We start from the raw sequence: 144179 nt of genomic DNA on the forward strand, positions 1-144179 counted from the left end.
TTGTGCTTTCCTTTCTGCACAACAGCCATGCAGCTTTCCTATGCCAAGATACTCCCTATCAGTGGCGTAGCATGAAATTTTGAGCAGGGGAAGCTAATTCAGGTTGTTTTTCATGCAATATGAGAAAACGTATTACAAAAATATAGTCTTAAAATAAATAGTAGTCAATGTCAAGTCAGCAGTCGAAGATTAGTTGGACCCTCGTAACACCAATAAGGCATGACCTCAAATGGTACATAGTAAAATATGATTTCACGGTTTACACATATCTCTAACAAGTAGACACGTATACGTATAACATTCGCTCACTCCCTGTCATAGTTACAGTAATCATAATATTAACGGTCAATAGATACAGTATTAGTATCAATACTTAAGTATGCATCTGTCTTTTGGTTGTGTCCTTCATTGACAGCAAGGGAGTCGGTCATTTGTTTTTTAGATCACACTTTTGTTCGTAAGTCAGTCTTGATAATAGAATTGTCCTAAAAATTCAAGTAAATTGGTGTCAGGAACTGTTATTTCGCTCATTATTTATTATATCAGCCACAATGCACACTAACACCTCAACTGAACACAACTGACGAAAAGGGATAACTCGGAAACTACTTATTTTCAATGTCAAAGCTAGCTTCTTGCAAGTCTTGCGACCAGGATAGTTTAGTTAGAAAGGGATGGAAAATCTGCGGGGTGGGTTACAAGGAAGATTAAGAAACCAGTCTGCTTGGAAGCTGGTGTGTGCAGGCTTCTTGTTTACTGCTGAATCACAAATCATCCTGAGCTGCCGCATCACAATATTTAACGCGTGAATATAAATTCTATTAAAATTAATAAATAATTTTGTCCATAGACTGCAGGTTTTTTTATGAAATTATTATTAACTGGGGAAGCTGAGCTTTTTAGCTTACATTGACGCTACGCCACTGCTCCCTATACTGTCATATGGACTGGACATCACATGGACCCGGCTAAACTACAATGACCTCAAGACCATGGAGAACGTCAAAGCAAGATTCTTAAAAGCAGCACTGGGAATCTCAAAATATGCACCTCCAGAATGGCGTACGAACTCGCGCGAGAACCCTTCCTGATAGAGGAACTACGAAGCAGACTTATGCTGCCATCTACCGCAGCAGAACTTCGACTACGCACGGTCATGCAGGAGAAACAGGCGGAAATAGAAAGTGAATTCTATGGAACGGACGCGATGATCAGCCGCAACTGGACAGGGACGAACAACAAGTTACCACAGTCTAGTATATACATTCAGGAAGCTTGAGTTTTGAGGGTGCTAGAAACAATAGACTGTGACGGTTCTATTTTGCATTGCCTGTAATGAGGCGATATTAGCGATCCTAGTGGTGAGCAACTATCTAATGTTTGCATATTTACTACGTATTGAGCTTCGCGACTGTATATAGTAGACTGTGAAGTTACAAAGCACCATAACAAGGCTAGCAATTCACGGTTTTCACCACAAACTGTGCAAAAGACCAGAGTACCACGAAACTTCCCCCGAATGCGTGTGCAAACTGTGCAACGAAGTGTGTCCAAAATATAATTTTAGTAAATGTGTGAATAGAACGAAGTCACTGGTGGGATATAGTAAAGGGAAGTAACTCATACCAAACTAAATTGCTCGTTTGTGCGCACTTTTTTCTTATTTTCTGCACAGAAAAATATAGCATTCTGTAAGTTAAACATCATACACAAGAATGAAAAATAATGCAATTGCAAAATACTAATTTACTGCAGCCAACCGCAAAGTCTTTCAGCGCACGCATACAGGAGAGAGCATCAGCAACCATAAGAGCAATCTGTAATATCAAGGACATTACAAGACTAAAGGCCCATTCACAATGAAAATTAAACATAAACATAACATAAGCATAAAACCTTGTGTCCATGTTATTTAATGAAAGCATTCACAATGAATTACATAAGCATAAACATAATCTTAATCATTAGACGTTAATATGAAAGTTTGCAAACTCCAAACTTATGTTTATGCGATTTGGAAACAGTACACAAGCGGAAAGCGTGTTTTCACTTTTTGTTTAACATCTCATGGGCTTTGCCTACAGGCAATATTTTGATCTATTGGCCGTGATGATATCTAGGCGCGCAACATGGAATCATATGACGAAAAGTTGATTATTTTACATCTCCGTTTCTTTGATTTCAAGTATTGAAAGCCATATACTGATGCCATTGTAGTTATTAGAAACATAAAAATGAATAGCTACATCGTCAGTCATTGTGCAATTCTCCATTTTTATGTAATAGATTCTGTAGTTTTGTTGATTCGGTATGTTTGTTTCCACACACGTGTTATGTTTACGTTATGTTTAATTTTCATTGTGAATGGGCCTTGGCTACTTAAGTTTGTGGCATATGTTTATGTGCTTATGTTAATGTTTACGTTATGTTTAATTTTCATTGTGAATGGGCCTTGGCTACTTAAGTTTGTGGCATATGTTTATGTGCTTATGTTAATGTTTACGTTATGTTTAATTTTCATTGTGAATGGGCCTTGGCTACTTACGTTTGTGGCATATGTTTATGTGCTTATGTTAATGTTTACGTTATGTTTAATTTTCATTGTGAATGGGCCTTGGCTACTTAAGTTTGTGGCATATGTTTATGTGCTTATGTTAATGTTTACGTTATGTTTAATTTTCATTGTGAATGGGCCTTGGCTACTTAAGTTTGTGGCATATGTTTATGTGCTTATGTTAATGTTTACGTTATGTTTAATTTTCATTGTGAATGGGCCTTAAAGCTAGAGACAGCCATGCAACTATACGGGACAGTGATCACCCTAATCGCTAGCTACGGGCTAGAACTATTATGGAAGAAGCTTACGGCGAGCGACATGGAGAAGGTGGAGAAAGTAAAAACTAGATTCATGAAGAGGGCACTAGATGCAAGCAAATATGCACCGAGTAGAATGGTCTACATGCTGGCCAGAGAAACACCATTCCTGGAGGACCTGCGAATCAGGATGATGCTGCCAGTAACGGAACCTTACAAGGATGTCGCAGAGAGAAGAAAACAGAAGGAAAGAGAAATAGAAAAAGAATTCTTCGCAACAGACGCCATGACGAACAGGGAGTGGACCAGCAGTAACCAACCGCAAAGACACGCTATTATAGGTTTGGCCACGCACGGTTTCCACCATAAATTGTGAAAGACAGTGAAGTTTCACCAACCGAGTGACTCGTGTGAGTGCAAGTTATGTGAACAAAAGTGCGGCAGATATCATTTCAAACAGTGTAGAAGATGGACGGGGTCGTTGAACGACTTGATAAAACAATAATGTGTAATATCAATGCTCTTTCGAGCGCATTTTACTTATTAATTAAAAAAATACTAATTTTCTACTATAGGTAAAAACATTCTGGTTACCTTTGTGTCGTTTGTAATGAGTTCCAACTGATACCCAGGCAGAAGTTGTTTCTGGTTGATGTGGCTGATTGCAAGACGCGCCGCAGCCAGCTCACTGCGACCCTCAGCTCGTTCTCCATTGCGGGTTGTCATCTCAAACAACCCCAAGAGCGTAATACGTTCCAAGTTGTTCCACGTCTTATTTGTTGTAGATGTCGAAAGCTGTGATAATGTCGATGAAATACTTGAAGATTTTCCTATTTTTGAGTTCATAAGAGACATCGTCTTCATCTGATTTGGTACATTTTGCACTGATCTCTGGGAAATATTTTTACTTACGTAAGTCCCGTACATTTGTTTTTTCGTCGAATTCAAGTCCTTCGTTCGAAAGTAGTTCTGAAAGTCTATCGTAGTTATGTTTTCATATTTGAATATATCTGATTCACTTTTTGGCACCACTGATTTGGAGGGTTTTGTAAATGCATCCAATGAACTCTCATTCGCATCACTTAAAAGCTGTAATTTATATAAAGTCGTCAAATTGACTGGATATTCCGGCTGTCTCTCAACAATTTCGTCATAATTTTGTGATTTGGCTAACAACGTTGCGTTTTTTCTTAGTTTCACTCGAAGAGACAATTTTTGGCCTTCATAAATTTCTGATATATCACTCGACAGTTCCATGGGATCTCTATCAAAATTTCCTCCTGGCATATGATAGAATGATTCTCCATTCTCTAAAGTCTTTGCACTATACATATCAGTAAATGGACTTTTATCACCTGATGATTCTGCATTTTGCAAATTATGTGAAGAAATGTCATTTTCTCTTGCAGAGTTCACTCCCGATTGATCTGTTTTCACCAAATCTCTGGAAGACAATGCCTTGATCTCATAACTTGTAACTTTGGACAAATCACTTTTTTCGCTCTTCTGGAATGGAAGACCAGTTTTTACATCTGGTTTTACTGAATTGTTCACACGTATTTCAGCACTAGAATGGAATGCAGGTTTATCTGTTCTTTCAAATTTATCACTAATGTTTGATGACATATACGGTCTACTGCTATCAAAATGTTTTGTAACTTCTGAAATCACTTTTGTAGTATTATCAAATTCTGTTTTGGTTCGACAATCTTCTAAAAATTCATTTTCACTACTGTTTGAACCAGATGAACACGAAAACACTGGAAGTATGGGTTTAAGAGGCTGGGAACTTAATCCGGAATCCCTAGGTTTCATTCTGAAGGAAGACTCTTTTGGCGACATAGTAGTTGTTCTAAAGAACAAGTGACGGTCGGTAAGTGTTGTGTTTCTGAGCAAGGTGCTGCCTGTTTCTGCAAGCAGGGACGCAGTTGGCACAGTGAGAATTATCAGTAGAATTAGGAAGAGGGGTGAAAGGATTGACAGAGGGTGATGACAAAAAATCAAGGGAGGAAGGATGAGAGACTGGGGCGGCGATCGGAGACACGGCTGCTCTTCTGGCTGTGACGTCATCACCAGCCGGTCTCACGGAGAGAACACTGCCCTTTGTTTGCCCAACATCTGTAACAAATGAAAAAAAAAAAAAAAAGTTAAGCAATTTGTCTCCAGCAAAGTTTATTCTCATATATTGACTCAACAGTAACATTAAACACCAAACTGCAAATGAGCCGTTCAGAGCAGAAGTGGTGTAAGTCAAAAATGGGTAATGAGGGTTAAAGTAAAGATTCTATAAAATACAGAGCAAAGAAGCAATTAATATTCAATTTATTTAAACTAGTAGTAGTCAGTATATAGCAAGAAGGATATATTAATTTTGCTACTTTGCGCTGCATTTTACACAATTTTTACTTTAAACCTCATTACCCAATTTTGACTTACACCACTTTTGCACTGAACGCCTCAAATATTAAAATCAATCTTGTCAATTAAGAAACTGGGTGAAATAACAGCGTTAATGTAAAAAAAAGGCTTTTGAGAAGAAATAGATGGAAAAATCGTTGTTTCTGGTAATAATTAATCTAATGTTTATTTAGACAACTGTCCGAAGACGGGTCTGAAACCCACAAGTGATACCAACAAGGCACCATTTATGAGGCAACTGGACCAGGAGATAATGGGGTAGGGTGGCTAGTTCCTTTTCTCGTCCATTGCATACGCCGCCGACTTGCTACATATTACACCACTCAGACTTCAGATATATTGTTTTTCCTCCGACACATACCGAATATTATGTTAGAAGGTTATACACAGTGAACCATAAGAATGTCATTAGTTTCAAAGGGTTATTCTTTGAGATGTTTCAAACAAAAAAGTTTCATACAATATTTCATATGAAACATTTAATAATGTATTTTGGGAAAACTATTGAATTAATTTCCGATATACTCAGTCAATTTAAGAGAGCAATGTGTTATGATGATAAATGGTTGGAAGAATTTTAGTTTTGTCCTTTAGGTGCAGAAATTTGATATCAACAAAGTGTAACTTTTCGTTCTGCAAGGGGATTTTAAAACTTCATGCACTCTGACAACCCTGTAAGGTTAATATCTGCTGGAGAGATGCAACTCGCGTAATGTGAGAGATGGATGAGACGCGAGAAATGTAAACATGTTTGCTTGTTAGACGCAAAAGTGCTCCGTGCCTGCAATCTGTTGCAATAATCGAGAACACGCTGGAAATACACTCATGGTCACCGTTTGATTATTGTCAGTAAAGTGAAACCGCAAAATATTTGTGAAAACTCAAAATTTAGACATTTAATTATGGTCGAACAAATAAGTCGTATGCACCTTGCCTATAATGGTAATTAAGAAGCTCGTATGAAAATTAAGAAACTCGCGTAAACAGCCGGAGGCCTTAACTCCACCTAAATAAATAAATAAATAAATAAATAAATAAATAAATAAACAATAAATACATCAATGAATAAATAAATAAAGAAATCAATAGATAAATAAATGAATAAATCCATACATCAATAAATACATAAACAAATCAGTAAGTAAATAAATGAATAAATGAATGAATAAATACATAAATAAATAAACAGATATATAGATAGACAAATAAATAAATAAAATAAATAAATCGATGAATAACTAAATAAAAAAATAAATCAATAAACAATAAATAAATCAAAAACCAATAAATACATCAATAAGTAAATGAATAAATCAATAAAGAAATTAATAGGTAAATAAATATATCAATAAATAAATAAATAAATCAGTAAGTAAATAAGTAAACAAATGAATGAATAAATAAATCAGTAATTAAATAAGTAAATAAACGAATGAATGAATAAATAAATGAGTAAGTAAATAAGTAAGTAAATGAGTGAATGAAAAAAAAAATAAATAAATAAATAAACAGATATATAGATAAATAAATAAATAAAATAAGTAAATAAATCAATCAATAAAACAATAATTAAATAAAAAATCAATAAATACATCAATAAGCAAATGAATAAATCTATAAAGAAACCAATAGATAAATAAAAAACAATACATCAATAAATGAATGAATAAATAAATAAATCAGTAACTAAATAGTAGTAGGTTTATTTTGCCTGGCAAAGTTAAGGCCATGAGGCCTTCTCTTCCACTCAACCAGGTTTCAATAATATACATGAGATACAAATTTGATTAAAAAACAACACAAAAGAAAATACTTTAGAAATTACATAAAATATAGTAGGAAATTACAATAGACAAGATCAGTTACATAATATAAAATTACAAATGGTCAAGATCAGTTACATAATATATAAAATAAAGTAGAAAATTACACATAATCAAAATCAGTTACATAACATAAGGGGAAAAAAAAACACACGCACGCACGCACGCACGCACGCGCACACACACACAATTTATAAGACCTAAAATGCCCGTGACAAATTGGACGATTAATTTAAGTAAATAAATGAATAAATAAATAAATGAATAAATTAATTAATTAATAAGTAAATAAAATAAATAAATAAATAAATAAAGTAATTTCAAATGCAAGAAATAAAACGACTTGCCATCGACACACTTCATATAGTGGTGTGTTTTTAAATTACGTGCAATAACTAACAATAAAAATTACATATGCATCAACCTAACCACCAGAATCCACAGTCTTATAAATGAATTAATACACCAACCATCGTTATAAACCGCTCAATACCTCCCGGCAAACACAACAACTAATCACAGTAACGATGACGACAATCTTATGACATCATCTCTTGTCCAATCTAGCCAAAATAAATTCTCATAAACTCATTACCGATATCCTATAATCAAATTGACCAGTATGTTGTCCACTGTCCGAAGACAGGTCTGAACATCACAAGTGATACCAACAGGGCACCACTTAGTAGGCAACTAAGCCAGGAGATAATGGGTAAGGTTACCAGTTCCTTTCCCCCTTCATTGCATGCATCGTCGACTAGCTACAGTCTAAAATTATGGTAATCCATTGTTAGCAAATCGGTGTTGAATAGTTCATTAATACAGTATCAATAAACAAAAAGAAAAAATGTCTTAGAGATTCAGGAACTAGTGTACGCTTGTAAACAGGTTTCACTTAGTATGTTGCCGTTCGAAAAGTGACGTGGGCAAGTAACGGCCCACTTAGCGGTGATTCAGTGCGTCAGTTTTCGGCAATAAATTATAGCAACTTACACGTATAGATTACAGCTGTACTTTATTGGCTTACCTTCTAATAAGTGTTAGAACTATCAACCATCCATACACAAAAATTATTTAATGTATTGAAAAGATTTCTAGGCACACGCTGACTTTCGTCTCTATCAGCAGAATTGAAGCCAAGGCACACGGTCCCTTCCATTCAATATGAACGACTATCGTCTTATATGGCTTTAGTTTCAAGAATTTCGTCGCTTTCCAAGCTCTCTGTTAAGTTAATTTTCTTAACGGTTTCGTGGGAGGCTTTACTAGTCTATAGCACATGTCATCGAATTTCACTTTGTTGTAATTAGAATACGATTCATGTGATTTGTTTTTTAATTAAAAAATGAGCAGATTTCTCGCACTTTTTCACTAAATTCTGTATTGTTGAAACAGGTGTCTGTTGAAAGCCAGGATATTTCAGTAGGCCTATAAATAGCTATAGCACACAATTTATGTACAATTTCTTCCTGTACGTATAAAATGAAGATACGCTGTTGTAACGCGTACAGCATTGCCACGAGCTAAACTACACTAGATGGACGTCAGCTGAGCAGTTACGTTCGATTCGACAGTAAAAGGCGGACTGCATTTACCTGAGCAAAACCTGTTTTGTGGCTAACGCTCTGTACTATTTATAAAAAATATATAATAATGTTTTCTGTGTAGTGTCTACATTTAGCCTTCCAGACATTTTTTAGTATTTTCTTTCAATAGTGAGATTACACCTAAATTCAAGACAGTTTCTTCAAAGTTGAATTTAATACAAACTTGTAAAATTATTTTAAAACACGAGATTCATGTACACAAAGCGAAGTCTAGAAAATTCTCTTCAAAATATGTGACTGGTTCTCAGTCAATAAATTAGTATTAAATTGTAACAAAACTAACATAATTCAATTTAAATCCTGTCCAAATTCAACGTCGCAAATTTCTAGCGCAATAATTAACAATAGATCCCTATTAGAAACAACAACAACCAAATTTCTTGGCTTAAAAATCGATAATGTGTTAAATTGGAAAAAATCATATTAAAGAAATTACCCCCAAACTAAATTCAGCTTGTTTTGCTATTAGATCTATGCAAAAGATAGTAAATATCAATACTTTAAAAACAATATACTTTGCATACTTCCACTCGGTAATGAGTTTTGGAATAATATTCTGGGGAAATTCCACAGATAGTAACAGTATATTTCTATTACAAAAAAGAGTAATTAGAATAATAGTAGGTGCCAAATCTAGGGAATCGTGTAGGACTATTTTAAAAAAACTACAAATAATACCCATGGCTTGTCAGTATATCTTTTCATTAATAGTCTTCCTCGTATGTAATCGTGAAAACTTTGTAACTAATTCAACAGTTCATAGCATAAATACACGTCAAAAAATGACTTTCATACTCCATCGGCAAGTCTATCGTGCTATCAAAAAGGAGTGCGTTATATGGCAGTAAAAATTTTTAATACCCTCCCTATCGATATAAAAAATGAAACTCAAAACATAAAATTATTTAGGGCCAAATTAAAGAAGTACCTAATTTCTCACGCCTTCTATTCTGCAGGTGAATTCATGACATTCAATAACACTTCATGAAATTGATACTAAAACTTTGTGTTGTACTAGTAGACTATATTGTAAATCTCGTCTATATATATTTCATCTAGACTGTGACTATAAATTAAGATTTTATAATAATATTAAGTTTTTTGACTTGTTCCATATTCTAGCTGTAAGCATGTATGAATACCATGGAATGTTAATAAATACAATACAATACAATACAATACAATACAACGATGCCCAACTATACGTTTAAAGATACTTGCTAATTCATTGATTTTTCACTTATTGATTTCAAATTACTATGACAACTCTAATATAAGGGATGTCTTTTCTCAGTGTCTTCTATAGTGTTCTAATTAATAGTAGGCCTACAGAACAATTTAGAAGTGTGTATAATATGTATCTTCACTGTTACGAAAACTAGCAATATTTTGAAGTAATTTAAAATTAACAAAGTACTTTATTGCAGACAGCTACAACAAGAAGTTATTAAATGAATAAGTAAACAACTAACTAAATTAACTGAATAACTAACTAAGTTAACTAAACAACCAGCTAATTTAACTAAGCAACTAACTAAATTATCGAAACAACCAACTAAATTAACTAAGCAACTAACTAAATTATCTAAACAACTAACTAAATTAACTAAACAACTAACTAAATTAACTAAACAACTAACTAAATTAACTAAACAACTAACTAACTTAACTAAACAACTAGCCTAACTAAATTAACTAAACAACCTACTAAATTAACTAAACAACTAAATAAATTAACTAAACAATCAACTAAATTAACTAAACTAACTAAATTAACTGAACAACCAACAAAGTTAACTAAACACAAATAAAATTAACTGAACAACTAATTAAATTAACAAAACCACCAACTAAATTGGCTAAACAACAAACTAAAGTAACTAACAACCAACTAAATTAACTAAACAATCAATTAAATTAACTCAACAAACTAAATTAACCAAAGAACTAAATTAACTAAACAGCTAACTAAATTAACTAAACAATCAACTAAATTAACTAAACAACAAAGTAAATTAACCAAACAACTAAATTAACAACAAACTAAATTAACTGAACAACTAATTAAATTAACAAAACCACCAACTAAATTGGCTAAACAACAAACTAAATTAACTAACAACCAACTAAATTAACTAAACAATCAATTAAATTAACTCAACAAACTAAATTAACCAAAGAACTAAATTAACTAAACAATCAACTAAATTAACTAAACAACAAAGTAAATTAACCAAACAACTAAATTAACAACAAACTAAATTAACTAAACAATAAATTAAATTAACTATAGAACAAACTAAATTAACTAAACAACTAACTAAATTAAATAAACTATAGAACTAAACTTACTGAACAACTAAAGTAAGTATAAAAACTAGTTGACTAAACAGCAAACTAAACAAGTAAACTAACTCAACAGTTAACTAAAACTTTCTAAACAACTAATTACTCTGACTATACAATAAACGTACTGAACAAGTAAACTAACTAAACAACTAACTAAATAGCTAAATAAACACCTAACTAAACAAGTAAACTAGCTAAATTGACTATACAATAAACTTACTGAACAACTAAACTAATGAAACAACTAGCTAACTAAACAAGTAAACTAACTTAAAGCCACCTATGTAGCTCAGGCGGGAGCGCGTTTGTCTGCTGTTTCGGAGCTGAGCTCGGGCGTAGGTTGGATTCCCGGTTGGGCTGATTACCTGGTTCGGTTCTTTCCGAGGTTTTCCCTAACCGTTAGGCGAATGTTGGGTCATCTCTGGCCAATTCCTGCTTCATCTCGCTATTATCAATTCCACCGATGCTAAATAACCCAGCAGTTGATACAGCGCCGTTAAATAAGTAAAAATAAATACATAAATAAATAACTAAAATAGTTTCAATTCTGTCAGAACATCTGTGTTATATATCGAATTAATATTCTTCAGCACACTACCTGTCTGTAACAATGCCCCTCGTCTTGTTCCGCTTCAGGCAGGGATTCAACTCTGAATCGTGCCGTTCTCCTTTCCCCCTCCTCTACATTCTCAGTCTGTAATGTCTTCCTCATATCCATCTCGTCTGTTCCGCCCAGGTTTTGAAGACGCTCCGTCGCTGCTCTGCTCTTCAGTTCAGAGTCGCTGTACGCGAGTATTTAAAGTTCTTATACAGTTAGAAATGTATTAACGCGCACTTTATCAACACATATGCAACTTCGTCATCACAGGGATTTGAATGCGGCAGTCGTCGTAAGCTAGTCCTCTGCCAACTGAACTTCCAAAACGGTTATTGGAAACTTAGTCCAAATATCCTATATTCATTTGTAGCCAACAACGGAATGTTTGATTATGTCTTTTTTGGGGGGAGAGGGGTTTATTTTTTTTATTTTATTAGGTTATTTTACGACGCTTTATCAACAGCTTAAGTTATTTAGCGTCTGAATGAGATGAAGGTGATAATGCCGGTGAAATGAGTCCGGGGTCCAACACCGAAAGTTACCCAGCATTTGCTCATATTGGGTTGAGGGAAAACCCCGGAAAAACCTCAACCAGGCAACTTGCCCCGACCGGGAATCGAACCCGGGCCACCTGGTTTCACGGCTAGACGCTCTAACCGTTACTCCACAGGTGTGGATGAGAGGGGTTTATACTGGGTGTTCATTTCAAAGTGTGTCATGACGTCACTGTTGTTGGGTCACCGATTTGAAGCGAGTTTCAGTTTATATGTTAGAGAAGTTGCCTATTATTTAAGGCGTTCTTCAATCTGAACTTGAGAACGTGTACGGTATAACTTGAACGTTGTAGCAACAGATGGCGGTCTGTACGGTCTGTGTGCTACCATAACCTCTTTCTAACTGTGTTTTGCGCCGGCAAGTCGTACGCAGGGTATTTGTTATCATCGGTTGCGTACGGTAACATTCCACAACACAAATCAAATGCTCCGTGTCCATGTTGACCGTCGAAGTTAATGTCAACAAATACGTAAGTAATCGTCTTAACCCTCTCCCCATATCCCGACAGTACGTATTTCCAAACAGTTCACATTCCTGCCACTACCGGCGTTACCGTACGTATCGGCACGTACTCTTCAGAATGAACGCCGTACTTGCTAGCCAACTTCTCTGCCTCTTAGATTATACACCTGAGCTGCGGAAGTGTAGGAAGATTGAATTCTCTAGGCTCATCAGCTAGCCACATGACGGCATACAGCGAGCCAAGACACATTTTGAACTGAACACCCAGTATTCATTTGTAGCCAACAACGGAATGTTTGATTATGTCTTTTTTGGGGGAGAGGGGTTTATTTTTTTTATTTTATTAGGTTATTTTACGACGCTTTATCAACAGCTTAGGTTATTTAGCGTCTGAATGAGATGAAGGTGATAATGCCGGTGAAATGAGTCCGGGGTCCAACACCGAAAGTTACCCAGCATTTGCTCATATTGGGTTGAGGGAAAACCCCGGAAAAACCTCAACCAGGCAACTTGCCCCGACCGGGAATCGAACCCGGGCCACCTGGTTTCACGGCTAGACGCTCTAACCGTTACTCCAAAGGTGTGGATGAGAGGGGTTTATACAATATACTGAATGTCCACGAGCGGACAAAGTCAAGAGAAGGTCTACGTACTTCCCTTGTCAGTCTTATCTTTCTTAATAAGTGAATAGTCGTCTAAGCGCACGTACTTGTTGGAGGGATAATAAACGACTCTAGGAACAGCAGTGACATATCAGAAAGAATGGAAGCATGCACTTTCTTCATATAGAGATGTTCATGTCGGAGGAATGATGAAACATCAATAAATAGTAAAAGTGACGAGTAAGAATTTTGTTTCCTCTTATTTATGTCTAGAGCCCGGATGTTTGGCAAAATGCCTTTTCTACTGGGTGGAAGTAAATCATTATTTGCATACTGGGTGTTCATTTCAAAGTGTGTCATGACGTCACTGTTGTTGGGTCACCGATTTGAAGCGAGTTTCAGTTTATATGTTAGAGAAGTTTCCTATTATTTAAGGCGTTCTTCAAACTGAACTTGAGAACGTGTACGGTATAAATTGAACGTCGTAGCAACAGATGGCGGTCTGTACGATGTGTGCTACCATAACCTCTTTCGAACTGTGTTTTGCGCCGGCAAGTCGTACGCAGGGTATTTGTTATCATCGGTTGCGTACGGTAACATTCGACAACACAAATCAAATGCTCCGTGTTCATGTTGACCGTCGAAGTTAATGTCAACAAATACGTAAGTAATCGTCTTAACCCTCTCCCCATATCCCGACAGTACGTATTTCCAAACAGTTCACATTCCTGCCACTACCGGCGTTACCGTACGTATCGGCACGTACTCTTCAGAATGAACGCCGTACTTGCTAGCCAACTTCTCTGCCTCTTAGATTATACACCTGAGCTGCGGAAGTGTAGGAAGATTGAATTCTCTAGGCCCATCAGCTAGCCACATGACTGCATACAGCGAGCCAAGACACATTTTGAACTGAACACCCAGTACAATATACTGAATGTCCACGAGCGGACAAAGTCAAGAGAAGGTCTACGTACTTCCCTTGTCAGTCTTATCTTTCTTAATAAGTGAATAGTCGTCTAAGCGCACGTACGTGTTGGAGGGATAATAAACGACTCTAGGAACAGCAGTAATATATCAGAAAGAATGGAAGCATGCACTTTCTGTATATAGAGATGTTCATGTCGGAGGAATGATGAAACATCAATAAACAGTAAAAGTGACGAGTAAGAATTTTGTTTCCTCTTATTTATGTCTAGAGCCCGGATGTTTGGCAAAATGCCTTTTCTACTGGGTGGAAGTAAATCATTATTTGCCTAGAATGTTAATGTTATGTTTCATTTAACAACGCTCGCAGCTGCCGAGGTTATATAGTGTCGCCGGTGTACTGGAATTTTGTCCCGCAGGAGTTCCTGACATGAGCCTGACGCACTTAAATGCCATCGACCTGGCCCGGGATAGAACCATCTTCTTCAGGGAAGAAATCTCCAACTCACCTAGCTGAGAACCCGAGAAGAGTTATTCTACATCAAACGCCGAGAAAGCCTCAAGTCATACATTGTTTCGTGGACTTCAAATTTGAGACAAATAAGTATGTAAAATCATGTTGAGTATGTCATAAATCGAGACGTTTGAAATGGGCAAAGCATATAGCACGTATGGGCGAATCCAGAAATGCATATACAGGGTGTTTCCGAGGTGGTGTTACAAACTTTCAGGGATGATGGCGAAGGGCACATGTATCATTTGAGATAAGGAACCCTGGTCCGGAAATGACTGAGTCGAAATTTATAAGCAAAAATAATTCTGTGGAATTGTAATTTGGCACCACGTGCCCTCCTTCCCTCAACTTTTGGAACATTCGTGGAAAGATGGTATGGGCCGGATGTCTCCTACATGGCTACTTGTTCCCAATACAATCTGTGAGCTTGTCTACTGTTCCCATTGGCTCATCCATTTTCGAAAATCAGGTCTGCATATTCCGCTCTCGTGTACACCTCCATTTCACTAGGACTAATCGACTGGACACTGTAACTTGTACACATACACTGCTGTCTACAGACGTGCATATCAGGACCGACCATGTCCGTTACACATTATGCTATCTGCATTGCTTTAGTGTAGTTTCCTGTCCCCATCCCACAGACAGCGCACTGAATGGAATACTGTAACAGTCTTACTAATAAACCGTGTATAGTTTTTATACGAGACTTAGGCAGAGTTGAGACAAAAAACTTTACTAATATCCCATGCATAAGCGATGGATGTATAAACAGACTGTAACTATACAATGGGAATTTCTTTGCAGTAGTTATATACAGGAAACCGCTTGTTTAAGCGTTGTATTTAGAGAAAAAATGGCAGCCCCTCTAAAAGCTATTCGTATCGACTGTCATTTTATGATGATGGTTGCCTTGTAACCACAGAAGAACAAACCAAAGAGCACAGAATAATTAGAATAATATTGCTGTAGCTTGTAATCTTTGACCAAAATGTAGTGTGGTAATCGATTAGAGCCAGTTGTACTATCGATATTTAACACGCCACACTAGAGCGCTCTACCGGATGCAATAGAGAACCTCAGATATTCTATTACCTTTCATAACGAAGTAATGACGAAACTATGACGTAATTGTGTAACAGTTATACTGTTATACACGACGTATGTAGTGATTATTAGTAAGGAATTTACACACGACTTATAAACGAGCTACTCATTGTATAAGTATAAGACAGATAAACGTCTGTATATAGGGTTTTTATTAGTAAGACCGTAAGTAGACAACGTAAACAACGTCAGATGAATACAGTATGTGTAATATGTACAGATAAATACACATAAATAAGGTGTACAGTGGAATAAAATTATTTCATTTCCACACAACTATTTTTGCTTATAACTTTCGACTCGGTCATTTCCGGACGAGGGTTTCTTATCTCTAATTGATACATGTGCCCTTCGCCACCATCCCTGAAAGTTTGTAACACCACCTTAGAAACACCATGTAAAGTGTTAGTTGGGGGGCAGGAGAGAAAAAGATCTTTGGGGAAGCCGAGACGTAGATGAGAGGTTAATACTAAAATGGATTTGATGGATGTGGGATATGATGTTAGAGACTGGATTAATCTTTCTCAGGATAGGAACCGATGGCGGGCTTATGTGAGGGCGGCAAAGAACCTCCGGATTCCTTAAAAGGTATATGTAACCAAGTAAGTAAGCCATAAAACTAAACACTATAACTAACCAAACTTTATCACAGATTTAAAGAAACAAATATCAAGAGTCCTTCAATAACTGTCTATTAAAAATTACAAAATATTACATAGGTTGCAGGAACATATTCTGACTAGCGCTTTCGCTATAATAATAGCATCCTCAGGTCAAACTTTTGCGATGTTATGCTTTTCATATAAAGACATGGATAGACTAGTAACGTCGAAAAATGTTAAAGTACATGACGTGAAAATATAAAAATATGAAAAATACAATGATAAGAGAAATAAAAAGACTTATGAACAGTCTGAAATATATATATATATATATATATATGGTAGAAAAACCTTCATGAGGTCTCAAAAAATACATAAAAATATTTGACATGTGTGTAGGTGATAGATCACAATTCGGTAAAAAATATGCAGCTTAAAATAGCGACACAGACAATAAAAAGAATAAATTAAAATATTGCTTTGGATCAGTATTTTTTGAGACCTCATGAAGGTTTTTCTACCATATATATATATATATATATATATTTCAGACTGTTCATAAGTCTTTTTATTTCTCTTATCATTGTATTTTTCATATTTTTATATTTTCACGTCATGTACTTTAACATTTTTCGACGTTACTAGTCTATCCATGTCTTTATATGAAAAGCATAACATCGCAAAAGTTTGACCTGAGGATGCTATTATTATAGCGAAAGCGCTAGTCAGAATATGTTCCTGCAACCTATGTAATATTTTGTAATTTTTAATAGACAGTTATTGAAGGACTCTTGATATTTGTTTCTTTAAATTTGCTAACTTGTCGGACCAACATGCCTTTCAAATTTTATCACAGATGCTTAAAATGAGAATTATTCACAGCTAAAAGATATCCCAGTTTATCACGAAAATTGTCCAATGTCTTCCTCACAGTTATACGACTATTCTGTCCCATCTCATATCTACGATGGACTGTTTTTTACGTTTTCCTTTTGTGCCAATAGAATATTAATTTCAAAATAAATGTAGGCCTAAATAGTATTACAATTTACAGTAGTTGCATGTCTTATACAGGGTCATCATTTTATTTTTACTAACATTTTCAATATAAACCTGGCTATACCTTAAGATTAATGCTTGAGAATCGCAAACACTATGTTACCCTGTTCCACGACCGGAGTTTGGTGATGCTAGAGTAGAATACAAACAAACCACTTTACAGGTATAGGAGGGAAGAAAAGTAGTGCATCCATTTACGTAGACTAGGAACTATTACGATTTTCATTTTGATAATATTCGTTAGATTCTTATGTACTCAAAATACAGTACGGTACACTATTAATAATTTGTGATATTACTCACAAACTGAGCTATCCAGGCGGACTTATTCATTATGCAGTGTTTAGTATACTGTCTACAGCACATTAGCTTACAATATGGAGAGTGCATTTAAATTGGAAAATAATAAAAATCTAGAAATTTAAACAAACTTTTGAAAATGATGGCCGTTCATTTCGACACGGGATTCAGTTCTTTTGTGTACATATTATCGAAAACCTTTTTCAGCATATATTCTCAAATTGAATGTACTGTTTCTGGAATGTAATATTTTAATTCTTCTATTGTTGTAGGACGTTTAGCAAATACAATTGTTTTACAGTAAACTCAAAAGAAATAATGCAAAGTATCAGTCGACATGGGGGGGGGCCATAATCCTGTGCCTCTTGAAATAATAATTCTGTACCTGCTCTATAACAGAGTACCTTGCAAATTCAATCTTCACTACTGCCCGATTCGCACAGATAAATTTACTCAGATTGCTTTCTACTGTCCGTCCAAGTTGTTATGTTGCAGGGTCGTAGAAAGGAGAAAAATCACGTGACAGTTAATTAACGAGGCCCTTTCATTTAAATTATTTTAAACAGTTGTATAATATTCCTGGCTCCAAATGTTTTCAGAAAAGAGCTGACAGTCTAGCCACTAGCCTTTACAGAGGGGCCAGCAGAAACGTGTGGGGAAAACCGGGAAGCGATGTAACGAAACGGACGCAGTAGCTGTGCAAAAATATGATTCAATAATTAATGCAATTTATTCACTGGAAAATATGACCATATTTCTGGAACGTACTATACTCACCCAGTAGTATACTGTGACCGTGCCATATGCGGCCTTGGTTCTGTGTGGAGTATGGTGAAGTTTACTGGTAGAAGGGGTGGGAGGGAAGTACATTCAAAAACTCAGGTACAATAAAAATCGAAGTAAAAATAAAACGATGTCTCTGTACTAGTCTTGGCTTCGCCTCTTCATCGCGAAAGACATTACATAATTGATCTTTCCAAGAACATTATAACAACACAGAGGATTTAATCTGAGTTTTCATAAAAATGCTTATATTCAGCCCTTTACTCTTATGCTCGACCTGTTGGTATTCAATATTATGCGTTTTCACGTGGAAATTATTAGCAATCTGCTCTCCGCTGTAATTTACAGTCGAATTCATTTCCATCAAATTTCATATATCCCCTGCCGGAGTAATTAGTTTTGAGGACCGCCAAGGAAACGAACTCCTAGCAAACTTGAGTGGCCCTGCCTTGTATTTACAAGTAAGCAGTGATTTCTAGACATAAAATTAGAATTACAATACGTTCAACCTTTTAATAAGAATGGCAATAAAATTAAAAGGCACAAAGCAATTTTCTTGCTTTTTCTTCTAGTCAGGTACTTGACATTCATGTCAATTTTAACTGGAAAAAGAAGGATATTTTCAGTTTAATGAATTTGACATTAATTCACCATATAAAAATGGAACTGAAAGTAAAAAATAGATATGGGTGTGGTTGTTATCTAATACCCATATTATTTTGCTTTAGTCGTGAGCCGAAAGAGTGAGATTTTTTTTTTTATTAAGAAGAGCTGTAAAGCTTGTACAGGGACATCATTTTATTTTACTAACATTTATAATATTAACCTGGCTATACCTTTGGATTAACGATTGAGAACCTGAAACACAGTTTGCTACCCCCTTCCACGACTGGAGTTCGATAATACTGGCGTAATATACAAACAAATCACTTTACTAGGTATAGGAGGGAAGAAAAGTAGTTCATCCATTTATGTAAACTAGGAAATATCACACTTTTGAGTTTGATAATTTTCATTGGGTTTTTGTTTAATCAAAATGCAGTACAGTATTAACAATAACTGTTTTTACTCACGAACTGAGCTGTCCATGCGAACGTATTCATTATGCAGTGTATATTATACTGTCTACAGCACATTAGCGTACAATATAGAGAATGAAGTTAAATTGAAAAATAATCATAATATGCATATTTAAACACATTTTTGAAAATGGTGGCCGTTCATTTCGATACAGGCTTCAGTTCTAATGTGCATATTATCGCACTATAGACTATTGTACGTAATTCCAATTACCAATGTTCGTACTTCGTATCAGTAACTCATGTTGAAATAATTCTGTACCTACTCTATAAAAGAGTGCCTTACGTACTGTGAATTCAATCTTCACTTCCGCCCGATACGAAAAGATAAAATTACTCAGACATGCTATCTACTGTCCGTCCAAGTGGTTATGTCGCAGTGTCGTAGAAAGGGAGGAAATAACGTGACAGTTAATTACTTTATGAGGTCCTTTTATTAAGTTATTTTAAACAGTCGTATAATATTACGTAGACGTCCAATTCCTAACAGAAATTAATGTTCTCAGAAAAGAGCTAAGACAGCCCAGCTACTAGCTGGCGAATAAAAGCTGGTGGGGGAAACCGAGATACGACGTAGGCAAATGGACGATAGTACCTGTGCGAAAATATGATTCAATATTGAAAGCTCTTTCGTCACTGGAAAACGCGAACATATTTTTGGAACGTACTGTTTACTATGACCTTAAGGCTACTATGACTGTATATGCGGTCTTGGATCTGTGTGGAGGGCGGTTGAACTTCATTAGTAGAAGGGGTGGGAATGAATTACATTCAAAAACTCAGGTACAATAAAAATTGAAGTAAAAATAAAATGATGTCCCTGTATTATGTTCTATTACACTTCTTACGCGTCACATTTTATGTTACATATAAACATAATGATGGTTTTAGTAAAGAAATATTATCTAGATCTGCTTTAGAACAGCTGAGGATAAAAAGGGGATATCAAGAAGGTGAGGCTGATATCGAATATCGTCAGCACGTTGTGCGTGCCAGGTACAGAATTGCACGACATATGATCGATCAGCTAAGAGCATTTATGGATAAATTTGAAATGTGACAGTATCATGTAGGACATACAAAACTTCACTTTCTTTGACTATAAACTATCTTGAACAGTGATAAGAAAATCTTCTTATCAAATGTAAGACCTACAGCAGAATTCACTGGTAAGTTTGGAGGATCAGTGACAATTGACAAGGAATAGATATTTTTCTGAAATCCTTTTGGCTTACAGGTCCCGAAAGTTTATTGCTTGAACTGATAAATCTACAGAACAGCAAGCCACTCAGATTCAAGCGAAATCAGTAATCGAACTGTTCGTAATACTGCCTAAGTCAGAATGTCCAAATACACTCTTTGCTTCCACATTTTGTGCTTGAGGCAGAGTTTAATACAAGAAATAAATGTAAAAGGTCTCATTGTTCAGAAAGAGCTCAAAAGTAAGTTTATTTCATCTGCCTTGCTTCCTTGAATTTGTGGTTGTTTGCGAATACAAACTATTACCTTTCTGAGAACAGAGGAATACTATTTTCTCTTTAATGTACAAAGAGTTTCATTCTTGCATTCTATGATTCAAATAAGACATGTAATAACAAATATTAAAACAATAGTGTAATAATAAATAAGTGTTTCAGCTATATTTATTGCATCTTGAAAATATTATATTCAATTTGTGTTTCCAGTACTAAACTAATTTACAAAGCTAGGAAATAATATAATTTTGTTATGTGTGTTAAGGAACAGTCTGTCCAAAATTACTATAATTATTGTACCAGCGTCATTCTGAAATTCAAATCATGGAGTAGATATCATGACCACCTGCATGAGCCGCCAGAGCGTACGGTGGCAGTGAACTGTTTTTGTAGCGAAACTATAAACAACTTGTAACTGCTGCGGCTGACTCCGTGTGTCTTTCTTTCTTTCAAGGTATCTTGCACTTTATGAGCACGAGTTGCCCATCTGTGGATATGAGGGAGCTGGAATATGATGGTAGTCACTGGATTAATCTTGTTCAGGATAGGGACCGATGTCGGGCTTATGTGAGGCTAGCAATGAACCTCGGGGTTCCTTAAAAGCCATTTATAATTAAGTAAGTGAGTAAGTTAGTAAGCAAGCAAGCAAGTAAGTGAGTAAGTAAGTGTTATCTTCAAGTAAAAATGACTAGGTTTAAATGTAACGATTACTACACTCAATGCAACGTATAGTGCACTACCGCAAATATTGTGTTCCATTTACTTGAAAACAATTTCTTAAATGATCCTGACACTCCTCTCTCACTCTTAAAAGTGTCGCTTGTAGAATTTGTTGGATGATATGGGCGAGCATTCTTTTCAATTCATCAATAGACGCATACTCTGAAACACTTGCTGTTTCACATATCCCCTAGAAAATAGTAATATGCGTTACAAGAGCGGTATGTTGAAGTTTTCATGTTCGAGGAAAAGTTTGAAATAGCGAAACGCAGTTGAGCTTTTTTCATTTCCGAGAATTGAAAGAAAACATACCGCTCGTGTATCGTACATTATTTTGTGCGAAGATCGTTTATTACACATCTGAAAGAGGAATTTCTAATTAGTTGCAATGAAATCTCCATCTTGGTTTCTGTTCAATGACGGAAAATTTGCAAAACAAAAATATCTATCTTCAACACTGTGGCTTTAAAATATTTTCTGTGTTTACTATACTCCAGCAGGCCGTGATATACGTCTGTCTTTTTTTCCCCCCAGTCTATGATGAGTCTGAAATCTTGTTGATTTTTTCACGGCTTCCTTAATGTTACTTGCATCACGAATGCAGTAACTTTAGTGGAGTTTTAGAGTTTACTTAATTTTTGAAAATATTTAAAAACAATAATTAACATTGCAATTTAGGTGAAATTGCAGTGGTAAGTTTCCAATTTATAATTATTACTATATTGAACGTCTCTAAAAATAATATGGTAAAAGCCTAAAACAGTAAAATCAATATGTCACTTAAGCGGTAAGAGGAGGGAAATTGTAATGTGTGTTAGGTTGGGAATACTGAATGTGGAATTTTAGACTTGATTGCTTTTGTGCGGAAACCAAGCAAATACGCACGATCTCGCACAAAATATAGAGACGTGAAGTCTAATGATCGTTGACGCCATGACATGCCTACCTCGTCCAATCCAGTGTACATCATACGTGTGAGTTGTGCTCGGATGTGGGTTCGATTCCCGCTAGGGCTGATTACCTGGTTGGGTTTATTCCGAGGGTTTCCCCAACTGTAAGGCAAATGTCAGGTAACCTATGGTGAATCTGCGGCCTCATCTCGCCAAATACCATCTCGCTATCAATTTCATTGACGCTAAAATGCTCATGTTAGTAAAAGTAAACTAGAAAATATAAACAACATGAGAAAAAAAAGGAACTACTATTTATAACAGTCATTTTCAGCAAGAAATGTACAAATTATTGCAAAAATTTGCTTTTGTTTGGAATTGTAGCTAGGAATTCTTTGATTCCTATTTCTTCTGTATCTTGTTTTGTGTATTCCAAGTTTTACAGTTCATTTATAATATCATTGTTATTAAAATTAAACATTCTGTTATTTCATTACCTATTTTATCATCTGAAGTGTAAACTTTCTTGCGTATTTTTTATATAATCAGCTCCATGTTATTAGTAAACATTACTTAAGCAAAAACGGAACACAATTCCAACATTAATTTGTGCCCATCATTTCGTCGCTTGCATAAACAGTGAGAAGTTTCCGCTTTAAAAATAAAATCTCATTTTACGTTAATTGAATCATGTTAAGGGAATGGTTTTAAGAAATTGCGCTTGAAGTTTCGTTTGAAGTCTTTTGATATTCTCCTGTGAAAAATCGAGCAAATCTTTAGTCTTGTATGTTTCATTAGTCAACTTGTCTACGAATATAATCTCATCTTTTTTTATTTTTTAGACGTCGTCGCCGGGTTGCGTGTAAAAGTGGCATGGATCACTACAGGGCATTTGTTGAGATCTGACGATTCTAAAAGAGAAGCAATCTCTCAAAATAAAACAGCAATTTAAGTAAAATACTCTCTCATAAATAATAATAATAATAATAATAATAATAATAATAGTAATAATAATAATAATAATATCATCATCATCATCATCATCAGAGATCGGAACTTTGGCAGAATGCCTTTTTAAATGTGTTAAATCTATCTACAATTTGAAAGTTAATCTGTACGAATTGATACCTTTGTGATTGAAACGTCACAGTTTTATGTTGCCCTTTTCTGTCTTTTTTAATATAAATGCCTAATTTAGAAAATAAATGTTTTTTTTTGCCTTTATTTGATTATTGCCTACAGGTATATTTTAATTTATTTCTATAACCGCTACAATGAAAGTGACTTCACCGAATGTGTATTATAATCTTTCAATCAGTTCATATAATCTCTTGTCCACACCTGTGGAGTAACGGTTAGCGCGTCTGGCCGCGAAACCAGGTGGCCCGGGTTCGATCCCGGTCGGGGCAAGTTACCTGGTTGAGGTTTTTTCCGGGGTTTTCCCTCAACCCAAATTTGAGCAAATGCTAGGTAACTTTCGGTGTTGGACCCAGGACTCATTTCACCGGCATTATCACCTTCATCTCTTCAGACGCTAAATAACCTAAGCTGTTGATAAAGCGTCGTAAAATAATAAAATAAGATAAAAAATAAAATATTCTCTTTGCAACAATGAGTGCCGCCGTGCAAAAATGTATAACAGTAAGCGTTTTAATATTATCGCTTGTGTTTATTTGACAAGGCAACAATGAGTGTGGGTCTAACGTCATTTTTCTTTCAGTTTTCATTGCGACGTTGTTGTAGCTATAGTGGCGACGCTGTTATTCCCGGCGTGACTCCTTCTCTTTGCTTACGTCTTATGAAGTCAAGGCTCTATGAAGCCTAGGTAGGTAGTATCGTTCGCCATTTTTGTTCTTTCGTTGCCGAGCTATCATACGAGGAATCTATTTGCCACACCGTTAAACATTATCATGTCGTAGCTCCTATGATAATAAATCAAACACACTGTAATTCAGCAAATAATTGAGCGGCAAATAACGTCTTCGTGTGCTTTCTGCGAACGTCAACGAAAGAGCCAAACTGGCGGGCGATTATATTATTTATCGAGCCTTAAGAAATGAAAAACATCTTAATAAGCGAATCACAAGACGCAAACGTTTAAATGTAGCCGACCTGCAACGCGATTGGCTGCCGGAAATTAGAGCGACGGGACTATAGCTAAATATTTCATATCGCAACATATCAGGACAACCAAACACAAAAAGGCGCTTTCCAAGGCTACTGGCTATTACTGTTGGAAGCAAGATACGGACATGATATCCCTCCTGAGAGATTATTGCGTGAAAGATCTCATTTCTCAGATTTTCTGATGGTTTGCGCTGGAGTTTCAAACGAGATCTTAATCCTATGGACTATTTTGTATGGAGTGAAGTACAAAATAGTTTACTACAAAACAAGAATTCGTAATATTGAACATTTAAGACAACGCCTTCTTCAATGTTGGGACCGGCTTGATCAAAGACAGATATCCAGTGCTATTGGACAATGGAGAAGACGCCTACAAATGGCTGTGCGGGCAAATGATGGTCAAATAGATCATCATTTTAAATTTTGATTATTTGAAAGATCATTAATTATTATTAATTTTTACCAACATTCAGGTTCTGTGTTTTGAAGTAATAAAGTGAAGGGCTCAGAGCCAAAGGCGACCAACCCTAAATTTTGTATTGTTCATTATTAAGCCTTTTTCAAAACTATACATCGTTGTTATAGATTCATAATATTTTTTTGTATTTATTCAATATAGACCAATTAAAATAAATGATGAAACCAATCATTTTTGTCAGGATCCTCTTAACTCATATTTACTCATTTTGTAATTGTGGGTTAGTCGTCTTTGGCTCTGAGCCCTTCAATTGTCTTCAAAAACCACTTTTTTTCGCATCATTGTGTATTGAGCTCCATAAGATTTTAATTGAGCCTCAAAAAAACATAATAAAAAGTCCTGCTCGTCTTTAAAGTCCACTCTTTCCAACAGTGCATTCATTATAAATTAATGTTATATATTTCCGAAAATAGAGTATTTCTAATTTTGTGCCTTTTTTGGCCCATTTTATATATATATATATATATATATATATATATATATATATATATAATATGAAGTAAAAATTAGCACAATTGCATTAAACATTTTTGTTTGAAATATCTAAAAAAATAACACTCTGAAATTAACGAAAATACGATTTATCCTGTGTATAAACTGTATTGAATATAGCATAGGCAAGACATGTTGTTGTTGTTATTTTTATCTAATGCCAGGCGTTTGACAATAAAGTCATTTGACCTCTTGGATTCCAATATTATTATCATGGCCAGCCACTGAAGCACAGATTTTGAGGTGTTCCGAATCCATTTCTTGGTTTGAGTTGCACAATGGGCAGTTAGGGGACTGATATATTCCAATTCTATGCAGGTGTTTGGCCAAACAATCATTGCCTGTTGCCAATCTAAATGCAGCTACAGACGATTTTCGTGGTAAATCGGGAATTAACTGTGGATTTTGATGCAGAGAGTTCCATTTTTTCCCTTGAGATCGTGTTATCAAATTTTGTTTGTTGAAGTCTAAGTATGTAGATTTAATAAATCTTTTCACAGAGTAATACGTAGATTTAGTAACAGGTCTGTAAGTAGCAGTGCTGCCCTTCTTTGCTAAAGCATCCGCATTCTCGTTTCCCAGGATTCCACAATGGGATGGTATCCATTGGAATACAATTCTTTTATTGAGTGATATTAATTGAGAGAGAGCATTTTAGTTATTTCTACTGTTTGAGATGACAAGACATAAAGATATTCTTAAACGCACATTTATTGTAATAAACGACATTTGTTTCCGTCCTCTATGTAAACCATTCTCGTATTTTTTCCTCTTAATCTCTTTACATTGAAAACACTGGTAAGGTATTTATTATACTAAGAAGTGAAACGAAATTTTCTTTCATCAGCTCTAAAGACTAGCTCGTCGCCCCCTGCCTCTTCCACCCTCACGATTGCATACACAAACACAGATGGTCGTTGGTTGCCTAGTTGTCGCTTCTCTTCATCCAGCGCCTGGGGCACTTGCTACGTCATCCTCACTAACTTCGCCTCTCTACATCCTGAAGGATATTATAGTGTTGGTTGGCGAAGCCGTACATTTCCACAAGTGGCGATAGTAACTATGAAATGGCGAATAGACGGAAAGGTAGCTGGGTAATCGGTAGTACACTATCAAGGAAAGTACTCAAGTTGCTACAACAAAATATTGGATATTTAACGTACTGTAATTAGCAGTGACGTACTTAACAAATCTAAAAAGAAACATTTCCAATTTTTTACTGTCTTTATGCTGAAATTATAGGCCTACATTTCGGCACGTTATGGTATGCAATTGTTTCAATAGTGAGACATTATGTATGTATGTATGTATGTATGTATGTATGCATGTATGTATGTATGTAGTCCACATCTGTGGAGTAACGGTTAGCGCGTCTGGCCGCGAAACCAGGTGGCCCGGGTTCGATACCCAGTCGGGGCAAGTTACCTGGTTGAGGTTTTTTCCGGGGTTTTCCCTCAATCCAATATGAGCAAATGCTGGGTAACTTTAGATGCTGGACCCCGGACTCATTTCACCGGCATTATCATCTTCATCTCATTCAGACGCTAAATAACCTGAGATGTTGATAAAGCGTCGTAAAATAACCTACTAAAATAAAAAATAAAAATGTATGTATGTATGTATGCAGTCCACACCTGTGGAGTAACGGTTAGCGCGTCTGGCCGCGAAACCAGGTGGCCCGGGTTCGATTCCCGGTCGGGGCAAGTTACCTGGTTGAGGTTTTTTCCGGGGTTTTCCCTCAATCCAATATGAGCAAATGCTGGGTAACTTTAGGTGCTGGACCCCGGACTTATTTCACCGGCATTATCACCTTCATCTCATTCAGACGCTAAATAACCTGAGATGTTGATAAAGCGTCGTAAAATAACCTACTAAAATAAAAAATAAAAATGTATGTATGTATGTATTAACACTACAATTGGGTATACACCCGGTGGCAGTGATATATAATATACACTAATTACCATTACTGCAATAAACGTAGGACTAAATAAAAACTATTCTATAATAACGCCTACGGTAAGGAAAAGTAAATCCAACTTATAAGTACTCCTACTTCACCCAACTATTACCAATTTAAATAATTACATATCACCTTAATTAATTACATACCAACTTAATTACATATCATCTTAATTAATTACATATCAACTTAATTTATTTACATATCAACTAAATTACATATCATCTTAATTAATTACATATCAACTTAATTAATTATACATCAACTCAATTAATTACATGACAACTTAAATAATTACACTGCACCTCCAATTACATTTTCAATCTAATGTTCTCAACCAATCGAAGTATCATCGTCCAAAAAATACTTAAAACAACCAGGAATATCGAATTCGTGCCAGTGACTTACAATGAACACATTCACGCAAACCTAATCGAAAGCCGAACTTCACAATCAGCTAACTCTCTTAAGGCGAATCGTCCCAATCAGAATATGTGTCCTTGTAGGAAGAGAAAGCTCGGCGTTTGCGATGTTTAGAGTCCTATGTCGAATGCACGAACGTAAACAAATGGGAATTCTTTAAATACTGAGATTTATTTCGTATGTAATGCGACAAGTGTCAAGGTCTCTTCTGCTTAAACGCACTGGAAAATCGGATGTTTCTTTCAGATTCGATAGCTACGTCAAGTCAAAGCGGGAATCAAACCAGCGGTCCAGCGCAACTTCGGATCAGTAGACAAGTGTCTGAACTACGCCACTGGCCTATTATTATTATTATTATTATTATTATTATTATTATATTTATTATTATTATTATTATTATTATTATTATTATTATTATTATTATTATTATTATTATTAAAAATTTCATGTCATCCCAAATATTTACAGCAGAACTGCTTTAATTTCTTAAGCAACAATAATTTTTTGCCGCTTTAAAGAGCACACAACAAATCTAAGACAAAAGAACATACCTGCATAATATCTAGGAAAGGTAGATTGTCTCCCCTTCCTTCCGTATCGGATATCGATCCGGGCTGGATAAATTTGTAGACAGAAATGGTATCACTTGAGCCACACAGGAGAATTCTAGACATAGACCTGCATTGTACTCTTACGTATAAAATATTCCTAATTTTAGGAAATTTTACAATTTTAAATGTTCCACTAAATAAGCACTTTCTGAGTTCGATACTCGAACATACCTCTTAGCTAACACAATTCGTGATTTCCTTTTAGTCTCTACGGGTGCTGTTCATAGACAATTCGCTAGCCCGCGCTACGAGCGTGCTAAACTAGCCCCGACTATCGACTGATTACTTGTACAGAATTCATACCATATAATACGGCTAACATTGGTTTATGAATACGAAAAACGTTAGTTCGCTGATCATCCACCGGAAGCCCGCGCTAATAATGTCTATGAATACGGCCTATATCTTTTATGTGGAGATACACAGAATTTGTAATCAGCCTGTACTTCGTCTGGCAGAGGAAGCAGCTGTATCTATGTCTGAACCGCGGAAGGAAAGTTGAACGTTGAGCGAGCAATTTCTCACGATGCACTGAGCATAGAGATTTAATCTACAGGAAGCTGGTATGGACTACCTTTCAACCAATCTCAGTTCGGTAATCACGTGATCTGACCTATAAAGGAGATATGGTTGGTATTACTGATTCTGACATGATTGCTAATTTTACCGTTCATACTTCATTAGGAATCTCTATTCTGCTGCCAATGATTTACTATTACAAGGGCGAGTATTTTGATTCATTATCTTCTTCTAGTATCAAGCTTTTCCTTCTGGTAGTAACAAGCACAAAACAATATACCTCTTTGCTGCCTTTGGCTCTTTGCATGACGAGTCAAGAAAATATTCTTCATGACATGCTGATTGGCGGTAAGGTTATGAATTAAGGGGAGAGGACGATATTTTTTGGTGAAAAATGAGTAAATTAAAAAAAAAAATCTTTAGAATACTCTGTGATATGTGTGGAATGCATTGCATAACATTTTGTGGGTATTTGTGCCTTTAGCGGATGTTGAGACGCCATTTTTAAACTTCCTGCGCTATGGACTTTTAAGTCACACGACCCCTTTATCGTTGTTTCCGGTAACTTCATTTTTCTGCTACATTGCCAGATAAAAATGGATATAATTTCTGAACTATTAAAGATACATGCATGAAATTTAGAACACACATTCTTTAGACCAGGCCTGCACAAACAGCACTCAACGAGCGCGCACGCTCCTTCGGAGCGGGAGAGCTGTGTTTACCGCTCGCCGAAACGGAGAGGAAGATACGTCAGAATGACATAGACTTGTATTGGTAGAGGAGAGGGAAACGACCACTCAGTTATCTAGTGGGCCTATTCTCGGTAACTGTTTCACGTTGCTTACCTACTGCTACAGTACAGTATGGAGGAATCTAAAAGACGGATCATAACATTTAACATTTAACGATTTACAGCTCGAACTTATTGATCTTCAATGTGACCTAAGGGCTAAAGATCTTTTGAATAATACTACTAGTCTGGTTGAGTTTTACAAGACTAAACATTAGCAATAATATCCACGACTACACAGGTTGGCTGTGAAAATGATTGCTATGTTTGGCTCAACATTTATAATTGTGAGCAACTGTTTTCTATAATCAACTTTAATAAAGGCAGACATCGAACATCTGTAACTGATGTTTCTTTACGATCAGTAGGCTACTGTTCCTTTCAGCTGCCAACAGCATAAAACCTCGTTTTTATGTACTGATAAATAAAAATATAACAAAATGATATTGTACATTTAAGTAGCTATAGAATTTCTATTATTTATGTAAAATAAATATTTCTTTATTAATTAATAATAGTCCAAGATAGTTTTGCACACACTGAACGGGAATTCATTTCATAAACACTCGTAATAGTACTTCCTTTTGTGTACATTTTGTACGAGATCACCCCTTCTTCCAGTCCACCCTTATACAGAGCGCAGCTAATATCTGCATTCCGCTCATGAGCTGTGAGCCGGCTCGGAGAGCGCAAACCTTGTGCAGGCCTGCTTTAGACTATTAGGATACTTTTCTCTGTAACAGAATTTTGTTAATAGATTTCATTTTTAAAATATGCCCGTTTGTTTGCGAAAAAGGAAATAAAAAAAGTGTTACTAAATTTTAATTGTTTATTTTACAAACGTAGGGATTAATATCGAAATTCTGTTACAGACAGACTGTAGAGCATGCTGTTGCAAGTACATTGCAAACAATTGTTTGAATCTATGTTTACAAAATAGTTTAGATATATCAGTTTTAGTAAAATCCTGCATTGGGTATATTTTTTTCAAATTTGGGCCCCGAAATAATTTTTTCAAAATATTTATATTTGGTTGAGTTGCTACAGCTATGAGCTCTCTACATACAAAAAATTAATATTTTACACCAAATAGGAAGAAAGTTTAAAAAATACCATCCTCTCCCCTTATGAATATCGCTCAAGTGTGCTTCTAGAGAACGCTTTCAGGCTCCACACGTTTAAATCATCAAAAGAACACCTACATACGATAAAAACGTTAAGTTGAACATGTAGCAACATCATGTATTTCCAAATTGAACGTACCTATAAAGAATGTTTCTAGTGAACCTTTCACGTAAAAGGAGAAAAAATACAATGTAAGTTATGTAAGATAGAACTGAAGAACTAAAACAACATTGCAATTATACAGGGTGTTAAAAATAACGTTTACAACGTTCCAGGGATGATAGAGGATGTAAAAACAAACGTCTGTTTTAAGTGACAAAACTTTAGCAGATGCGCCGTTTTGCCGCTAGTTGGCCTGAAGGAATAGATGACTTGACTTCCGTCACAACACACACTGGTTAGTTCTGTTTGTGCACGACCACCTTGTAGGGTCTTGTCTGTTTGGTTTTTCTACGTGACGTCCTACCAGAATTTTTAGAAAATATCCCATTGAACATCAGAGAACGAATATGGTTTCAGCATGACGGTGCCCCTCCACACTTTGATCGTCGTGTCAGGAACCACCTAAATGCTACATTCCCCGATCGCTATTGGCAGGGGTGGGCCGGTACCGTGGCCACCTCGATCACCGGACCTAACCCCACTGAATTTCTTTTTGTGGGGAAACGTGAAATGTTTCGTGTATGAGACACCGATCGATACGGCAGAAGACTTAGTTGCTCGCGTTGTTGAAGCTGCACATGTTATTAGAGACAATGTTGGCCTTTTTGAGCGTTGCAGACACTCCATAGTACGAAGGTACCAGTTGTGCAATGCCTTCAATGGACGGCAGTTTGAACACCACCTCTAAAGGGACAATTGGTCTCGTTCTTTATGGATTATACTAACACTTACGTTCACAATAAACGGCGCATCTGCCAAAGTTTTGTCACTTACAAAATATATTTATTTTTACTTTATTTTATTGGGTTATTTTACGACGCTGTATCAACATCTAGGTTATTTATCGTCCGAATGAAATGAAAGTGATAATGCCGATGAAATGAGTCCGGGGTCCAGCACCGAAAGTTACCCAGCATTTGCTCTTATTGGGTTGAGGGAAAACCCCGGAAAAAAACTCAACCAGGTAACTTGCCCCGACCGGGATTCGAACCCGGGCCACCTGGTTTCGTGGCCAGACGCGCTGACTGTTACTTCACAGGTGTGGACAAAATATATTTCTTCTTACCTCCTCTATTACCCCTGAAACGTTGTAAACGTTATTTTTAGCACCCTGTATAAAACACAAGAGAAATATTAATCTGTCAGCAAGGAAAGAGAGTGAAGAAGAATTTTCAGTCGCACAATCTGAATGTTTTTCTAGAATTATGCGAAATGATGGTATCTGCTGAAAGAATTTTAGTTTCGTCCTTTAAATATGCAGAAATTTGATCCGAACTAATGTAAATTTTTGTTGTGCAAAAGAATTTTACAATGTAACATTTGGTGGGATCAAATTTCTGCACATACAGGGTGTTTCAGAAATACTTTGACAAACCTTGGGGGCATGTTCCCCACACCAAAAAAATTAAAAAGTTCTTATAAACATATGTCCGAAAATACTTAGTTTTTTAGTTATTAAAGAAAGAACATAATGAAACATCTGTTAGATATTATCAGCTTGGTAGCAAGTGTTGCAACTTTAATCAATTCAGAAACTCATAACAAATGTTCAAAATGTTCTCCTCTTCTTTCCACACATGCATGCACTCGTCGGATCATGGACTCCTTGGCAACACATAAACATCTAGGATATAATGGGTGCATCAGCAGACTTGTTTCGATAACACCATTCCATTATTATCTAACAAAATGAATATTACCTTTCGTCTCGTTTCTCTTATCTATACTCTAACCACGACGTAAATACCAGATCACTTATCTGTGGCGCGTTAAGTATACCTCTTCATAGAACATCTCGTTAGTCATCATCTTTTACAGTATCCACCTCGCGACAATGGAATTCCCTGTCATATAGTATTAGGGGCTGCAAGACAGTAAACACTTTTAAAAACAGCTTAAAAGATAACCTTCTTAGCAATTCACTCCAATCATATTGACTTAAACTATCGCTGTCTACATTGTTACTCCTTCCTTTAGACATGCAGCCTGATAGTGCTGTATTTTCAAAATTGTCTCATAATAATCACTTTCTATTAACTTACCTAACATTATTTGAAATGTATTAACATTCTATGTATTTTAGCTTAATTCTGCTACATAGTTTGTATTTCAGTGTTTAATTAATAGTTCATAGCATTTTGTTGTTTAATTCGTAAATAACTCTTGTATACATGTAGCTCTTATCTAAATCAAATTGTTGAATTCTTTGTAAGTTCATACATATGAATGTATACTTTTTGCTGGTTGAGTGGACGAGAAGGCCTTACGGCCTTAACTCTGCAAGCTAAAATAAATTATTATTATTATTATTATTATTATTATTATTATTATTATTATTGGTTACAAACTTAAGTTAAGTTGTTTGATTGTACCTCAAAACGCGTTGAACGGAAACTTTCATTGTTATGAGTTTCTGAATTGATTAAAGTTGCAACACTAGCTACCAAGCTGACAATATCTAACACATGTTTCAATATGTTCTTTCATTAATAACTAAAAAACAAAGGATTTTCGGACATACGTTTATATGAACTATTTTCCTTGTTTTTTGGTGAGGAACATGCCCCTAAGGTTTGTCAAAATATTTCTGAAACACTCTGTATAAAAGACAAAAACCAACATTTTTCAATAATCTATTATCATAATACACTTTACTGAGCATATTGGGAATTAAAATATTGTCTTTCCCAAAACATAAAATTAAATATTTCATGCAAAAGAATTTTTATCTCGAGAAAGAAGCAAAAAGTTTTTTGTTTGAAATTTCTTAGAGAATAGCGCCCTAAAATTAATGTCATTATTTACGGTTCATCTTATACACACATAGACAACACTAAATTGGAGAGTGGAAACCAACTTAATAATAACATAAGAGACTGTTGGTATACAATCATGCATATAAACCTTTAGGAAAAACAATTCGGTTTAAAACGGCGTTGGGAACATCAATACATATTGGATTAAAAACTTGAGAATTGATTGTGTATCAGCATCAGAATAACGTTGTAAACGTAATTAAAAGCTTGTGTTCAGGTATTAAAAGCCTCCGATATAGCTAGTATGGGGTAACACATTCAATTAAAATAAACATGGCATTTTGAGAGTTATGGATACGAAGATAATAAGCTTTTCTGATGGGTATATTTTCATTGCAACAACTTCTATACATCACGTATTAATTGCAATGTATGGTGCAAACAGCGCCGCCAAGCGTCGTTTATAAATTACAGGCTGCACATTATTGGAACAAATGAATATTTGTCACTCTCCTTTTTAATAATACTGGAGATGCCTTAAAAAAAAAAAGACATACTGAAGTATTTGAAATATCACAGAGGCATGATATTTTGGTTAGAGGAATTTAGGTCAGCGAAAACCTTTAATTGATTTTATCTTATCAACAGTAATCTCCAGAACTGCGATTCATTTAATCGAAACATTGAAAATAGGTTAGTGGTGTCTAGACTATAGCTGCCATGGCTAATGAGAAAGACAGTCTACGGCGGGACGCCACATTCGTAGTCACAACTAGAGACCGGAATTTAGGCAAAAACCTGTTTTTTCCTTGATGCATATAGGCTTGTAGGACCATGAAATCCAGACGCTTGAGATGGGCAGGACATGTAGCACGTATGGGCGAATCCAGAAATGCATATAGAGTGTTAGTTGGGAGGCCGGAGGGCAAAAGACCTTTGGGGAGGCCGAGACGTAGATGGGAAGATAATATTAAAATGAATTTGAGGGAGGTAGGATATGATGGTAGAGACTGGATTAATCTTGCTCAGCATAGGGACCAATGGCGGGCTTATGTGAGGGCGGCAATGAACCTCCGGGTTCCTTAAAAGCCAGTAAGTAAGTAAGTAAGTAAGTACATATAGGCTTGAGATTTAATATTTATATTTTTCATGGAAATATAGGTATAAATAAAGGGGTTTTATAGTGCCTAAAAATGCCTATTTCGACGTTAGTGCCTAGTTTTAAGGCTTTTTTTTTTATTTTTGCATCATTTTTCATAACTGTTTACTGTTTTCTTAACATCCTGTACCGTTTACATTCCGAGACGGATAACAACTCCATCCTAGCAGTGAACAACACAATAGAGAAGTACCTCCGGGCCACACCTTCTCATTCTTACAATTTTTCAATCCTAAAATTTCAACTTTCAGTCGACCTGGGTAGCGTCGTCGGTATAGCGCTAGTTTTCTGTGCTCGAGGTTGCGTGTCGATTCTTGCCCAGATCAACGGCATTTAAGTGTGCTTAAATGCGACAGGTTCATGTTAGTAGATGTACTGGAATGTAAAGGAACTCCTGCGGAACAAATTATTATTATTATTATTATTATTATTATTATTATTATTATTATTATTATTATTATTATTATTATTGTATCTTCCTCTGTGAGAAATTTAACACAAACTCGCTGGGTTGTACCCGAATAAGCATTCTCTTACATTCCAATACAGATAACAACCCCTTCCTTTTTTCTCACCATTTGTAAGTAAAACAGTGAACGACACAATAGTCACAATAATGCTGATCATCTACTGTGAAGCAAACTATGGAAATGTTATTAGTGAATGAAAAACACTAACTTAAAAACAGAATGTCTTCATTTAGTGTATGCATGTGTACCCTTGGAAAATGTGAAATGTGTCAAAGTTTCTTTTAATCCAAGAATTTTGCATTAAATAAATGTTGAATCTTATATTAGTGACATTCTTTAACAAAAAAAAAGCCTTTTTTATTTTATAGAACTTAAATAAAGGAGTTTAAGAGCCTTTTTTAGGCGCCTAAAATGCCACTTTTTAGAGTCTAAAATTCCACTCCCTAGTCATAACACGGCCAACACTGAACAAGTTTATACGTACTATATAAGTGCACGATTAACATGAGTTTAATATAGCAATTCCTTTGTTTTTTTGAACTTTGAAAATGTATTTATATTAGGCGATTGTTAAGATGGCCATGACTAGACCATGATAATCATGTGACCCCGATTCGTGTCGAAGCCTGTGTTTCTCGTTAGCCACGTATAACTGCAGTCTGACGTATAGAGTTACGACGAGAACACGATATCAAAGGAAGTCCTCCCGTGAAAGTTTGTTTTCCTTACTCAGGTACATGAACATTTAGTTTGCTACGAGCACAAGCGCTGGTCAGAACGTAGTTTTACGCTGTTAAGAAGTATGCCGAAAAAAAAAAAAAAAAAACATAACATGCAACAAATATTGATAAACGAATTTGGCTGTGAGTAATTTTGTGGGGAAGGTGTAATATATTTTGTAAAGTATGTAATGTGGAAATAAGAGCGGAAAAAATATATTTCGGTCAGTCACATTATAATTCAAGAAGACATAGTGAGCATACGAAAATTGATGTTAAAACACAACAGGAAGAACCCCCATCCACATCACGGAGTACAAGTACCCAACAAGATTTTTCACCCGACTGTACCTCTTTTTATTTGATACAAGCGGAATGTATAGACGAAGTATATGATTATGTCTCGTGACGAGAATATTGTACGAAATAGAAATATAAAAATTGGAGATTTACCCTTCGAAGGGGTGGAAAAATTCAAATATCTTGGAGTAACAGTAACAAATATAAATGACACTCGGGAGGAAATTAAACGCAGAATAAATATGGGAAATGCGTGTTATTATTCGATTGAGAAGCTTCTGTCATCTAGTCTTCTTTCAAAAAATGTGAAAGTTAGAATTTATAAAACAGTTATATTACCGGTTGTTCTTTATGGTTGTGAAACTTTGACTCTCACTTTGAGAGAGGAATAGAGATTGAGCGTGTTTGAAAATAAGTTTCTTAGGAAAATATTTGGAAATAAGACGGATGAAGAGAAGTGGACTAGCGGCGTGTTTTTGACGATCTAGGTTTGGGATAACGGCGCGTTTTTGACGCTCCCGTGTTGTGGCAACAGCGCGGTTTTGACTCTGCAGTTGCAGGTTAGCGGCATGTTTTTGACACTCAAGGTTTTGGTAGCGACGTGGTTTTGACGCTCTAGGCGGTGGTTAGCGGCACGTTTTTGACGCTCTAAAGATGGGTTCGCATCACGTTTTTGACGCCCTAGTGTGAGTTAGCGGTGCGGTTTTCACTCTCTAGGTTTGGAGCTCGTTTTCCACGCTCTAGTGTTGGGTTAGCGGTGCGTTTTTGACGCTCCAGATTTGGGTTAGCGGAGTGGTTCTGACAGTATAGTCTTGGGTAAGCGGCGCGGTTTTGACGCTCTAGGTATGCGATAGCTGCACTTTATTGACGCTGTAGAGATGGGTTAGTGACGCAGTTGTGACTCTCTGTTGTGGTTTAACGGCGCGTTTTTGACGCTATAGAATTGGGTTAGCGACTCGTGTTTGACGTTCTTCATTTGGATTATCGGCGCGTTTTTGACGCTGCAGGTGTGGGTTAGGGGCGTGTTTTTGACGCTCCATGTTTGGGTTAGCGGCGTGGCTTTGACACTCTTGGCTTAGGTTAGCGGCGCGTTTTTGACGCTCTACAGTTGGGTTAGCATCTAGTGCCCCCTTTCATAAACTGAATATTATGCAATGTAAAATGTGGATACTTAGTGTCAGAATCTTGAAGGGTGTGATTCCAAAACGCTTTCAGCCCATTTTTAAGAAAGAACTGGCTAGTTTTTTTATCCACTATACTACGGACTGAGCGAGTTTTAAGTGGCATGCATAATAACACAAACTTTTAGACAAGGATTGGCGTTGGTTTGGAAGAAAATAAGCTAAAAATACAATGATAGACGTCTCAAACAATTATATATATATATATATATATATATATATATATATATATATATAATAATGTCGAAATCGAGTGCGCGAGTTTTGGGATCACAATCTTAAACTCTTTTTATGGTACTTTAAATGTTTTTAGGTAAATGTGGATCCGTATCTAGTCAAGATTCATACTGTAATAATGCAAGTATTAAATATAATTTGTTTGTGTAAGTAATCTACTTATAGATAAAAGATAAATAATTCATTCATTTTAATTGTTCAAGAAAACGAAGCTAAAATCTAAGTTAAATGAAGATTTATCAAGATTTATATTAACACCAAGACCAATTTTTTCTACAAATTATTACATTACATCAAATTACCGTCCACGTAGGGTCAAGATGCAGACAGAATTAATGATGGATGTGAGCTAAGGTCATGTGTTTGATTCCGATCTCATTGATATTTTGTGTTTTGTCAGAGTGTCGACCAATAATATTAGATGAAGGAATTCCAGCAATTCATCTTGTTTTTGCTTAGTATCAGATGGAGGTAAGAAGCTCATACGAATCAAGCAGGCCATGGTTGAAGTGTTGTAAGTTAACATGATGCATCAGTAACTGGGAGAGTTGGTAACTGTACGTACATTAAGGCTCGACGCTAATGAAAACGCTTATACTACAATTCATGGCACACGCTTCTGATTTTAATTCGTTAATAATTAAACAGCTCAGAAATCGATGGAGCTCCTCCACATAACCTACAAAGCGCGCTGTGTGGCTTGAAAGCTTCCATGAAGACAATAAGGACAACCTGGATTAATTCATGCAGATAAACACAAGCATTTTTCTGAAAAGCATAGACACAGCACAGACGGACAAGATGGGGATCTTAAAGGGAATTATGGTATGATGAGCTGGTGAAATGGTGATAAGAAAACTTGAGCTTTTCCAGAAATACCTTCTCCACATTTCTCTTTACTAACTCAAACATTATTATAACGGGTGTACGCCTGAAAACAGATTTAGTTTAGTACGACACCGTTCGAAAAATGACATGGGCTGAAGATAGGGACCGATGGCGAGATTATGTGAGGGCGGTAATGAACCTCCGGATTCCTTAAGGGGATATGTACGTGAACGACCACAAATATTATCAGAAAATGCAGGCTCTAAATATCTAAAATTTTATAAGGAAATGAACTCACAATTGGGCAAAAATTACAAGATACCACAACGATACTTATTGGAATTTAAATATCTAATAAAACTATAAAAAAGGTTATTAATAATATTTTTAGAATTTACTTTTTTACTTTAAATTAAGTTTTCCAAAATTTGAACATTTTGACGTATTTTTTCGTAACTCCACAACAATTAGACAGAATTCTGGAATTTTGTACACTTATTTAACGTGCATTTATGCAAAAGGTAGAATACAATAATGCCCATTTCTTTGAAAATAGAAAAATTACGTCACAAAACATTATATAAATTTTAATGTATTTTATACTGAACAAATAAAAAATTAATGATATCAAAATAAACAACTCTACATGTCTGAGAGTAGTCTCATTTTCAGAAATAAATGCTTATTACATGCAGGAAAAATATTAAATATCTCAGAGAGATCATAACAATGTTATGGTTACCAAATGATTTAACTGCAGAATTTGTTTTTCATACTTTGATAAAACTGGTTTGAAAAATATTATTAGTCATCTTTTTTATACTTTTATCAGATATTTAAGTTATAATAGGTCTTGTTGTGATACCTTGTAATTTTTGTCCAATTATGAGTGCATTTTCTTATAAAATTTTGAAATTTATAGCCTGCATTTTCTGATAATATTTGTGGTCGTTCACGTACATATATCCTTAAGGGGTTAGGTACAGCTTACAGCAGTAAAATGTTTGGAAATATTCAACATTTTTTTCCTCCATTACTGTATCTTGTACAATAATGAAAATTGGTATGTGCAAAACACTGTCCTTCTGCTATATGAAAAAAGGTATTTTTACCATTAAAAATTATATACATTGCTACGTAAGGTATATATTTATTAATTTACCCACTACCAAGCTTGTGATGATAGCAAAGTAAAAGTTTTATCTCGTCTCATACAGACAATTTTTAGTACGTTCTTTATTAAATATGCATAATTTCCCAATAAATTTTATATGTAACTTTGTCAATCATTTTTAATCATTTATTGTTAGTTAATGCTTGTTTATTGTAATATTTGTAACGTGGATTTACTTACTTTTACATAGATATCTATTTATTGGTCTGATGATGCCCATAATAAGGGCGAAAACGTTCACTAATATGTATTAGTAACATAACTTTTTGATATTTTGCTACAATAAATAACTCAAAGACTGAACAATCAAGACTACACATTTTCGTATTATGTAATTTTAATTATGTCTATCACAAGGTCGCTTACCAATTTTTAACCACACCTATTGGTAACATAACCATTCGTTTGTACATACGTAAGCAATAGACAGTCCTAAGTCTGTACAATTGGGAAAGTTAATTCGTGTGCGCTTTTAACATAGTCGTGACTTTGTACTAGTCTTAATAAATAACTTTTCATACATATATACATGTTGTGTATGATATGATATGATATAATATAATAAATTATAATTTTTTTTGTATAAAATATTATCTTGTAATGGAACAAATAAATTACTTCTAAAAATATCTATCTATACTAAATAAATTTTACAAGAGAAAGAGTTCATCCAAAGGGCTGGACTCGGGAAGGGTACCCAAAACGCTCATTGCATTTCCGCGTTGAATTGAAATTCTTAAACGTTGACGCAAATAAGTAGTGCAACGACGATCACCGGTAATGGAGATCAAAATTTGGCCGACTTGAGATACCAGAACTTTAGCGACATGACTCCAAGGACCGAAGGTCTCCATAGCAAAGGGGACAAAGATATAATTGTCTAAAAGATGAGCACACTTATTGATTTTTTTTTTTCACGGCTAATTCAGCAGCAGATGTTCCGCATCTGGAGGTATTCGGCAAGTGAGATGGAGCTAGAGTGTCAAAGCAGTGGAGTCCCAAATTAAAGATTTTCCTCTAGACCATGGAATTAAGGTGAGACCATCGGGCCGTTTACCATCCGCGCGACTAATACCTGGTGGTTCCAAAAGAGACGGGATGCCACAAGAAGTCAGAGATCTTTTAATGATATCATTGAGTGATGTATGTCTGGGAATGCGACCCTTGCTCCTCGCACAGCTGAGTGCATGATGACAGTAAATATCAGCAATTCCTCCGCAAATACATTGGTGTGGCTGGCAAAGTTTACACCCAAGGCGCAAAGCCATTGCGATTTTAAAGGATGTACTATCTATTAGAGTGCCGATGTGAGGAGAAGGTAATACGTGTAACCAAGACTTTAGGTTATGTGCGCTTTTAATGAGCTCCAGACTTGTACCACCCCTGAAGATCCATTCATCTATCGCCTTCTAACGGTTTTGAACCCACGAACCTCGAATCAAATGGCGAACGTGTTAGCCACCCCGTCACCAAGTGTGACATATTTCCTTGCTCAATCTAAAGAAGTTTTGAATGAATTGCTTATTATCGATTTAATCACTGCTTTCAATTTTTAACGGTATTTACATTGCTTTTGTCGTAACTTATTTCTTTTTAAAAATTTTAAAGAAGCCAACCAGAAAGTTTGTCTTACAGCAGGAATACAAACTCATTATGTGTTCTGAATTGTACTTGCTTCTGCCTTTTTAATATTTTATGACGCATAAATTGGTGCACCAGAAGGAAAGCTACTAGAAGATGAGTGAAGTACTTTTCGTGGGGGGGGGAAACTTCTCCCAATTACTTTGGCTTTAGAGGTTTTATTAAACTTTTGTTTCGCGGATTTTCCTAGTTTAACAGGCATCTCTCGATGCATGTTCAGAAATAAAACTTGTCGCACTTATTTTAAAATAGCAAAATTCTGAAGAAATATGAGATCTCACATTTTAATGAAGAGAGTCAGAAAATGGTTTTTCTTCTTAATACTTACTTACTTACTTACTTACTGGCTTTCAAGGAACCCGAAGGTTTATTGCCGCCTTCACATAAGCCCGCCTTCCGTTCCTATCCTGTGCAAGGTTAATTCATTCTCTACCATCATATCCCACCTCCCTCAAATCCATTTTAAAATTATCTTCCCATCTACGTCTCGGCATTCCCAAAGGTCTTTTTCCCTCCGGCCTCCCAACTAACACTCCATATGCATTTCTGGATTCGCCCATACGTGTTACATGCCCTGCCCATCTCAAACGTCTGGATTTAATGTTCCTAATTATGTCAGGTGAGGAATACAATGCGTGCAGTTCTGTGTTGTGTAACTTTCTCCATTCTCCTGTAACTTCATCCCTCTTAGCCCCAAATATTTTTCTAAGCCCCTTATTCTCAAACACCCTTAACCTATGTTCCTCTCTAAAAGTGAGAGTCCAAGTTTCATAACCATAAAGAACAACCGGTAATGTAACTGTTTTACAAATTCTAACTTTCAGATTTTTTGACAGCAGACTCGATGATAAAAGCTTCTCAACCGAATAATAACAGGCATTTCCCATATTTATTCTGCGTTTAATTTCCTCCCGAGTATCATTTATATTTGTTACTGTTGCTCCAAGATATTTGAATTTTTCTACCTCTTCAAAGGATAAATTTACAATTTTTATATTTCCATTTCGTACAGTATTCTGGTCACGAGATATAATCATATACTTTGTCTTTTCGGGATTTACTTCCAAACGTATCTCTTTACTTGCTTCAAGTAAAATTCCCTTATTTTCCCTAATTGTTTATGGATTTTCTCCTAACATATTCACGTCATCCGCATAAACATCTTCTTAATTGTAGTTAAAAATCCACAGAACTTTTAGCATACACAGACACACACACACATATATATATATACATATATTGTTTATTTATTTGTTATAATTATTGTTTATTATGCATAAGTTCTATAACATTTAAATTTTCCATTCATTCATTCACTCACAGTCATCCACAAACTCATACACCCATACATATGACGAGCTCACACATCCATCTACAGCGATTATTAATTTATTGCTTAATCAATCTAATAATTAATTCACCAACTCATACATGCATTAAACCACTCATCCACATAGCCATTCAAATCATACATACATTCAACCATCATCCCCATATTTCACCAAACGATCCATCAATCCAACTAACCATCCCATCACTTAAATAATTAATTTACTCTTCTACAAATTATCATATTTCTCAACAATCGATAAATTAATTAATCCATTCCTTCTTCGAATTTTTATTCCAATGATATGGAATAATCTGTAGTAATGTCACGAGAGGTCTGAGGTTTGCCGATAAATCTCAGACCTCGAGTGGCATTTATTAGGACTATTTCGTGAATAAAATAAAAATCTAAATAATGAAGCCCTAAAATTCGATCAAAAAATGTTAATAATTATTTATTAACGAATACTTAACCTATTCAGACATTCTGAAGTTGAAATACTCGTAGATGAATATCGATTACTGCAATAAAGAAATTCGACGTTATTATTCAATAATGCCAATTGCGAAAAGCGAAATACAGGTGTAACAATGTTAATTACATGTACTTTTTTTTCTCTTATTATTATAACATAAATACATTTCCATTATCTGCTGAAATCATAATTTAATTTAACAGTAACAGTGGGGACAGCTATATACCAATGCTTATGTGTTCACAGCGAGACATGTTGCTACACAGTGAAGCCATCTCTGTATAGATAGGCCTAATTAAAACACGAATTTTATTACGCCATACGGAAGGCAGTTTGATGAAAAGACCTTATTATTACTATGCAAGGTCATTGGATTTGATATGCGATGATGTTACATAAAATTGAACATCTGAATTTCTACTAAATGTTTCATTTCATTCACAAGAAACAATTTTATAGCCTACTTATAGGTTATGTTACCTGTGGAAGCAGGACCAATGTCAGCTGTGTCTTATTTCGACCGTTACAATCAGTGCTACACGAAAGCATTTTTTATAGCTCGACAAACGCATTCTCGCTGTAGTGTGTAACGGAACTAAAGCTGCATCTACACCGCAGGCAGTGATCTACACAGTTCAATATTCCAATTGCGTATGCGTGCAATCTGGGAAGAATATTGAAAGAATCAAGTTTAAAAGGTACGTTCAATTAAGATGTATGAAGATTTTGTGTCTACATGGTGCGCCGTTTTGAACGTCATCTTCACTGCGTAAATATATTAATTAATATTAAATATCAATCTTACATTCATTGCTTTAAAGTTGAAAGAAAAGTTTAACCGTGTAGATGCATCTCAATGTATTCATGATCATCAATTTACGGGGAAACAGTTGGCGACAACGACTAAACAAAAGAATGACCATGCGATAAATTGTTAGCTATAAATCTAGCTGCAAAAATTATCGCAAAGTGTGACTGTGATTGGTTGGAATTCAAAATTTCATTACACTTCATTGGTCGAAAATTGAATGACGTGATATAAACGAAATAGCCGGTTAAATTTTTCGGTATCATATTGGATAATGAATTATTCATCTTGGGAGGACCACCATGAAACAGCCGCGAAATCAGGAGGCCCGGGTCCAAATCCCGGTCGAGGCAAGTCACCTGGTTTTTTCCGGGGTTTTCCCTCAACCCAATTTGAGCAAATACTGGGTAACTTTCGGTGCTGGACCCCGGACTCATTTCACCGGCATTATCACTTTCATCTCATTCAGACGCTAAATAACATAAGATGTTGTTACAGCATCGTAAAATAACCTACTTAAAAAGAACATGAATTAGTCTGTGTCCGTCTAACTCGTGTAATTCATTTTTGAGATGATAAAAAAGTTAAATGCCTAGGGTGTCATGGGGACTGAGTTAAGAAAATTTTAAAGTTTTTGATTAATTTCTTTCAAATTCCGCAGATTTGTTGTGTCTGTACGTTTAAATAACAGTACCAAATTTCATCAAGCTTCATTGCTTAGTTCCTTATATATTAATTTTCACGTATTTTAATGATATTAAATTATGCGTAAATTCAAAACATCCCTGTTGGCTTCAGATTTGTTTTTGCTTTTAAAAATCTTCTGTGAAGGACTTACATTTCATGATAAAGAAAACTGCTCATGGAGTTTTAAATTTGAGAATTGGTTCATAAGATAAAAATGTTCTTACAAATCATAATTGAAGGGTTCAGAGCCATAGTGGGCCAAGCGCCATTTATTAAAAACGGAGAAAGCAAGGGTTAAAGTTAAGTGAATACCATAGTTTAATGAAGATTAACATATCATTTAGTTTTAATGTGTAAACTTTATATTACTTGCTATATGTTTCCATTGAATTATGGTAATAACTTCATTTTAACCCTTGTTTTCTACGGTTTTAATAAATGGCACTTGGCCCACTATGGTTCTGAACCCTTCAATTGTTGCTTGCTAATTGTCTTTAATTTTTAGAGGTTAAAAATTCGTATCATGAAAACTTTTCAGCGAATAGCTGAGTCCATGCACAACTTTGTGTATTGCAATATACTGAGTATTCTTGCAAAGATTCATGTAAATCGGAGCAAATGGAAGCCGCTAGGACTATTGACCAAAAATATAGTTTTGAGAATACGCAATCTTTAGTGGGTGTGGCATTTTAAAAATGGTCACCAGATCTTTAAGTAGTAGTCGGGGCTAAATATAGGACAGAATTTTAAACAAATGTATGTAAAAAACAAATTTATTTTTTTACCATTTTTACCTAGTGCTCCTTAAACTGAAACTAAAGAATATGTAGGAAGTGTTATTTTTTTCCAGTTGATAATCCGTCAGTGGCGATTCCTCCATGAAGGACAGGAGGATGATCTTACAGTTTAATTTCGTGCCTCTGAGGACAGAAAACATTTTAATTACAGATTTTGATTTTCAATGGGTCTCGACGTAATAATTTCCTTTAACCTTCTACTTTCTGTCGTGAGTTGTCGCCACTGCACAGCTCAGAAATAATTTCCGAGGAACCATCCAAATATCTTACAGCAAACGGTTTTTTCTAGCAGTGAAGTTACTGGACAGAGGAGGGTGCGGAGGGTGGGGTATGGCCAGACTTTAACCGCGTTTGAGGATATGACCGCGTATCCTAATACCACGACCCTTCTTTCTGCGTGGTGGAGACCCTCTCAGAGACTACAATAAGAATTTTCAAGTAGCCTTATAGCCTTCTTAAATGCAGTTCATTGGTCTCTTTAAAAGAATAGAATAAATGAAATAATAAATAATTTAAAATTATATAATATAAAAAAATAAAATGAATAAAAAATAAAATTACATAAAGATAAATAAAATAAGCTATAATAAATACAAGAATTTACAGGACTTTCAGATGACAGGACAGCCGAAAGAATATCTGAAGTTGTATTTGATCATTTAGAAGAATTTAACTGCAGCAAGGAATTAACTGCGCAAACGTATAACGGACCATCGGTAAATATCGGGCAGTACAATGGCTTAGGAGCCATCTCCACAACTAGAATGGGGAGGAGAATCGAACTTCACTACTAATAATTTGCCTGTTCCAGAATGATGAGTCAAAGACCTAACATAGGTCTACTTGTATTGATTTTGCATGCTCTATTGTTATTATACTTACTTACAAATGGCTTTTAAGGAACCCGAAGGTTCATTGCCGCCCTCACATAAGCCCGCCAGCGGACCCTATCCTGTGCAAGATTAGTCCAGTCTCTATCATCATATCCCACCTCCCTCAAATCCATTTTAATATTATTATTATTGTTATTATTATTATTGTTATTATTATTATTATTATTATTATTATTAATTAAACGCAAAAAAATATGGCAAATGCTGTTATTATTCGGTTGAGAACCTTTTGTCATCTAGTCTGCTGTCAAAAAATCTGAAAGTTAGAATTTATAAAACAGTTATATTACCTGTTGTTCTTTATGGTTGTGAAACTTGGACTCTCACTTTGAGAGAGGAACAGATATTAAGGGTGTTTGAGAATAAGGTTCTTAGGAAAATATTTGGGGCTAAGAGGGATGAAGTTAAGGAGAATGGAGAAAGTTACCCAACGCAGAACTGCACACATTGTATTCTTCACCTGACATAATTAGGAACATTAAATCCAGACGTTTGAGATAGGCAGGGCATGTAGCACGTATGGGCGAATCCAGAAATGCATATAGAGTGTTAGTTGGGAGGCCGGAGGGAAAAAGATCTTTGGGGGGGGCCGAGATGTAGTTGGGAAGATAATATTAAAATGGGTTTGAGGGAGGTGGGATATGATGGTAGAGACTGGATTAATCTTGCTCAGGATAGAGACCGATGACGGGCTTATGTGAGGGCGGCAATGAACCTCCGGGTTCTTTAAAAGCCAGTAAGTAAGTAAGTAAGTAAGTAAGTATTATTATTATAATTATTATTAATATTATTATTATTATTACTATTATTGCTAATACTATATTATTATTATTATTATTATTATTATTATTATTATTATTATTATTATTATTAGTTTCTTTCTTGGTCATCAGTCAAAAATCTCATATCCTACAAACAAAAAATATCACGAGTCGCCACTGTAATCCATCTTCTTTAGACGACAAAGAGCACATAATTTTTTTTAATCGGAAAATTTCAAGACATATTTACAAGCACTACACTCCAAATAACAAATGACAATTAATAACAAACGATAAACAATCTCCTAGCAACGCAGTGTTGTGATGACAAACGAAAACGCTACGAACTTGAATGCCAGTGGAGAGATTACGAAGAAAAATTTTTAGAACTGTTTCCAGTTGGAAGGAGTAAGGAGGTTGTCGTAAGTTCACACGATTGCATGAAATCAGGAAATCGTTATACCTGCGCAATCACGGCAAGGAATACGGGTGATTCACCAAATTATTCCGGATGGAAATCGCCCCGCCCTTTATGGAATTCGAGTAATTTCGTGTTCTTCGCACGGATTTCGAATACACGGCTTACATCGAACCAGCATTGCATTCGCTCTCCTCGGAGCCCATAATTGGCTCATTAAGACACAACACGGAGCCCTCTGTCATCAACTATTGGAAACCACGCGGGTTGTCAATTTTCGGCATGAAAAGAGGATTACAGCCTTCATTGGCTTTGAGGCCGCTGACACGTAGATTACTGGGCGTTTCGAAATGAATTTCTCTATAACCTATTTATGTAGCGTTTGTAGCTACTGATCCAGAGGACTCTATGCTCTTGTGCGATACTGACCACATATTATGGTGGCACATGCTACTGCATGATCCGCACAGAAGTGTGACCAGTCTGCAAAGTGTTACAGTCACATTTCTTCTCCTGGTTTCTCCTTTAAATCTGCTCTACTTATTATTTTATACCATTATTGTACTTCCGTTTTCTTTATCTTCTTCCTCATTTTAATTACTTATACTTTATGTTTTGTATTTTTTTTTTACATTTTATCTTTTCTCGTTATTGCTTCCTTCTTCCTCTCCCTTTTTCAATCATTTTATTTTTTCCTTATTTTTCTGCTTGTCCTTTACATTATTTTTTTGTTTTCTATTTTATCTATCTTTATATTTTACTTCATCATTATTTATATTAATAATTAGTGCTATCGATCGATCAAAATATTTAATCGATTAATCGATTCAATAATCAAACTTAATCGATCTCAAAAAAGTTTTAATATCCTGTAATACACAATTATTGTTAAATTTAATTTGTGTTTTGTGATAAGCGTAAGTATGAAATGTAATATATATACATGTACATATGCAATATATATATATATATATATAGGCCTACTGTATCGTAATACAAAACAATACTATTTTATTTATTTACTAACATATTTATTATGTAGGCTTATAATTTATTGTATCAATTCTCCGGGGATTTTTTAGACAAACACAAATTTAAAAAAATTATGAAGACTCACTTAGTTAATACTGCTTCATCCATGATTTTAAACATGTGACTGCATTCACATACTCTGAATTAAGTGTTGCTCTACGTTTAGTAATAATGTTTCCTACATCGCTAAATACGAATTTTTTTTTTGTCAAACACTTCTCCAGGATTGTTCAATTTAAATCCAAACGTTTCACAGACTTTACTTCTCAAATTCTCATAGTTCTATGACATAATGGAGTTTTCACTTTCTTTCACAGACCACAGAAATTTGATTTCATCTTTAGCAAACTAATCACACAAGCTTCAACTAGAAACTCAGTAAAAAAAAAAAAACTGCAACAGATCAGCAGACTGTATTGTAATCAGGTTACAAAATTTTAGAAAGAGAAAAAGATAGTTACTCTCACTTGCACACAGTGTAGCCATGGCTAAGGGATGAGGGGCACGAATTCCAGAAAAGTATGTGTTTTATATGCTAGGAAGACGAGTTGACAAACTTAATAAGGATTTCGCTTTTAATAGAAAAAGGAGCATCTTTTGAGGACCTCTAGAAAAAGAACTAAGGAAGAGACTAGTGAAGTACTTTGTATGGAGTGTGGCACTGTATGGGGCAGAAACATTGACATTACGACGAAGTGAAGAGAAGTGAATAGAAGCATTTGAAATGTGGATATGGAGAAGAATGGAGCATGTGAAGTGGACGGACAGAATATGAAATGAACTTGCGTTGGAAAGAGTGGGTGAAGAAAGAATGATACTGAAACTGATGAGGAAGAGGTGAAGGAATTGGTTGGGTCATTGGCTGAGAAGAAACTGCCTATTGGAAGTAATGGTGAAGGGGAGAAGAGTTCGGGGTAGAAGAAGATATCAGACGATATACGACATTAAGATATCTGAATAAAAACTAAGAGAAAGGCAGAAAATAGGAAAGATTGGAGAAAGCTTGGTTTGCAGTAAAATACCTGACCTTAGGCAGAATACTAAATGAAATGAAATGATGCACCCACCTCAAGTGGGTTGATAGATCTTCAGATATGTGGATATAAGGGGAAAATTGATACATGGACGTCACACAGAGCTTGGTGTGCACTCAATCCTGGGGTCTGACGAACATTTTTACTTCTGTGCGGTTATCTTCATTATTTTTCTTATCTGATTATATCCTACAACTGGTTTTATAAACTTGATTTCAGCCACTTCTATACGTTTGAAAAATTTCTTGTCAGTATCCAGTAAAGTAACATCGGCACAACTAGAACTTTGTGACTTTTTTTATTTTAAATCATCAACATCTTCAAGGTTTAGGCCTGGTGGCCTGTTACTTCCTCTTGGAAAGTGTCCTCCCATCTATTGCGGGGTCTTCCGACATTCTTCCTTCCTTCCGGTCTGTAGTTCAGTATTGTTTTTGGGAATCTGTCTTCATTCATCCTTAATATCGCTGTTCTGCAGTTGGTTCCCAAACAAAATATCAACAACGTGAGTTGGTTCCCCATGTTCAAATATCAACAACGTGAGTTGGTTCCCCATGTTCAAATATCAACAACGTGAGTTGGTTCCCCATGTTCAAATATCAACAACGTGAGTTGGTTCCCCATGTTCAAATACCAACAACGTGAGTTGGTTCCCCACGTTCAAATACCAACAACGTGAGTTAGTTCCCCATGTTCAAATATCAACAACGTGAGTTGGTTCCCCATGTTCAAATACCAACAACGTGAGTTGCTTCCCCATATTCAAATATCAACAACGTGAGTTGGTTCCCCATGTTCAAATATCAACAACGTGAGTTGGTTCCCCATGTTCAAATATCAACAACGTGAGTTGGTTCCCCATGTTCAAATATCAACAACGTGAGTTGGTTCCCCATGTTCAAATATCAACAACGTGAGTTGGTTCCCCATGTTCAAATATCCAAGGCTGTGATCTTGTAGCGGGCTGTGGGACATGGATGTTAATCGATCATGTAGCAGAGTAGTTGCTATTGCCTATTATGGATTTTACTACTATGCTCAGTGAAAAGGGGAAAAAACTCTTAGTGATCAGTGATTAAAAGTTCGGTTTTCAGAAAAAATTATCCAAAATGGAATTTAAAACGTATTCCCTAATGCCAAACTGAAAGGTTGTAGGTTCCATCTTGCACAATCTTGGTGGAGGAAAATTCAACCCTTAGGTTTGAGTGCGCAATTTAAAAATAAGGAATCTGAAATTGGTCAGCTTCTAAAAACTATATTCGGACTGCCTTTATTGGCTCCGCAAGAAGTTGAAGATTGTTTTGTTAATGACTTAATGGCTGTCAAATCTATAGACGATCGATTGGACCAGTTCTTTGATTACCTCCTCCATACTTATAATACACTAACAAGTGAGCATCCACCTCCAATGTTGATACAGCGTCGTAAAATAACCCAATAAAATAAAAAAAAAATCCACCTCCAATATGGGGTGAGTTTACTTCTTCCTTAGAGCGAACAACCAACTGTTGTGACTCTTTTCACAGTAAAAGTAATGCGCACTTTTGTGCTCCACACCCAAATATATTTGCACTTGCAGATGCTCTGAAGGAGGTTCAGTGCGATACTTACATTAAGCCTAGGATTCTGTCTTGATCTAGAGAGGGAACAAATTGCAGTACACAGGAGAAATCAACCTGGAACCAACTCGAGTATAGCTCTGGGACGAACTGGGAACTAATTCACAGATTTGGGAACCAATTCCAGTACAGCCCTTAATATATGTTCTTTCCAGATTTTCTTTTGTCTTGCTAATCTGTCGTTTAAGTTGAAAATTCCCAGTTCCGTCCTTATGCCTGTGCTTCTTTTCTGGTCCAATAGAATGTATCCTGCCACTGATCTCAGAAATCTCATCTCTGCAGCCTCTATCCTTCTTCTTTCTGACCGAGTCAATGCCCAGCTTTCACTGTCATACATAAGAACAGGGACTGTCATTACTTTATAGAATTTTAGTTGGGTCTCTTTTAGTGTTTTGCGGATATAGTTCTTTTTATTGTACCGCACATTCTCTGGAATTTATTTATTTTGTTGTTAACATCGTTATTTTCGCAATAGGATACGTTGCAACCCAAATAATTGATATTACTATTTTGGTCTTTAGATGCCTAGTCCCCAGAAAGCCCATTGCTTTAGTTTTTGTTAAGGATATTTTAAGATTATAATCTTTAATAACTTTCAATAACTTATTTGTTGCTATTTGCAAACCGTTCTCTGAATTACTGAAAATCACTTGTTCATCGGCAAACAAAAGAGTGTCTATGCTCTCTTTGCCGATTATAAAATATTCTGTTAAAATACTTTGCCATTCTTCAATGACTGCGTCTATATATACATTAAAATTTGCTGGTCACAATGGGCATCCCTGTTTCACTCCCTGGTTTATTGCTACCATTTTGTTCGTAATTCCTTGTTAATTTTCTATACTTATACAGGGACATCATTTTATTTTTACTAACATTTTTAATATTAACCTGTCTATACCTTTCGAGAACCGGAAACACCGCTTGCTCCCCCCTCCAAGACTGGAGTTCGATGATACTGGCGTAAAACACAAATCACTCTACTAGGTATAGGATGGAAGAAAAGTAGTTCATCCATTTACGTAAACTAGGAAATATCGCGATTTTGAGTTTGATAATTTTCATTAGGTTTTTCTTTAATCAAAGTACAGTACTGTATTAAGAATAAGTGTTTTTACTCACGAAGTGAGTTATCCATGCGAACGTATTCATTATGCGGTGTATATTATACTGTCTACAGCACATTAGCCTACAATATAGAGAAAGAAGTTAAATTGAAAAATAATCATAATATGAATATTTAAACACAATTTTGAAAATGGTGGCCGTTCATTTCGATACAGGCTTCAGTTCTTTCGTGCATATTATCGCACTATAGACTATTGCATCTAATTCCAATTGCCAGTTTCGTCCTTCGTACTAGTAACTTATGTTGAAATAATTCTGTACCTACTCTACGTACTGTGAATTCAATCTTCACTTCTGCCCGACCCGAAAATATAAAATTACTCAGACATGCTATCTACTGTCCGTCCAAGTGGTTATGCCGCAGGATTGTAGAAAGGGAGGAAATCACGTGACCAGTTAATTACTTAACGAGGCCCTTTTATTTAAGTTAAATTAAACAGCTGTATAATATGACGTAAACGTCCAATTCCTAAGAGAAATTAATGTTTTCAGAAAAGAGCTAAGACAGCCCAGCTTTTACAGAGGGGCGAGCAGAAACAGGTGGGGGAAATCGGGATGCGACGTAGGCAAACGGACAGTACCTGTGCGAAAATATGATTCAATACTGAAAGCTCTTTCGTCACTGGAAAACGCGAACATATTTCTGTAACGTACTATACTCAGTACTGCTTACTATCTGCGGTCTTGGTTCTGTGTGGAGTTGGAACTTCCTTAGTAGAAGGGGTGGGAGTGAAGAACATTCAAAAACTCAGGTACAATAAAAATGGAAGTAAAAATAAAATGATGTCCCTGTATATGTTTTCCTATACAGACTCTGAATCACCTTATGTATATGTTTTGGGTATCCTTTATTTTCCATTATATTCCATAGTTTATTTCTTATAACACTATCAAATGCCTTCTCATAATCTATGAATAGAGTATATGTTGGCAGGTTGAATTCTCTTCTTTTTTGTATCAGTTGTTGCATTATAAATACGCAGTCTGAACAAGAACGTCCCTTCCTGAATCCGCATTGTTCTTCTTTCAGCAGAGCTTCATTAATGACGTTTATTCTCCTCGTCACTATTTTTGTATATATCTTATAAACGGAATTCAAAAGGTTTATTCCTCTATTTCCTTTTTTAAAAATTGAGAATATTTTTCCCTCCAACCATTCTTCAGGTATCCTGTATGTTCGCCAACATAACATCTAGAAGTCTATATTTAAATTCAAACGGTAAATACTTATTTTAAATACATACACTACATTAATGAAGTTGATTACAACAATAATAGTGACAAAACAATAATAATTACCACGCTTCAGGTTTTAGTGATGAATACGTTGAATGTTTCAACAGCTGCTGAATATGTAATGTTGCCAATTACATCAGATCACTTCGGCGAGCAATCTCTAGGCTTGAAATTGGAGGGGATCTCCTCGTTAGTTGGAATTGGAAGTGAATGAAACCTTCCTCAAACAACGTGGGCGAGAACCCTAATGTATTCCTACGTCAGTGTCAGAAAAGGAGGTGGATCGATATATTGGGTGTAGCTGCATTCAGATTCCTTGTAGCTCGTTTGAAAATCGGATGGGTAATCAGACAGCTGCCCTGAACCCGCAGACTGCACTTCCGGTCCCTAGGCGCCGCGACGCCATTTCAATGTAGTCACTGTGATCGATTGGGATCGACTCCCATTTAATCTACTGCCCAAGTCTAACGAGAATTAAAGACTTTGAAGTGTGAATCCATTTATACGGTACACAGATCAGTTTGGCTGAACTCTGCTTTCGAGATTTTACTTTTCCTCATCGCACACATAAAAGTCCTTCGTTCTGACTCAAGTGTTAGCGTTTCCGGCTATAGGTTTGATAGATTTCCGGGTTTGATTCTCGATAAGGAATTGAAGCACACACATAGTCCAGTTTTGATATGTTCCAGAAACAAAGAGAACTCAATGCAGGCATTCCAGTTGTCACGGATGTTACATTTTTACTATTTTCAGACTCTATATATTGAAAATGAAATGACTTTCGTCGACTTTTATTATTAGAATCAATTTAGAATATTATGGATTTTATTAATTTGTCCTACAGAATAATCTCTGTAATATATATTATTTTATATATTATTTTAATGTACCGAAGTACATATGATATTTCCATGCAGATATTCTGCGTCATCATACGATGAAAGAGTAATGGAACGGAGAAAAATTCTCTCCGGCGCCGGAGAGAATTTTTCTCCTTTCCATTAGGCTACTCTTCACTTCGTGATTTAAGACGGCGCTCATTCCGTCGGATCCCGGCCAACTAGTCACTCATATCGAGTGCACCTCAGCACAGGTATGGACTTCGGTCCTGCGTTCATAGACATCTATGACGTAGTGCAGAGGGCGGCCACTAGAGGGAACCCAAGAGTTGGAGCTTAATCTGAGACGATTCTAACTGGCGTCGGATTTGTATCCGGTGTGGCTTAGTGGATAAAGCATCAGCACGTAGAGCTGAAAACCCGGGTTCAAATCTCGGCGCCGGAGAGAATTTTTCTCCGTTCCATTACTCTTTCAATCTCTGTAATGTTAACAATTAATATTTGAGGAGAAAAATTAGACCCGGCGCCGTGGATCGAACCCGGGTCTTTGGTTCTACGTACCAAGCGCTCTGACCACTGAGCTACGCCGAATTCAATCCACAGCACCGGATAGAATCTTCCTCCTTCGATGTTTCTCTGTTGTGGCCTGACTCCAAGTTAGGCTTATATGTTGACGTAATGTCTAGTGTCAACTGCCTATTATACTAGGAGCGCACTCAGTTGAGTGACTTATTTGGCCGGGATTCCGCAGTTATGATGCACTGCTATCTATGAGAATATTATGGATTTTATTAATTTTTCCTACAGAATAATCTCTGTAATGTTGACAATTAATATTTGAGGAGAAAAATTCGACCCGGCGCCGTGGATCGAACCCATCATAACTGCGGAATCCCGGCCAAACAAATCACTCAACTGAGTGCGCTCCTAGTATAATGGCAGTTGACACTAGACATTTACGTCAACATATAAGCCTAACTTGGAGTCAGGCCACAAAGGAAAACACTGAAGGAGCAAGGTTCTATTCGGTGCTGTGGATTGAATTCGGCGTAGCTCAGTGATCAGAGCGCTTGGTACGTCGGGTCGAATTTTTCTCCTCAAATATTAATTATCAATTTAGAAGTTCAGTACCACTTTATACAAAAAAGTTTTGAATAAAATTTAATATTATTGCAGAAAATAAAGAAAAGGTTCCTTCACAGATTTTACAAGATTTATGAACTCACTTCACACCTTATTAATAAAAAGTGTAAAAATCAGATCTCTGCCACAAGCAAAAAAGAGATTCATTCTCATAGTGTCCATGCGAAAGCTATGCAAATCTCATGGCATTTAATTAATTGACAAAAAACATAATCGGTAAATATTTAGTAGCTGTTTCTTCCGTGTCACGGAAGTTTTTTTAAGTAGGTTATTTTACGACGCTTTATCAACATCTTAGGTTATTTAGCGTCTGAATGAGGTGAAGGTGGTAATGTCGGTGAAATGAGCACGGGTCCAGCAACAAAAGTTATCCAGCATTTGCTCATATTGGATTGAGGGAAAGCCTTATGGTGGGGATAAGTGAGTTCGCTTGCTGGGAGTAGGAGCGTATCGAGGAAGGGAAGTTTCTCAGTCCAATTTCTTCTTCCCCTGTCGCGTAGGTTGGTTCACGAGATAACGAATAGCCCATAACCTCTTAAGGGTAAACACACGCGAAATTGTGACAAAAATGTAAATTTTTTTATGGCTTCAATAAATAGTACATGCTTTTCTGTATTAGATACTGAAATAGTTTGCTTGTCTAGGACCTCAGTGTTCTTTAAACTTTAATACCACAGAGTGGCGCAATGTGCCACTCTTACTTTCAGTAGCCATTTTGCAGTTTCTGTGTTATAAAAATTTTCTTGGAATTTAGACAGGCAAACTATCTGACCAGTGCTGGGAAGGCTGTGGCTTACTATTATGCTATGAAAGAGTAATAGAACGGAGAGAAAGTCTCTCCAGCACCGGGATATGAACCCGGGTTTTCACTCTACGTGCTGATACTTTATCCACTAAGCCACACCGGATACCCATCCCGGTGTCGGACAGATTGGTCCCAGTTTAAGTTCCAACTCTTGGGTTCATGGAAATATCACATGTACTTCGGTACATTAAAATATATATGATATGCGTAAATCACTTCGTGATTTAAGACGGCGCTTATACCGTCGGATCCCGGCCAACTAGTCACTCATAACGAGTGCACCTCAGCACATGTGTGGACTTCGGTCCTACGTTCATAGACATCTATGACGTAGTGCAGAGGGCGGCCACTAGAGGGAACCCAAGAGTTGGAACTTAAACTGAGACGATTCTGTCCGGCACCGGGATGGGTATCCGGTGTGGCTTAGTGGATAAAGCATCAGCACGTAGAGCTGAAAACCCGGGTTCAAATGCCGGTGCCGGAGAGAATTTTTCTCCGTTCCATTACTCTTTCATCGTATGATGATGCAGAATATCTGCATGGGAATATCATATGTACTTCGGTACATTAAAATATATATGATACGCGTAAATCACTTCGTGATTTAAGACGGCGCTTATTCCGTCGGATCCCGGCCAACTAGTCACTCATAACGAGTGCACCTCAGCACATGTGTGGACTTCAGTCCTACGTTCATAGACATCTATGACGTAGTGCAGAGGGCGGCCACTAGAGGGAACCCAAGAGTTGGAACTTAAACTGAAACGATTCTGTCCGACGCCGGGATGGGTATCCGGTGTGGCTTAGTGGATAAAGCATCAGCACGTAGAGCTGAAAACCCGGGTTCAAATGCCGGTGCCGGAGAGAATTTTTCTCCGTTCCATTACTCTTTCATCGTATGATGACGCAGAATAACTGCATGGAAATATCATATGTACTTCGGTACATTAAAATAATATATTTGATATGCGTAAATCACTTCATGATTTAAGAACTTAAACTGAGACGATTCTGTCCGACATCGGGATGGGTATCCGGTGTGGCTTAGGGGATAAAGCATCAGCACGTAGAGCTGAAAACCCGGGTTCAAATCCCGGTGCTGGAGAGAATTCTTCTCCGTTCCATTACTCTTTCATTACGCAGAATATCTGCATGGAAATATCATATGTACTTCGGTACATTAAAATATATACGAGGGACATCCAGAAAGTAAGTTTCCCGATTTTTCCCCCTTGAAAGTGAACGTAATTAGCCGTGTCAATTGCGCAAGCGTAACAGAACTATGACGTATCAATCATATGCCAGCCGGACAGGTCCCGCCTGGTGCCAGTAGCGTGGCAGAAGTGGTTCGAAATTGAAGCTCTTATTCCTTCTGCCGCCGCCTCGAGGTTCGGTCGGTGATAAAGTTCTTTAATGCACAAAGCATTGCCAGCTGTCAGGCCTATGGGCCGAACATATATATATATATATCTTTTTCAAGAAATTCCTGTCCTCCTGTGAGCGTTTTGGCAACGACGAAGAGCTGAAGACGTCTGTCACACGCTGGTTCCATTCACAGGCGGCAGAGTTCTACGACAGAGGGATACAAAAGTTGATCCCACGATACGACAAGTGTCTCAATTCTGATGGTGGCTGTGTTGAAAAATAGCTGAAAAATTGCTGTACCTGTTGCCAATAAACGTTTTCCTTAAAGTGTGTGTTCTTTTTTTTTTTAAATAGGGAAACTTACTTTCTGGATGCGCCTCGTACTTACTATTATGGATATAGAGAACATCGTTTTCCTTAACTTACATTTTTCAATGCTTATGTACCTTTTTCTCTGCAACCATTAAATGGTCTTACTATTAAAAACTCTATATACAGACGTTTAACAGTCTTATACAGGGACATCATTTTATTTTTACTTCAATTTTTATTGTACCTGAGTTTTTGAATGTACTTCACTCCCACCCCTTCTACTAAGGAAGTTCCAACTCCACACAGAACCAAGACCGCACATAGTAAGCAGTACTGAGTTACTGAGTATAGTATGTTCCAGAAATATGTTCGCGGTTTCCAGTGACGAAAGAGCTTTCAATATTGAATCATATTTTCGCACAGGTACTGTCCGTTTGCCTACGTCTCATCCCGATTTCCCGCACCTATTTCTGCTCGCCCCTCTGTAAAAGCTGGGCTGTCTTAGCTCTTTTCTGAAAACATTAATTTCTCTTAGGAATTGGACGTTTACGTCATATTATACAGCTGTTTAATTTAACTTATATAAAAGTGCCTTGTTAAGTAATTAACTGTCACGTGATTTCCTCTCTTTCTACAATCCTGCGGCATAACCACTTGGACGAACAGTACATAGCATGTCTGAGTAATTTTATATTTTCGGGTCGGGCAGAAGTGAAGATTGAATTCACAGTACGTAGATTAGGTACAGAATTATTTCAACATGAGTTACTAGTACGAAGGACGAAACTGGCAATTGGAATTAGATGCAATAGTCTATAGTGCGACAATATGCACAAAAGAACTGAAGCCTGTATCGAAATGAACGGCCACCATTTTCAAAATTTTATTTAAATATTCATATTATGATTATTTTTCAATTTAACTTCTTTCTCTATATTGTACGCTAATGTGCTGTAGACAGTATACACTGCATAATGAATACGTTCGCATGGATAACTCACTTCGTGAGTAAAAACACTTATACTTAATACAATACTGTACTTTGATTAAAGAAAAACCTAATGAAAATTATTAAACTCAAAATCGCGATATTTCCTAGTTTACGTAAATGGATGAACTACTTTTCTTCCATCCTATACCTAGTAGAGTGATTTGTGTTTTACGCCAGTATGATCGAACTCCAGTCTTGGAGGGGGGTGCAAGCGGTGTTTCCTGTTCTCTACAGGTATAGACAGGTTAATATTAAAAATGTTAGTAAAAATAAAATGATGTCCCTGTACTTATACAATGAGTAGCTCGTTTATAGGTCGTGCGTAAATTCCTTACTAATAATCACTACATACGTCGTGTATAACAGTATGACTGTTACACAACTACGTGATAGTTTCGTCGTTACTTCGTTACAAAAGGTAATACAATATCTGAGGTTCTCTATTGCATCCGGTAGAGCACTCTAGTGTGGCGTGTTAAATATCGATAGTACAACTGGCTCTAATCGATTACCACACTACATTTTGGTCAAAGAGTACAAGCTACAGCAATATTAATTCTAATAATTCTATGATCTTTGGTTTGTTCTTATGTGGTTGCAAGGTAAGCATCATTATAAAATGGCAGTCGATACGAACAGCTGTTAGAGGGGCGGCCATTTTTTCGCCATATACAACGCTTCAACAAGGAGTGGATCAGGACAGCAGTTTGCACATCTCCTTTTTATGTTAGGTTAGGTTAGGTTAGGTTAGAGTAATTTTAACTGTACGCTTCACTCGTCTTTTCAGTTTGAAAAGAACCTAACCTAACTGTACGCTTCACTCGTCATTTCAGTTTGAAAAGAACCCAATCTAACCTAACATAAAAAGGAGATGTGCAAACGTGCTGTCCTGATCCACTCCTTAAACAAGGGGTTTCGTGTATATAACTACTGAAAAGCAATTCCCATTGTATAGTTACAGCCTATTTATACGTCCATCGCTTATTCACAGTTTATTAGTAACGTTTTCTGTCTCAACTCTGCATAAGTCTCGTATAAAAAGTATACACGGTTTATTAGTAAGACGGTAGGAGTAAAAATATGCACACAAGCTTAAAACTGTAGTTGAAAGTTACAGGACTATTTATCTATTATCTCGCCTCGCCCAGTGCACTCAATAGTCAAAACAGCAACATATCCTTCGTGAACATCATCAGGACAGATTTCTAGTAAACATCTGGTCAGATGTCATCGACGGCAAAGTTTGTATTAGCGGCAACTACCCAGGGCGGCCCGTCCTTATGTGCTACAGTGCTACAGCACAATGATAATTTTTGCTCAAATAATGTATTTGCAATACCAAAGTATCTGATCTGCCATTTGACAATTTCCCGTGGTTATGTTCATGACGCGTTATAGAGTGTTTAGTCTTCGCTCTTCGCTCTTTGTGCTACTCAAAGCTCTACATGAATGTAGACAACTAATGCGCATGTGCGAAGCTGAAATCATTGCTCTGATTGGCTATTTTTACGCGGGGAAGTGCTGTAGTCAGCTTCAGCACAACACAGCTTGGAGATTACAAAAGTAAAGCGTAACGAAAGAATGCTTGTTTGCGGAAGAACTCGGAACTATTTGCAACATGTTTTGGTACTTCAAGTGTCCGACCGCTGCTGCCATCTATCTGGTTTTTGAGGTTCCTCCTGAATCAGTCAGTCTAGAAAATTGAAGCCAAGGAATTATGTGACAGTATAATTCAGGAAACTACTTATCGTTTCAGTCTTTAAGCTACCTAGACGCAACAAAATTGTTAAAGAGCAAATTTTTTGACAATCTTTCGCATAATTTTCCTGAATGCGAACTTGAAGCTATACTGTACTGAACAAAAGAGTGTTAAAGACACAACTTGGAGTTCTATATGGAAGACATGACTTCCGAAATATAGATGGAGCTGTTCAATTGTTACAATACATAACATAGCCTCCAACAATTCACAGGATCCATTCTGTGAAGTAACGAAGTTGTTAAATATTTTGGTTACAACGCCAATGACCACTGCTGAGCCAGAAAGATGTTTTTCTTTCTTTAAACGCATAAAAACGTTTTTAAGAAACACTATGTCCCAGGAGCGCCTCACTGCTCTTGCAATACTGTCAATAGAAAAGAGTATGATGTCCAAGATGGAGGGTTTAACACCAGGGTAATTGACAGGTTCTGCAGTAGGAAGGAACGTCGTATGGACTTCACATTTCGTCACTAGGCGAGTCTCAAATTAAGATAAATACATATAGGGGAAAGTTGCCGAATTTGGACCGTTGCCTAAATTGGACCCCAGTTGTATTTCCATATATAGAAGTATTTCAAACATTTCAGTTGGCACCACTGCTTGCTGACGCTTCCTAAGGTACTCATCTTGAAGTTCCATGAGCTGCAGACATCTTAGCGAATAGGATTGCTGTTAACGTGTTTTGGTGTTCTCTGTTACAATTTTTACGCTACGGATCTTAAGCTTCTATTTAAAGTAGGAGTAAGTAATAACAATTGCTATACTATACATTACAAGTATTTTTCATTACCTACTATCTGCGTGTTTTAAAACTAGTTTTTAATTTCACATGTTTGTTTAGTGTCGTCTGTTTGCATAAGTGAACAAGTTGCCTAGGTTGGACCTCTGCGCGTAGACTGGATTGGACTGATCCAATTTAGGAAACTGTTAGTATTTTTTTTCAACATGAATATAAAGCATTATATTATGGTTAACGTTAAGAAAAAGTAGTATATTGGGGGATTCTATGTCTTTATGTTTCCAAAATATCAAAAAGGGGAACCTACCAGAAATGAAATGATACTTTGAAGATGGCGGTAGCAGCATAAAGATATGGTGACTATGGACTCAACGAGCGTGCTCGCTTATTTGGAGTGCCATAGGGACAGTGTTATCCAGTTTTCCAACCTGCTGAAAAAAAACTGTCGATGAGAATGGTATCACAGCAAATACTGTGTTCAACGTTGATGAATCTGGATATACAACGGTGCAAAAGAGGCAACAGAAAGTTATAGCTCAGAAAGAGAAACACCAAGTTGGAGCCGTAAGTGGTGAAAGAGGTGTAACGTCACTGTAGTCTGTGTTGTCAATGCGGCGGGGTTCTTTATACTGCCACTGGTAACTTTCAAACGCAAGAGGAAATCATGTCACTTTTTATTTTTTATGTCTACGTTTCCTTAATCATAGGAGGTTCCTAGCCAAACAGGGACTTTCCAATTCTATGTAACATTTTTGCACTTTTTTTTTTTTTTACTTTTCTATGAGTCTTCCTCTAATTTTGAAATAGGCTATGTAACCGAGACAAGCAACTAATATAAAACTAATTCAGTGCAAAGAGAAATATTCTGAGTGTAACAATCAGCTTGAATGCAATAGTGTTTCTGTAATCAATTTATCTTGTTTTTCTTTAATTTTTCATTAAAGTTCAGAGAATTGTTTAACTTTCACCAAATGTTAATATCCGATATATTTTTAACGTAAAATTAGGTGCATTAAAGATATTTATAACAAATACCCTTCTTATACTTAATTGTTTACTATTAGTAATGTATTTTTGCGAGGTCCAAATTGGGACACTATGAGTCCAAATTAGGCAACTGGTTTCCCAATTTGGACCATTTCCATGATTTTGGTTTTACCTTTTTATATTTATTAGGAATTGTGTAATTTAAAATATAACACTATAGGATGAAAGTACATAGAATGTAGAATATACTAGAACATATTTTGATTTAAATTAATCATTATTAAAGACATGGGATTAAAAAACAAAAAAACTGGTCCAATATAGGCAACCTTCTCCTAAGTGTATACAGTAGGCCGATATAGAGATTGTAGCACACTCATTATTTTCACCACCAGCCGCTACTGCAACTACCTGTCCCAACAAACTGTCTATTTGCGTATGAAGGAGGGGGTTTCAGTTACATGTTCGAGAGTAACAGTTACTTATGCACCGTGCTACAAAAATATTTAAGGGGGACGGGTGAGAAATAACATTATGTTACTGAATTGCTCCTAATTTTCACATTTTTTTTACTAGAACCTTGAAATTTTAAATATTATTTCAAAATAGTGTTTTCTTTACCTTCAATTTTTTTCAGAATATTATGAATAATAGTTTTTATTTTGCAAATTTTTCATTTAAAACATTAAAAAATTATATACGTTTTTCTAAAAATTTGTTAAACCAATAAACCTAAAACTAAGGAACAGACTAGTGAAGTGCCCTGTGTGGAATGTGGAATTGTATGGAGCAGAAACATGGACATTACGACTAAGTGAAAAGAAGCGAATAGCAGCATTTGAAATGTGGGTATGAAGAAGAATGGAGCGTGTGAAGTGGACAGACAGAATAAGAAATGAAGTTGTGTTGGAAAGAGTGAGTGAGGAAAGAATGATGCTGAAACTGATCAGGAAGAGGAAAAGGAATTGGTTGGGTCACTGGCTGAGAAGAAAATGCCTACTGAAGGATGCACTGGAATGAATGGCCAAAGGGAGGAGAGTTCGGGGCATAAGAAGATATCAGATTATAGACGACATTAAGAAATATGGATCACATGCGGAGACAAATAGGAAGGCAGAAAATAGGAAACATTGGAGAATGCTGGGTTTGCAGTGAAAGGACCTACTCTTGGACATAAAACTATGAATGAATCAATATGGGGAGATTAAAAATAATCTGGAATCTCAAGAAAGTGCGCCAGAATATGTTACGTGACAGTCAGATTTACAAGTCATTAAAAATGTGAAAGAAAAATAACGATGTAAAACAAAGAAAAATATTTGTGAATATTTAAATACTTATATAGTCACAATCATGCCATGGTATGAAAGTATGAAAGAAAAATTCCACAATCTCGAGCGGGATTCGAACCTGCGTCTTCCTGTACTCCGGTCAGGCGCTCTACCAACTGAGCTATCGAGTTCGTTTCACGCCAAAGGTATGATTGTGACTATATAAGTATTTAAATATTAATATGTCACATCAACGGACGTATATACGTCATCAAACATCGTAAGATGAAGTTTACATTTACGATGTTTCTTCCCACCATAAGCAGTGCTGACTAGATCAGACGCTATGGACAGTACTCTATAACACAGTCGCCAGTATGAGAGGATAATTCCAAGCCTTTGGCGTGAGACGAACTCGATAGCTCAGTTGGTAGAGCGCCTGACCGGAGTACAGGAATTCGCAGGTGCGAATCCTCTCGAGGTCGTGGAATTTTTCTTTCATACTTTCATACCATGGCATGATTGTGACTATATAAGTATTTAAATACTCATTAATATGTCACATCAACGGACGTATATACGTCATCCAACATCGTAAGATGAAGTTTACATTTACGAAGAATATTTGTTTAAATTAATCTATGAAAGAGACGTTTCTGACAAAATGTTTGGGATTAAAAGTTGTTGATACAGAGTGATACACGAAGATTTACCGTCCCTTACGGAGCTTATTTCCGAAAACATTCTGGGCAAAAAATGTCATATAAACATTTGTCCTAATCTCAATATTTTCAGAATTACATTAATTTGAAATTGTTTGTAAAATACTGTTATTCTTTAGTTTTAAGGGTAAAATAATATTAGAGATAAAAAATGAACTATTCAGGAGTATCATTTATTTAATTACCTAGTATTATGAAGCTAAAATGTGTTGTGAATTCCATAGTTGCTTCGTACAGAATGTTCTTTCGTTTTATAACTACAAAATTATATTTTCTTACGAATTTATCACAACAATTGTTACAAATTACACCATTCTTGTAAATTATTTAAACCTGTACTTTAGGATACATAATTAAACTATAAAGAATGAAGTTTCTAAAGTCGTATAATTTTTAAATTTTTGTGTTAAGTGCGTAAGAATGATGTCATTTTTAGTTAAAAATTGAAAAACAAAATCTGTACAAAACGATTAACAATTGTTTTACAGAACACTAGTCAATTAAAGAACTGATACTTCTGAATAGTTCATTTTCTATTTGTAATATTTTTTTACCCTTAAAACTAAAGAAGAAAGGTATTTTACTAATCACTTCAAATTAGTGAAAATATTGAGATTAGGACAAATGTTTACATGACATTTTTGCTCGAAATGTCTTGGGAAATAAGCTCCGTCATTGACAGTAAATCCTTGTGAATCATTCTGTATTTGTCTCCTCCATAATTTCTTACTATTTGTAAAACAGAAATATTCAGTTACACCTGGTAAGAAAGAAATAGGATAAGATGTAATGATATGGTTATGGTAGGGAAGCTGAAGTATAAAGTAGCATACAAATCTAAACAATCTGTGAAAACGTACCTCACAATAACTTTTAACACCTCAAATCTTACGTAAATTTCCGGGAACTGAATACTGTTTTTAGGCAAAAAATACCTATTAAGTAACAATGATAACAATAAAGTTCCACTCCCAAGTTTAATCGGAACATCAGAGATAGAAATCGCCTATGTTAGGACTTGAGATAACTCACAAGGAAGGAAAGTCAGAAATTGTTGAAGTTAATTTTCCTATATAGAGTAGAAGCAATCAATAGCACACCACACCTTCAGCCCGATATTAACTTGCTAATTGTTTGACGTTATTGTTTCTCAGATCTCTGCAAGGCATTGTGATACCAGACCTGGAGGGCACAATGAACCACTTTCACTTTACACAAGTTGTAGTTACTTATCTCATTAAGTCAGCCACAATTTCGCCCTCTCAGACATTTCTAGAACCAGTGATCAACTAACAGTGAGTCCACATTACTATATTCATTTATATAATTACAGTCCTGTACTAAATTATTTGTACAGGGTGTCCGACTCATGTCGTTCTTAAATTGATTTATGCCCGACCATGCTGAAATGTAGTAATTATACACCTGGTAGCAGACCTTTAATGCATGTCATTAAAGTACACCTACTCATTAAAGGTCAGGTCTTTCAGCCAATAACGACTCAGGTTAAAACTGTTCAGCCAATGACAGGTCAGCTTTCTACCGTTATAAAACCGCAAGTATCGATTATTCTCGGATGTGCAATCGAAAGAGAATTAGCGAAAAGTCACGGAGGCTGGAAATCCAATACTGTCGCAGAAGGTTATGTTCTGTTACTATAATACTTAGCGTTAATTGTAAATAATATTCAAATAAATTCAATTTGTCATCTCGTTTTTCAATGTCTAATTTAATTTCAATGTTATCTCTGTAGGTTCTTATGGCCTAGCAAGGTCAATGTGAACATCTGTTCCTCGGAAAAAATCAATACTTTCGCGTCTGCGCACATCTCACAACATACGGGACATTCGTCAAGGTCAGATACAAAGAAAATTAATAATATCAAGTTAGAAAATAATATGGTCGAGCATAAAAAGTCGTATGAAACTCGCCTATAATGGTAATTAAGAAGCTCGTATGAAAATTATGAAACTCGCTTGCGCTCGTTTCATAAATATCCATACTCGCTTCTTAATTACCTTCATTATAGGCTCGTTGCATAATGTAGACTACTATTATGCTCGACCATGCCGAAATGTAGTAATTATCTTACATCTGATAGCAGTCCTTTAATGCATGTCGTTAAAGTACACCTATTCATTAAAGTTCAGGTTATCGATTATTCTCGGATATGCAATCGAAAGACAACTAGCAAAACGTCACGCAGGCTGAAAATCCAATACTGTCGCAGAAGGTTATGTTCTGTTACTATAATAATTAGCGTTAATTGTAAATAATATTCAAATAAATTCAATTTGTCATCTCGTTTTTCGATGTCGAATTCAATTTCAAGGTTGTATGAAGTTTAACGTTTATCTTACTAGATTATATCAAGGTCGTCGACATTCGTTGCGCGGAAAAAATCAATACTTTCGCGTCTGCGCACATCTCACAATTTACGAGATTGCACAAGGTCAGTTCGCTCCCCAGTCACATAAGAATTACATGAATATTTTCAAATTTCAAATTAGAAATATGGTCGAGCTTAAAAAGTCGTATGAAACTTGCCTATAATGGTAATTAAGACGCTCGTATGAAAATTATGAAACTCGCTTGCACTCGTTTCATAAACATCCTCGCGTCTTAATTACTATCATTATAGGCTCGTTGCATAATGTACTATTAGATATCACGCATAACACAACTAGGGGTGAACACTTTTCGTCGTTGAAATTTTGTAACTCACATCGCTTATATTTTAGTTTTAATAAAGTTTGAAAACAGCTAAAATAATAATGAATGAATGAAGGGCATTTATTGATCTACAATTATACAAACTCATATACACATAATCCTTCGCAGCAGCCTGTACGGTCATTCGTGCTATAACTATGCACAGTTTGCATAAACAAATAATAAAATAAATTTAAGATATGAAAAAACATACGCATAATTTGATGCCATGGACTTCTGTAAGTAGCTACTTAGTAGAGCTGGGGACGGAGCGAGTAGAACTGTTGAGTTACTCGGTTCTATCGGTTTATGTGCTTGGCAGCGGAGCACCGAAGTTACTCCGTTAACCGTAGCCGTTACCGGTCAGTTCAAACAGAGTTCACGTGTTTTACTTAATTCTAGCAGACAACAACGTAGGTACTGTTGTATTTAAATATTTTCTGCTGCAGGGCAAATTATTTCCTTATCCCCAAGGCGGGCTGAAAGGCCTCTAGTATTGAAGAGGAGTTCATACTATTATATGACCTGTCAAGTGGACCTAATGAACACTGACAGTCTGAACATATTACTGTACATAATAATAATAATAATAATAATAATAATAATAATAATAATAATAATATTATTATTATTATTATTATTATTATTATTATCATCATCATCATTATATTAGAGTGTTTGATCAATACTAAAATATGTTAAAAAAGGAAGTGCATTATATTTTTCTTCTATTTGTGTTTATTGGATTTGTGTTACCTCATCAGTCATCATTTTATTAATTGTATTTATTTCTACGAATTGTGTTACCTAATTACTTTAATTTATCAATAATATTACTCTTCATCAAAGAGAACATTGTTGTATTGAAGGTAGTAATGTTATAAAATAAATAAACATTATGTTCTTCAGTTTAAGATTCCACGTTCTATTGATTATTTTATCCACTTTCCGTAATAGTAAATAATTCTGTGTGTTATTTTAAGTGTTTTAGGCAGCGCTTCATGGAGCCCGTTTCTTTCTATCTTCTTTTTTACTTAGCTGCAGCGTTTAAAGTTTATCTCACATGTTAATTTACTAGCTGTTAGTATTATAAATTATTTTATCAATTTTATTTCTTCTGTCATATATAACAACACTGAAAGTTAAATAGGCCTTTCATACAAAATAACTCCGCAAATAGTTGTGATCACGCAAATGAAATTTGCAACCGCCATTTTGCAATGAAAAGAAGCACTTTTTTTTCGTCAATTGGCAAAGCGAAAGGGCTTTACTACAACGCTTTTAAAACACGCTTGGTTTCACTTTCAAAGTACGTTCTAAAGTCGACTCAATCTATCTAAATTTTAAATCTGCTTCCACAAATTTGCACTCGGTACTGTACTCGGATCAACCGAGTAATGACGTCACAGTAACTGCTCCGAACCGAACCGCTCCGTCCCCAGCCCTACTACTTAGTATCATTTTCGGTTGATTTCTGCGAATTTCAATAACAATATTTTATACGGGTTTGCTAATAAATCTAGCCTATCAAAATTTGAATCATAATTTAGGATGATTTCCTTGGAAATTAATCTTTACGTAGATAATCTTAGCAATTATTTATGAACGAAATATCATATTAGATGATCTGCGTGACTTACTGAATTGATGATCTGACTGAAGTCACACGCTCTTTAACGAAAAGTTGTACTTGTATACAACTGCGGCAAACCCCAATAGATACTAGTACGTGTCTACGTGTCAAATACACAGTTCGGTATTGCAGTTATATTTAATGAATTCTGTTGTAATCGAGAAGTAGTGGGCGTGCATCTCGTGCATGGACTTGCTGATTGCATTAGAAATGAAATAGAGCGTTTGTATTATGAGAAGCGTCCTAGTAGATATTCATTCAACAACAGCAACTTGAGAAACGTATATAAACCCTGAAGACAGGTTATTTCAATAATATAATTATATTAATTTGTCAATTTGTAATTTATTTAATTCATTTAATTTACATAGAATCTGACAAACAATATCGAAACTATCTTCAAACAAAATAATACAATGCAACAACTATTAAGTACATTTTAAACAATACTAAAACACATTGCACTGAGAACATATAAATTACGTTAAATGAATTTATCTGTATATGAACAACGTTCGTATTCGGGGGGGGGGGTGTCAATATTGCATTAGGCTATGACTAGACAGAAAGAAGAAGAAAAATAAAAAATATAAGTAATGTAATGAAATGTAAATGTTCTTATAGCCTGATCTTTCTATCCATTATATTTCATTTGCAGATGATATGGCAATTATTGCCAAGATAGAAGATACACTTCAGAGATTTTTGTTTGTTTTAAATAATGTGGTAATTACTTATAACTTTTAAGGAACCCGAAGGTCCATTGCCGCCCTCACATAAGCCCGCCATCGGTCCCTATCTTGAGCAAGATTAATCCAGCCTCTACCATCATATGCCACCTCCTCAAATCCATTTTAATATCATCCTCCTATCTACGTCTCGGCCTCCCGAAAGGTCTTATTCCCTCCGGCCTCCCAAATATATCCATTTATGGATTCCCCCATAAGTGCTACATGCCCTGCCCATCTCAAACGTCTGGATGTAATGTTCCTAATTATGTCACGTGATGAATAAAATGCGTGCAGTTCTGTGTTGTGTAACTTTCTCCATTCTCCTGTAACTTCATCCCTCTTAGCCCCAAATATTTTCCTAAGCACCTTATTCTCAAACACCCTTAACCTCTTTTCCTCTCTCAAAGTGAGAGTCCAAGTTTCACAGCCATAAAGAACAACCGGTAATATAAATGTTTTATAAATTCTAACTTTCAGATTTTTTGACAGCAGACTGGATGATAAAAGCTTCTCAACCGAATAATAACAGGCATTTCCCATATTTATTCTGCGTTTAATTTCCTCCCGAGTATCATTAACATGTGTTACTGTTGCTCCAAGATATTTGAATTTTTCCACCTCTTCAAAGGATAAATTTCAAATTGCTGTATTTCCATTTCGTACAATATTCTGGTCACGAGACATAATCATACTTGGTCTTTTCGGGATTTACTCCCAAACCCATCTCTTTACTTGCTTTAAGTAAAATTCCCGTGTTTTTCCTAATACTTTGTGGATTTTCTCCTAACATATTCACGTCATCCGCATAGACAAGCAGCTAATGTAACTCGTTCAATTCAAAACCCTCTGTGTTATCCTGGACTTTCCTAATGGCATACTCTAGAGCAAAGTTAAAAAGTAAAGGTGATAGTGCATCTCTTTGCTTTAGCCCGTAGTGAATTGGAAACGCATCTGACAGAAACTGAAATATACGAACTCTGCTGTACGTTTCACTAAGACACATTTTAATTAATCGATTAGTTTTTTGGGAATACCAAATTCAATAAGATTATCACATAAGACTTCTCTCTGAACCGATTCATATGCCTTTTTGAAATCTATGAATAACTGATGCCCTGTACCCTTATATTCCCATTTTTTCTCCATTACCTGTGGAATACAAAATATCTGGTCAATAGGTGATGTATTACGCCTAAAACCACAATGATGATCCCTAATAATTTCATCTACCTATGGAGTTAATCTTCTCAAAAGAATATTGGACCATGCTTCAAGTAAAATTCCAGTGTTTTTCCTAATAGTTTGTGGATTTTCTCCTAACATATTCACGTCATCCGCATAGACAAGCAGCTGATGTAACCCGTTCAATTCCAAACCCTCTCTGTTATCCTGGACTTTTCTAATGGCATATTCTACACCAAAGTGAAAAAGTAAAGGTGATAGTCCTTGCTTTAGCCCACAGTGAATTGGAAACGCATGTGACAGAAACTGACCTATATCAACTCTACTGTACGTTTCACTGAGACACATTTTAATTAATCGAACTAGTTTCTTGGGAATACCAAATTCAATAAGAATATATTATTATTATAGGCAATTATAATATGAAAATATCGCTTACAAAAACAAAAGTAATGGGATTTAGAGGTGATGAACACTCTAGGGCAAAAATAACGATACAAGATAAAATATTGCAACAGGTTCCTAAATTTTGCTATTTAGGTTGAAGCATTTTATATTTGAAATCTGCAGATGTTGATAATAAATTATCCAGATTCCAAAAGATTACTGGTTCAATAAGGAGAACTCCCTGTGACAAAGTAAGGAAAGACACAGTCACTCAATTCTATAAAACAATGGCAATCCAGATAAGGTTAGTTACTCATAGACTATATTGGCGTGACGTCATTAGTTGGCGGATGTCACAGATACTATCAGAAAACTCTTGCCTTTTCTTTGTGCTAGCTACAGTTGACGTTCTATTCATGATTCAAAACTAGACCTGGAAGACTGCTGAAAATGCATTCTACTGACTATTACACTTTTACTACGTCATACTACTTTTGACCAATAAAACGGTACGAAAGGACATATTTCAACCAATCATGGCTGCTTATCGCACAATTTTATCGCATCCCTAGCATTTATTTAATTTTATCACGTTCCTAGCATTTGTTTATTTTTATCACTACCCTAGCATTCGTTTCTTTGTTTGCCAATATTTCAAACTGCACTGGTCTGGACGTCAAAAAACAGAAAATTACAGACTACTCCAGTCGATGCACAGCACTTTCAAATATGACTCGCATTGGCATTCAAGAACAAGAATTAATAAAGATCACTGGTCATAGCTATGCATCTTCCCTGAAACCCTATTTACAAATAAATGAAGAGCACCATTCGGAAATCCTGAATAAGTTGAGGGATACACCATGTACATCAAAGAGTTCACTTCTTTTACGCACACGTCCAATATAACATCAACTGAACCACCAACCACTAAAACATTCAAATTTGAAAATTTTACTTTCAATAATTGTTTCTTTTAAAATTATTTATATTTACTTTTTATTTCATCATCGTTAATTAAACGTTTCTTGTTTATTTCATCATCCTTAATTAAAACTTTTCTAACACTTGTTTATATTATTTAGGTTATGTTTGTTATAGCTTCTGCTATATGATATTACGGATAGTCACGTATCAGAGCTTGTTTAATATTGAGATTTATTAAAAATCATCTGTCAAGTGATGTTGATTACTGGGATCGGGATAATTGAAGTGGAATGCAACTGGTTTAATAAAATGAAACTGAATCAACAAAGCATTCTTGACCAGTAACCGTCCACAGAGTTCAATGAAGATTCCATAGTTAGCACAACTGATAACAAGAAAACAGCTAACCATAACACACTACTGCCATCTACTAGGGTAGTATTTGTAATGATGAGATGGTAGAAATTTGAAGAGAGTTCTGTATTTTCGTAAGTCAATTAATATTTTATTGTATTGGAGTACTTCGTTACTTCTAATCTTTATATACTTTCTTCTAATCGTGTAATAGTCAATTAAATTCCACTCGAGTTTTGATTTTCTCTAGACAAGACTGATACTAAGATGACCTTTCCTGCCATTTAAATTATTTGTTCATTTATTTCATTCATTTTTACTGATACTGGTAGAGTTAAGTCGATAAAATCTTCTCTTCTACTCAACCAGCATAAAAATCCATAGAAAATATAGGTAATTAACATAAATAGAGAAAACAATGGAATAATATTAATAATAATAACCATCATAATATATTTAAAATAAAAATTTGAAATCGTTAATTCTGTTTTGCATTTTAATAATCCCCTTTTTCGCCCAATTATGGAATATGGAGCAGTACGTTGGGATCCGTACAGACAAAACCAAATCGATTCAATAGAAAAGATCTAACGCAAGGCAGCAAAATATGTCAAAATGGAGAAGGGACATGGTGAGGAGATAGTGAAAGATTTAGGGTGGGAACTTCTCAAATCAAGGCGACGAAAAACCAGACTCACCGCATTGTTTAAGGCACAAATGGGACACAAAGCATAGACCGACATCAATGCTAGATTAGCAACACCATCATACTTAGGAAGGGCTGATCATATTAGGAAGTTTAAATATAGAAAACAAAGAACGGACGTGGCAAAATTTTTCTTTGTTAACCGCACAATAGTAGACTGGAACAGCTTACCTGCGGCAATCTTTCAGAATGGTCCTCTTAAAATCAATACATTTAAGGAAAGGTTGAGAAGATTAGACTGAAAATGTAATTGGAGGTGCAGTGTAATTATTTAAGTTGTGTCATGTAACTAATTGAGTTGATATATAATTAATTAAGTTGATATGTAATTTAGTTGATATGTAATTAATTAAGGTGATATGTAATTATTTAAATTGGTAATAGTTGGGTGAAATAGAAGTACTTATAAGTTTGATTTACTTTTGCTTATCGTAGGCGTTATTATAGAATAGTTTTTATTTATAGTCCTAGGTTTATTGCATTTACTATTTAAAGATTTACGTTTATTTTATTTTATTTCATTTACGTTTATTTTATTTTATTTCATGTAATTGTAATTATTGTATATTATATATCACTACCACCGGGTGTATACCCAATTGCAGTGTTAATACATACATACATGCATGCATGCATACATACATACATACATACACACATACACACACACACATACATACATACATACATACATACATACATATTAATTTATTAAACTAAGAAATCTAGAACAAAACAAATAGAAATTTCTTGTACCCTAATCCATCTCTCATTTTTTTATTTTCTCATTTCCTCTAAATATTCGTGGCTCTGAAACTTTCGAGGAAACTGCATAACTGTGACAAATGTGAGATAATCTTCGTAGCTGAAGGGTGTTTGTATTTTAACTCGTAAAACAAAAACAAACGAACAAACAAGACGAGGCAGATGAAGATGAAAAGTTGCAGGCCACATTCCCAACGTTGCAATATTCGTAGTATGTGACCTGTGACATTCTCAACAAAGAACATTTGTTTTAACTCTCACAGTAAGTACAATTTCACTTCAATCCTTTCAGATGACCTTTAAAACATTTAACGTCTCATGTTTCATTATTATTGTACTAATGATGATCGGTAGAAAAATATTAAATGAATAATTTTGTACCTGCTGTTTATTGAATTGTGTCCAATGTCAAAAAAAGAAAATTCAGCTCAATGCCTAGTTCGGTTGCAGACCCTAGGGAAATCAGAGCAACCCCTAGTGATGTCCGCTGGTTACTGCCCTGGGTGCGTCAGCTATTTTTTATGTTTACTCTCCCCGGTGACATCCAAACAGTGAGTAAAGTAGTTACTTGTTATTAGGCATAACTAACCCAACAATTACAGTACAAAACATTATTGTGTTTAGTTTCATATCTCGAAAATAATTTACGTAAGAAATATTTCACTAGCTGCATCATATGTCCTATTTTATACAACTTAACTTCTAGTCGTCGTAGTGTGTTTATGAACAACTGTTGCAACGTCAACGAAGGTGAAAAAGTGAACCACTCCTTACGCAGGGTGTCTCAGGAGTAATGTAAAATATTTCACAATGATATATTTTGGATTAATCTACATCGATTTAACCTGATATACCTATGTCCGAAATGTAACGGTTGGAAAGTTATTGATGGGCGAACTTTTAAATGATGATGGACATTATAGACGTATTTCTACGCGTTAGAACTCAGTAAGAAAATAAGCAAATTTAGACTTTATAATGCAGCTCATCCCGTCGGATCCCGGCCACTTAGTCACTCGTAATGAGTGCACCTCGGTACGTAGTGCGTTGGACATTGTGCCACTGTCACATATTCTGTGACACAGTACATGAGGATAGGCCAACAAAGGGAAACTAAGAGGTGGAACTTAAACTGAGGGGATTCGACCCGGCATCGGAACTGGAATCCGGTGTGGCTTAGTGGATAAAGCGTTAGCACCTAGAGCTGAAAACCCGGGTTCGAGCTATGACTTCGGAAGTTGAAAAAGACCAAATTAGTAAACAAATTTAGTGTAATAATGATTCCTAAACAAAAAACAGACAAAGCGATATTTTAAAACAATGCGATATTAAGACAATAATGCACGTTGTAGTTTTGCTGTTATGTCCCTCAGGTATGGCCATAGGTGGGCAACTCGTGCTCTCGAAGTGTGACCACAACCTCAGTGCAGGTAGAACGGACTCTGTGCTGTAGTGTCTGTATAGGGTAAACTGTATAGTGATTGACCACTTAAGCTAATGAATAATAAAACAATGAAATAGCGGAAAACAGTGGTAGCTTATTGAGAGAATTTTAAAGGCATTGGGTCAAGTGAAGATTCAGAAACAAATCAAAATCAATAAACAAAAGAAAAAATACAATTTTAATGCAAAGATAAATTAAATAAACACAACAAGTCCACTTTTACAGTTATTGACCGTCTACTGCACAGTTATTGACCACACGCTTATTAGTGATTGACCGTCTACTGCACAGTTATTGAATACTCATTTATTAGTGATTGAACAACACATTTTCACAATTTTCACCTTTTCCTTGTCTGTTTCGTTTCTCTTCTTCTGATCTTTTTCATTAAGAACTATTCGCCACCGGCGTAGCTCTGTCGGCAAAGGTGTTTGCCTGCCGATCCGAAGTTTCGTTCGGGCGCGGATTCAATTCCCGCTTAGGCTGATTACGGTTGGGTTTTTCCGAGGTTTTGCCCAACCTTAAGGCAAATTTCAGGTAATCTATGACGAATCCTCGGCCTCATCTCGCCAAATACCATCTCGCTATCATCAATCCCATCGACGCTAAATAACCTCGTAGTTGATACAGTGTCGTTAAATAACCAAGTTAAAAAAAAAAATAAGAAAAGAACTCTTCTCGCTGCCTTTTCTTTCATTTCTTATTCGCTTCCTTTCTTCTCTTGCCTCTTCTTCCATTTTTCTCTTTTGTGCCTTCTCAGAAGCAAGTGTGTGTCATTTCTCTGATGTTATTACAAATGGCTTCACCCAGCACTGGACGAGGACCAAAGAACACTTTTCCTTCAACGGGATATTTGTTTCTGGACGCTAAGGTTGCTTTTAGGACACCAAACTTCTTGGCAGCTTCATTTAAATCAAATCCACTGTGGACAGGTTCTGTAGCGTTTCGTAAAGCTTCCCCTGTATAATGCACTTTACCTGGCTTAGGCATTATAATATAGTATCAGTCCTGTAAAAATCCCCATCATTTAACCGATAACATATATAGAATTTAAGCACATTGGTCATTATTCTAACAAATAATTTATGAACGACCAATCACTGTAGTTTGCGGACATACACTTTATAGTGATTGACCACGGGGCATTTTTATGTCATATAAAAACTTTTACAAAATAATATTCTGTGGACGGAAACCTTGTACCTTTTCTCACACTGTGAGTGTAAAAACGAGCACCAGAATTTATGTATCCTTTGCAGAATAAATAAATTATTGCGTGCATTATTCTTAGCAATTTCTCTAGTTACTTACACTTGTTTAAGTTCAGTTGCATTTCCAATCGATTTCAGTCCTCTCAGACAACAGACACTAACTCAGTGGCATGAACAGCGACAACTAACCACAAATAAGGGTTGTTACTAGAGGTATATGCAGCAAAAAGTGAAATCACGATCGTGGTTTATTCACAATATACTTGAAAAAAGGAAGCGGTCAATCACCGTATACTGGTCAATAACTACCTAGTTTACCCTACATGTTTGCTCGCGTCTGCAGTAAGTGGCGGCTCGTTTTAAGTGAAAAACAATATAATCCCCAGATCATTTCCCTTTAGTGATGAGTCGAAAGAGAAAATATTTTTTATTAAGAAAGGAGATAAAGCTTGTATTATATTCTATTACACTTTCTTAAGCATGACATTTCTTTAGTGCTCGGGAAAAGTGGCACAAGTCAAAAATGTTAATTTTACAGGAGAAGGAAAAAATTCTTCACATTGGTTTATGTCTCTTTTTCCAAGCGAGCAGATGTTCCCTAAGTTGTCAATAAATTAATAAAAAATGTTTGTGAAAACTGACTTATGCCACTTTTCCCAAGCACTGCAGATTTTATGTTACAAATAAACACAGTGAAGGTTTTAGTAAAGATCGAACTGTTCGTAATGTTGCCTAAGTGAGAATTTCCAAATATAATCCTTGCTTCCATATATACTGTATATGCTTGAGTAAGAGTTTAATACAAGAAAGAAGTGTGAAAGGTCTGAATGTACAGAAAGAGCTTAGAACTAACTTTATTTCATCTGCCGTGACATGTGAAAAATGCTTCCTTGAATTTGTGATTGTTTGCGAATACAACTATTACCTTTCTGAAAACAGAGGAATACTCTTTAATGTATAAGGACTTGAAAATTCACGCCTTCTATGTTTCAAATAAGACTTATAATAAGAAATATTGTCCACACCTGTGGAGTAACGGTCAGAGCGTCTGGCCGCGAAACCAGGTGGCCCGGGTTCGAATCCCGGTCGAGGCAAGTTATCTGGTTCAGGTTTTTTCCGGGGTTCTCCCTCAACCCGATACGAGCAAATGCTGGGTAACTTTCGGTGCTGGACCCCGGACTCATTTCACCGGCATTATCACCTTCATATCATTCAGACGCTAAATAACCTAGATGTTGATACAGCATCGTAAAATAACCCAATAAAATAAAATAAATAAATAAGAAATATTAACAAATAGTGTAATAATAAATAAGTGTTGCAGCTATGTTTGTTGTATCTTGAAAAGATTGTATTCAGTTTGTGCTTCCAGTACTAAACTAATTTACAAAGCTAGGAAATAATATAATGGGAGTATAAGGGTACAGTGCATCAGTTATTCATAGATTTCAAAAAGGCATATGACTCGGTTAAGAGAGAAGTTTTATATGATATTCTTATTGAATTTGGTATTCCCCAGAAACTAGTTCGATTAATTAAAATGTGTCTCAGTGAAACTTACAGCAGAGTTCGTATAGGTCAGTTTCTGTCAGATGCGTTTCCAATTCACTGCGGGCTAAAGCAAGGAGATGCACTATCACCTTTACTTTTTAACTTTGCTCTAGAGTATGCCATTAGGAAAATCCAGGATAACAGAGAGGGCTTGGAATTGAACGGGTTACATCAGCTGCTTGTCTATGCGGATGACGTGAATATGTTAGGAGAAAATCCACAAACAATTAGGGAAAACACGGGAAGTTTACTGGAAGCAAGTAAAGAGATAGGTTTGGAAGTAAATCCCGAAAAGACAAAGTATATGATTATGTCTCGTGACCAGAATATTGTACGAAATGGAAATATAAAAATTGCAAATTTATCTTTTGAAGAGGTGGAGAAGTTCAAATATCTTGGAGCAACAGTAACAAATATAAATGATATTCGGGAGGAAATTAAACACAGAATAAATATGGGAAATGCCTGTTATTATTCGGCTGAGAAGCTTTTATCATCCAGTCTGCTGTCAAAAAATCTGAAAGTTAGAATTTATAAAACAGTTATATTACCGGTTGTTCTTTATGGTTGTGAAACTTGGACTCTCACTTTGAGAGAGGAACATAGGTTAAGGGTGTTTGAGAATAAGGTGCTTAGGAAAATATTTGGGGCTAAGAGGGATGAAGTTACAGGAGAATGGAGAAAGTTACACAACACAGAACTGCACGCATTGTATTCTTCACCTGACATAATTAGGAACATTAAATCCAGACGTTTGAGATGGGCAGGACATGTAGCACGTATGGGCGAATCCAGAGTGTTAGTTGGAAGGCCAGAGGCAAACAGACCTTTGGGAAGGCCGAGACGTAGATGGGAGGATAATATTAAAATGGATTTGAGGGAGGTGGGGTATGATGATAGAGACTGGATTAATCTTGCTCAGGATAGGGACCAATGTCGGGCTTATGTGAGGGCGGCAATGAACCTCCGGGTTCCTTAAAAGCCAGTAAGGTAAGTAAGTAAGTAAGGAAATAATATAATTTTGTTATGTGTGCTTAGGTACAGTCTGTCTAAAATTACTATAATTATTGTACTATGCGTCGTTCTGAAATTCAAATCACGGAGTAGATATCACGACCACCTGCATGAGCCGCCAGAGCGCACCGTGGCAGTGAACTGCTTTTGCAGCGAAACTACAAACAACTTGCAACTGCTGCGGCTGGCTCCGTCTGTCTTTCTCTCTTTCAAGGTTTTTTTTGGCACTTTGTGAGCACAAGTTGCCCATCCATGGGTATGGCAGTATACAGAAGATAAACGGGGTACCGGACAAGCGGGCTGGTGCCTTCGCTGATGGAAAAAAAAAAAAACCTTGTTAATTAAACGTGAGTTTATTAATAAATAGACATTTTTTATTGAGTCACGTAGTGAGAGAAATTGAAGTATTGCGGTGGAAATATGATAGGTGTGGAAGACTTACTTTGGAGTTTCGATGTAAGGACAGGAAAGCTTGTCTAGAGATATGATGAAAAATACAGGAGCAATTCCGTTATCAACTCCCGAGCGGAGGCTGAGCCTATGGGGATGCACGGGAAACTAGGCACCAAAGCGAACCGATATCAATGTTGGGGAACTGAAGTGAGGAAGACAGAGATAGTGTGTCGGAGGCAGAAAGCTTGATGAGGCATTTGATCTGATGTTCAATTGCAGTCGCTGTGTTTGTCATCCTCATATAATATGATTTGTTTATAATAAACGAGAGGAGAAGGTGTCAGAATAAAAGAGAGACAAGTGCACGTTCTTGCTTACTTCCTGGTTTGTGACGCCATGAATTAAGGAACATTGGGGCTGAGTTTGGAAACTTTTAAAGTTTCTGATTAATTACTTTCAAATTCGGGATTTTTTTTGTGCTTGTATATTTAAATAAGTGTACTAAATTTCATCAAGTTAAATTTATTTTAATGATATTAAATTTAATAAATTCAGAACATCCCTGACGGCTTCAGAATTATTTTTGCTTTTAAAAATCTTCTGTGAAGGACTTACATTTCATGATAAACACAACTGCGCAAGGATTTTTAAATTTGATAATTGGTTCATGAGATAAACATTTTTTTACAAAACCTAATTCTTGCTTGTTAATTTTCTTTGATTTTTAGAAGTTAAAAATTCACATCATGAATAGCTGATTCCATGCACAGTTTTATGTATTGCAATATGCCGAATACTCTTGCAAAGTTTCATCTAAATCGGAGCAAATGGAAACCGCTATGAACTATATTATTGACAAAAACATAGTTTTGAGAAAACTTTATTTTTAGTGGGTATTGTAGGTTTGAAAGAGCTGCGCGTAGCATTTTAAAAATGGTCACCAGACGTTCAAAAGTAGTAATCGGTGGCTAAATATAGGACAATGTTAAACAAAATAGAAGTTAGTTATTTATATAATATAAAGTGATTCACGAGGAAAGGTAAAAAATTTAGTATACGACATCTTAGGCAATTTTGAGTAAAAAAGTCCATATGAACATAGGTCCGTTTTCGAAAGATGGCGGAGCTAGATGCATTTTTTTTGGTAAAATGTCTCGCACCAATGTGAATCAGACGTTACCATATGCTGCTGACGTGAGATGTGAGACAAGGTTACGGATCGCAATGAATGACGTAACATTGGAATCTGCATTGTGAGAGGCGTGGATAAGTTCATTCACCTCACAAACCCTATGATGGGGCATTACAAATGTCCAATCGCCTGCCCTTATCTGATGTAATGACACAGATACTGCGCATAACACAAATACACTATCACTTATCGGTCCACAGCAGTTCAGTCAGCTACTTACTCCCCATTTCAGTTTGGTTGAGAAGCTTTCCCCTCTACTCACACTCTCTACAGTCAGTGAAGGCTGAAGGGGAAGGTGCTACAGTCCGTCGTAAAAACGTTCGACTAATTGACTTACAACACAAAGTGACAAAATCTAAATCTATACCAAGAAATCAATTCTATTTTTATTACTGTCTATATCAATAATTTGCATATTAAAATATTTAATGAGTTCAATATACGACAGTTACTTGTAACGTAAGAAGAAATAAATACTAAAACAGGCGTACAACTGACATATTAAATTTAAGTATTTCGATCTTAATAAGCATAGGTCTACTGAACCAGTAGTAATGCGTCTCTACGTTCAGCTACACAAATTATAATACTATGCAGTGAATTTAAGTGGAATTATGAATAATAACATTATAATACAAAGCCTGTATTATGACATGCATTATAATAAAATTAAAACTAGAAATATTTTTATAGACTTTCATAATCTGTTTTGTGCGGAAATCAAGAATTAATTTAAATTAACATACCTCGAAAATTTTGGTAGGTTGTTATCACTATTATCTTCATCACCGTTCACCGCAGCTAATATTTTGTATAAAGCTGGCAGTTCTTGACGAAAAAAGAATTGGTGAACTTTAGATCTTATTGCTGATTTTGTGAATTCATCGTGTTTTTCTAATAGTGGAACAGTTTTGCGAAATTTCACCGGACTCTTTAATTTATTGTCATTCATCTTCGCCTCTCTTCTGATGCGATAAACACTTGCTTTCCCCACTCCCGTCAGTTTCCCCGTCATCTCAGCCACCTTTTCTAAACTGTAAGTTGGATTTTCAGCACATAACGTTTGAAATAAATTCAACACACATCTCTTCTGACCACTTCGCATTGGTTTACCTTTTTATGTTTTATAACACTGCTGGAAGCCATAATGTTCGTTAAAATCAAACTACGATAAAATACGGTCCTAAGCCTAAATAAAAAAAAACTATGTACTTATATAAGAAATTAACACTACACTATGTACACTATTTTCTATACCGATATTCACAAAACACTACAAAGTAGACTGTAAGGACGAAACAAATCTCAAACCACTCAGGGCAAAAGATAAATGTTTTCTCCACCGCTAGTTGCTACACTGCGACATACACACTGGGACAAATCTGCACTGTGTCGCTCCCCAACATTCAAATCAACATTCGTTAATTTTATTAGTAGCCAGTTTAAAATATTATAACAATGACACTAAAATATACTGATACAAGGCTTTGTCAAACATCTGTATGGCTGCATTTTATATCCCCTAGTGTACTTTATTAAATATATTATTTTGTTCTGTATACAGCGTAGGGGGTGCAGGTATAAGAAGTAACAGCTACTGCTCGGTCGCTAACGGTATCTGAGGAATAGGGAGGGGGAAAAGAATGTCTTCGCGCCCTCTCAACTTGCAAGAAATGCAGTTTACAGTGCAGTAGTTATGCAGGCACAGTTAATCGGAAGTGTTAAGTTGTGTTTTTCAAGATGCCTTATGAATTTTCGACTGCAGAATACGCCAATATTGTGTATGTTTATGGTCTGTGCGATGGAAGTTCCTTGCGTGCCGTCGCTGAATATGAACGACGCTTTCCGAACAGAAGGGTACCATATCGAAGAGTATTTACTGTCTATGAGGTTGGATGAAAGACTTGGTATACCAAAGGAAGGTGAAAACGAGAGAGGCGCTAATCGACCGTATTTTGGATGCTGCACGCCGCATAAAGAACAGCCAAGTGCAACTCTCCCGAGCGATGAGCGCGATTCACGCCAGACCGCAACAGTACATTGAAGCAGAAGGAATGCCTTTGAAAATGTGCGAAAACATCGACCCTGACATCTAGAATATTAGGTATGTATGCATGTGGATATAAACTTTAAATTTGTCCGTTATCTGTCTCTAAATGCGGGTTAGTACAATGGAAACTCAGACGTTTTTGTAAAATCAAAGAGCCTTATCTCCGTAACCGTTCGATAACAGATCTATATTCATGTAAACTTTCTGACTCAAAATGAATTCAGAATTCACATCCCAAATTTTTTACTTTTACTCGTGAATCACCGATGTTGATGCACTTTATCATTAGACTCCCCGAGACATGAATTTACTCGTATTTGGATCTCTAAAAAACTGATGCTTTAACCTTTATGCCACCGCTAAACTGTCGTATTCTATTTCTCTGAAAATTACTGAGAGAATGTCTCTTTAAAAGAGACAATCCTTGACTGTGTAGAGAAATGACTCACCTGCGAGAGTATCGTATTTTTCTTTCCTTCCCTCTTGGGAAGGGAATATTGAGATTTCATTGCAGCTAAGTAAATATGTGTATAATGAGCTCTTTTGATACTGCGTCTGCAAATATTTGATGCAAATATCGATATAAAGTTCCAGATTGGCTTCCAGTACAGTTCTTATTGAAATATGGCTTGGAATCTATACAGTATTGGGCACCTGTACGGCTTCTATCATTCAAGTACGCTATATGGGGTTCTTACATGTATTTTGATGATGGTGGTAGTAGTAGTAGTAGCAGCAATAGTAGTAGTAGTAGTAGTAGTAGTAGTAGTAGTAGTAGTAGTAGTAGTAGCAGTAGTAGTACTGTACTCCAACCACGAGAAAGTCTCCAGGGAATGAAACGAAGCGAATGAATGTTGATGTCATAAGATGTCATAAGGTCACACATGTGGGTATTCGTATCTCTATTGTCCATCTCTCAAAGCACAAACCATAACACTGATACACACATATTTATACGACCCTAGTTACAAAATTAGATCACTGTTAATCTCCTGGTCTTTTAATCACTCCATACAGGAAATAACATATGCAGGAGAGCGCATGGTTTTTAAACTAACGTTATAACTCTAATATTATCTATCTGCTCTGCTCCAATAGATGACGCAATAGTAAGCACATTTCTTTCTCTGTTTATCTCCTGGTTGGAGAACACTAGTAGTAGTAGTAGTAATAGTAGTAGTAGTAATAATAGTAGCAATAGGAGTGGTAGTGGTATTAGTAGTAGTAGTGGTAGAAGTAGCAATAGCAGTAGCAGTAGTATTGGTGGTAGTAGTAGTAGTAGTAGGAGTAGTGGTGGTGACAGTAGTAGTAGTGGTAGTAGTAGCAGTGATGGTAGTAGTAATGACAGTAATTGTAGTAGTAGTAGTAGTAGTGTTACTAGTAGCAATAGTAGTGGTAGTGGTAGTAGTAGCAGTGATGGTAGTACTAATGGCAGTAGTAGTAGTGGTGGTAGCAGTAGCAATAGCAGTAGTAGTAGTAGTGGTGGCAGTAGTAGTAGTGGTAGTAGTAGCAGTGATGGTAGTACTAATGACAGTAGTAGTAGTATGAGTAATAGTAGTAGTAGTGGTGGTGGTAGTAGCAGTAGTAGTGGTAGTAGCAGTAGTAGTAGTAGTAGTGGTGGTGGTAGTAGCAGAAGTAGTGGTAGTAGTAGTAGTAGTAGTGGTGGCAGCAGTAGTAGTGGTAGTAGTAGCAGCAGTAGTAGTGGTAGTAGTAGTGGTGGTAGTAGTAGTAGTAGCAGCAGTAGTAGTGGTAGTGGTAGTAATAGTAGTAGTAGCAGCAGTAGTAGTGGTAGTAGTGGTGGTAGTAGTAGTGGTGGTAGTACTAGTAGCAGTAGTAGTGGTAGTGGTAGTAATAGTAGTAGTAGCAGCAGTAGTAGTGGTAGTAGTGGTGGTAGTAGTAGTGGTGGTAGTGCTAGTAGCAGCAGTAGTAGTGGTAGTAGTGGTGGTAGTAGTAGTGGTGGTAGTACTAGTAGCAGCAGTAGTAGTGGTGGTAGTAGTAGTGGTAGTAGTGGTGGTAGTAGTAGAGGTGGTAGTACTAGTAGCAGCAGTAGTAGTGGTAGTAGTAGTGGTGGTAGTGGTGGTAGTAGTAGTGGTGGTAGTACTAGTAGCAGCAGTAGTAGTGGTAGTAGTAGTGGTGGTAGTAGTAGTGTTGTAGTGGTGGTAGTAGTAGAGGTGGTAGTACTAGTAGCAGCAGTAGTAGTGGTAGTAGTAGTAGTAGTAGTAGTAGTAGTAGTAGTAGTAGTAGTAGCAGTCGGTATATAATGTTAAGAAAAGGACGTGAAGTCAGACGTCGGGATAATCTCATCGAATCGTTACATGGGTTTAAGTTTAAATTAAACTAAATTTTAAACTTTTGATTGTCAATAAGTGCATAATGTTTACGATTGAAATTGATCATGTAACATCAAAAGATTCAAATAGTGTGGTCACCTTTAAAAGACTATTAGTTCATAAATTTAGAAGTGTTTTATCACATGTTACAAATGACTTAGAACCACAACTTATATAATTTTAGATTGGTTTTATGCATGTTTTTAATTTAGTTCATATTAAGCACATATGTTTCTTCTTGTATTTCACCTATGCTCAATTTGTCAATTTAAGTCTCTCCATCTGAAGATGATTAAAAAAAAACGAAAATATTAGTAGGATTATAACCTTGCAATTTGAAATAACAGAATATTGTTTCTGTATTAATTCATAAGTTGTAGACGCAAACTATAACATAATTATTTACTATGTAAATTCTAACTTATTTGAAATTTTAACCTCAATATGACTTTCAAATCCACAGGTTAGTTAAGATAACATGTTTTATGCGTAACATTTACATTTGTAGCGCCTCTGTGTTTCTGTGATTGAGTGGCCTATGTAAACCTGCTATTCAAGCAAAGTCTCCGAATGATGTATACAACATCAATACAGCCTACTGTATTTGCTGTATACCTCGTGACTATTAGCTGGAAAACGGTTTAGAACAGCAGAAACTTTCCTGAAACCACACAGTTAACATGTCTTATAGCTTAGAGGTAGGAGAAATGGCGAATAAATCACTTAGAAAAAAAAAAAGGTTTTGCAGAGAAAGTAACTTGTCTCTCTCCACCATTACTTTTAATTTAAAACTGTAGGAAAATGGAACCAGAGACCATTTAAACTAGGAAGAAAACAAGCGATTTGAAAACAAGGCGAATGTGCTCCATCTACCTGTAATCTTTTTGCATGAACATGAGGTGAAAAGATCTAGTGAAATAAAGCCTCATTTACGGCCACTATGCTATGTCTGTACGACGGGAGAAGTCTAGTCTCCTATTTGTGTCTAAAATTTGATTTATGAAACGTAGAGAACATCAGATAATCGTTAGAAGGAAAACTGAGAAACTGTGGCTCCATTTATACTAATGATGATTATAATAATAATAATAATAATAATAATAATAATAATAATAATAATAATTATTATTATTATTATTATTATTATTATTATTATTATTATTATTATTATTTTTATTCTGGCGAAGTTAAGGCCATTAAGCCTTCTCTTCCACTTAGCCAGAAACAAAAGAAGTAGTTAATGATTACAGGCAATTATTTGCCTTCTAATGATTATCTGATGTAAATCCGTATGTTGGGAGAAAATCCACAAACGATTAGGGAAAACACGGGAATTTTACTGGAAGCAAGTAAAGAGATAGGTTTGGAAGTAAATCCCGAAAAGACTAAGTATACGATTATGACTCGTGACCAGAATATAGTACGAAATGGAAATATAAAAATTGGAAATTTATCTCTTGAAGAGGTGGAGAAGTTCAAATATCTTGGAGCAACAGTAACAAATATAAATGATACTCGGGAGGAAATTAAACACAGAATAAATATGGGAAATGCCTGTTATTATTCGGTTGAGAAGCTTTTATCATCCTGTCTGCTGTAAAAAAATCTGAAAGTTAGAATTTATAAAACAATTATATTACAGGCTGTTCTTTATGGTTGTGAAACTTGGACTCTCACTTTGAAGGAGGAACATAGGTTGAGGGTGTTTGGGAATAAGGTGCTTAGGAAAATATTTGGGGTTAAAGGGATAAAGTTACAGGAGAATGGAGAAAGTTACACAACGCAGAACTGCACGTATTGTATTCTTCACCTGACATAATTAGGAACATTAAATCGAGACGTTTGAGATGGGCAGGGCATGTAGCACGTATGGGTGAATCCAGAAATGCATATAGAATGTTAGTTGGGAGGCCGGAGGGAAAAAGACCTTTAGGGAGGCCGAGACGTAGATGGGAAGATAATATTAAAATGGATTTGAGGGCACTGAACCTCCGGGTTCCTTAAAAGCCAGTAAGTAAGTAAGTAAATCCGTATATTAAAAACTTGACATAAATTGCGCTCGGGCGCGGGTTCGATTCACGGTGTGGTCTTAGCCAATAATATAAAATTTACAAGAATAGTTTACTAAATACAGATTGTAACTTAATTGAAACCAATAAATAACACAAAAGAGCAAAAAAAAAAAAAAGAAGAAGAAAGATAAAAAAAAAGAAAAAAACCCACACATTCAATATAAATTGACAATCGGACAGAAGCTAGTGATATTCAATAAAAACATATAGTCGATAGAAATGAAAGGTAAAAAATACACATTTATGTTAATATTATATATCATGAATAATTTTATAACGGTAGTGGCTAGAAACATTTTTGTTTTATAAATTTAATTGGTACTCGCTAGCTAGCTAGTTAAATAAATAAAATAAGAAAATAGAACTGAAAATTTGTTAGAAAAGGTTTACTATGTGTTTTGATGTAGGTTATTTTAAGGAACTGGATACTTTAAAGTAGAAAGGTTCAAAGTGCCAAAATCATAGAAAACGAAATTATTATTAATTGATGAACTAGTGGACTTACTCGTGTTAAATATGTAATATTTGTCCGGCTTACAGCTGTTTCAGTGCTTCACGCACCATCATCAGAGCCTACTAGATCGCGGCGTCATCTCGAACTTCTCTGCCTGTTAAGAGAGTGTGTTTTATTGTTGGAAGGTGTTGAAGTGTGGAGTCGAATAGTGTGTGTGTACTGAAATTGATCTGTGTGTTGAGGATTTGATCGGGGTGTGTTTTAGTGTGTTTGTATATTTCGTATTGTTCTAGTGTGTTGAGTTTTTGGTTCTTGGGTTGTGTGTGTAGGATTTCCATGTCCGTATTTATGTTATTGTATGCATGGTTAGTATTGGTTATGTGATCGGCGTATGTAGATGTGTTGTGTCCTCTGGTTATAGCTTTAATGTGTTCTTTGTAGCGTGTTTGGAATGATCTGCCTGTCTGTCCTATGTAGAACTTGTCGCAACTATTACATGTGAGTTTGTATACACCTGTGTGGTCGTATTTATTTGTTTGTGTTTTTTGTGTGTTGAGATGTCTTTGTAGTGTGTTTTTTTGTTCTGTATGCTATGTTGTATTTCTGTTTTCTGAGTGAAGATGCGATCTTATGTGTGCTTTTGTTTTCATATATTAGTGTGATGTATTTCTTGTGTTCTTGTGTTTGTGTTGTGTTTTGTGTATTTTTGTGTTTGTTAAGTTTTTGTTTTGTCTTCCTTATGATGTTGTCTATTATGTTTGGATTGTATCCGTTTTCTTGTGCTGTGTATTTGATTGTGTTCACTTCTTCATAGTAGTGTTGTTGGCTCACGGGTATGTTGAGTAACCTGTGTACCATTGTCCTGAATGCAGCATGTTTGTGTTGTATGGGGTGGTTAGATGTGTTGTGTATGTGTGTGGTGGTGGTGGTTGGTTTTCTGTATATTTTGAAGGTGTGTTTGTTGTCGATTTTTGTTATGGTTACGAAATTATTATGCAGAAAAGTGCCATGTGCCTAGGAGGATGATGTATGAAAGAGGCTACATCTACTTGTGTTTCTTAAGCGAGATATTTAGATGTTACGTTGCCAGCACCATGAAGTTTCAGACGGTAAGCGCCCTATTGAGCTGCATCATAGAATGCAATGGATCTTCAACAGGTCATGTTTGTGCCCAAACTTACACACAGCGAAATGTTTTACAGATGGCACCTTTCACGTTATAACTTTGGAGTTTGTGTTCGTGATACAATGCAGTCTTATATGTGTATCGCGAGTAGAGGTGCCAATGAGATTGCCTCGTGTGTACTAAAACTGATCAATATGGACATAACAAACAAGAAGAATCTGATAACTGTGCAGCTGAAAACAAAAATCGTGTAAAGGTTTTCATGTGTCTCTTTTTAGTTGCCATTGGTTTATTTGAGCACATAGAACAACGTTTCTTTCCTAGCGGCCACAGTTTCTTGCAATGCTATTCTGATTTCGTTTTGACTGAAAAACGACAGAAAGTGACAAAAGCCTTCATTCCTAGTGACCTGCTTAAATTCGTACAAGACTCTAAAGTTGTAAAACCATTTCAAACGGTTTCAATGCTAGAGTCATATTTCCTTAATATGCAAGATGTTGCTGATCAACTAATTTCCATCAAGAACTTGAATATTTCTAAGGCATGTTGCATTCAGTATGATGTTAGTAAAGCAGGTAGTGTTTCTGTGAAATTGTCCCATGGTAATGAAGCAGTGCATACCATTGAAGTGCTTAAAAAAACATGAAAGATGTGCAGTCAGCATTGTTTCAAGTTAAAGCATAAAATAAGCAAATTACTGAAGAAAAGAAGGGGGATCTACTAGCAATGACTCCCTATCTTCCAAATGAGGAGCATAGGCAGTTCTACAGGCAGATCTGTGAGTAAAAATTGCTCCAGAATAGGAAAAAATATGTATTGGACTTTGCACCATTCTACTGCAACTGTACCCGTTACTTAACCCTTTTCACAATCTGTGTTATATAATGAAATATGGAGAAATAATGTCTTTACATACCACTATTATTAATGAGTAAACACTGTACTATTGCTGTTTTCTATCAGTAAAAAAAAACATGACACAAATATGTGTACAATTATTCTTATAGTTACATTTTTTTATCTTATCTCCAATGTTTCATTTTGGCACTTTGCACCCTTCTACTTTAAAGTATCCAATTAATTATAGTCCTCAAAATTCATTGAATCAATATTTTCAGAGTCTACACTGTTAATTCCAGAACTCCAGGATCAAAGAAATTATTACTCTGTACTATATTGTTTCCGCCACTTAATTTCAGTAGTTTGGGTCAATAACACTTCAAGTGAATATTTTTTTACTCTGTACTATATTGCTTCTACCACTTAATTTCAGCAGTTTGGGTTAATAACACTTACTTACTTACAAATGGCTTTTAAGGAACCCGAAGGTTCATTGCCGCCCTCACTTAAGCCCACCATCGGTCCCTATCCTGTGCAAGATTAATCCAGTCCCTATCATCACATCCCACCTCCCTCAAATCCATTTTAATATTATCCTCCCATCTACGTCTCGGCCTCCCCAAAAGTCTTTTTCCCTCCGGTCTCCCAACTAACACTCTATATGCATTCCTGGATTCGCCCATACGTGCTACATGCCCTGCCCATCGCAAACGTCTGGAGTTAATGTTCGTAATTATGTCAGGTGAAGAATACAATGCGTGCAGTTCTGCGTTGTGTAACTTTCTCCATTCTCCTGTAACTTCATCCCTCTTAGCCCCAAATATTTTCCTAAGAATCTTATTCTCAAACACCCTTAATCTCTGTTCCTCTCTCAAAGTGAGAGTCCAAGTTTCACAACCATACAGAACAACCGGTAATATAACTGTTTTATAAATTCTAACTTTCAGATTTTTTGACAGGAGACTAGATGATAAAAGCTTCTCAACAGAATAATAACACGCATTTCCCATATTTATTCTGCGTTTAATTTCTTCCCGAGTGTCATTTATATTTGTTACTGTTGCTCCAAGATATTTGAATTTTTCCACCACTTCGAACGATAAATCTCCTATTTTTATATTTCCATTTCGTACAATATTCTGGTCACGAAACATAATCATATACTTTGTATTTTCGGGATTTACTTCCAAACCGATCGCTTTACTTGCTTCAAGTAAAATTCCCGTGTTTTCCCTAATCGTTTGTGGATTTTCTCCTAACATATTCACGTCATCCGCATAGACAAGCAGCTGATGTAACCCGTTCAATTCCAAACCCTGCCTGTTATCCTGAACTTTTCTAATGGCATATTCTAAAGCGAAGTTAAAAAGTAAAGGTGATAGTGCATCTCCCTGCTTTGGCCCGCAGTGAATTGGAAAAGCATCAGATAGAGACTGACCTATACGGACTCTGCTGTATGTTTCACTGAGACACATTTTAATTAATCGAACTAGTTTCTTGGGAATACCAAATTCAATAAGAATATCATATAATACTTCCCTCTTAACCGAGTCATATGCCTTTTTGAAATCTATGAATAACTTATTTACTGTACCCTTATACTCCCATTTTTTCTCCATTATCTGTCGAATACAAAAAATCTGATCAATAGTCGATCTATTACGCCTAAAACCACACTGATGATCCCCAATAATTTCATCTACGTACGGAGTTAATTTTCTCAAAAGAGTAATGGGTTAATAACACTTCAAGTGAATATTTTCACTTATAAATGTCACAGTTGTTTTGAAACTGGAAAAATGAAGGTCATTAACTCATCTGTAACATCCGTGATAAAATGTGTGTAACATCCGTGACACGGAAGAAACAGCTACTAAATATTTATCGATTATGTTTTTGTGAAGTAATTGGATGCCATGAGATGTGCATGGCTTTCACATGGACACTATGAGAATGAATCTCTTTTTTGCTTGAGGCAGAGACCTGAGTTTTACACTTTTTGTTAATAAGATGTGAAGTGAGTTTGCATATCTTGTAAAATCCGGGACGGAACCTTTCCTTTATTTTCTGCAATAATAATAAATTATATTCAACAAGTTTATTTTTCTTTAAAATAATAAGCTACTGATCTTCTGAATTAATCTATAATAATAATAATAATAATAATAATAAATCTGTAGCCGAAATTTTTCTGGTAATTTTCGATTCTCCAAAAGTAATTGGTCCTAATATATATAATTAACCACCCTGAAACCAAAAATCGCTTTTTTGAAATTTTTGTTTGTATGTCTGTCTGTCTGTCTGTCTGTCTGGATGTTTGTTACCTTTTCATGCGATAATGGCTAAACTGATTTATATGAAAATTTGAATATAAATTAAGTTCGCTGTAACTTAGATATTCAAAATACGTTATTTAAAAGGGGGGTTTATAAGGTGACCTGAATTAAATAAATCGAAATATCTCGCTTATTATTGATTTTTGTGAAATATGCTACATAACAAAAGTTTCTTTAAAAATGATTTCCGATACGTTTTATTCCATGCAAAAGTTTGATAGGACTGATATTTAATGAGATAAATGAGTTTTAAAATTAAAATGCAATGGCATCTAAGGCGGTGTAATGAAATGAAAATAAATGACTACGTCTATAAGGGGCCTTGGACAACAACAATCGAAAGCTATGAAACATAGCCTACAGAGAATGTTTCTGTGTTTGTATGAAGTAATATCGAAAGCTAAATTAACCGATTTGTATAGTTTCTCTAGATGGACATACTGCTATAATGTTATTACAGTAACTTCTGAGTGCTCTCTGGACCAAAATGACCGCATTTTAATTATTTAAATACAATTTAAATTAAGTAACATATTAAACGATTTATCCTTCTATCAAACACGAATGTTCTCTGGATCAAACGTCCTATTTTAATTATGTAATTACTTTATATTTATTTCTAACAGGTGCAGAGGAGCGCACGGGTACGGCTAGATCTTATAATAAAAGTTGACAAAAGTCATTTCAGTTTCAATATATAGAGTTTGAAAATAGTAAGAATGTAACATCCATGACAATTGGAACGGCTGTCTGATTATACTGACGACATTGGCGGTAGTTGTGGCGTCAGTTGTACCACTGTTGTACGAGAAGGGATAGAACGTTGCAATTTGCTAGTTGGGTCAGCAACGATACATGCATTTGAAGTAATGTTTGGACAATAAGTAAATAAATAGTTAGTTGTGGTATTGACTCATGATTTCCACTTCCTCCCGAAAGCAAACACTGCCCGGTCTGCAACTCGCACGAGAGAGTTAGTTCAATTGTCTGCCCAGGAAGGGAGACTATCGAGTTGCAAACTAAACTGATTGTACTGCTTCCTGATATCGGGCCCTTTCTGTAGTCTGTGTTGGTCAGCTTTCCAAGCCAGAATCAATTTTAACTTCCCACCTTACAACACTGTTTGTAAGAAGGAAACATCAATGTAAAGTTGTGCTGTTTAAAGTCCTTTATTTATTTATTTATTTATTTATTTAAATGTAAATATACAGAATAAAGAAAATAATTACAAACAAACAAGCGAAATAGAAATAACATAATACAATCAATATAAAAAAAGGAGATACAGTAGTATTAACAAAATTTGAGACCGAATGAGCAGCGTTCGTGTTCGGTCGCAGTTCAGATATAATATTAATAGGCCTATAAGAGAATATAAAATAAAATAAAATAGGAAATAAAATTAAAATTACAGTTACAGAAATTATATAATACAATATTAATATAAGAGAAACATAGGAAAAAATAATAATAATAAAAATAAATAAGTAAAATAAAATAGGACCTAAAATTTAAATTACAGGGGCAATGGAATTATATAATACTAGCCGTACCCGTACGCTCCGCTGCAGCTGTTAGAAATAAATATAAAGTAATTACATAATTAAAATAGGACATTTGATCCAGGGAACATTCGTGTTTGATAGAAGGATAAATCGTTTATTATGTTACTTAAATTGTATTAAAAAATTTAAAATGCGATCATTTTGATCCAGAGACCACTCATTTGGTCATAAAAATTATTTTAGGAAATACAGGAAACGAATGCCTATCAAGTTTTCCGTGGATAAGAAGCTATTTTAATCCTACCTGTCCTCGATTCACTCAGAAGTTACTGTAATAACATTATAGCATTATGACCACCTAGAGAAACTACATTTTCCAATGGTGAAATAATAATTAATTATAAAAATCGGTTAATTTAGCTTCCGATATTACTTCATACAAACACAGAAACATTCTCTGTAGGCTATCTTTCATAGCTTTCGATTGTTGCTGTCCAAGGTCCCTTATAGACGAAGTCATTTGTTTTTTATTTCATTATACGGCCTTAGATGGCAGTTATTTTAATTTTAAAACTCATTTATCTCATTAAATATCAGTCCTATCAAAATTGTTCAAGGAATAAAACTTATCGTAAATTATTTTTAAAGAAACGTTTGTTATGTAACATTTTTCACAAAAATTAATAATAAACGAGATATTTCGATTTATTTAATTCAGGCCCCCTTATAACCCCCCTTTTAAATAATGCATTTTGAATGCCATATAGCCTAAAATATGTTACAACGAACATAATTTATATTCCAATTTTCATCGAAATCCGTTCATCCATTATCGCGTGAAAAGGTAACAAACATACAGACAGACAGACAGACGTACAAACAAAAATTTCAAAAAAGCGATTTTCGGTTTCAGGATGGTTAATTATATATGTTAGGTCCAATTATTTTTGGAAAATCGAAAATTACCAGAACATTTTCGGCTACAGATTTATTATTAGTATAGATAATATTAACACTAGAGAAGAATAATATCGCACGTGAAAAGTAGGACTATATATATATATATATATATATATATATATATATATATATATATATACATATATTTTTTTTTTTTAATTATAGAATACAAATATAATATAGGTTGATTAATTCATACACATAGGCTATAAATTTATTTAATCAAATTGAAGATATTAACACGTTTCTAATTTTCTTGTTAAATGTTAGTGGGTTACATGTTAGAAGTTCTGGGTGTAATTAGGTAAAGCATTGTAAAACCGAGGGCCAAAATTAATGCTATGCTTTAGACCAGCAGATGTGAGACATTAAGGTTCTACTAATGTTTAATTAATATTTCGTCTTGTGTCATAATTATGTGTCTGTAATACAAACTTATTACGATTTTTATGATAAAATTTTAACAGCGTATACTTATAAATTTGTTCAATATTAAATACATTAAATTCAGAATAAATTAATTTGGTTGGATAATCGAAACGTTTCTTCAAACAAATTTTAATTATTGATTTTTGCAGTAAATTTAACGGACTAAGATTAATTTTTGTACTTCCACCCCAAACAATTATACCAAATAACAATATATAAATGATTAGTTATAAATTACACGATTTTTAATACTTGCACGATGTACATAATTAAAAATTAATTACTATGAAATAATACAATTTTACTGTTTGCGAAATGGAAATAATATTTTCTCAACTTCACTCCTTGTTCCATATGAAAGAATTTCTACCACTTAGTCTAAAAAAGAATCTTATTCAGACGCTCGTAATGCCCCATTTTGATTATTGAGATTCCTTGCTAACAAATGTAAGTTTACTCTTAACTGTGAGACTACAACGTGTTCATAATATGTGCATAGGATTCATCTGAGCCCCTGAGCACGAGTTCTACTCCTTCAGGGGCGAGCTAAATTATATATTATTTTTTATGATCGACCATGCCGAAATGTAGTAATTATAAACCTGGTAGCAGTCCTTTAATGCATGTCATTAAAGTACACCTATTCATTAAAGTTCAGATTTTCGATTATTCTCGGATATGCAATCGAAAGACGAGGGAAACGTCACGGAGGCTGGAAATCCAATACTGTCGCAGAAGGTTATGTTCTGTTACTATAATAATTAGCGTTAATTGTAAATAATATTCAAATAAATTCAATTTGTCATCTCGTTTTTCAATTCTAAATCAATTTCCAGGTTATACATTCTCTGCATTACATCAAGGTCAATGACATTATTGTTCCTCGGAAAAAATATATACTTTCGCGTCTGCGCACATCTCACAATTTAAGAGCTATGAACAAGGTCACTTCCGATCTTCTGTCAGATACAAATAAAATGTATACTTCTGAATAATTTAAAGTTAGAAATATGGTCGAGCATAAAAAGTCGTATGAAACTTGTCTATAATGGTAATTAAGAAGCTCGTATGAAAATTATGATACTCGCTTGCGTTCGTTTCATAAACAAACACACTTGCCTCTTAATTACTATCATATAGGCTCGTTGCATAATGTACTATTATGTTACAATTATTAGCAAAATAATAAATAAATAAATAAATAAATAAATAAATAAATAAATAAATAAATAAACAAAAAATGTGACACTGATTCCTATTTTGTCTTAGTTAATGTTTTTAGGTATTGCTAGAAGTATTGATTTGTGTTTTTTTCTCTTTTTCTTTTTTAATCTAGATTAAAATTGCAAGTTTCTTGTTTATGTCAGTTAATTAGTTAGGATACAATTAATTATGATACTTAATCACTCATTTAAAGTTTGTGTGACTGCAACCTGTGTATATTTTTGTGTGGCTTTACTTTGTTTATAGTGTTTCTCTCTCTCTCTCTCTCTTTATTTCTTGTGTAGCTTTACTTTGTATATAGTGTATTTTTTTCTGTTTATTTCTATTATTGTATTTGTATTCCTGGCGTTGTGGAAGAGAAGGCCTGATGGCTTTAACTACACCGGAATAAATAAATAAATAAATAAATAAATAAATAAATAAATAAATAATAAATAAATAAATAAAAAAATAAATAAATAAATAAATAATGTGAAATTGATTCCTATGCAGCTGTAAAATTGCACCATTTATAAAACAGAGTAAACAATATAAAACAATTACTACGTAACCCTAAAATTGAAGAGTGCTTTCCCAAAACCCGTCAAGTCCATTTTTATGAAAGGACTGGGCCAGTTTTTTTATACACCGGTCTGTGGTACGAGTTTTCAAATGATCTTGCTAATAACACAAACTTTAAACAAAGTATTGGCGTTGTTTTGCAAGAAAACAAGCTTAAAATATAATAATAGAGGTCTCAAACTTAATCATATATTACTAGTGGCTTGTGCAGCAAATGCTGCAATCTATGTTCATTAGACGTTCAAATAAAAATGTTTCAGATTTATTTTCAATGAAGAATATCAGACATTCTGAAAGTTATTTGCTTCCATAATAATGAAATATACTCCCTCTGAATGGTTTTTTATGCCTAATATTTTTCCTTGAACCTATCCATTTTCAGTTTTTGAGTTTCAACGCGAAAACGCAAGTAACAATGTCAGGACGATCAGTGGGTTTTTCATGTGGGAGTAAAGCAATAGCTATTTCAGGTCATTGTGGATTGTAGGTGAAAGTTAAAAAAAAAAATCAGGTTTGCTATGTTTTCGAACAATAGACATAGCATCTTGGTATAGCTACTGTATGTTTCGTGAACTACCTTGAAATGTATCCTGCTAAGAGATCTTGAGAAATGATCGAGAGACTACAAAATTTTGCAGGCCTCTTATTTTATTAGTCTTTTGGTCTTTCCTTATTAACTGTAATTTTTGCTCTCTCTCGAGCCAATACTGAAGAGAATGACGCATATACTGTAAATATCATCACCATACCGCCATTAAATATATGAAAAAGACCCAACCCCACTTGATTAATAACTATAAAAATATTTGATTTTTAATAACAATATTATCATCTTACGCAAATTTCGCAGCCGCTACTCAGTAAATTATAGAAATGAAGATCTAATTTAAGATATTCTCTACATCTATTTATATAACCCCAAAACGTTTCACTTTCATATCATCAATATAACATTAATATGTATAATTAATTAAAAATAGTCACATCATGGCATTAACTATAATATTTCATTTCTAATGGTAATAATGTCATCAAATACACAGCTGTACTCAGAAAATTACACAGCGCAGAATCAGACCTGTAAATTATTTTATGCTCGACCGTGTCGAAATGTAGTAATTATACACCTGGTAGCAGTCCTTTAATGCATGTCATTAAAGTACACCTACTCATTAAAGTACAGCTGTTAAGCCAATGACAAGTCAGCTTACAGGTGTTCAGCCAATGTCAACTCAGGTTTGTACCGTTATAAAACCGCAAGTATCGATTATTCTCGGATATGCAATCGAAAGAGAATTAGCGAAAAGTGTCGGAGGTTAGAAATCCAATACTGTCGCAGAAGGTTATGTTCTGTTACTATAATAATTAGCGTTAATTGTAAATAATATTCAAATAAATTCAATTTTTCATCTAATTTTTCAATTCTAAATCAATTTTCAGGTTATACCAGAGTAATGTTCATCTTATTCTGTGCCAAGGTCAATGAAATTCGACCTCGGAAAAAATCAATACTTTCGCGTCTGCGCACATCTCACAATTCAGGTCAGTTCGCACATAACCATAATTTTGAATACTTTCAAGTTAGAAATATGGTAATTAAGACGCTCGTATGAAAATTATGAATTTGAGCTCTAAATATGTCAGCAATCCTGCAGGTCATGGCCTTCATGTAATAGCCTATTGTTTATTGTAGTGTGTGTTTTGTTTTATTATAAAATGCGCTAAAATGCAATTAGTTCTCAAAACTGACGACAGATAGAGTTTGGAAAATAGGAAAATGATGTAGGAAAATTGACATTTCACTCAAAACTACAATTTTTCTGAAAAAACTTTGGGTTTAAATATTCAAAATGAGGGGTAATTTATTGAAATCCGTTCAGTCGTTTTTCCGTAATTTCCACTTCAAATTATATATAGATATTATGTACAAATCATAAAAATGTTCAAATTGACTGACAAGGTACATTCGCAAAGTGCCTGACTGATAATGGGATAATTCTTCAATTGTACTGCTTGCAAAATAAAAACAATTTGTCATAAAACTATAAAATTCTGTTTACAAAACAAATTCAACAACATAAAATTAATTACTACTAAACTAAAAACCACATTATTTACAAAAGAGGGAAACTAGAGAATTAACTACTATACAACTATAAATTTATACCCACGGTAAAACAAATTAGACGTCGGAGCTCCATTTTAGACTACACACATCACATTGGCAAAGGACGAACATCAATTCTGTTAGCAAGTTTCCAGGCGCTGAAGTCACGCTTTAACAGTTGTGCACATCACAGCTTCAGTGTTAAATAACTAAATAATGGTGTAACACATGGGCCCTGTCAGAGGCTGCTAAAGATAAATGTATAAATGAAATATTTATGTACCGCATATGAGTTCAAGAAATTGTTCTCCACAGCTGTGGAGTAACGGTTAACATGCCTGACTATGAAACGAGCGGTCCCGGGTTCAAATACTGGTTGGGATAAGTTATCTGGTTGAGGTTTTTCCGAGGCTTTCCCTCAACCTATTAAGAGCAAATGCTGGATAACTCTCGGCGCTGGACCCTAGACTCCAGAGACGAACAAAAGTAACTGCCGCTCTCGCTCGCTGTGTTCGTTGCATTTGTCGTTCGAGTCTCGTTTCGTCACTCTCGTGCGCTTCAAGTCTCGCTCATCATTCTCGAAATAGCATTTGGTCGGCATGGAAAGATTTCGTAACTTTGAATAACATACATCATTGAAATAAATAACATTATAAATGTTTAAATGAGACAATAAAGACAAAATAAAACAGTGTCATAGTTATCAAAATGTTCTGGTTCTATTGTCAGATATTACCTGTGATTATATAAATAGAAAAAAAATTCTGAAATAAATTTGCATTTCTAAGAAACATAAAACATAACGTTAAATAAAGCTTTAATATGTTTTTACTTGAGATTGTACACTTGATCTGAAACATACGAAAAAAAAAAGTCCTAGCCTTTTAATAAAAGGCCTAGTAATTAAATATAGATTGGGGAACGGATTGTTATACACTGAAAGATAGAGATGATTTTTCAAATAGGCTACTTGATTGTTTATGCATATTATATATAACAGTTGACAAAACAGATAAAAGTTCAGTTTGGTTTTTCTTGTAGTTGTATTGCATTTCTGGTGGTGTGGAAGAGAAGGCGTAATGGCCATATGTCCACCAGAATAAATGAATGAATGAAGAAATAAAAAATAAATAAATAAATGGATAAATGAATAAATAAATAATTAAATAAATTTATAAATGAATAAATAAATAATTAAAAGAATAAATAAATAAATGAATAAATCAATAATTAAATAAATAAATAAGTTAATAAGTAAGTAAATAAATAAAAAATTAAATAAATAAATAATTAAATAAATAAATAAAAAATTAAATTAATAAATGAATAAATAATTAAATGAATAAATAATTAAATAAATCAATAAATAAATAAATAAATAAATAAATGAATAAATAAATAAATAAATACATAAATAATTGGATAAATGAATAAATAAATAATTAAATGAATTAATGAATAAGTGAATAAATAAATGAATAAATAAGTAAATGGATAGATAAATAAATAAATAATATAAAAAGGTAAAAGGTAAAGGTATCCCCGTAACATGCCATGAAGGCACTTGGGGGGGGGCATGGAGGTAGAGCCCCATGCTTTCCATGATCTCGGCACTAGAATGAGGTGGTGTGGTCGGCACCACGCTCTGGCCGCCTTTTACCCCCGGGAAAGACCCGGTACTCAATTTTATAGGAGGCTGAGTGAACCTCGGGGCCGTTCTGAAAGTTTGGCAACGAGAAAAAATCCTGTCGCCACCTGGGATCGAACCCCGGACCTTCCAGTCCGTAGCCAGCTATAAACACATAAATAAACAAATAAATAAATAAACAAACAAACAAATAAATAAATATGACGATTCAAGACTGCTTGACGTTCAAGAGCTGACCACTCCCGATGTCTTCAACGTTCAGTTCATTCACTCACAAGTAGTCAACGATGTTAGCAACACTGTCGTGCGGTTTTTCGGCTTTGCGGGCGCTGTTAGTCTTGCTTTCTCGATCGTTGTTCAACTCTACTGAACTCATTTCGCTGGCATTATTACCTTCATCTCATTCAGACGCTAAATAATCATAGCAGTTGATAAAGTGTCATAAAATAAATAAATAAAATTGTTTTGACACCAATAATAGCTTTACAGATGTTCCGCAAATGCTATACCGCATTATTTTCTCTTCGTGCAAGATCTTTGGTAAACCCTTTCTCTGTCAATGACTACAGTGACGTAATTCAGACTTAACAACAGATTTTCTTCATCCTCAGATATGTTCACCGTTTACTACAAATACGAAGTTTTTCAATACCTTCATAATGGGAGCGGTAACTTAACTCAAGTTTTCGCAAAAGCAAAAAATATGAGATACCCCTCAAGCATATTCGGTTTCATTACTACAGTATAAAAGTTAAGATTGTTATGTTACATCTGAAAGAAACTATAGACGAAGTAGAGATAAACCCGCTGGATAATTATGTAAACTTTGTCCTTTGTTAGGAGAACTGAAGCCTGTACTCATGTGCATTGTCAAGGGGATTAAAAAGAGAAGAATTGAGATGGGAAAGTTGCGTCTTCTACTGATTCAAGTGATAGACTCTCAGCCAATGAAAAGCGTACTGGTACACAACTGACCAATAGGAATCGTGTTAGACTGACTATTACACTCTTACTACGTCATACTACTTTTGACCAATAAAACGGTACGAAAGGACGTATTACAACCAATCATGGCTGCTTATCGCACAATTTTATCGCGTCCCTAGCATTTGTTTAATTTTATCGCGTCCCTAGCATTTGTTTAATTTTATCGCGTCCCTAGCATTTGTTTAATTTTATCGCGTCCCTAGCATTTGTTTCTTTCTTTGCCAACATTTGAAACTGCGCTGGTCTGGACGTCAAAAAAAATATATATATATAAAATTACAAATCACTCCAGTCGATGCACAGCAGTTTCAAATATCACTCGCATTGGCATTCAAGAACAAGAATTAATAAAAATCACTGATCATACCTATGCATCTTCTGAAGAGCACCATTCGGAAATCCTGAATAAGTTGAATACACCATGTAGGCCTAAATCAACGAGTTCCACTTCTATTACGCACACGTCCAATATAACATCAATTGAACCACCAACCACATTCAAATTTGAAAATTGTACATTCAATAATTATTCCTTTTAAAATTATTCATATTTATTTTTTATGTCATCGTCGTTAATTAAAACTTTTCTAACACTTGTGTACAGTATATTAGTTAGGATATGTTATAGCTTCTGCTATATGATATTATGGATAGTCACGTATCAGAGATTGTTTAATATTAAGATATATTAAAAATCATCTGTCAAGTGACGTTGATTACTGGGATTCGGATAATTGAAGTGGAATGTTGCATTTTAATAAAAATGAAACTGAATCAACAATGCCTTCTTGACTAGTAACAGTCCACAGAGTTCAATGATGATTCCATAGTTGGCACAACTGATACCGGTAACAAGAAAACATAATCATAAAACACTACTGTCATCTAGCGTAATGTTGAGATGGTACAATAATAATGATAATAATAATAATAATACTTATTTGTCAGAAACCAGTGTACAAGGCCTGGATATGACATCGTCAGGTTCGATAGTTGATACATTTGAAGACAGTTGTATTTTCATAAGCCAATTAATATTTCATTGTATTGGAGTACTGTGTTACTTCTAATCTTTATATACTTTCTTCTAATCGTGTAATAGTCAATTAAATCCCACTCGAGTTCTGATTTTCTCTAGATAAATCAAAACCTCTAGTGAGATTACTGTTGATAATAAAATACATGATGCTTAACAACTGTATTTTATCTTATCTTCATTCGTTTCACTCCAAGCAGCTTCCTATTTCTCTCACGTCTGTTTTCGATTAGCATTAGATTATTGTTCTCTAATTTATTAGCAATTAGTACGAAGCGGCTGATATGAACATCTATTATCAGACAGTACATCTCACTTAATATTTATACCGATTTTTTATTATTATTATTATTATTATTATTATTATTATTATTATTATTATTAATATATATGAAAAATAAATTATTCATGTCGAGGATAGCTGCCCCCCAAAAATAAATTGAAATAAAATAAAATTTAAATTTAAAATAGAATATTGTTGATCTACAATTAATTTAGGTGCTGTTACCGCTCGGTACCCCTTTTTCAAGGGCACCTATCCTTTTTCGATTCTTCTCTCTATTATTATTATTATTATTATTATTATTATTATTATTATTATTATTATTATTATTATCATCATCTCATTTATTGTGGGTCCCTATCACCATGGCATGGTGCGTCCTCAGGTTGCGGATCGAGGAGACGGCCTCCAGATATGGAGGGTAGCTGCGAATATATTGAATAAGCAGTCGTGGACAGCCGATGAGGGATGGTCCTCCACCTTGGGGGTTGGGCGAAGGGCTAACAACCCATCACCGTAAAAAAACAGCTTGTTACGAAACCTCAAAATAAGCCTCGGAATGGGCGGGCTTATGTGAGGGCGGCAATGAACCTCCGGGTTACTTAAAAACCATTATTATTATTATTATTATTATTATTATTATTATTATTATTATTAGTCCACACCTGTGAAGTAACGGTTAGCACGGCTGGCCGCGAAACCAGGTGGCCCGAGTTCGAATCCCGGTCGGGGCAAGTTACCTGGTTGAGGTTTTTTCCGGGGTTTTTCCTCAACTCAATTTGAGCAAATGCTGGGTATCTTTCGGTGGTGGACCCCGGATTCATTTCACCGGCATTATCACCTTCATCCCATTCAGACGCTAAATAACCTAAGATGTTGATACAGCGTCGTAAAATAACCTACTTAAAAAAATAAAAATTAGTATTAGTATTATTATTATTATTATTATTATTATTATTATTATTATTATTATTATTATTATTACCTTTTATATCATTTTGTAGTTTATTCATTTATATGATTCCATCCTTTCATTTTCAATTACAATTATTTTTAATTATCATTATTTTATGTATTTTAGTCATCCATTTTATACCGTCCTTTCAATGTCATTATTCTCGTTAACCGTAATTATTGTCTTTATTTATGCACTTTTATTGTAATTTTGTCATATTGTGACTATGCTTTGTGCCGAACAGTTATTGGCCTCTGGCTGTTGTACAGCACAATAAACTTACTTACTTACTTACAAATGGCTTTTAAGGAACCCGAAGGTTCATTGCCGCTCTCACATAAGCCCGCCATCGGTCCCTATCCTGTGCAAGATTAATCCAGTCTCTATCATCACACCCCACCTCCCTCAAATCCATTTTAATATTATCCTCCCATCTACGTCTCGGCCTCCCTAAAGGTCTTTTTCCCTCCGGTCTCCCAACTAACACTCTATATGCATTTCTGGATTCGCCCATACGTGCTACATGCTCTGCCCATCTCAAACGTCTGGATTTTAAGTTCCTAATTATATCAGGTGAAGAATACAATGCGTGCAGTTCTGTGTTGTGTAACTTTCTCCATTCTCCTGTAACTTCATCCCGCTTAGCCCCAAATATTTTCCTAAGCACCTTATTCTCAAACACCCTGAACCTATGTTCCTCTCTCAGAGTGAGAGTCCAAGTTTCACAACCATACAGAACAACCGGTAATGTAACTGTTTTATAAATTCTAACTTTCAGATTTTTGGACAGCAGACTGGATGATAAGAGCTTCTCAACCGAATAATAACACGCATTTCCCATATTTATTCTGCGTTTAATTTCCTCTTGAGTGTCATTTATATTTGCACAATAAACTACAGTAAATAAATAAATAAAATAAAATTTATTACTATTATTATTATTATTATTATTATTAAAACTATTTTAATCACCTATGTCAAGAAATTTGACGTCACTATTCATTAATATAGGAACAGAGAAAGAGTAAGTTACAGATTTTTCAGAATTGCTTTTACTTTAGAGGAAATAGCTGAAGTGTCGAGGAAACTAGAAAAATAAAAGTGGAGCAATTATTTGTTACAATGTTCCGCGTTTCCCTGGACCGTGTATATGCCACAGCTGCATGTGTACCACCAGCAGATGTCGTAGGAACATGTCCGACGAGTTTGCTAAATGACATGGCAGCATTTCGCTTCATAAATTTATTAAACCCAGTAAGTTACATTTTTTTTTATTTCATTCTCAGCAGCAGAATTGATGTTAGAGCTGACGCATTACTTTATTTATATATACAGTTAGATATGTATGATTTACAAAACAGAAAGGAGAGACAATTTTTCGACTTGAATTAGCGAAGTTTCACATTTTTACCTATAAGAACAATACGATTGCAAATAAGTGTGATTTAAAGTGTATTCATTCTTTGTCTAGATGGTACTGTTTTAACTACAAATCCTACTGGCCTGGATTCTATTCCTTAAAAAAATTTGCTTCTTCTATAAAGATTTAGTGTATCCCGTTTTTCTCGAATTGTCCTGTGTTTTTTAAGCGAGAGACATGCGTCATTCTGTATTCAAGTTTCCCCAGAATCCTTATATTTTAATACAATTTCAAAATGAAAGGGAACGTAATCATTAAAACTTCCAAACTCACTGCGTTGTAAATGAATTATCGGTTTCTCGCTAAAGATCACAGTTCAATTGAAGAGTCTCATATCAAGGATGGATAAGAGCCATATTCATTATTTGTCAGTAGAGTAATATTTTTGTTTCACTACGTTAACTTATAGTATAAGGCAGCAGTGGCGAAAATGTAATCGTGCGCCGAGCCACTGTGTAACCTGCAACGTGCATAGCACCTATGGAGGGTGCCGGACAACCGAAGGGGAAGTGAAGCAACTGTCTGACATATTAACGGATTTCATTTACCTTACGTTAAGCACTTAAATATAATTTTCTACAGTACAAGGCTACAAACTAATATTTAGTACGTGTAACGAAGAAAGAAATGAACAAGAAAACATAGGACACATTATCACAACCTAAAATTAACTGTCTTCAGAATGTCTCTGCGACAGAGTTTCAAAATCAGGAATTTTGTCACTTACTGCCAGTCGTAGTTGATCACTAAGGTATTTGTCAGTCGTGATCTAAATTTGGTTTTTACTATTTTCATTGTTGAAAATAATTTGCATAAACATAAGTTGTAGCGAACATGTCTGCAACAGAGCAAGCGAAAGAACGAAGCTTCGGATATTTATTTATTGGCAAAGATTTGAAAAGTTCAACATTTGTCAAGTCCTTACATCTAGCTTTCATTTAACATCACATTGTAAATCGGTGTGTTTAAATTGAAGATCTAACCGCATTATTCGTACATCTGCTGAAAATGATCGACGTACAGAGATAATAATAATAATAATAATAATAATAATAATAACACTTCATCTTTTAATGTTTCATCAGTGATATGTAGGTAGTATAATGCTGTTTTATGTTATACAACCGTGTTCCTCGTAACACTTGTGAACAAATCATACATTTAATATTCTCATCATATTGGCAGCAAAAAAAATGCGTCCTCCCATCCTACTTGAAACTTTCGTTTTTGTAGAGGTACATGGTTTCGAGAGAGATATTGCGACGATACGCCACTCGCAGGTCAGAGACAAATACAAATGGAACGGAGTTTCACTCCGGTGAGAGGGTGGGGGTTGGGGGCGGTAGGAAGCAAGAGAAATGCACAGCTATCATTGCGAGTCACAATGTGCTCGTGAGTCACATTTTTGCCACCACTGTTATAAGGTATGAAACATTTTTTGTCATTTTAGCAATTTCATTAACAAAATAATTCAGGTCTCCGCTTAAAAATATTAGTTTAAGCAGTTCAAAACAAACTTAGAAATGACATTGTTCACTTTTGAAACCAAGATTGACTTTTTTCCGTTTTTGAAACAAACGAAGATGCAAGTGTACATTTTTGAAACTTACATCCCAAAATCACGATAAATGTGAGAAAATCCTATGGAAGTTATTATTTTATTCTAAAACGAATATTTAACTCGAAAACTTAGAAAATTAAATTTAAAATGTTATTTCAATTCAATTCTATAATACTTATTTTACTGCAATTCTCGACAGATAACATGTGGTTCATTCAAAGGGTCTTCAAAACAAGCACATTCATGATGAGTGTCTACATTTTTATCAGAACTCTGGATTACAGTACTATACCACTGAAGACAGGGGTTTTCTTTCCACTCACTTCCGAAGTGTTTACTTAGTAACTTCTGAACATCCGCAAGTTTCTCTGGGTTTACTTTGACCCCTATTTTAATTGGTGAAGGATTAATTTACAATCTTTTCCTTTAGCACGTTTCCGTTTGTACAGGATTAAATTTACGTTTTCTAGTCATTTAAGGCGTACCCTACAACGTATTGCGCGCCATATTGTACTGAAGCTGACCCAAAATTCTTATATTTTTATACAATTTCGATATAAAAGGGAACGTAATCATTAAAACAATCAAACTCCTCAGAATGTAAACATGAATGGTCGTCATGACAGTTTTAAGCCATTTCCAGCAATCGGATTGCTGAAATGGCCATGTCTTCATTTGAAATAAACTATGCATGGACGTGTCCGATTATTTTTAAAGTAACAACATATTTTAACGTTCACAAAAGCATGTAAATATCAGATTCTGAAATAAAAGGTCCACAGACTGGGAAAGATCGCGAAAAATACTAGAGCGAATCGGGGGGAGATGACTATCGGGAGAAGATGCTTATTTCTTTGTAGTTTCACATTCTTCCAAGAGAGAACGCCACGCGCATGTCTTTATGATCACTGAGACAGTTGAATGTTTGTAGAGTGGAAGCTAACTCATTTTGCCACGTGTTCTTGTTGTGAGAAGAAGAAAAGCAAGAAAACGGCTCATTTTTCTGCTATAAAATAATTGCAAAGGTATGTTAAAGTTTTAATACATCCTTGAACTCGTAATAACTGTCAAACCTTTGTAATGGATATTGTAGTAAAGGTTCTAAAGTTTGTATTGTTAACAACCAACGACCTTGTTCCGCCATCTTAGATTGCGTCACAGCACTAGGCATCTTACCCCGATACTTGTGGAAGATGATCACTTTTTTCGGGGTAAGATGGCAACTTGTTGCAAGATTTTTTATTTTTTGTTTTATTGCAGGGAATGTGTAAACATTACGTAAGATCCTCTGATAGAAGTCAGTGGATTGAGGACAGTCTTCAACTTGCGATGAAACATGTTATAACAGGGGGTATGAACCGTTTTAGAGCATCGCAAGCATACGGGATTCCTTACCGTACCCTTAAACACCTCCTAAAAAATAATGATGACAATACTGGATTGAATCCATTGTGTGCAAGAAGTGATTTCACGAGTCTTGCACACGGCAATAAAATCTGTGCAATGACTGTGTTACTGATAAACGAGTGAAAAAGTATCCATGAGCTTTAGATTAAGTCAATTTTGTTATATACATGTGTCAAACCAAGTTCAGGTAAAATACATACATCAGTAAATGTGTTAATTCCATTTGCCATCTTACCCGACTATCGGAGAAAGATGCCTACAGTGCAGGTAAGAAGAAAACCTGTATCAGTAAAACAAGATAATTAATGTTTTCTGTTTTGTACCAAAAATATCGTTTCAAAATACTTCCACACTTTGATATTTCAATATTAAATTCAAAACTAAATGAACAATATCTTAAATTTTCAGTAATTAATTAACTAGCGGACTTACTCGTGTTAATTATGTAAGATTTGTGCGGCTTACAGCTGTTTCGGTGCTTCATCACACCATCCTCAGAGCCTACTAGATCTCGGCGTCATCTCGAACTTCTCTGCCTGTTATGTGGGTGAGTTTGATTGTTGAAAGGTGGATTGAATAGTGGAGTCAAATAGTGTGTGTGTACTGAAATTGATCTGTGTGTTGAGAGAAGTTCGAGATGACGCCGAGATCTAGTAGGCTCTGAGGATGGTGATGAAGCACCGAAACAGCTGTAAGCCACACAGACTTACATAATTAACACGAGTAAGTCCGCTAGTTAATCAATTAGGGGAGAGTCGGGTAGTATCGGACATCAGGTAGTATCGGACAGTGCGTTTTTTTCATCTACCACCACATGGTAGTACCTGAATGACATGGTTACGTTTCTCTATGCGACATCACAGAAACGTAACCATGTCAATCAGGTGCTATCATCGTGTGGTAGATGAAAGAAACTCACTGTCCGATATTACCCGATGACCGATACTACCCGACTCTCCCCTACTCAATCTTGCATTCTCTGAAAAGACTGAACAATTTCTTTCCTTCTAAACTGAAACAGATCTTGATACAGACCCTGGTGATGCCTTACTTTGACTATTGCGACGTTTTGTATAGTGATCTTAGTGTTGAATTGTCATTGAGGCTTCAGCGTGTTCATAATGCTTGTGTTCGTTTCATTTTTAACAGCCGTCGCTATGATCATATCTCCGAGAATTTCCTTCAATTATCTTGGCTTCGTTTACGGGAGAGACGTTCAGTTCATTCCCTCTGTTTGCTGTATCAGATTTTAAATAATTCCACACCTATTTACCTAGTTCCTCGCTTCACACTTTTAGCATCCCACCACAACCGTGATACACGTTCGCAGCATAACCATGTTCTATCAATTCCACTCCATCAAACATCTCTCTACTCTGCTTCCTTCACAATACACACAGCTCGTTCCTGGAATTCCTTGTCACAGGAAATCAGGAGCAGTCGGAGTCTAAAATGTTTTAAGTACACTCTACTTAGAAATGTCTTTAATGAACAGAACTAGACTCTTGCGGAAGTTTCTAAATAGTCTTAAATTACCAAGTTGTTATTTTTTTTCTCTCCTCTCTCTTCTTCTTTTTTTTTCTCTTTTCTTTTTCTTTTATTATCTTTATATATTACTTAATCATTTGTGTTTGTGTGCCATTTAGTAGGACTTTGCTAATCAACATTTTATGTCTTGTCACCCATATGTATTCTCCAATTAGTATATTAACTGAATAATATATCTCAAGTAAATTAATCGTCCAATTTGTCTCGGGCATTTTAGATCTTATAAATTGTGTGTTTGTGTGTGTATTCCCCTTATGCTATGTAACTGATTTTGATTATGTGTAATTTTCTACTTTATTTTATATATTATGTAACTGATCTTGTCTATTGTAATTTCCTACTATATTTTATGTAATTCCTAAGTTATTCTCTTTTGTGTTGCTTTGTAATCAAATTTTGTATCTCATGTATTTGTATTATTGAAACATGGTTGAGTGGAAGAGATGGCCTCATGGCCTTAACTCTGCCAGGCAAAATAAACGTACTACTACTACTACTACTACTACTACTACTACTACTACTACTACTACTACTACTACTACTACTACTACTACTACTACTACTACTACTACTACTACTACTACTTATATTCAAGTGTTAAAAGTAGTGCACGCAAGATTCAAAATTGATTAAATTTTCAATCAAAGAAAAAGTCAGGCATCTTCCCCCGATCCACTCTATAAGGATCGATCCTTAACTAAATTTCGATGAAAATGGCGTATCTCCGTCTTTGATACTAGGCTCTTCAAAACTCTGGATAGAGACTTGGATGAGAAACGAGCTTTAAAGCAGGTTTTCTTGAAGTACTTCCATTTTATATGCGATTTAATTTCGTAATTTTGCAGTAATCATAGTACTGTTATATCACCGGCTTATATTGCCTCTTTCCTTAAAGAACCAGCTTCCCAAGAACATTCTTTATTTCTATAACAGGAAGATTTAATTGTACGCGCGGAGCTGGAGCATCTGTTACAAGTTTTCCATGAGAAAGTGAATCAGTCGTCTACATGGAACTGACACCGAAATTAAGTTAGGCAGCACTTTGATGTCTGCGCGCTGAAAGCTTACCGTGCTGGACGGCCGACAGTTCGAGGAAACTTCCCGACTTCCAGTTTCGACCTCAGCAAGTGTCACAACCTTCCGCCCTCTTTACTGGTAGTCCTGCATAAAATAGCGCCCCTTTTACAAGACTGAAAACAAAAGACAGGATTCGCCAACATCACTACTTGTGAAAGGAAAGTATAAAAGTGGATATGCAAAATAAAACGTTTTTCAGATAGTTTTAGGGAGAAAGAGAGGTGACATGGAGAAGGACGTTAATAGAAAGAAAGAGAAACAAGATAAAGGAAAGAAAATAAGAGAAAGAGATAAATAAAGAGGGGAATAGAGTTAGAAAACATAGGAACAAGAATTTTAGAGGAAAAAAAGAAATAAAAAACGATATATAAGTGAAAAAGTAACTAGAGGAAAAACAGAAAGACTGCCAGACATTGCGGAAGGAGTTGAATAAGAATAGAGCAATAGACACAGAAATAAATAAACAGAATTACTCAAAAGAACAAGTAAACAAGTAAGAAGAGGAAACACTGAAGTAAAGAAAGAGGAAGAGGGGATAACAAAAGAAAGTAAATGATGAATATAGAAAAGAAAAACAATTAATAGAGAGAGAGAAAACAAAGGAAAAAGAAAGACAAGTACAAGATGAGCAATAATATGTGAAGAAAAGAAAAACAATAGATGGTGACAAAAATAAAAAGAATTCACATTAAGGAATAGAAAGAAAGAAGCATTGAAAGAACAAAGGTTGCGGGTTCGATCCCGGGCCAAGTCGATTGCATTTAACGTGCTTAAATGCAACAGGCTCATGTCAGTAGATTTACTGGCATGTAAAAGAACTCCTGCGGGACAAAATTCCGGCACATCCGGAGACGCTGATATAACCTCTGCAGTTGCGAGCGTCGTTAAATAAAACATGACATTTGAAAGAACAGAGATAGTATAAACAGAAATAACTAAATGAGAAAGAAAGAAAGGGAGAGAGAAAGAAAGAGAGAGAAAGAAAAAGAGAGAAAGGAAGAAAGAAAGAAAGAAAGGGAGAAAGAAAGAAAGAAAGGGAGAAAGGAAGAAAGAAAGAGAGAAAGAAAGAGAGAGAAAGGAAGAAAGGACGGAAGAGAAAAAGAAAGAAAGAGAAAGGAAGAAAGGACGGAAGAAAGAAAGAAAGAAAGAAAAATAGAGAAAGGAAGGAAAAAATTGAGAGAAAAAGAAAGAAAGAAAGAAAGGAAGAGAGAAAGAAAGAAAGAAAGGAAGAAAGAATGGAAGAAAGAAAGAAAGAAAGAAAGAGAGAGAAAGGAAGAAAGAAAGAAAGTAAGAGAGAAAGAAAGGCGGGAAGGAAGAAAGGAAGAAGGAAAGAAAGAAAGAAAGACAGAGAAAAAGAAATAAAGAAAGAAAGAGAGAAAAGAAGAAAGAAAGAAAGAAAGAAAGAAAAAGAGAGAAAGAAAGGAAGTGAGAAAGAAATAAAGAAAGAGAGAGAAAGGAAGAAAGAAAGAAAGAGAGAAAAAAAGAAAGAAAGAAAGAAAGAAAAAATGGAAGAAAGAAAGAAAGAAAGAGAGAAAGAAAGGAAGTGAGAAAGAAATAAAGAAAGAGAGAGAAAGGAAGAAAGAAAGAAAGAGAGAGAGAGAAAGAAAGACAGAAAGAAAGAAAGAAAGAAAGAAAGAAAGAAAGAAAGAATGGAAGAAAGAAAGAAAGAAAGAAAGAAAGAAAAACAGGAAGAAAGAAAATAAGAAGCGAAAAAAGACATAAAAACCTAAATTGAATTAGAAGGAAATGAGGGAAAGATTAAATATAAGGATTGTCATTAAACATACAACTAGAATAAATTGAAAATTTATATAAGAGAAAAGCGTAAAAGCAACATGAGAAATAAAACAAGGAGCAATTAAAATAAGAAATAATTGATATAGAATAAAAGGATAAAGAGAAAATATATGTTTAAAAAAGAGGCAGACAGACAAAGATAAATAAACAATGATTCGTAGAACAGAAAGTGAAATCTTACAAAAGGAATTAGGGATCAATTTCAAGCAAGCGTGTGGAGATTGACAGAAGAAATGAACAAAAATGCAGAAATCTATACTAATAATAAATCTGTAACCAAACTTTTTCTCGTAATTTTCGCTTTTTCAAAAACAATTGGTGCCAACATGTATAATTAACCATCCTGAGTCCAGAAACAGCTTTTTTAAATTTTTTTCTTTGTATGTCTGTCTAGATGTGTGTTACCTTTTCACGCGACATTGGCTGAACTGATTTATATGAAAATTGGAGTATAAATTAAGTTTGTTCTAACTTGGATTTTAGGTTATATGGCATTCAAAATACTTTATTTAAAAGGGAGGTTATAAGGGGGCCTGAAATAAATCGAAATATCTCGCTTATTTTTTATTTTTATAAAGAATATTACATAAGAAAAGTTTCATTAAAAATGATTTCCGATAAGTTTCATTCTATTCAAAATTTTGATAGGACTGATAATTAAAGATATACACGAGTTTTAAAATAACTATGCGTTTTATCTCAGACTAATAGCACAGTCTAGTATATATAGTCACGAAGCTCAATACGTAGTAAATAGGCATCCATAGATAGCTGCTAACCACTAGGATTGCTAATATCGCCTCATTACAGACAATGCGAAATAGTACCTGCACAGTCTTTTTTCCTAGCACCCTCACTACTCAAGCTTCGTGACTGTATATACTAGACTGTGCTAATAGGCTATAATGAAATGAAAACAAATGACTTCGTCTATAAGGGGCCTTGCACAACAACAAACGGAAGCTATTCATTTGACACTATTTTATACGTATATACTTACTGTATGATAAGCCTCGGAATGGGACTGATTCTCCGGCACGACCACAGCAAAGGAAAAAGGTTATAAGATTTGGTACATGGTAAACGCAGAATAAATATGGGAAATGCCTGTTATTATTCCGTTGAGAAGCTTTTGTCATCTTGTCTTCTGTCAAAAAATCTGAAAGTTAGAATTTATAAAACAGTTATATTACCGGTTCTTATGTATGGTTGTGAAACTTGGACTCTCACTCTGAGAGAGGAACAGAGATTAAGGGTATTTGACAATAAGGTTCTTAGGAAAATATCTGGGGCTAAGGGGGATGAAGTTACAGGAGAATGGAGAAAGTTACACAACGCAGAGCTGCACGCATTGTATACTTCATCTGACATAATTAGGAACATAAAATCCAGACGTTTGAGATGGGCAGGACATGTAGCACGTATGGGCGATTCCAGAAATGCATATAGAGAGTTTGTTGGGAGGCCGGAGGGAAAAAGACCTTTATGGAGGCCAAGACGTAGGTGGGAAGATAATATTAAAATGGATTTGAGGGAGGTGGGATATGATGGTAGAGACTGGATTGATCTAGCTCAGGATAGGGACCAATGGCGGGCTTATGTGAGGGCGGCAATGAACCTCCGGGTTCCTTAAAAGCCAGTAAGTAAGTAAGTAAGTAAGTATACTTATTGTATCATGGGAGTATATACAGTTTATCAATATTAACATACAGAGAATGTTTGTGTGTTTGTATGAAGTAATCTTAGAAGTTACTTAACCGATTTGTATAATTATTATTTCACCATTTGAAAGTGTGGTCTCTAGATGCACATAATGCTACATGCTATTATGGTAACTCCTCAGTGAATCGAGGATACGTAAATTAAAATAGATTCTTACTCACAGAAAACTTTATATCCTGTCGCAATATTATATTACTTGATTATTTAAACTATAGTTGGTCCATATGAAATACTCTAATTTTACACACTTCAGTTTCTTTTTGTCTACAGAAAATAATAGTATTTTTAAGAGTTTTGTCGTAAAGATGAGTATTTTCCCAGGACTAAAAATACAGCATATAGGCCTATGGAGTAAAAATTAATATTTTAACATTGAGCTCGCTGGAACTGAGTTATTTTAAAAAGTGTCACGAAATAGTGTTCCTGCGCTCATAATTTACCCATATTTATTTCCTGTGTTTCTTAAAATAATATTTATGTGCCACATTCATTTTCATCTCAGAGAATTAACGAACAACGAGAGCGTATTGATTTTGTATGCAGTCATAGCACGTTAGCTTAGCATTCCATTATTTTATAATCCAAATATTAAATATGCTCATTTGAATTAACATGAATAAACTATGCAATAAATGGAATGCAAAAAATGGTGTAACGAGCCAAACTGATTATTTGCGCTGTTGTGAAAGTTGTTCCTCCTGAGATTCAAGAGCTCCCAGAACCAATTGAAACCTTACTTATCGTAGTACATCCGTTGCAAACACACTTTTTAAATAATATAAAACAGTACAACATCTTATTCCAAGTGGCATCGTTTAATGCAAAAGAAATACATAAAGTCAATTCTACGCTATCATTTAAACTGAAGTTCAAGCATAGGCTTAGGGGAGAGTCGGGTAGTATGGGACATCGGGTAATATCGGACAGTGAGTTTCTTTCATCTGTAACACGATGCTAGTACCTGATTGACATGGTTACGTTTCTGTGATGTCGCATAGAGAAACGTAACTATGTCATTCAGGTACTACCATATGGTGGTAGATGAAAGAAACGCACTGTCCGATACTACCCGATGTCCGATACTACCCGACTCTCCCCTATCATTTATTTGGCAATCTTCTTCCAGCTGAGAGTACGAGCCTTCAGTTCTTACACGTATATTTCTTTTCAGACGGTGACCAATTGTATATTAGGTCTAATAGACAAGTAGAATTTACTGAAAAACTCCAGGAAGTATTGCACGATAATAACCAGAGATCGGAAGTTTAGGCATTATGAATCATTAAAATAGGCTGGCAAAAAGGCATTATAAATAGCTAAAATACGCAATAAAAGGCAATTACAAAAACCTTTCACTAGACCCACAGCCTTGCACTTTCCACAAAGGGATTTCGGCAGCAAGAAAACTTTACATTAGTCGAATGCAAATTGAACTTTTCGTCTCGATGTTGCAATTACTGTTGGAAGCAAAGAAATCTTCTTCCTAGTAGCCTTGGAAAGTGCATTTTTGTGTTTGGTTGTACTGATATGTTACGATATGAAATATTTAGCTATAGTCGCGACGCTGTTATTTCCGGCGTGACTCCGCCTCTTTGCTTACGTCTTAGGAAGTGAAGGCTCTATAAAGTCTAGGTATATAGTATCGTTCGCCATTTTTGTTCTTTCGTTGCCGAGCTACCAGACGAGGAATCTATTTGCCACATCGTTAAACATTATCATGTCGTAGCTCCTATGATAATAAATCAAAGGCACTGTAATTGAGCAAATAATTGAGCGGCATATAACGTCCTCGTGTGCTTCTGCGAACGCCAACGAAAGAGCGAAAATGGCGGGCGATTATATTAAGTATTTATAGAGCCTTAAGAAATGAATAACGTCTTCATAAGCGAATCACAAGACGCACACGTTTAAATGTAGCCGACCTGCAACGCGATTGGCTGCCGGAAATTAGAGCGACGGGACTATAACTATGCTCATTTGAATTAAAATGAATAAACTATGCAATAAATGGAATGCAAAATATGGTGTAACGAGCCAAACTGATTATTTGCGCTTTGTAAAAGTTGTTCCTCCTGAGATTCAAGAGCTCCCAGAACCAATTGAAACCTTACTTATCGTAGTACATCCGTTATAAACACACTTTTTAAATAATATAAAATAGTACAACATCTTATTCCAAGTAACTTCGTTTGGTGCAAAAGAAATACATAAAGTCAATTCTACGCCATCATTTAGGGTGAAGTTCATGCATAAGCTTATCATTTATTTGGAAGTCTTCTTGCAGCTGAGAGTACGAGCCTTCAGTTCTTACAAGTATATTTCATTTCAGACGCTGACCAATTGTATATTAGGTCTAATCAGGGGCGGATGCAAGGGGGGGGGGGATTAAGGGGATATATCCCCTCCCGAAATTTTGAGAAAAATGCGAAACAAGAAACAAAAATAATATTAATTTTAATTCGTGAATGTACATAGGAATTAGAGAGTTTTCCACGTAAATTCTCTTTGCTAAAATGTTAAATTCCAAGAACTGCAGGAAAACAAACACAGCATTCTTACTTGAAGACAGAGAGTCATGAAGAGTATTTTAGGCTTTTAATTTTCCTTCCCTTCTTAGATTATTTCATTAGTCAGCTCAAGGACAGGTTTTTAAATCATAAGGGAATCCTAAAGTCCATACAAACTTTTCTGCCTAAAAACACAGTGCGAGCATCAGATGAAGATTTAGAAACTACTGTTGAGGCTATAGTGATCAGTGGCGCAATGATGTTGATGCATCACCAGAGTCTTTCTTCAATGAATTCAAGATGTGGAGAAGAAATTTCCTAGATCAGAAAAGTCTTCACCTAATACCTACTGATTTTATATCATCTTTGAACAGATGCAATGAAATTATTTTTCCCTGCACTCGCAAGGCGCTGAAACTTTTCTGCACGTTGCCTGTAACTACAGCAACACCAGAACGGTCGTTCTCAACTTTGCGGTATTTGAAGACTTACTTGAGGAGCACGATGGGAGCAGACAGATTAAATGCACTGGCCTTGATGTATATACATAAAAATGTAGAAGTAAAAGCTCAAGAAGTACTGGATGAAATGTCTAAGAAGCCTCGTCGCCTTCTTCTGTAAATGTCATTCTGTCATTGTTTTTGTATTGCAGTCATTGTAAATGTTAAAATAAAAAAATTATGGCTTATTTAACAACGCTCGCAATTGCCGAGGTTATATCAGCATCGCCGGTGTGCCGAAATTTTTTCCCTCAGGACTTCTTTTACATGCCAGTAAATCGACTGATATGAGGCCTGTCGCTTTTAAACACACTTAAATGCCATCGAGCTGAGTTGGGATAGAACCCGCAACTTCCAGCACAGAAGGCTCTACCGACTACGCTACTCAGGCCAACTTGTAAATATTTGTGACTCAGAAAAAAATTGTGAGTATATAAACTTATTTCTTATTACTCCATTTTTACTATCTCCTCGAATCCCTCCCCGAAAAAAAATCCTGCGTCCGCCCCTGGGTCTAATATAATATCATTCTTAAAAGTAGAATTGACTGAACAATTCCAGAAAGTATTGCATGATAATAACCAGAGACCGGAAGTTCAGGCATTATGAATCATTAAAATAGGCATGCAAAAATGCATAATAAATAGCTAAAATAGGCAGGCAAAAAGGCATTATAAATATCTAAAATACGTAATAAAAGGCAATTACAAAAACCTTGCACTAGACCCAAAACCTTGCACTTTCCACAAAGGGATTTCGGCAGCAAGAAATACTTTACATTAGTCGAATGCAAATTGAGCTTTTCGTCACGATGTTGCAATTACTGAAGGAAACAAAGAAATTTCTTCTCAGTAGACTTGGAAAGTGCATTTTTGTGTTTTGTTGTACTGATACGTTGCGATATGAAATATTTAGCTATAGTCGCGACGCTATTATCCCCGGCGTGACTCCTCCTCTTTGCTTACGTCTTAGGAAGTGAAGGCTCTATAAAGTCTAGGTAGGTCATATCGTTCGCCATTTTTGTTCTTTCGTTGCCGAGCTACCATACGAGGAATCTATTTGGCACCGTTAAACATTATCATGTCGTAGCTCCTATGATAATAAATCAAACGCACTGTAATTCAGCAAATAATTGAGCGGCAAATAACGTCTTCGTGTGCTTTCTGCGAACGCCAACGAAAGAGCCAAAATGGCGGGCGATTATATTAAGTATTTATCCAGTCTTAGGAAATGAATAACGTCTTCATAAGAGAATCACAAGACGCACACGTTTAAATGTAGCCGACCTGCAACGCGATTGGCTGCCGGAAATTAGAGCGACGGGACTATAGCTGCAACAACCTCGCAATGAAACTGAAAGAAAAATAACCGTTAAAAATAACGTTAGACCCGCACTCATTGTTGCCTTGTCAAATAAACACAAGCGATAATCAAAACGCTTACTGTTACACATTTTTGCACGGCAGCACTCATTGTTGCAAAGAGAATATGAACTGACTGAAAGACAATAATATACATTCGGTGAAGTCACTTTCATTGTAGCGGTTATAGAAATAAATTAAAATAAATCTGTAGGCAATTTTTAATAATAAATTAATGAATGATAGATAAATAATCAAATAAAGGCAAAAAAAGGATTTATTTTGTAAATTAGGCACTTATATTAAAAAAGGCAGAAAAGGGCAACATAAAACTGTGACGTTTCAATCACAAAGGTACAATTCATACAGATTTGCTTGCAAAATGAAGATAGATTTAACATATTTAAAAAGGCATACTGCCAATGTTCCGGTCTCTGAATATAATAAATTCATAGTTTTAAATACAACTTTGAAAATGATTCAGAAGCAAATGACTTAAAACATACAAAAAGCTATTATTCACTAAGCAATTACAAAACTGTATTTAGATTTAAGTCTATATTTATTTCTAACAAGTGCAGCGAAGCGCACGGGTATGGCTAGTAGAGTAAGGGAGGGGATTGTCGGATAGGTCTGGTAATGTCGGATAATCTCGAATAACATATTTTTTTTCCATCGAATGGTGCAATCTGATGTGAAAATAATGCATTACGTTCTCTACAAGTAGACGAACATCTGTAAGAATAGCCATTACTGTTGAGTGCGTCGCTGTGTGTGAATAGCGTGTTTTCAACGTGTCTGCAAAAAAAAAAAAAAACTTTTTGAGGGTAAGTAATGTGATTTATTCGTTACAAGTTATTCTTATATTTACAAAACATGGTATTCACTGTTTGATATACCATAGATAAGGCTTCTTAATTCTCTAATTGCAGAAATGCTATCGACAACATGTTTCATGCAGCTGGCTTGTTTTACTGTTTGTGAAGAGTCGGCCAATGTCGGATACTAGCTGAGGGCAATGTCGGATACTAGCCGAGGGCATTGTCGGCTGTCTTTCAATGCTGCTCGCTACATAAAAGCTGCCTTAAACCCATTTATATGTTTTCTATAACAAACCACTACATTTTTACTCATGGGTATTTTTAATTAATGTAAGTAATTAATTTTCTAATTAATCGAATATTATGAAGTAACGAATTGTTTCTTCTTCTGATATTTTTAGATGCCTAAAGTAAAAGAAAAAAGAGATTCAGTCTAAAAAAATGGAAGTCTGAAGATATGGTAAATGCCATTGTCGCAGTACGGGAGAAAAGAATGGGCTATCTGGCTGCTTCCAAAAGATTCAATGTACCTCGATCAACATTATTTGATTATGTACGGTCCAACTCTGAGCCCACCAAAGCCGTTAAATCGAAACTTGGACGAAAACCAATACTCCCAGCTTCACTTGAAGAGAAGCTAGTTGACTATGTGTTAATGATGGAGAGAAAATATTTTGGATGAACCAGAAATGATGTTAAAAGGCTTGCATATCAGTTGGCTAAACAGAACACTGTTGTAATAGTTTCTGATATGTAATATATTATTTTAAATGCATTATCATACCTCTTACATAATAATGTCTAATGTATCCGACATTAGCTTCCCATTCTGTCAGTGATGATATTATTTCTGTTTTGTCTTTGCAAGTTATGCAGCAAATACATATTATGTGAATTACGTAATACTTATGTACAATCTGCAGGAACCGCAAGAGGTTATTATAATACTAAGTAATTCCAGTTCTAACTTTTTTCAATTATCTTTATTTTGAAACATCAAAATGGTATCCGACAATACCCTCCCTTAGTCTCTTATAATAAAAGTATGAAAGGAGAGGATGAAACGAACAAAAATAATTAAGAAAGAGATAAGAAATTCAAGGAAAACGGTTAAAAAGGTATAGATGAACGATAATACGAAATTAAAGTAGTAAAGAAGTAGAAAGAAAAAAGGAAATGAATTAGGAAGAAATGAATTAGGATGGAAAATTCTCAAAGTGATTCCACTAACACTTTGAGGAGCAAACTGAGTCGTCCAAGTTTGTCGATGAAATCCTCCCTATTTCGCAATCTGCTCCAAAGTAGCAAGACCCTGGTGACCTCTAAGGGCCCTGAAACTGGAGCACATCCTGACCTCCTACGCCAATAGATTTAGTGGCTTTAATTAAACATGCCGCTCCTTCCCCGTCACATGAGTGAAGGATATTAGCTAACTTTGCACTCACCTCGCTGAATATTCAAGCGCATGTCTACATGTATGCCTGATCACCACGTCCGTAACGAATTAATTAAATGGTGATGCTAAGGTGTCAACGCTACTATTAATGTTACAGCTTCATCGCTTCACATCGTTACACTATTACCATTATAGTCATCTCCTTGGGAAGGGTAGGCCTACATATAAAGTTCTTGGTTCTCATAAACAAATTTGAACTGTTTGGATACCTATTATTATTATTATTATTATTATTATTATTATTATTATTATTATTATTATTATTATTATTATTACTATTACTATTACTATTATTACTATTCGTGACCAGAATATTATACGAAATGGAAACATAAAAATTGGAGATTTATCCTTCGAAGAGGTGGAAAAATTAAAATATTTTGCACCAACAGTAACAAATACAGGAACATCATTTTATTTTTAATAACATTTTTAATATTAACCTGTCTATACCTTTAGAGAACCGGAAACACCGCTTGCTTCCCCCTCCAAGACTGGAGTTCGATCATACTGGCGTAAAACACAAATCACTCTACTAGGTATAGGATGGAAGAAAAGTAGTTCATCCATTTACGTAAACTAGGAAATATCGCGATTTTGAGTTTGATAATTTTCATTAGGTTTTTCTTTAATCAAAGTACAGTACTGTATTAAGAATAAGTGTTTTTACTCACGAAGTGAGTTATCCATGCGAACGTATTCATTATGCGGTGTATATTATACTGTCTACAGCACATTAGCGTACAATATAGAGAAAGAAGTTAAATTGAAAAATAATCATAATATGAATATTTAAACACAATTTTGAAAATGGTGGCCGTTCATTTCGATACAGGCTTCAGTTCTTTTGTGCATATTATCGCACTATAGACTATTGCATCTAATTCCAATTGCCAGTTTCGTCCTTCGTACTAGTAACTCATGTTGAAATAATTCTGTACCTACTCTACGTACTGTGAATTCAATCTTCACTTCTGCCCGACCCGAAAATATAAAATTACTCAGACATGCTATCTACTGTCCGTCCAAGTGGTTATGCCGCAGGATTGTGGAAAGGGAGGAAATCACGTGACAGTTAATTACTTAACAAGGCCCTTTTATTTAAGCTAAATTAAACAGCGGTATAATATTACGTAAACTTCCAATTCCTAAGAGAAATTGATGTTTTCAGAAAAGAGATAAGACAGCCCAGCTATTATAGAGGGGCGAGCAGAAGCAGGTGGGGGAAATCGGGATGCGACGTAGGCAAACGGACAGTACCTGTGCGAAAATATGATTCAATATTGAAAGTTCTTTCGTCACTGGAACACGCGAACATATTTCTGGAACGTACTATACTCAGTAACTCAGTACTGCTTACTATCTGCGGTCTTGGTTCTGTGTGGAGTTGGAACTTCCTTAGTAGAAGGAGTGGGAGTGAAGTTCATTCAAAAACTCAGGTACACTAAAAATTGAAGTAAAAATAAAATTATGTCCCTGTATAAATGACACTCGGGAGGAAATTAAACACAGAATAAATATGGGAAATGCCGGTTATTGTTCGGTTGAGAAGCTTCTGTCATCTAGTCTACTATCAAAAAAATCTGAAAGTTAGAATTTATAAAACAGTTATATTACCGGTTGTTGTGTATGTTTGTGAAACTTGGACTCTCACTTTGAGACAGGAACATAGATTAAGGGTGTTTGAGAAGAAGGTGCTTACGAAAATATTTGGGGCTAAGAGGGATTGAAGTTACAGGAGAATGGAGAAACTTACACAACACAGAACTGCACGCATTGTAGTCTTCACCTGACATAATTAGGAACATTAAATCCAGACGTTTGAGATGGGCAGGGCATGTAGCACGTATGGGCGAATCCAGAAATGCATATAGAGTGTTAATTGGAAGACCGGAGGGAAAAAGACCTTTGGGGAGGCCGAGACATAGATGGGAGGATAATATTAAAATGGATTTGTGGGAGGTGGGATATGATGATAGAGAATGGATTAATCTTGCACAGGATAGGGACAGAAGGCGGGCTTATGTGAGGGCGGCAATGAACCTGCGGGTTTCTTAAAAGCCATTTGTAAGTATTATTATTATTATTATTATTATTATTATTATTATTATTATTATTGTATTTTAAATAATTTCAAAAAAAATTTCGAAACCATTATTCACAAAAATATTTAATTTTATGTTAAAAACAAAATAAATTCAGCTGAACAGGTTTTTTCTAAATCTAAATCTACTAGAACAAATCATGTCTCTTATTTGAATCAGATTGTACCAGTAGTTGAAACGCAAAATCAAATCATGCAATATATTTTGACTTCAGTGAAGCGTTTGATGTAGTTCCGCACAACATTTTATTGCGTAAGTTAGAAAATATAGGAATCTCTGTAAGCTATGTAAACTGCTTTCAAAATGATTTATTTTGTGCCCTATCGTGTATAGGACTAGCTAAGAGTCTCTCTGATCCTTGAACATTTTATGTGGTGTCCCCCAAAGCTCTACATTGGGAGCTCTTCTTTATTCTTAATGATTCTTGATTACATATATATATATATATATATATATAATAAATATAGATTGTTTATTATTCGCCAATGACCTTAAAACTTTTCGCAATATCCTTCAAGATGACATCAATATAATTATTAAATTGTCAGATGATGTGATGAAATTTAACTAATTCAAAACTTACGTAATTTAATATCTTTTGTGCGAGATCGTGTGTATTTGCTTGGTTTCCGCACGAAACCAATCCGCGGAAAGTCTAAAATTCCACATTCAGTATTCCCAACCTAACACACATAACAATTTCCCTCTTCTTACCGCTTAAGTGACATATTCATTTTACTACTTCAGGCTTTTAACATATTATTTTTAGAGACGTTCAATATAATAATAATTATAAATTGGAAACTTACCACTGCAATTTCAACAAAATTGTACTGTTAATTATTGTTTTTAAATATTTGCAAAAATTAAGTAAGCTCTACAACTCCACTAAAGTTACTGCATTCGTGATGCAAGTTACATTAAGGAAGCCGTGAAAAAATCAACAAGATTCCAGACTCATCATAGACTGGGGGGAAAAAAAGACAGACGTATATCACGGCCTGCTAGAGTATAGTAAACACAGAAAACATTTTAAAGCAACAATGTTGAAGATAGATATTTTTGTTTTACAAATTTGCCGTCATTGAACAGAAACCAAGATGGAGATTTCATTGCAATTAATTAGAAATTCCTCTTTCAGGTATGTAATAAACGATCTTCGCACAAAATAATGTACGATACACGAGCGGTATATTTTCTTTCAATTCTCGGAAATTAAAAAAGCTCAACTACGTTTCGCTTTTTCAAACTTTTCCTCGAACATGAAAACTTCAACATACCGTTCTTGTAACGCATATTACTATTACTTGTAAAACTTCTACTCTAAAATTTAACTATTTCCTCAATAATGTACTAATAAACAGGAACACCACCAGTAAGAAAATAGCTTAGGGGAGAGTCGGGTAGTATCGGACATCGGGTAGTATCGGACAGTGCGTTTCTTTCATGTACCACCATATGGTAGTACCTGAATGACATGGTTACGTTTCTCTATGCGACATCACAGAAACGTAACCATGTCAATCAGGTACTATCATCGTGTAGTAGATGAAAGAAACTCACTGTCCGATATTACCCGCTGTCCGATACTACCCGATTCTCCCCTATATCGTATCCTTGTAGAAGTGCGTTGAATTCTAATTCTTCTTTCGGGTATTAAACTCGAGTCCGTTGAATTTGTAAGCGGAAATGAAATATCTACATTATAAGTCTTGATATTTACCACTTTATTATCACTAGGAGGTAATTAGAATATTTTTAATGTCAAAAGTGTTTATTTTAAATATTAGTTTTGGGAATTAATAAAAACGTAACATCTTTTTCTGAAGTTTTAAAAGGCGTTCCTCATTTTTGCTACTTCAACCACTTCTGTTAAAATTAATTTTTAAATGTAGATAATCTTATATTTTAATCAACTCTCTCAGTAAACTTATCCCTTGTCTGATATAGGATAGGGGTGAAGGAACATTAGTTTCTGCCATGTTAGTACAAGAAGATGGGAGGGATTTGAATTTCGAACGAGCTGTGAAGCAAACTGGAAATGTGACATGGGACAAGCTGGAATGGCAGTCTTGTGGGAGGGGGGATATTGTCAGCTGGTGCCGTACAGGTTATAACAGGTTACATCACACGTGTCGTCAATTTTGTGTTTGTTTAAAGACGTATCTGACCTTCAGCAATGTAGAGCTGAACATACAGTTCCTATTCTAGTTTGTTATAGTCGTCACAAGAAACTACGTCAACTGTAGCTCAGTCTATTCCAATCCACTCTGTCAAAAGTATTATTATTATTATTATTATTATTATTATTATTATTATAGATTTCAAAAAGGCATATGACTCGGTTAAGAGAGAAGTTTTACATGATATTTTTATTGAATTTGGTATTCCCAAGAAACTAGTTTGATTAATTAAAACGTGTCTCAGTGAAACGTACAGCGGAGTCAGTATAGGTCAGTTTCTGTCAGATGCGTTTCCAATTCACTGTGGGCTAAAGCAAGGAGATGCACTATCACCTTTACTTTTTAACTTTGCTCTAGAGTATGTCATTAGGAAAGTCTACGATAACAGAGAGGGTTTGGAATTGAACGGGTTACATCAGCTGCTTGTCTATGTGGATGACGTGAATATGTTAGGAGAAAATCCACAAACGATTAGGGAAAACACGGGTATTTTACTGGAAGCAAGTAAAGAGACAGGTTTGTAAGTAAATCCCGAAAAGACAAAGTAAATGATTATGTCTCGTGACGAGAATATAGCAGGAAATGGAAATATAAAAATTGGAAATTTATCTTTTGAAGAGGTGGAGAAGTTCAAATATCTTGGAGCAACAGTAACAAATATAAATTGCACTCGGGAGGAAATTAAACACCGAATAAATATGGGAAATGCCTGTTATTATTCGGTTGAGAATCTTTTCTCATCCAGTCTGCGGTCAAAAAACCTCAAAGTTAGAATTTATAAAACAGTTATATTACCGGCTGTACTATATGGTTGTGAAACTTGGACTCTCACTTTGAGAGAGGAACATAGATTAAGGGTGTTTGAGAATAAGGGGCTTAGGAAAATATTTGGGGCTAAGAGGGATGAAGTTACAGGAGAATGGAGAAAGTTACACAACACAGAACTTCACGCGTTGTATTCTTCACATGACATAATTAGGCACATTAAATCCAGACGTTTGAGATGGGCTGGGCATGTAGCACGTATGGGCGAATCCAGAAATGTATATAGAGTGTTCGTTGGGAGGCCGGAGGGAAAAAGACCTTTAGGGAGGCCGAGACATAGGTGGGAGGATTATATTAATATGGATTTGAGGGAGGTGGGATATGATGATAGAGACTGGATGAATCTTATATATTATTTTAATGTACCGAAGTACATATGATATTTCCATGCAGATATTCTGCGTCATCATACGATGAAAGAGTAATGGAACGGAGAAACATTCTCTCCGGCGAAGGGATTTGAACCCGGGTTTTCAGCTCTACGTGCTGATGCTTTATCGACTAAGCCACACCGGATACCACCCCGGCGTCGGACAGAATTGTCTCAGATTAAGTTCCAACTCTTGGGTTCCCTCTAGTGGCCGCCCTCTGCACTACGTCATAGATGTCTATGAACGTAGGACTGAAGTCCACACATGTTCTGAGATGCACTCGTTATGAGTGGCCAGCTGGCCGGGATTCGACGGAATAAGCACCGTCTTAAATCACGAAGTGATTTACGCATATCATATATATATATATATATATATTATTTTAATGTACCGAAGTACATATGATATTTCGATGCAGATATTCTGCGTCATCATACGATGAAAGAGTAATGGAACGGAGACAATTCTGTCCGACGCCGGGGTAGTATCCGGTGTGGCTTAGTGGATAAAGCATCAGCACGTAGAGCTGAAAACCCGGGTTCAAATCCCGGCGCCGGAGAGAATTTTTCTCCGTTCCATTACTCTTTCATGGTATGGATTAATCTTGCTCAGAATAGGGACCGATGGCGGGCTTGTGTGAGGGCGGCAAAGAACCTTCGGGTTACTTAAAAGCCGTAAGTATTATTATTATTATTATTATTATTATTATTATTATTTTCTCAATATATTAGATTCAAAACGATACAAATCGACAATATGAAAACTAATTGTAAAGAAAGAACTGTGATGAATATTGAAGGTTTATTCCATGTCTATTTCAAACCAATTTTTCAAGACAAACGCTTTGCAATTGTGTGCATCCATTGTTATAAATCCAAAGCACGTGAAGGGAATTGAAGTCGCCAGATATAAGATACTACAACCAAGCTTTCTTATTCATCTGCTGGTATGAGTCAGTAAACAAAGCCAGGAGTGGAACAGTGTACGAACGAAAATAGCATTTCCAACGGTTGTTGGTATTCAAACGAGTGCAGAACTCGGGAATGATAATAACAGTGATGAGATCGCAAGAAAATGTGTGCGTAGGATTCCTAACAATGATAAAAGCTTCATCAATACCGCGTCGTATCATTCGCTCGTGTCTTTTTTCCGTTATTTTTATTTCGGTCCATTATTCATAATTTACAGCTAACGGAATATAATAGACAGCAGGAGTGCAGTCCGATGGCAAGCCAGCAGCAAACCATTTTTTGTCAGTTATATCCTCTCTCTTCTCGGAAAATCGTTCGCCGAGGGAGAATCGAGGTCTAGGCTACCTTGAGAAACAGCCCCAACCCTCCCCCAAAGAAGGAGGGGGAGCCAAACACGTACAAATAGCAGAAACATGGAAATATTAACAAGCTGGGAAGGAAAGGTGAAGCGCGGAGAGATTATACTGTATTCCAGACAATATCAAAACGTAAAATAAACAAAACGAGATGAGGTGTATAGAAGACTAGGGAGGAAGAAAAAAGAGAGGTTCAAGGAGAGTAAAAATGTGAAAGAGTATAATTAATAAGAAGTGGAAGGTAAACTTAAATAAATTAATAAATAATTATGGAGAATATTATGACAATAGTGCAAACAAAAAGGAAAGATGGATAATATATTGTTCATCCATTTTTAATCTTGCGTACGCTACTTTTAACACTTGAATATAAGTAATTGATTAACTAGCGGACTTACTCGTGTTAATTATGTAAGTCTGTGCGGCTTACAGCTGTTTCGGTGCTTCATCATACCATCCTCAGAGCCTACTAGATCTCGGCGTCATCTCGAACTTTTCTGGCTGTTCTGTGGGTGTGTTTCATTGTTGAAAAGTGGAGTCGAATAGTGTGTGTGTGCTGAAATTGATCTGTGAGTTGAGAATTTGATCGGGGTGTGTTTTAGTATGTTTGTATATTTCGTATTGTTCTAGTGTGTTGAGTTTTTGGTTCTTGGGTTGTATGTGTAGGATTTCCATGTCCGTATTTATGTTATTGTATGTATGGTTAGCATTGGTTGTGTGATCGGCGTATGTAGATGTATTGTGTCCTCTGGTTATTGCTTTAATGTGTTCTTTGTAGCGTGTTTGGAATGATCTGCCTGTCTGTTCAATGTCACCATAGATAACATAAATGCGGACATGGAAATCCTACACATACAACCCAAGAACCAAAACCTCAACACACTAGAACAATATGAAATATACAAACACACTAAAGCACACCCCTATCAAATTCTCAACACACAGATAAATTTTAGCACACACACACTATTCGACTCCACTTTTCAACAATCAAACGCACCCACACAACAGGCAGAGAAGTTCGAGATGACGCCGAGATCTAGTAGGCTCTGAGGATGGTGTGATGAAGCACCGAAACAGCTGTAAGCCGCACAGACTTACATAATTAACACGAGTAAGTCCGCTAGTTAATCAATTACTAATATGTTGTTTTTAAAAGAAAAAGATAAATGCAAAACATAAAATAAAAAAAGAAGTAAGAGTGAAATTACAAAATTTGAGCACTAAATTAAAGAAATGGAAAACAAATTTTATTCTTTGAACCCGATGTTTGTTTATTTATTTATTTGTTTGAAGAAGCAGACTGATAAAGAGGATGTAAACCAAAAAATAAAGAAATACGAGGTGGTTATAATTAATCTGGCGGTGTCCAGTGTGGCACAGAACAGACTGTGATGATCGTAGGAGTGTAATGAAATATAAAACATATATGAATGGGAGATAGGAAGAAGGAGCAAAATAATAAATAGGGAAAGAGGAAAAACCCAAATAAACAGGAAAAGGAAAAACCCAAATAAACAGAAAAAGGAAAAAAGACCGAAATATAGATATAAGGAAAGGAGATAAGTTCGAAATATATTAAAAAAGAAAGAAGAAAAACCTCCATGGAGCAATGGATATTTATTTTTTTTATTTTATTGGGTTATTTTACGACGCTGTATCAACATCTAGGTTATTTAGCGTCTGAATGATATGAAGATGATAATGCCGGTGAAATGAGGCCGGGATCCAGCACCGAAAGTTACCCAGCATTTGCTCGTATTGGGTTGAGGGAAAACCCCGGAAAAAACCTCAACCAGGTAACTTGCCCCGACCGGGATTCGAACCCGGGCCACCTGGTTTCGCAGCCAGACGCGCTGACCGTTACTCCACAGGTGTGGACAGCAATGGATATGAATCGTCTATTTTCATTAGTTGGTGTTTAGTGGGGATAGATTTTTTATTTTCTAGAAATCAATTTGTATCAGGAGTGACAGCATTAATTGCGTCTATTTTGTTAATGGTAGCAAATAAACAGAAAAAGGGAAAAATATCGAAATAAAGATATAAGGAAAGGAGAAAAGTTGGAAATGTATTAAAAAAGAAAGAAGAAAACCCCAAATAAACAGAAAAAGGAAAAAAGACCGAAATAAAGATATAAGGAAAGGAGAAAAGTTCGAGATATATCAAAAAAGAAAGAAGAAAACCCCAAATAAACAGAAAAAGGAAAAAAGACCGAAATAAAGATATAAGGAAAGGAGAAAAGTTCGAGATATATTAAAAAAGAAAGAAGAAAACCCCAAATAAACAGAAAAAGGAAAAAAGACCGAAATAAAGATATAAGGAAAGGAGAAAAGTTCGAAATATATTAAAAAAGAAAGAAGAAAAACCCAAATAAACAGAAAAAGGAAAAAAGACCGAAATAAAGATATAAGGAAAGGAGAAAAGTTCGAAGTATATTAAAAACGAAAGAAGAAAAACCCAAATAAACAGAAAAAGGAAAAAAGACCGAAATAAAGATATAAGGAAAGGATAAAAGTTCGAAATGTATTAAAAAAGAAAGAAGAAAAACCCAAATAAACAGAAAAAGGAAAAAAGACCGAAATAAAGATATAAGGAAAGGAGAAAAGTTCGAGATATATCTAAAAAGAAAGAAGAAAAACCCAAATAAACAGAAAAAGGAAAAAAGACCGAAATAAAGATATAAGGAAAGGAGAAAAGTTCGAAATATATTAAAAAAGAAAGAAGAAACAGCCGTAATAGAAAAGACGGAAAGGAAGGCCGAAATAAAGAAGATGAAGAAAGACAGAAAAAAGATGAAAGAATAACCGAAATAAAGACACGCAGAAAGGAGGGAAGACTGAAAAAAGAGAGAAGATAAGAAATGAAAGAATAACCGAAATAAAGACACGCAGAAAGGAGGGAAGACTGAAAAAAGAGAGAAGATAAGAAGCAAAGACCGAAATAAAGAAAGAACAAAAAAGAAGAAAGTCAGAATAATGCAGAAAGGAAAGGAAAAAAAAGCTTAAATAAAGAAAGAAGGATGGCAAGAAAACCAAAATAAAGAAATAAGGATACCAGGAAAGACGAAATAAAGAAAGAAGGATATGAAATAGAAAATATGATAAGGAATAAACATTATTCATTGTACTTAATTATAGTATTATTCACCGTTGGAAATTGTGGTTTACGTTATTTCGTAGAAAACGAACACAAGAAACTGAAACAAAAGATTATGTGAAAAAGGAAATGACGGATGAAACTTCTGACCGGGAGGTCGAAATTGTAAGAAGGAAAAATAAGTAATTGAAGGATGGAAGATGAAGACGAAGGGAGGAGTAAGAAAATAAAGCATCCCATTTCCTTGGCTCTGCGTTGTTAGTCGACTGGCGATGGACAGCGACACAGTTCACGCCTCTCTCGATAGAGTCCCCCATCCCCGGCCGTCATCACTCCACAGCCTGCCAGCAACAGTGGCTCATGTACCTCTTGCTTCTTAAAGTTCGCCTAAAGTAGTAAATTACTATCTTTTAAGGACAGAACTCATACAGTGTAGCTCCAGCCTCCTGGAGATTATATCTAACTAGTCAGTGCAACTCTTTCTCAGTATTCCCATTTCATTTTTCTCTCGCGCTATTGGGAGTGTTTTCAATTATGTAATAATTGTTTTAAAATGTTAAGCAAGCGCAGATTTGGATAATAATTAGACATGAAATTTAGATCAATACTGTTATTTGTCCTTCAGGCTCTAATTTGGAGGATATTTTTATTATATTATTATATTTTGGTATTCCCAAGAAACTAGTTCGATTAATTAAAATGTGTCTTAGTGAAATTTACAGCAGAGTCCGTATAGGCCAGTTACTATCTGATGCTTTTCCAATTCACTGTGGGCTAAAGCAGGGAGATCACTATCACCTTTACTTTTTAACTTCGCTCTAGAATATGCCATTAGGAAAGTTCAAGATAACAGACAGGGTTTGGAATTGAACGCGTTACATCAGCTACTTGTCTATGCGGATGACGTGAATATATTAGGAGAAACTCCACAAACGATTAGGAAAAACGCGGAAATTCTACTTGAAGCAAGTAAAGCGATAGGGTTGGAAGTAAATCCCGAAAAGACTAAGTATATCATTATGTTTCGTGACCAGAATATTGTACGAAATGAAAATATAAAAGTTGGAGAGTTATCCTTTGAAGAGGTGGAAAAATTCAAATATCTTGGAGCAACAGTAACAAATATAAATGACACTCGGGAGGAAATTAAACGCAGAATAAATATGGGAAATGCCTGTTATTATTCGATTGAGAAGCTTTTGCCATCTAGTCTGCTGTCAAAAAATCTGAAGGTTAGAATTTATAAAACAGTTATATTACCGGTTGTTCTGTGTGGCTGTGAAACTTGGACTCTCACTTTGAGAGAGGAACATAGATTAAGGGTGTTTGAGGATAAGGTGCTCAGGAAAATATTTGGGGCTAAGAGGGATGAAGTTACAGGAGAATGGAGAAAGTTACACAACGCAGAACTGCACGCATTGTATTCTTCACCTGGCATAATTAGGAGCATTAAATCCAGACGTTTGAGATGGGCAGGGCATGTAGCACGTATGGGCGAATCCAGAAACGCATGTAGAGTGTTAGTTGAGAGGCCAGAGGGGAAAAAACCTTTTGGGGAGGCCGAGACGTATATGGGAAGATAATATTAAAATGGATTTGAGGGAGGTGGGATATGATGGTAGAGACTGAATTAATCTTGCTCAGGATAGGGACCAATGCGGCAATGAACCTCCGGGTTCCTTAAAAGCCAGTAAGTAAGTAAGTAAGTAAGTAAGTAAGTGAGTAAGTAAGTAAGTATGTATATATACGGACTCTTTACATCCAACTATTTTATCTATAGCAATCTCACTAGAGGTTTTGATTTATCTAGAGAAAATCAAAACTCTGGTGGGATTTAGTTGACTATTACACGATTAGAAGAAAATATATAAAGATTAGAAGGAATAAAGTACTCTAATACAATAAAATATTGACTTACAAAAAAACAGTACTAAAGTAACTTGAAAGTGTATTATTCTATCTCATCATTACAAATATTCCGCTAGATGGCGGTAGTCTGTTGTGATCAGCTGTTCTCTCGTTACCAGTAGTGCCAACTATACAATCTTCATTGAAATCTATGGACGATTAAAGGCTTTGTTCATTAAGTTTAATTTTTCATTAAAACAGTTGCATTCCACTTCTATTACCAATATATATTAAACAATCTCCGATACGTGACTACCAATAATCTCATACAGCATAAGCTGTAACATAATCTAAATAATATAAACAAGATAAAGGATAGAAAAATTTTAATTAAGGATGAAGAAATAAACATGAGTCATTTTAAAAGGTACAATAATTATTGAAAGTACAATATTGACAAACAAAGGAACAAATACTAGAAAAGTAATAAAAACAAACAAATGCTAGGGAGGTGATAAAATCAAATGCTAGGGAGGTGATAAAAATTGTACGATAAGGAGCCATGATTGGTTAAAAATGAGATCTATTTATATTAGATTTTAGACGAAAAATTATAAGCGGGGACAGACACTTTTAAGTACTTGCAAGTATTATAGATATATTAAATTGTCCTACAGAATTTATATGTAATATTGACACTTAATACGTATTAAAATTGTACTGTATGTCCCCTCTTAGGAGAAGTATTACGCCAGGGAGCGATTTATGTAATACAACAAGGTAAACGTGCAACAGAATCATGACGTCCATTATATATCATTTCCAGATCGTTTAAAATTCGATAAATGGACACATAGCTGTAGAAATAAAGAGAACACCGAAACAGTGACAGCAGCTATTCAATAGAGACAATCACTCTCAAAGCGAAAACACCTTCAAATGGAGAGCATTGTATAATCCCAGTCATGATTTTCTGCCACACGCTTTACTGGTATAATCCCAGAAAAGGGAGTTTTAGCCCTTGTGGGGGTAAATCTTTATGGCTATAAAGGGGTTATAATAACCAGAGTGAAACCATTAATGGCTTTTGAACCGCTGTACTGGGCAACACGTCTAAATGACATTTTGTGTTCATTATACAGCAAAGGAATGTGCCATGACAACAGGACGTCTGGCAACAGCGTAGCCTAGTATGCATTATACAAAATACTCTTTCAATAAGGGTTATTTTATTATAACAGTGTTATGAGCATGGTTCGATCAAAAGCGTTGTATTATTCCATGGATATACAGTATGTTTCCATGAATTGTATTTCTAGATATTTGAAAATTGTACAACAAACAACTAGAAATGTACACATGGTTTGAGGAGCTCTGAGACAAAAATATATAAAGGGAATTCATTTTTATTAAAAGTTGCAATTACTAAGGTCCCGTCGCTCTAATTTCCGGCAGCCAATCGCGTTGCAAGTCGGATACATTTAGCTAAACCTGTGCGTCTTGTGATTCGCTGATGAAGGTGTTAAGCATTTCCTAAGGCTGGATAAATACTTAATATAATCGCCCGCCATTTTGGCTCTTTCGTTGGCGTTCGCAGAAAGCACACGAGGACGTTATTTGCCGCTCAATTATTTGCTGAATTACAGTGCGTTTGATTTATTATCATAGGAGCTACGACATGATAATGTTTAACGGTGTAGCAAATAGATCCCTCGTCTGGTAGCTCGGCAACGAAAGAACAAAAATGGCGAACGATACTACCTACCTAAACTTTATAGAGCCTTCACTTCCTAAGACGTAAGCAAAGAGAAGGAGTCACGTCGGGAATAATAGGGTCGCGACTATAGATAATCCCTCCGTTCCAAAATATGGTATAGTAACAAACAAAACCAGTTTAATTATTGCGCATGCGCGCACGAAATGTTTCGCGGTGTGGTATTCTGTTCAGTAGGGAAGGAACTATCAGACAGTGCAGTTGTGAATGTTTCTAATCTTCTGCAGTGTATCAAACTATAATGTTTAAATAGTTCATTATGAACAGAAATCAAATGGGCCCCTGCTGTGGTGTTCCTGTTGCAGAAAATGTAACAACAACCCAGTCAATCTTGAATAGAACATCTAAGGCACAACAGTCGTATAAAAACGGGTTGTAATTTATTACAGTTTTTATGTTAATTTGTCTCTCTCAAAACAATGTTTGTTTTCTCTTTTATTAATTTGACATCACACAGAATAAAATGTACCTAATTTTTATGTTTTACTTATGTTAACTGATCAAACAAGTAAGTATCTAGAAGATGTATTAAAGTTACATTATATTACTGAGAACTTTAACAAATGTATACCATATTTTGGAACAGGATTAATGACATCTTTCTATACCATATTTTGGGACAAAGGGAGTAATATTTATTATGCAACGCAATACAAAATAAATTATTTAGTTTTCAAGGGTAACTCGAGGAATGTAGGATATTTTGGGAATGCTGAATTACAAAATGACATTAATTTTGTCGAATTGATTGTAGTTCCTTAGATATTTATCAATGTATGATTCTATTTCAATACGACCTCTTAGTTACACATCTTGAGTACACAACTTTTAACACTGTATCACTTCGGAATATGTATGATAAGAACTTTCTTGTGTTAAATACTATTAACGTACCTTGTTAACATGTTTCGACCTATTTTCTGTCATCTTCGGAACTGCTCGTGGTTGGTCTTGGCGCCTCTTGTTTCTTGTATGGGTGCGTTTCTTAGTGTAGAGTCAAAGAGTGTATGTGTTTTGAAATTGAGTTGTGTGTTGAGAATATCGTTGGGGTGTGTTTTCGTGTGTCTGTATATTTCATATTGTTCTATTGTGTTGAGTTTCTGGCTTTTTGGTTGGATGTGCAGTATTTCCATGTCTGTGTTGATGTATCTGTAGGTGTGGTTGGCATTTGTGATGTGTTCTGCATATATGGAGGTGTTTTGTAATTTTGTTATGGCTGTTATGTGTTCTTTGTAACGTATTTTTGAAATGATCTGTCTGTCTGTCCTATGTAGAAGTTGTTGCAGGTGTTACATTTGAGTTTGTATACGCCTGTGTGGTTGTATTTGTTTGTTTGTGTTGTTTTTGTGTTGAGATGTTTTGCAGAGTGTTATTTGTTCTGTATGCGATGTTGTAGTTTAATTTCTTGAATGAGGTTGCAATTTTATGTGTGTTTTTGTTTTCGTATATTAGTGTGATGTATTTTTTTGTGTTCTTGTGTTTGTGTTATATTCTTTTGTTTTTTGTAGTTTTGTTTTGTCTTAGGCCTACGTATTGTGTTGTCTATTATGTTAGGCTTGTATCCGCTTTCTTGTGCTATGTAATTGATTGTGTTTAGTTCTTCGTTGTAATCCTGTTGGTTCATTGGTATGTTGAGTAGACGTTTTAGTTGTTCGGATTGTTTTTATACTATAACCTAATTAATCTATATACAATATTTAATACCATTTTGGTTTATTCCTAACCTTTTTCTTTTCAGAGAAAAAGGATTAAAAATACAATGCTGTATTACCAGAAGTGTAGAATCGATGAAGATCTTATTTAACAAGATCTAGACTCACTGCAAACCAACCAACGAACCAAGCACCTTGATTAAATTAATATTTGATTCTTGCTCAACCCTGTTTCTCTAAATTCGATTTTCACTTGAAAGGAGGGCAGTGAAAATGGCCTGTCCGTGACCGTAATCGGAAAGAGTTTTTTTACAGCCGTGGGTCCGCTGCTATTGTTGAGGCAGACAGAAGCACCACGTGGTTTGGATTATATCGATTGCCTCTCTCGTGGTGACTTTAGTTTCCAGCATCCTATCAACATAAACCGGGTTTAAAAGCCCCGACTCGTTAAAGAAACAATTTATTGTTCGTTTGATGTTCCTTAGAGACAGTTGCCGGCGATGCAATTGAGCAAGGAGACGCGCTTCAAAACTGATTAGATGCATGCGTGCGAGGACATCGTGTTGGGACTAAACGACTGTTTTCTTTTTTGCCTTTTTTTTCTTTGTTATTGCTAAAAGAACTTGCCTCTCATTGTTTATTTACTATTTGACAGCGCCATCCTAACTTCATCTAGCATTGTTCTTCAGCCTTTTGTTCCTACAAAAATTTTTTTTACTAATTTCTTTTCAACTAACGATTTTTCTTTTGTATTTTGTTATTTTATATTTAATTTTTCTTGCCAATCTATTTTTTCCTTTCGTTATTTCTTTTCATCTTTCAACTTTTATCTCTTTTTCGGTTACTCTAATTTCTTTTACCATATCTCTTGCTTTCCATCTTTTGACATGTCTTCTACACTTTTCTACAGTTCTCTTAAATGTTTTCCTTCTTCTTTATTCTTTCGTTATTTATTTTCAAATTCATTCCATTTTATCTACATTTAATTTATCTTACGATATTTCTCTCAACACACATTCTTTCTCAATTTATATACTTGTATACATTTCGTTTTATTTCCTTTGGTGCTCTCTTCTTCATTTGTCTTCTTCTTCTTTTACTTTCCTCTTTCTCCTTTTGTATATAAATAAATGAATAAATAAATAAAATAAATAAATAAATAACTAAATAAATAAATAAATAAATAAATAAATATGAAAAACTTATCAGATTACCAGGAAACAATTGACATTCATACAGTCCTCTCTGTAGATTAAAAACTCAAAAAAGTTTCATATTCATGGTTCAAGAATTAAAAAAGAAAATCAACATCCCGAATTTGAAAGAAAACTTACAAATAAAGTCAAACCCTTTAGCTCTATTAAATATAGAGTTTAATCTAAATTTAACACAAGAAATACTGAAATCAGAAGTAAACACTGAAATATTGAAACAATTGTCTTTAGAGACAATTAATATTAGGTACCCTCCACAAAACTGGCTTCATTTATACACCGACGGATCCTTGATCTCCAGTGAACAAGGTGCCATTCTTCTCCTTTCTTTAATACATTCTGTTTATTTTTTCCTTTGTTATATTTTTTCTGCTCTCCTTCAATTTATTTTTCGTTTCCTCCGTCGTCTATGCTTTCCTCAGTTCATATCTCTCTCTCCTGTTTTTTGTATTTCATATCTAACCCTCCACAATTCACTTCATAATTTTTGTCTCATTCTTCCCGTTTTCATACTATTTTTATCTCACATAGGATTGAATTGAATTAGGAATGGGGTACTACCACAGTCTACTATATACAGTCACGAAGCTTGAGTTTTGAGGGTGCTAGAAACAATAGACTGTGACGGTAGTATTTTGCATTGCCTGTAATGAGGCGATATTAGCGATCCTAGTGGTGAGCAACTATCTAATGTTTGCATATTTACTACGTATTGAGCTTCGCGACTGTATATATTAGACTGTGGTACTACGACCTTTCAAAATCTATTTGCTATCCCTCTAGCAAGACACATTCTCAAACCCACACCGGCTGACTACACTAAGGTTCGCTGCGTACCCAGGTTTCGAGTATACAACCCCATTCACCCCTAGGTCAGTTTCCTCAGTGCGTCGCAAGTCTGTTTTAGGGGAATGCTATGGAATGAAGACGGAATGCAGAAATGTCTTAATTATGTAGATGCCTAATATGGGAAAACAGGAGAACCCCGAAGAAATCCCCAAACCCCAACTACGGCCCTGTTCGCCACAAGTGTCACTATGAAAAATTCCACATCTGATCGGAACTCGAACCTGGCGCGCCTGCGTATACTTGCTTTTATTTCGCTTATTGTCCTTTTACTCTCCCTCAAACAAACTGCTGAAGAGCTGCGGAGAGATTTTTATTACTTCACCTTTCATAAACGAAACAGAACGTGTTCAAAACCAAGTTCGCATTACTGGTGGAATCAAAACAACTCCAATAGATTCTATGAGATTCCTCACTAATATTGACTGCATTAAAATGACAATAGAAGAAAAAGCACGCTCTGATATAATTATTATATATAATAGTATAATATTATATAATTATTAATTTCAATTCAGGAATCCGCCCCTGAGCACGAGTTCTACTCTTTCAGGGGCGAGCTAAAGTTTTTCTGTATATATTATATTTTATGTTACAATTATTACCAAAATAATAAATAAATAAATAAATAAATTAATTAATTAAATAAATAAATAAATACATAAATAAATAAATAAATATGAAAAACTTTTCAGATTACCAGGAAACAATTGATATTCATACAGTCCTCTCTATAGATTAAAAACTCAGAAAAGTTTCATATCCATGGTTCAAGAATTAAAACAGAAAAACAACATCCCGAATTTGAAAGAAAACTTACAAACTAAATCAAACCCTTTAACTCTATTAGAGTGTAATCTAAATTTAACACAAGTAATACTGAAATCAGAAGTAAACACTAAAATAATGAAACAATTGTCTTTAAATACAGTTAATATTAGGTACCCTCCACAAAACTGGCTTCATTTATACACCGACGGATCCTTGATCTCCAGAGAACAAGGTGCCGGTGCAGGTGTTACATGCTGCCTCTTCTCACTTTATAGATCTCTTGGATATGGAACAAGTTTTGATGGAGAAATCATTGCAATAAGTGAAAGTCTCAGGAATCTTCTATGCCAAACCAATAAATTTAAAATGCAGTTATATTGTCAGACTCCAAAGCAGCTATTCCAACAATAGTCTCTAGAAACACACCTTCATCTCAAGCAGCAGAAATAACTAAAATACTCTCTCAATTAATAACACTCAATAAAATAATTGTATTCCAATGGATACCATCCCATTGTGGAATCTTGGGAAACGAGAATGCGGATGCTTTAGCAAAGAAGGGCAGCACTGCTACTTGCAGACCTGTTACTAAATCTACGTATTACTCTGTGAAGAGATTTATTAAATCTACATACTTAGACTTCAACAAACAAAATTTGATAACACAATCTCAAGGGAAAAACTGGAACTCTCTGCATCATAATCCACAGTTAATTCCCGATTTACCACGCAAATCGTCTGTAGCTGCATTTAGATTGGCAACAGGCCATGACTGTTCGGCCAAGCACCTGCATAGAATTGGAATATATCAATCCCCTAATTGCCCATTGTGCAACTCACATCAAGAAATGGATTCGGAACACCTCAAAATCTGTGCTTCATTGGCTGGTCATGATAATATCTTTGAAAAATATTGGAGTGCAAGAGGTCAAATGACTGTATTGTCAAACGCCTGGCATTAGAAAACAACAACATTTGACTATACATTCCTTTGCAGGTTTTGTTAAAAATGGAGGCCCTGCTTCTCGATACACAATGTGTTCTTACTCTGCTTTCACCAACGTTGTAGCACAAAAACACGTTGTTCTGTAGTTTATTTTGAGAGTCATTGCAAGAAAGTAGCAGCTATTGCATAGAGACGCAACCCAACACAATAAAATAAAAGAACAACAATAACAAGACATGACATCGGAAAAACAGTTGACACCACTTATTATACCAGCTATTCGTTTGTTCAAGTTATGATATCTGTATATGCGTACAAGTATGAAACCTAAGAACGAATATTGGGGAAAGCGACTTTTGACCCACCTGGTACTTTCCCATGTACTTGCTTATTCTGTTCCCTGTTACTATAATTATATCGTCGTCTTGTCTGCTTGTTTCCTTCCTACTCTTCCACCAGGCTTTCTTGTTGATGAATACTTAATTTTTCTGAAGTTGAGTGAAATATCAGATATCTGTTCGTTTCTTCCAGCTTCCGGCACGATATAGGCCACTGTTGCACTATTTTAATGACGGCTTTGCTGTATAAATACCCACTCTTGAACATGAACCTATTAGCGCACCTGCCATGTGTTTATCAAGATTAGAAACTATTTGCGTAATCCTGAAGGTTCACCTGAGACTCTGAATTTATGTTACGTTTTCATGAGAGTGTTACTTTGCCAAGCGGAACATATAATCAGGACAGAGGCGTTAGAACGGCTGATCGGTGAAAAATAAATAAGAAATACTTGTTAATAAATAAATAAAATAAATATATCTTCCTGAAATTTTCATAATAACATTCACAGATTAACATTCTCAGCCGTGACACAAGTGATTACTCGTTTAGAAATCCAGCGATTCCTACCCTGGTTCGATACCTAGCATATAGGTTCTGATCTCTTGAGCAAGGAGTTCAACAGCGAGTATTTGTCTAGTGTTCGTTTAAAACTCCATCATCAGCATGAACGGAGAGAAAATAAGAATAGTATTATTTTGATGCTTTACAAATTTCTAATAGTTTTAGCCGAATTACCTGAGCATCGGATATTCAAACTACAAACCTGGGCTAGAATTCCTACACATTTACGTACAAATGGCTTTTAAAGAACCCAGAGGTTCATTGATGCCCTCACATAAGCCCGTCATTGGTCCCTATGTGAGGAAAGTTAATCCAGTCTCTATCATCATACACCACCTCCCTCAAATCCATTTTAATATTATCTTCCCATCTACGTCTCGGCCTCCCTAAAGGTCTTTTTCCCTCAGGTCTCCTAACTAACACTCTACATGCATTTCTGAATTCACCCATACGTGCTACATGCCCTTCCCATCTCAAACGTCTGGATATAATGTTCCTAATTATATTAGATGAAGAATACAACGTGTGCAGTTCTGCGTTGTGTAACTTTCTCCAATCTCCTGCAATTTCATTCCTCCTAACTTCAAATATTTTCCTAAGCATCTCATTTTAAAAATTTAAATTTTAGTTTATTTAACAACGCTCGCAACTGCCAGGATTATATCAGCGTCGCCGATGTGCCGGAATTTTGTCCCGCAGGAGTTCTTTTACATGCCAGTAAATCTACTGACATGAGCCTATTGCAATTAAGCACACTTAAATGTCATCAACCTCGGCCGGGTTCGAACCCGCAACCTCGAGCACAGGATAGCGCTATATCAACTGCGCTACCCAGGCCGACTAAAGCATCTTATTCTCAAACACCCTTAACCTCTGTTCCTCTCTCAAGGTGAGAGTCCAAGTTTCACAACCATACAGAACAACCGGTAATATAACTGTTTTATAAATTCTAACTTTCAGATTTTTCGAGAGCAGACTGGATGACAAAAACTTCTCAGTCTAATAATAACAGGCATTTCCCATACTTATTCTGCGTTTAATTTCCTCCCGAGTATCATTTATATTTGTTACTGTTGCTCCAAGACATTTGAATTTTTCCACCTCTTCAAAAGATAAATCTCCAATTTTTATACTTCCATTTCGTACAATATTCTGGTCACGAGACATAATCATATACTTCGTCTTTTCGGGGTTTATTTCCAAACCTATCGCTTTACTTGCTTCAGATAAAATTCCCGTGTTTTCCCTAATCGTTTGTGGATTTTCTCTTAACATATTCACCTCATCCGCATAGACAAGCAGTTGATGTAACCCGCTCAATTCCAAACCCTGCCTGTTATCCTGGACTTTCCTAATGGTATATTCTAGAGCGAAGTTAAAAAGTAAAGATAGTGCATCTCCTTGCTTTAGCCCATAGTGAATTGGAAAAGCATCAGACAGAATCTGGCCTATACTGACTCTGCTGTACGTTTCATTGAGACACATTTTAATTAATCGAACTAGTTTCTTGGGAATGCCATATTCAATAAGAATGTTATATAAAACTTCGCTCTTAACAGAGTCATATGCGTTTTTGAAATCTATGAATAACTGATGTACTGTACCCTTATATTCCCATTTTTCTCCAATATCTGTCCAATACAAAAAAAAATCTGATAGAATTAGCTACCTTTGGAAAATTTTAAATAAAAAACAACAGCAAATACTACACTCAAACAGAAGAATTGCCAATGGGATCATCCATATCTAGCATACTAGCAGAGATATTTTTACACAACATAGAACAAACATACATACTCAACAATGAACACAACAAATATGCAGACAACAACACATACGTAGACGACATACTCATTCTTCACAAAGGAAACAAACGACAAATACACAAACTACACCAATACATAAACAAAATACACCCAAAACTACAATACATATTTGGAATTTGATAACAACAACTCCATAAATTTCCTAGACATCACCATAACAAAAGTTGACAACAAACACACCTTCAAAATATACAGAAAACCAACCACCACCACCGCACACATACACATCTAACCACCCCACACAACACAAACATGCTGCATTCAGGACAATGGTACACAGATTACTCAACATACCCATGAACCAACAACACTACAATGAAGAAGTGAACACAATCAAATACATAGCACAAGAAAACGGTTACAACCCAAACATAATAGACAACATCACAAGGAAGACAAAACAAAAACTCAACAAACACAAAAAACACAAAGCACAACACAAACACAAGAACACAGACATACATCACACTAACATACGAAAACAAAAACACACACAAGATCGGATCCTCATTCAGAAAACAGAAATACAACATAGCATACAGAACAGAAAACACACTACAAAGACATTTCAACACACAAACAACACAAAGAAATAAATACAACCACACAGGCGTATACAAACTCACATGCTATAGTTGCGACAGTTTCTACATTGAACAAACAGGCAGATCATTCCAAACTCGATACAAAGAACACATTAAAGCAATAACGAGAGGACACAATATATCTACATATGCCGAACACATAACTAATGCTAACCACACATACAATAACATAAATACAGACATGGAAATCCTACACATAGGCCTACAACCCAAAAACCAAAAACTCAACACACTAGAACAATAAGAAACATACAGACACACTAAAACACACCCTAATCAAATTCTCAACACACAGATCAATTTCAGAACACACACACTATTTGACACAACTCTTCATCACACGAACGCACCCACATAATTGGCAGCGAAGTTGAGATGGCGCCGAGACACAGAAGGCTCTGAGAATGGTGTCAAGTAGCACCGAAACAACTGTAAGCCGCACATGCTTACATAATTAACACGAGTATGATCGCCATTTAATCAATTATTTATATTCAAGTGTTAAAAGTAGTGTACGAAAGATTCAACATGGACAAACTTAATGTTCATAAATACGTATGTGTACAGAATTAATTCTGTAAAATTATCTTTTCTTGAATATCCAAGATT

The 144179-nt window shown here is 35.4% G+C and overlaps 1 protein-coding gene across 1 annotated transcript; it reads right to left on the reverse strand.

Annotated features, from left to right (window-relative positions):
* Positions 1-3372: 3372 nt before the first annotated feature.
* On the reverse strand, positions 3373-111210 carry LOC138700455 (uncharacterized). The gene is made up of 2 exons (XM_069827067.1): positions 111103-111210; positions 3373-4932 (listed from the first exon to the last, which is right to left on the reverse strand). The coding sequence occupies exon 2, from the start codon at positions 4882-4884 to the stop codon at positions 3373-3375; it is 1512 nt and encodes a 503-aa protein (XP_069683168.1). The 5' UTR covers positions 4885-4932; positions 111103-111210.
* Positions 111211-144179: the final 32969 nt, after the last annotated feature.

Source organism: Periplaneta americana, chromosome 5 (assembly GCF_040183065.1).
Source record: "Periplaneta americana isolate PAMFEO1 chromosome 5, P.americana_PAMFEO1_priV1, whole genome shotgun sequence".
In the NCBI taxonomy this organism is placed as follows: domain Eukaryota; kingdom Metazoa; phylum Arthropoda; class Insecta; order Blattodea; family Blattidae; genus Periplaneta; species Periplaneta americana.

What these genes read in the sequence shown, in the direction of transcription:
- LOC138700455 (XM_069827067.1), bottom strand. Translation starts at nt 4,884, where the DNA reads ATGACGTCACAGCCAGAAGAGCAGCCGTGTCTCCGATCGCCGCCCCAG.